The sequence below is a fragment of the Sarcophilus harrisii genome, chromosome X (genome assembly GCF_902635505.1).
Source record: "Sarcophilus harrisii chromosome X, mSarHar1.11, whole genome shotgun sequence".
NCBI classification, from domain to species: Eukaryota; Metazoa; Chordata; class Mammalia; order Dasyuromorphia; family Dasyuridae; genus Sarcophilus; species Sarcophilus harrisii.
In genome coordinates this window covers 82,241,138-82,376,186 of record NC_045432.1, presented here as the reverse complement: position 1 = coordinate 82,376,186, position 135,049 = coordinate 82,241,138, and the positions used below count along the sequence as shown (strand labels likewise).

The window sequence follows — 135,049 nt, the reverse complement described above, 5'->3', positions numbered from 1 at the left end:
GGGTCTTGTTGTGATCTGGGAGGGGAGTCCCGGCGGAGGGGGGCTTCTCAAAGCAGGGGGATCCTTTGGGAACCGGGCTCTGTTCTGGCGGAAGGCCAGGGCCCCAAGATCCGGGTCCATGTTCTCGCCACGGTGTCGGGAATCACAGTTGCTTCCTTGGCCGGCCCGCAGAGATCAGACACGGCAGGGCGCATGAGGGGCACTTGGGCTTCCGAGAGCTTCCGCCTAGGCAATATTCCTCAACCGACTCGCTCCGTGCCTCTGGACCCGCTGTCCGGCCCTTAGGGAAGGATCTCCCTGAGCTGCATCCTCTTCTGCCAAGAAGAAATCTTGCCTCCACTCAACTAGCGCCTCGCGGCCCGTCCAATCACCTGTCGGCTCCCTTCCTCTCCGCCTCGTCTCCTCCAAGGAGAACGATCCTCCCGCTGACAACGGCTGGCGGTCCTTGGTCCCATTGCTTCCTCTGGACGCTTCAGCCCACCTAGAACAGAGAACGCCAAGTTGGAGGGAAGCTCAAGATGCAGAGCATAGAACGGCCGAGCTAAGAGGAACAGCCCGCCATCCAAGCCGATGCTCCCGGACAGGTGAGAACCAGAGGCGCGGGGACAGAGCGACCAAGCTGGCCAGTGGAGGCTGAGAACCCAGCTCCTAGACTCACAGGGAGGCTGGGTCACCCTGACCCCACCCCCAGCTCCAGCTCCAGAGCAGAGGGAGCCTGGCCCAACATCCAACCTCCTGGCCGCCCTTTCACATAGTTCCGCCTTCCCCCAGCTCCAGCCTCAGCCCCTGGTGCTGCTCATGCTACAAGAAGCCACAACATCAGGCTTGGTGGCTGGGCCCCCACCTCGCCTCCCAGAGGCCGGGAAGGCGGGGCCAAACCGCTTCTCCTGGGCTAACGAGCCGCCAGGCTCCCCTCCCATCCAGCCTGGACCCTACACGAAGCTGAGGTGGCTGAACACACCCTCCTTCCGGCTGCAGGAGATGGAGGGCAGCCAAGCTGGGGGGCCCAAGACCCAGGGCCTGAAGCCCAAACACCGCAGCTCTGATGCCGGGCAGCTGCTGAGACGCAGGTTCTAAACACCTGAGCCGCCAGCTGGGCTTCTTCCGAGCCCGGCCTTCTATGCAAGGCTAGGGCCCTTCCCTGGCCTTTTGCAAAGTTTGTTTTAAACAAACCATGCTTCCTTTGGGAGAAGAAGTAAGGACGGTAGGCCGAGAGACAGAGAAAGAGACAGACAGACAGAGAGACAGAAAGGCCCATGGAGGAGGAGACAGACCGGAAAGCATAGCATCTGGAGAGAGGCAAAGAAGTAATGACAACCGGAAAGAGAGACAAGAAGAGAGCGACCGATGGAGGACCGGGAAGAAGAATGGAACCATGAAGTACGAGAGACAGAGGACAGAAAGACAGAGAAAATGGACGGACAGAGAAGAAAGAGACAGATAGTCTGGCTAAATACAACAAATGCCCTATTTCATATCTCCTTCACCCTGCCCATACATATGCCCCAAGGGTCCTGTTACCCAGAAAGCCTGGGTGAGGGCACAGCTTCTGGCGTCAAAGGCAAGAGTGGGGCTACCAAAAGCCCCCCGAGAGCAAACATGGGCCGTACCCCTCCGGGGCTTTGCTTCTGGCTTACGGCTCATGAACTGGGGGCTTGTTGGGGAGGCCGGCCTTCCGGCCCAATCGGGAGCCTTCCCCACCGCACCCGAAGCGCCAGCCACCTAACGCGGGCAGAGACGTCCTCCTCCTTCCCATCCTCAAAGGGCCAGATGCGATTTTCATGTCGGGAAGCTCCTGGGTTGACACGGCCTGACCCCGCCCCGCCCCTAGATGCTCCTACCGCTCGCCTCGACCAAGACAGCGGGCCCAAGTCCCGACCAATACTTTAGCCTCAACCTCCAAAACGCCATTGTCCCCATTCTGCTATGTTTAACTGAGGGCCGAGCACGTGGCGGGAGCGCGTCGGGCCGGTGGGAGGCTCCGAGGGTCAAGCTGAATTACCGCTTTGTAAAGAAAAGCGGAATAAAGTTAGATAAAAGCACAATCTAATAGTGCAAGTAAAACATTAATAATACAACAAATGAATAAAAAACAATTTAAAAAATCATTGGCGTTTCCTAGAGAACATATGAGGGGAGGGGGAGGGGGTTACTTTGGAAGATTTATAGCGTCTTACCTCCATGGCCCGAGCATCCCACAGAAATTCCGCACAAGAGGGGCAGGGAGAGCCGGGCGGGGGAGACTAGAAATCATTGTGACGGGCTGGCCTGGGCTTGTGGGTAATCCCTCAGGTAGGGGGCCCTGGGTGAGCGAGAGCCTCAGAAGGAGCCAGTTCTCAGACTGAGCTGGCGGCCCTCTGGCAAATGGGGCAGAAAAAGCTGGGCTGGGGCACGCCCGGACAAAGACGGGCCGGCAGAGGCCGCGCCGCTGGGAGGAGAGGCTCGCGCCTGGCCGGCCAGTGCCCGGGAGGCCTTTAGACGCCGCTGCCGAGGTGGCCTCTCCGGCCCTCCTCCCCTTCCCGGGCCTTGCCTCCCTTCCTGCCCTTCTTTCTCTCTCTCTCTGCCTCACTGCTTTCTTCCTCAGCCTGCTTATGAGGGGGGGCTTATTATACCTCAGTCACCCCTTGCACTGCCCCACTTTTCCTCTTGTGCATTACCACCTAAGGGCCTGAGGGACGTGGAGGGCAGGGGGTATGTTTTATGTTTTGCTTACTAGTGCCCGTTTTGCTTGGCTTGTGTTTACGGCGAGGGTTTTGGCTGCTGGAGCTGTTGTTTTATGGAGTGCTGTGTGACATGAGGTTTTGGGTTTTGGGAGGTAGATGGGGAGGGATGGGCAAGTGAGGGGTTGTAGAGATGGGGAGATTGGAGCGGGTTGAGTTTTGGAGGTTGGGTGGGGTTTGGTGGGTTTGTGCCTGTAGCGTGGCATGGAGTGTGTAGTGGGGTGTTTTCTGTAGAGCTGAGTGAGAGGGGTATGAGGCGTTGGGGTTTGGTGAGTTTTTGCTTGAAGTTTTTATGGAGTGTAGGCGGGGTTTTGGAAAGTTTGAAATGGGGTTTTGCGTAAGCGGGAGTTTTGGTGGTTGGGAGTGGCGCAATTTTTGGTGTTTGCAAGTGAGATGGTGTTTTTAGGGAGGGAAATTGTGTGCGGGGTGGTGGTGTTTTAGGTTGGGAGGGAATTTTGGGAGTGAAATGCTTTTGCCATGCAGGTTTCTCAAATTTGGAGGGAGGAAAGCGCTGGGAGACTTTTAGGTGAAGGGTTGGGATACTTTTGGTGATTTTCTAGAGTTATGGGGTGATTTGCTTGGGAGAGGGAGAGGTGAATGGATGCAGAGTTGCTCGGGGTTTTTGACGGGGTAGTGGGTGTTTTGACGGTACCCATTAGGCTTAAGTAACAGGAATTATTTGACAAGAAATAAATAGTTATGAAGTTTGTTTGTTGGGGTTTGTTTATGCTTGCCTTCGCTGGAGATTTTCTTTGCTTACTACGTAGCTTGGGTTCTAATAGGGGGCATATCGTTTTATGCTGCTTTTGGAGGGTTTTGGTTGAGTTTTGCTTTTAGTTTTGCCTTTTAGTTTTGCTTAGGTTTTCTCGGAGTTTTGTTTTCCTTCTTGCTTTGTAGTTAGTTTTTGGGAGGATGCTGCTTTTTTTGTTTGTGTAGGGGTTGTTGCCTGTGTTTTTCTATTTTGCTTTTACTGACGTAGGTTTTTAGTTTGGTGGGAAAGTTGCTTGGGATTTCAAGTGGGATGTTTCTTTATAGATAAGGTATTGAAGTAGTGGGTAGGAGTTTTTTAAAGTGGGATAGTGGGAGGGCTTTGCTAGTAGGTTTTGTAGCGGGTTAGTGTTGTTGTGTTAGAAGATTTGCTTTCTATAGGGAGGGGTATTGAGTGACTTTTGGATGAGTTCTTTCAAGTTTTGGGTTTTCATATATTTTTGTGAGTTGTTTATGGTTTTATGACTTAGGAGCATGATGTACATGATTTTAAGTTTTGTGTTTCTTTCATTGTTTGTTTGTTTTTCTTGTTTTGTTTCTTGTGTGTGTGTTTCTTGTTTTGTGTTTTGTTTGTTTGTGTTTTTTTTGTTTCTTTGTTTTCTTGTTTTTCTTGTGTTTTGTTTTATTTTATTTTGTTTTATTTTTATTTTATTTTCTGTTTCTTTGTTTTTCTGTGGTGTTTTTCTTGTTTTCTTTTAGGTTTTTCTGTGAGAGTTTCATTTTCTCTTTTCTCGGGATAGTGGCCTGTTCTTTGGCTCTTCCTGGCTAGGAGGGACACACACAGAGACAGAGAGACAGAGAGAGAGATGAGAGACAGAGATGAGAGAGACAGAGACAGAGAGAGTCAGAGACAAAGAAAGAGAGAGAGAGAGTCAGAGACAAAGAGAGACAGACAGACAGAGAGAGACATGAAAGAGACAGAGACAGTACACAGAGAGGGAGAGACGGCTATAAAAATTTTATGATTGGCTGTGTTTTGCATTATGATTAAGAATAAAGCCATGAACTTGGGAAGATTTTGTGCTGGGTATGAGCTTGGGAGTGGTGGTGTTTATGGGGTTTTTGTTTTACTTTGTGTGTTTTGTGTTTTTTTTTTATTTTGTTTTATTTTGTTTTTTGGAGTTTTGCCCTTTCTTTCTGTTCTTTCTGTTTGTTTTTACTTGTTTTGTTTTGTTTTTGTTTGTTTTTGGATGTTTTTGTTTTGGTTTTTTGTTTACATTTCACTGTGTTTAGATTTACTTAGAGTAGGTGTGTTTGCATTTAGTAGGTTGTTGTGTTCTGCTGTTTGTTTTGAGGTTTTGGATGATGTTGGAGTTGCGTTTTTGTGGTTGTGGGTTTCTGCATGGGTGTGGTTTTTTTGCTGTACGGGTTTAGTAGGGATTATGGTTGCATTTAGTGTAGTACATGTTTGCTGTTTGTTTGGTGGGTTTCGGCTTGGTGGTTGCTTTTGGATTTTGTTTCTGGTTTTGCTAAAGAGTGTTTTTTTTGTGGGGTTTTCATGTTTTAGACTTTTCTGTGGGTTGTTTGGTTTGGTGGATTTTCATTGGGGTGGGTGAGATGTGGTTAGTTTTTGGGGTTTGGGCTTGGCTTTTTCTGGTAGGAGAATACTAATTTGGCAGTTTTATTACGGTGTATTTATGGATTTGCTTTTCTATGGTTTTCTGGGCCATGAGTATTATTTTTGTAATATAGCGAGGTAAAATTTTGTTTTGTTGGTTTTGTTTGTATTATTTTGGTGGTAGTTCTTTTGGTTTTTCTTCTTCTTTCTTTTCTTTCTTTCTTTCCTTTCCTTTCTTTCTTTCTTTTTCTTCTTCTTCTTTTTCTTTCTTGTTTCTTTTCTCTACTTTTCTCTTCTTCTTTTTTCATATTCTTCTTCTTTTTCTTTTTCTTTGTTTTTGTGTTTTTGCTTTTTTTGAAAGTTTCTTATTTGGATTTTTGATAAAGTTTTGGGCATGGTTTTGTTTATGTATAGTATTTTTCTTTTTATAATGACTTTAATGAATTTAATTTTGTTTAAATTCTTGTTTTGTGTTTACTTTTTCTTTTCATTTGGTTGCTATTTGTTTTACGTATGTATTTTATGTACTGTTGTACTTTTACTTTTGGTAGGAAATTTTGTTTCTATTTACCCTTGCATTTTGGATTTCTAAATGATGGTTTTTCCTAAAAGTTTCTAATTTGCAGGAATGGTAGTATAGGTGTCTTAATTAAATATGAGTTTTAAATTTAGAATTTCTTGCACAGTGATGGCCAGTGATTTTAAATATATAGAGGTTGGATGAATAGATAGAAAGTTCTATGGTGGAATTGAGTTTCTGTTTTTTATGTATTTATTGATGGGTTTCTAGTGGCTAAGTTTTTGGGAGTTGTAGAGACACTTGTTGAAGTTAAAAGGGTTTCTAAGAGGGTGGTGAAATTGTTGATGTGGTTTCAAGTTTTAATGCATGTGAAATGCAAGAGGGAGGGATTTGGCCGTGTTGGGGAGGTTGGGTTAAGCATTGAGTTGGATTTTGGGCTATTTGTTTAGGTGTTTAGAGGGGTTTCTTCAATGCTTTTTCTTTAGGAATATACTTCAAGGGTTTCGGGGAGGTTATGGAAGGGGGATTTTTCTGCAGTTTTACTTGTGGACGGGTTGCGGTTGGGCAAGAGGTTGCTGCCGTTAAAGTGAGTGTGGTGGGTGAGCATGGGTTTTTGTGGTAGAGTTGTGCATGGGAGGGGTTGTGTTTGCAGTTGTCTCTGCTACTACTAGTGGTGGGAGGTGGTTTTTGTTTTCATTATGAAAGCGGGCGTTTTTTGTTCCAGTTTGTTTTTGTTTTAAAATGGGATGATGGAGAATAGTGATGCTAGAGTTTTGCATAGAGGTGTGTGTTGTATTTGGTAGGAGTATTAAAATTAAAATAGGGATTTGCTTTTGTTGGTTTGCCTTTTGATTGTGCAGGCTTATTTTTTTCTTTTGCTTACGGAAAGGGTTGGGTTGGAGACAGCCAAAGTTGAGGGGCAGAGAAGGGGTAGGGGAGCTGGGTTAGAGAAATAAGGTTTCTGAGGGAGGTGAGATTACGTTTTTGCTTGTATAAGTGTTTGTGTTTGGGATGGGTAATGTTGGCGAGTGAGTTAGTGTTTTAGGTTTTTTGCCTGGGACGGGATGGAAAGTTTTGCAAGATGTAAATTGAGGAGGTGGTTGCTGGGGTTTCATTTGAGCAAAGTGCTGGGAAATGGCAGCGGTGGGATGGAGGCGGGAAGCTGGGATGCCGGGAGGAGGGAGGGCATTTCTGGGGTGTGTGGTGGGCGGGAGCGGCTAACGGGGTGACGGGAAAGCTGGGAGGAGCGATTTCCTGGATTAGAGTGATCCGGTGCCGCAAGGAATGCTGGGCAAAGGCGGATCCTGGGGAGGCCGGGCCAGGCTTGGGGAAGTGATTTGGGCAGGGCTGCGGAGAGAGAAGCTCGAAGCTCCAGGATGCCAGAGGGTTGAGGACTCGGACTGACCCAGCAGCCACGGCTCGGACAGGAAAAGATGGATTTCTGAGCCTGGATGGGCTGAGAGGGAGCGCTCCGGAGCGGTGGCCGCCACCTGTTGGCACCAGAGAGCGAGGGAAAGGGGAGGCCAAGGATCATGCCGAGGTGCCGCAGGTTGGGGCTCCCGAGCCTGAAAACAGTGAGGGTTCGGTTCAACAGAGGGAAGGGTCTGGCGGGGGTGTGAGCAAGTCTTGGCACCATTTTGAAATGCTTCTGAGCCGGTCGGGTGGAGACAGCTCAAGGTGGCCAAGTTGGGGATGGCCCGGGCCTGGAGTTGGGGATCCCCGAGTCTTCGCTTGTTGTATGACCCTGGCCGATTCCCTCATAACCGCTCAGCCTCACCTTCTGGGGGGCTAAGCTCTCGAATACCCGGAGGGCGTCTTATTTTGTCCCAATATGAAACTAAACTTCCAGGGCTCAGCCCAAGGCAGACCCAGCCTGGTAACCTGAGACTTGAGCTTGTTTGCAGCAGTCGTCAAGGGTCAGCTGAGAAGGACAGGGAGCCAGGGTGAGAGGAGGAAGGAGAAGAGTAAGGGGAGGGGGAGGGAGAGAGACAGAGACAGAGAGATGAGACAGACACAGGGAGGCACAGAGACTGATAGAGATGAAAGACACACAGAGACAGATGAGAGAGAGAGATGAAACAGAGAGAGAGAGACAGAGACACACAGAGACAGAGAGAGAGAGATACTGAGAGACACACACAGGGGCAGGGGATTGAACCTTCTGGGTGTGGCGGGTTGCCATATTCCTGTCAGTCACTTGGGAAAGAGCAACAGGCTGGCAGAACCCAAGGCGGCAGCCGGCCAAGATGGCTCGCCGTTGGTCTGCAGCGGGCCCGAGGCCATCGTCCCGGGGGGCGCGCGGTCTGGGGTCCGCTCCCTCGGGAGCTTCGGCCACGGCGCCCGAGGCCCCAGAAAGGCAAGCCCGGCGGCTCCCCGGCGGGAACCGATGATTGGGGCCGTGAGGAAAGAGGCCGGGCCGTTGGGGGCCCTTTGTGTTCCCGTTCGTTAGAAGGGAAACTTCTTGGGAACAGGGACCATCTGACTCTTCTGTCTGGACACCCTGGTCCTGGCACACAATAGGTGCTTAATAAATGCTTCTTTTAGTCAACTCACTGGGAGAGTTCAAGCAGATATCTTGTTCTTCTCCTTGGACCTCAGTATTTTCCTTTGGAAGACAGATCAAAGACTCACTAAGGTTGCCCCACTCGGACTTTCTCCGAATACCGGGACACAATGGGAATCTCGGGCTAGATTTGGGGCCAGATCCTGGGTCTCCTGGACACGTCTAGGGGACTTCCTGTCCCCGGCCCGGCCCAGACACCAACCCTAATCCCGCCAGCCCCTGGAAAGAAAACAAACAAGGCCAAGAGATTTTATTTACTTCAGTATCTTGGTTTACAAAAAACAGGCAGAAAAATCAAGGCCCTTCCAAAAGGGTGGTTGCCTACCCATGGTCCCTCCCCTCAGGCCCAGCATGAGCTGTAATCCCATCCCTCCCCCTGTAGCTACCCTCCTCCCATCAGGCCCAGTCCCAAAGGGCCCCGACTCCAACAAAGCCTCCAGGGCTCTCCCTGCCTTCTCCAGTCTGGGCTATGGCTCCTTCAAACAGACCCACGATGGGACCAAGTCCACATGATCTAAAACCAAAGGCTTCAGCCCCAGCTGCCTCCCGGGTTCCCATTTCCTCTTCATGTCCCCCCTACCCCACCCCCCCATGGGGAAGGGCATCGGGCAAGGGCTGAGGACCAAGGACGTCCGAGCTGGTGGGTTGGGCTGGGCAAACCTGGGCTAGCTACATCCCACGTGCTCCCCAGCTAGGAGGATGAAAAGGAAGGGGCTGTCCCCTACGTGGCAAAGCTCAGCGGCACTCGGACCTGAAGGGCCTCGCAGTCGCCATAGGGTCAAATGTTGACCCTTTCCTCTTGGCATTAAAGTCCCTCCCCCACCCAATTTCTCTCCATGGCCTTAGCCGGTCCCTAATGCGGGCCCTCCCAGACTCTTATCCACATAACGCCTCCTCCAGGAAACCTTCCTCAGACCCAGCTCCCCTCTCCACTGAACTCCTCCCTCCTAGTCTCTCCCCTCTTCCAGGCCCACCCCTTATCCTCCAACCTCCTGCAAGTAAGAGAGAGATGGGAGCGTCTTCCTCAGAAATGGGGGACTGGACGATCTGGGGTCAAGTCTCGGACGCAGGGGAATCCCTGACCGTCGATGCCCACGTGAGCCTTTGCCGGCTTGCGGGGATCGTGGGAGAGAGGAGGTCCGCTATGGGGCACCTCCAGAGAGGTATGTTCTTAAGGAAGGGAGGAGGGTCCCTGAGACACACTGAGCCAGGTCAGTGAAGAAGGAGGACTAGGATTAAGAGAGAAGATGGGAGGAGGTGCCAAGAGGGAGGGGAAAAGGTGATAGTCATCCACAGGGGTTCTGGGACTGTCTGTCACCTTGGGGGGGGGGGCGGGGAATGAGGCTGGTCAGCTTGCAAAAAGGAAGGCTGAGGATGAAAAGCAGTCCTCAGCAGGGACAGTCAAGGGACCGTTGAGGCTCCCAAAAGGACTCTGGAAAACCAGGGAACTAAGTTCCCTCCCACGATGGTGGGAGAGTGGCCTGGCCCGTCCCCGGGGAGGCGATCGTAGGGAGCCTGGCAGCAGGGGGATGCTGGTCCCGGGCCACCCCCGTGCCCCAACAGGGGGGCAAATTGGAATTCCCAGTGGGAACAGAATGTGGGAAGAGACGCGATCGAGCCAAAAGGCCATCCTCCACGGCGGCCCTCTGGAGGCCTTTCGGGCCTGAGGCAGGGGGTTGGGGCAGGGGCGCCACAGGATGGGGCTCATCGCCAAAGACCAGCCGGGGCTCCGGCACCAGAGGGTGAGCATCACCCAGTCTGCGCCCACTCAGGGAGACGTCCGTTAACGAGTGTTACCGGATCTGGGGGTGGGGTCGTGTCGGCTATAATGATATTTCTCTCTGGAGACGACACATCCGAGAGAGGAACAAATGCAAATGAACACCTGGCACATTCACAACTGTTAGAAAACCCCGGTTTTTTTCTTTCTAGTTTTTTATAAAGGAAAAAAAAGTGATCTGGTATATGTGTGTGTGGGTCCCTAAAATTCCCTATTCCCCTGCAAGCTGTTAGGGACAGGGACGGGCCAGAGGAGACCCCCTACCCCCGCACCTAGCGCTGGGAATGGAGGAGTGCTGTCTGAAGGAGGACGGGGATTCGGAGAAGTTTGGGGAGCCGCTGCCAGATCTCTCCCCTTTGCACCCTCTGTGCTAAATCTTGTCCCCCATTTGGGATTTCCTTCCTCTCATTTATCCTCTTTTCACTGTCATCTGTCCCTCCTTTCCTCCTCCCCACATCTGCCACTCTGGGTTTTCTACATGACACAATAAGGCTCCCGAGGGACCTGGGGGCCTCCGGCCCCCCAGCAAGGGGCGTGAGTCCTCAGGCACTTCTTGAGGTCCTTGTTGAGGAGGAAGCAGACAATGGGGTTGACCCCAGCCTGCGTAAAGCTCATCCAGACGGCTGTGGCCAGGTAGCGGTGAGGCACGGCGCAGGCCTTTACAAAAACCCGCCAGTAGCAGGCCACGATGTAGGGAGACCAGAGCAACAGGAACAGGAGGGTGATGGCGTAGAACATTCGGCCCAACTCCTTCTCCCCCCGGAACTCCTCCATGCCAAGGAGGCGCCGGCTGGCCACGTGGCCCCCTCCCCCTCCAGTCACCTGCCGGATGCCCAGCAGGGTGGGAGGCAGGGGGCCCCGGCCGAAGCCGGCTATCCAGTTCGCGGCGGCCTGGCCGGTAGCGCCGGGCCCGTGGAACGTCCAGTTCTGGCTGACCGCTGGGACGGTCTGCACGGGCCGCATCTTGCGGTGGCGGTACTCAAAAAGAAGCAGCTTCCCGTACACAGCGTGGGTGGCGGCCATGAGGGCAGCCAGCATGAGCATGAACCCCAGGGTGTCGTTGGCCTTGAAATAGCGGTGTTCGAAGATGCACTGGTCTTCCTCCCGGATGAACTTGTAGGTGCCCACGTCGAAGACGGGCGGGAAGGCCATGGCCACCGAGAGAGTCCACGCCATGCAGATGACCGCCGCGCTGGTCCAGAGGGTCATGCGCTTGGCGTAGAAGCGGTGGTGAGCCACGGCCATGTAGCGGGTGACGCTGATGCAGAAGAGCATGAAGGCGGCGTGGAAGCAGAAGAGCACGGCCATGAAAGCCACCACCTTGCAGCTGAGCGCGCTGAATGTCCACGCTGAGCCGTGGCGGATGGAGGCCAGCACGAAGGGGAAGCAGACCGCGGCCCGCACGCCGTCGGCCAGACACAGGTCCAGCAGGAAGTAGTAGGGGGCCTTGTGCAAGGCCCGCTCCCTGAGAACCAGCAGGGACAGGAGGGCATTGCCCACCAGGCTGACGCAGATGATGGCCCCCAAGAGAACCAGCTTGACGGAGGTGGAGGCGGCGGCGGCGGCGGCGGCGGCCGTCGTGGGCGGCAGGGGGGACCCGCTGCCACTGATGTCGTCTGGCCCGGTGGCGTTGGGCATCATGTCACTAGGAAGGCTGGTCCGGGGAGGAAGGGGCTGGGGATCAGAGGCTCCTTTGGACTGCCATGGGCCAGGCAGGGTGGGCTCTTCCTGCAGAGAAGATGAGGAGGGGCACGGATGGGGAAGCAGAGGCAGGGAGAGGCAAGGGAGAGACCAGAGAGACAGAGGGAGAGAAGGAGACAGAGACAGGAAGGGAAAGGGGGAGAGAGAGGAGGGGAGAGAGAGAAAAGAGAAAGAGGAAGGGAGGGAAAAACAGAGAAAAGGAGACTGGGAGAGAGGCAGGGACAAGGAAAGAGAGGAAGAGACAGAGGAGGGAGGGTGAAAAAAGGAAGAGAGCAAGAGGAGGGACAGAGGGGGAAAGAAGAGAATGAGTGAGAGAAACAGAAAGGAGAGAGGGCAGGGACAGAGAGAATAGGGAGTGAGGGACACACACCCAGATGGGAGACGTAAGAGAGAGATGGAGAGTTAGGCCCCCCTTCCCACCTCAGCCCCACCCAAAGGCTCTTCATCTTAAGCGTCTTCCAGGGCTCCTTTCTGGGTGGGCTGCTCCGGTGGCTCCGCGCAGGGGCGTCCCGCCGGTCAGGGTTTGCTGGGTGCCGTCCCGCGTGTGCGCCCCGCGTCTCCCCAGCTGTAGCTCGCACTTGTGAGTTTCCCGCGTGTCTCTATGTGGTGTGACCTGCGAGCTGGGGTGATGAACCTTCTAGAAGAGGCCCCCCCCATTCAACAATTTGGAGCCATACCTAACCCCAAGAATCCTCTCTTCTTCCCGCCCCCCCTTCCTGGTCTTCCTGCTCCCTCCTCCTCCTCCCCCCAGCCATGAGCATCTTGGCCCTTGCCAGGCTCCCAGTTCTAACAGCGGCGAAAACTGGACCCCAGACATCCAGCTCCTCAGGTCTCACGCACCCGCGCACACACGCTCACGTATTCTCGCTCACTCGCCTTTAGAAGCCCTATATCATAGCCCAGGGCATCCCCAAGCCCACGCAAATGGTCTCACTGAGCCACCGTCCGAGCAGCGCAGAGGGCGCACCGGCCCAGAGCCGCCTGGGGCCATCGCTCTCACACACGCAATCTGGACACTCACGCGCCCCACAAGATTCCCAAGCCACCCTGGATGCGCACAGGCGTGGAACTAGGAGCTTCCAAAAGAGGGAGGAGCCGGCCGGCCTCCCCCCCCCCCCCCTTCCCGCCCGCCCCCCCCCCCCCCCCCCCCCAGCGCCCGGGCCCCCGGCCCCCCCCCCCCCCCCCATGGTGGCTCCTCCCACACTCAGTGGAGACGGAAAGAGAGCGGGAGGGACACGGAAATGGAGCAGAGCACGGTGGGGGGGGGGGGGGGGGGGGAGGAAAAGGAAGGGGGACGGGGAAGAGGGGGGGCAGCGCATTTAGGGTTAGGGGGCTGCCCAAGCCCCGGGAGTGCCCCCGGCTGGCCTGCCTCCCGCTGTTCGGGTCCCCGACCCGGCCCAACCGCGGAGACCGGGCTCCCGCCCCCTCCAGCGCCAGCGCCCAGACCTCCCTCCTCTGAAACCCGGCCTCACAGACCTGAGCGGCCACATGCGCCCCTGCTCCCGGCCTCAGGTCACGCGGGCGGCCCGGCCTCCGGGCCAGAGGGAGAAGCCGGGCTCCTTCCCCACCCCACTTCCTGCCCACCCACAGGCACCGCGAACAGCCGGGGATAATGAAAAAGAAACGGAATAACACGGGGGCGGGGGCGGGCTGGGGGTGGGGGAAGGGGAGGAGGCGCGGATGACCAACAGTTTCTGCAGGACTCCATGTTGAGGGGGTGGGGGAGACGTGGGTGGCGGACCAGGGACACCGGGGCGGACTCCGAGGAGGGGCCGAGAAGGGGCGAGGGGGAAACAGGTGGCTTGAGAGAGATACAGCGGGGAGCCGGATCCAGATGAGGAAGAGGGCCCCAGATGAGGGGAAGGGAGCAGGGGACGGAGGAGGAGGGCCGAGGGAGCGGGGCCCAGGAAGCTGCAAGGAGGCAGAGGAGGAGCCGGGAAGACGGGCTGGAGGGAGATGGGAGAGAACAAAGAGGCTGGGGGGGGGGGGGCAGAAGGGGGGGGGCTCCGAGACGCTCAGGGAGGCGCTGCTCCACCGAGCAATACGGTAATGAAGCAAAAAGGGAATCAGAAAAAAAATCCACGGGCAGAGGCAGAGAAAGCCATGGCAGGAAAGCTCCAGACCCAAGGACCCGGGAAGGCGGCCAGAGGCAGACGCGGGGCCGGCCCGGGCACGGAAGGACAAAGGAAGCGAGCCCCCAAGTGCGAGGGAGACAGCTTAGAGGGAGCCCCGGGATCTCACCGGACCGCGGGCCGGGGGCAGCGTGAGGGGGACACAACGAGCAAGGGAAAGAGGGGCAACACCTCCTCAGAGAAGGGAGACACACACAGCCAGCCAGACACAGAGGCAGGCAGACAGACACCGAGAGACACAAGACAGACAGAAGAAAGGGGAAGAAAAGAAAGACCTGGACAGGGGAGACACCTGAAGCAGCAGGAGGGGAGGACACAAAAGGCAGGAGGAAGACTGGAGAGAGGAAGAAGTAGAGGAAGGCGCAGGGCAATAGGGAGACAGACAGAGATCCCAGACACAGGAAGGGGAGGCCAAAGCTGTGGAGAGACAAAGAGGCAGAAGGAGAAGACCCCCGAAAGGGAGGAAGACTCCGAGAGGTGGGGAGGCGGTGCTGAAGAGACAGCGCCGCGGCCGCAGTGGAAGGAGACAGGAACCGAGAGCCAGAGGCTGGACAGCTGGGGGGGGGGGGGGGGAACTTGGGAGACCAAGAGAGCTAGGGATAGCTGGGGGGGCGGAAGGGGGCACCAAAGGTAGGACCCGAATAGGAAGGAAGGCCCGAAAGCAAAGGGGATGCAGAGAGGGAGCCGGCAGGAGAGGAGCTGGGCGGGGACAACTGAGAGCAGACGATGGGAGACGGAAACGGGGGGAGCACAGGGGAGGGAGCCGAGCAGGACCGGGCCGGGGCTGCACCAACTGGGGCCAAGAAGGAGTGGGGGGGGGCATCCAGGAGCCGAAAGCCAGCTCCGGGGAATTCTGCTCACCTGGCAGCTCGGAGCTCGGATGCTGGGGCTACGTGTGCGGGCGATGGCGGCGGCCGCGGCTGAATCTCCTGCCTCCTTGTTGTGGTCCCCAGGGGGAAGGGCTCTCAAAGGCCAGCAGCCTCTCCTTCTTCTCCTCCTCCTCCTCCTCCTCCTCCTCCTCCTCCTCCTCCTCCTCCGTTTCTTCCTCTTCCTTCCTTTCTTCTTTCTCCTCCTGTTTCTTCCTCTGTTTCTTCCTCCTCCTCCTCCGTCTCCTCCCCTGTCTCCCTAGCTCCTTCTCCTCCTCCTCCTGTCTCCTCCTCCTCCTCCTTCTCTTCCTCCTCCTCCTCCTCCTCCCCTCCCCCTCCCCCGTTGTCCTGGAGACCAGGGGTCTGCTCTGCTCTTGACAGGATGGGGAGAGGGGCACACATATATTACATACATCACATAGGTCCCACAGAGATTCCATCTACGTCCCACAGGCCTTGGATGCCATACTGGGCTCCGGCTCTGCCTCAGTCTGGAGCTGCCCTGCCGCCCCTCTCATGCATCTGGGCACACGACTCCTTGGGACCAGCACGATCCCATGAGGCTCTGGTTCCAACATCTCTTTTGTCCTGGCCCATGTGCCCCAGGCCTCCCTGGAAAAAATGTGTGTAGACGGGAAGAGGGAGACAGAGACATTGAGAGAGACCGAGATGGCTGACACACCCATCAGGAGGCGAGGAAGTACCAGTTGGAGAGCCAGAAACACCAACACCGAGGGGGAAGGACAGACCACACGGAGCAAGGCACATGAGGACACCCCCACAGACACACAAAGGAAACCAGATGATGCTCCCCCACCCCTCTCCCAGCCCCCTTCCCTTCCAGAGTCCAGAGGCTGGTTCAGTCATTGGGTCAGCCCAGGGGCTCAGTGTTCCCATCCAGAGGAAGCAGAAAAGGCAAGCACCTTCCTGTCACTGAAAACCGTGTGGAAGGCCCAAACTCCCCCTCCCCAGCTTCCCCCCACAACCTCCTATCCCACCTGAATTGGCCCAAAGGACAGACCTGAGGCCAGACTAAGCAACAGGAGGAGGGCAGGTGCTCGCTCGAAGCAGGCCCTAGGGCCCACTGAGACATACAACTGGCCTGGGCCCCCAGGGAGAGAAGGCAGTGATCTGGGAAGAGCCCGAGGTCCGGAGGAGAAGCATGGGGGCCAAGAAGAGGAGGCCTGGTGGAGCTGCCCGAGCCTGCTATTTCCGTCTGCGTGGATAGTGGTGGGAGGGATCTCTAAGCATGGGGGAGCAGAAGGGAGGAAAGGGATGGGGAGATAGGATGAGGAGGCCCCAGGGAAGAGCTGCTAGAGGAGCGGCAGACCAACAAAGAGCTCAAGCTGGGCTGGAGGACCTAAGAAAGGGAAGAGCAAAAGGGCTCCCTCTCCGTTCTTTCCAGAGATGCTCAGAAGGGAAAGGAAAGGGAAGGGAAAGGGGGAACAAAGAAAAATGGGGTGTGTGTGACAATGAGGCCGTGGGGGGGGGCACAGTGCAGATGCAAATGGAATGGGGGAATGCCAGGGACGGATGTGGGGGAGGTCACTGAGGACAGATCTGGATGGGGGGGGGCACAGAAAGCAGATCACTGACAGGGAGCAGTCCAGGAGAGGGGAAGGTCTTAGAGGGAAACCAGAGTCCTGGAAACAGAGGAGAGCCAAGGAAACAAGCTTCATTCTAGGGGACACCAGCCCAAAGGACACAGAAAAACACAAAAAGCCCGTGTGATTTACCCAGGGTGGGACACTCAGTATGTGTCGTATCCCATGCTGCATAGTCACTTTGGAGGAGGAGGCTGTCAAAGCTGGGAGGACTTGAAGGAGCCTCAAGACAAGGGGGAGGGAGGCCATTCCTGCCATCCATTGGAGGCTGGTGGTAAAGGGGTGACAAGTACACGCAAGATTTTGGATTTGATTCTGCTTGAAATAGGAAGCCATGAGAGCTTTCTGAGCAGGGGAATGACATGAAAGGACTCTGGCACGAAGGTAGAAGCCAGTGCACGGTTAAGGTTGGCTCTAATGCTTGCCCCCTCCTCTTCCTTTCCCAATCCAGGTGAGAGGAGAATCTCATCTCCGAGTCTTGTTGCCAGCGTCCTCAGATCCATCTCCCCAACAAGATCTCTTCTATTCCCGGGTCACCCCTTGTCAGAGACTTGTCATCCATTCACCACCTGTGCTCCCTATGGTCACTCAGAAACTTTCTGTTGCCATGATCCAACACCCTCTCTTCCTTAGGTCCACGCATCTGAATTGCTCTAGATCCTAATGACCATTAGCTCCCAATCTCCCCCCTTTCTCAAGGAGTTCGGTATCTGCCTCAGCGTCCCTCTCCACCATCTCCTGTCCTCATACTGGGCGACTTCTTGTTCACATTTATGGCCCAATTGATTTCAGTGTTGCATGTGGATGTGCTCACAAAGACCCTTACCTTCCAGTTCGTTGACTTCCTGGCTTCCTGTGAGCTCCCCCTCCTCCTCTACCTTGTCTCAATCACCCCGGGATGGTCATATCACCCACAAGTGTTGCCTTTCCATGCTTGCGATCTCTGGAATTCCTTCATTTCATAAGCTTTTCTCATTCCATGTCGCCCTGAGCTTTACTACTCCTAATCCGACTCTGGCCTTGGCACAGGCCAACCTTGAGTCCCCCTGCCCTCAGTACTTCCCCCTGACTCTCAGCCCCTGCTCCCTTCTAAACTGGACCCTACATTATGTCACTGTCTGGACCCCGGGGGTCACCCTCAAATGCCAAACCGTTCAGTAGAACCTTATGTTTGTTCCCGATTATGTTTAATTTTTCCCAATTACATTTGACCCTGGTCCTTTCACGCTCATCCACCTGCCTTGGTCCTTAAATATTAGTTTTCCCTAAAAAAAGACAAAGTTGTCCCCAAGACCTGATCTTTCAGCTTTCTGGTCACCTGAAGGCTATGAGCAGCCATGAACAGTAAAGGCCCCTCTAACCTGGTGGATTGCTAAAGGGATTGGATCCTTCCCCATATACTGCCCCAATGGCCAGACTTGTTTCCATGTGGAGGCCAGGAGGGAGTCCAGGGAACCAAAATGCTACTCTGTCCTCGGTCCGTACCCTTTCTGAGTCAGGACAAAGTAAATCTCCTTTTGCTAACTGATGACTCGAGAGTGCCTCGTTTCATCCCAACATCAAGCTTGAACTAGGAGAATGTTGGCATTAGAACCGAATCTCAACAGACCCCAACCCTTCATTATACTTACCGGTTGGCCTCTTTCCATCCTACCTGTTGAAGGGAGCTGGAGAAAGTCATGAAACTGAGCTGAGAGGGACCCAACTTACACCAATTTGTATTTAATCTCAATGGGTCCTCACTGCAGCAAGGCTTCCTCATAAATTCTATGCTATTCACCGTACTGGCTACCTCAAATCCTCTCTCCACAAGCCTCCCACAGGACCCCACCTCCCTCTCAGATGAGGACTTTGTTTGGCTAAGAAAAGTGGTAAACTCCCTCTTCTTTTCTCACATCCCTCTTCCCCCACTAACTCAAGTCTCTGACAAAGAAATGGCCCTTCTTGACAGTGTCAATCCCTGGACGTACATCCTTCTGTCCCCTTGCATCTTCTCCAGAAGACTACCCCAGCAATTACCATGGGAAATCTCTCCTTGTCTACTGGCTACTTTTCTGCTGCTTACAAATGTCCAAGTGTGATGGTATCTCAGAGTTGTCTTAATTTGCATTTCTCTGAGTAATAGTGACTTGGAGCATCTTTCCATATGGCTAGAAATAGTTTCAATTTCTTCATCGGAAAATTACCTATTCATATCCTTTGACCATTTGTCAATTGGAAGATGGCTTGAATTCTTATAAACAAAATACATTCTTTTCCTGAACATCCCTGAATAATCAAAAGGAACAGAATTATGTATTTATGGCGATTTTAATATTACTTCCACAGTGAAGTCTGCTATATAAGGGGCATAGAAGTTGTCCTCAACATGGTTAAGACATTCAGGTGGACAGAGCTTATCGATATCCTTTGGATTTATTGTATTTCTTTTTATAAAATTGAAAATAAAAGATTTCTTTGCAAAAAAAAATAAAAAGAAATTTATCTATAAAAAATGCCGTTTCCCCTTCTCTCAAGATAGGGGACAAAACACCCCAAAAGGAACCAAAGGAAAATCAAAGAGAAAAGAACAAAAAGAAAGGTGTGGCTGAAAAGGTGGTGAAAAAGCCTTGAAAGCATTGCAGTGCTGGCCCAAGGGATTGGTAAATATTCCATGTCTGCAGTGTGTTCCCGGCAAACCACGTACAAGCGGAAATATGCTGCAGAAAAAACCCAGATAGAGAGAGAGAGAGAGAGAGAGAGAGAGAGAGAGAGATGGTGCCTGCAAAGATCTCAAAGCCAGGTGGAGCATGGAGAAACCTGTGCGGTAAGAATACACCAAGTGCCAACTGATTGTATTACTATTATCCTCCCAAGGATGTGCCTAGAAAGCTACTAAGCCATGGCAGGAAGCTCTTCAGCCAGCATGCGGGGAGACTTCGAGCTAACATCATGCCGGGCCCAGAGACCACTGACTCTCATTGGCTGCCACCGGGACGAGCGAGCGGTTTTCCCGAAGCAGCTGGCTAGTGGCGTGCTTCTGGGTGACCGAACCTCTGACCATCAGTTGTACTCCCCTGTGAAGGACCCATAAGAAATTTGTTGTTATTTAGGGGAGGGGGTGGGGGGGTAAGAGGTGAAAAATTGGAACAAGAGGTTTGGCAATTGTTAATGCTGTAACATTACCCATGTATATATCCTGTAAATAAAAGGCTATTAAATTAAAAAAAAAAAAAAAAAAAAAAAAAAAAAAAAATTTGTTGTTGCCACCTCTACCGGCATTAACCTTTCCGATGTAAAAAATCAACTCATCTCACTGATGGCTACTTCAAGGGGGAAAAAAAAGGCTCTGCAAACCTCGACCCCAAGGTCTTTGACACAGAAAAAGAGAAATAAAAGATTACAGAGCAGTGCAAGGCTGATCTCAAAACAGGAGACTCTCAGATCCTTCCCAGGATCAAGAAAATCCCTCAACTCTGTGGCTACCCGCTATCTGTATTCTCTTTCTCTAGCAGAGTTCATCCTCACAGACTGGTGTTTGAAATGCCTTCCAGAGAACTCCTCTTATTAAAATCTTGGAATGACAACAAAAGCCAGTCTACTGTACGCTACCATCCTAGATCTCTCCTCCCTTTCACTGCCTCATTTCTTCTCTCCTTTAATCATCCTTCTGCAGTCTGCTTTCTGACCTCATTTCACTGAAATTTCTTTCTCCAGAGTGACCAATGATCTCGTAGTTGCCTTTTCTCAGTTCTCATTTTCCTTGATGTGTCTTTCTGCAGCCTTGGACACTTGGTTGCTTTCTCTTCCCAAGCTATATTTTTTCTTTCCTTTCTTTTTCTTTCTTTCTTTCCTTCCTCTCTCCCTCCCTCCCTTCCTTCTTTTTTCTTCTGAAGCTTTGCTTGTAGATGTTTTCGAGTCATTCTCTTCTGGGTTGGCATCGAGTATCTCTGTTACCATTATACCTCTTTATAGTGAGATTGTTTTTGTTGGCTCGTTCTTCTAGCTCACTTCTTTAGTTTGTTTTGTAAATTTTTTAATTTTACACAAATATAAAATAAGAAAAAACCCATGCCATGTACACAGCAGAATATAAGAGAGGATTCAATAGAAATCAATAAATCACCATTTCAAAAAAACCTATGTAATAAATGCCATACATTGTTTTCTTTGCTTCCCCAATTACTCTGTCTCTCTTCTGTGGTTCTCCTTTACATGTACAGCAGTACATGTAAACTTTGTAGTTTCTTTCTTTGTCCATTACTTTGGATTTAAGTAAACCCAAGTTGTACTCACATGGGAGGGAGGGACTCTCTGTACCTCTGTATCCTCAGCCCCTAGCATAGTATTTGCTCCAACTTCGGATTGACTAACTTTACCTGCTCGATCCTTCCAATTGATAGATTCTACCCCCCCCCCCCCGCTCACCCTGTGTGTGACCAAGCTCCCTAGGTTTATAATTTACCAATTCCTTTCAAGTTGGGCAAGTTTTCTCTGATTTTCAAAGCGCTCTAACATTTACAAAATCTTTCAAAGTTGCCAAAGTGCCTTTGGTTTAAACGGCCCTCCACAAAGCTACTTCTGGGTAGAGCAGGGTAAGGGAGGAACAGAAGGGGAGGAAGCTTTCCCTCCTCACGTTTTCCTGAATCCTTTTAAGTGCCTTCAGGTCTCAGCTCAGGAGGTGCCTCCTCCAGTTGACCGAAGAGGAGCATATGTTGGTGGTGGAGAGGTGAGGGACTCCCCCCAGTTCTGCAGCTCCCATCAGCCTTTGCTCACTTTGCTTTGATCTGAGCTGGCATTTATCGGGCAGGTAGGCTCTCTTCCTGCTAACTCTGACGTCTAGGATTTCAAATGACTAGTTTAGATTTCCACTCTGAAGGCAGTGAGGGGAGCACACCGCCAGCACATCAGGGCAGCGGCTCCAACAAAAGCGGCCCCGCACTTTTGCTGCTCCTTTATATCCTATCTCACCGGCCTAAAGCTGTAAAGTCCCTGCCATCTGCTGGGGATACTATCGTGGGGCTGCTGCTGGTCACAATGAGCTCATTGGAAGTGTACTTTCCACTCTCCTGACTGAATTAACATCTGCTTCTTCCTAATGAACCTTTGCAACTCAGATTGTGTTCTTGGACAAGTCCCCCCTCTCCATCAGGGGTTTCATTCCTCCAGCCAAAATCCATCCCGTGATAGGCCTTGATGATCTGTCGACGATCTAAGCCCATGGTTACTGTGATAGTGTAGGGACTTCATGGGGACCACAGCCCGGAAGGGGCCCAGTGGATTCTGAGGCATCAGAAGTCCTAGCCTTCAAGCCCCATCACTGACTACACTTGAAAGCCCAGGAGGAGGGAAAAGGCAAAGTTGGAAAGGAAGATTAAGAAGGGATTTCAGAGATTAGAGTTCTGAACATATCCCATTGTTAAGGGAATCCTGCCCAGTCTGTTCCCTTGTTTTGCTTTTAGGGTGGGTCAAAGTGCAGCTAGGCTAGTCAGCAGTACAGTAGATAAGACTTAGTCCATAGTGTAATAGAGGGCCATGGGAGCCTGGGGCCAGGAAGACTCATCTACCCAGTTCAAGTCCAGGCTCTGACACTTCCTACCTGTGAGATCCTGGATATGTCACTTAACCTTGTTTGCCTCAGTTTCCCTATCTATCACACGAGCCAGAAAAGGGATCTTTGCAAAGAAAACTTCCAACGGGATCAGAGAGTCAAATATGTACGAAGTTGTGCAAAACAATGTTATTCTGCGACATCCATTCTCAGTATTTCCGGCCAGTTTCTAGGTGGCTCCTTGGCTTGGCTTCTGCCCATTCCCCCAAATGGGATGGGGCAATTCCTGGCCCTCCTAAATAAGTGGATTGGAGGAAGGGAACGGCGAGGACAAACACATAGCCATGACTAAGGAGCTGAGATTTGAAAATTTATTTTCACAGAGTCACAGTGCTGAGGATGCACAGGCAGCCGAAGGACAGGGCAGGGCGCTCTTGAGACTGGGACTCTTACTATTTTCCATGGCTCGGGCAGCGTGGGAGATTTTCCAGTCTCTGAAGTTCACCCATATGGACCCAAAGGAACCTACCAATTGGCTGCTACTCTTCCTGTATCTAGTTCACAAAGTGCTGAAGGAGGCGCACGGGGCCAAGGGCCAGATTTCCTGATCTCATCCCCACTCTGAAGCCAGAGGTAAATAGAGTAGCAGCAAGCAATACATCCATCTCAGGCACAGAAGGGTCTGAGTCTGAGGCTCCTAGAGAAGGGTCTGAGTCTGAGGCTCCTAGGAAGCACTTGCAAAAGCCTGATGAACTCCCCAGATCTCCTCTAGGTTCCCTATCCAGAGCCCTCTTCAGACAGACACATGGACATGGATGGAACAGAGAGGGAAATAGACAGGGAAACGGAGACAGATAGGGACAGGGCCCCAGACGCAGAGACACGGAGGGATAGCAGGACAAACAGGGATGGAGAGATTGGGATGGACTTCCAGAGAGCAACAAGGAAGTGGAGCATATTAAACACTCAAGGGATCTTCAGTTTGATACTTATTAACCCACTACTGTATGCATGGTACTATGGTGTAGATGAAAAACCAGGCTGATAAGTCCTGTTCTTAAGGGGCTTTCAGTTGAACCAAGCAGGGGTCACTATGATCTATGCGTGCTGGAAAAGTTAGGCTTTGACAGATCTGTGGGAAGACAGAGCAGAACAAACCCTGGGGGATGGAGAGTACATACATTTGGCTCAAGCACAGAGTGCAGAGGAGCAATACCCTAAGAGGAGGCTGGATAAGCCAGTGGGAAGCAGCTTGTGGAGGCCTCCACGGCAGGAATCAGTAGTTTTATTTGGCTTGGTCAGCAGTGGAGAACTGGGCTAGTTTTTAGAAGGCTGAAAAGCAAGAGGAGGGAAGCACGGGAGGGGCTTTGGGCACCTCTTACCTCTAGGATCCTTTGCAACAGCAGGTTTAGGATGCAATCTCTCACATGACAAGGTGGTACTGCAGTGGTTAGAGCACCACTGGGCCTGAAAGCAGGGAGACTCATCTGGTCTCAGACACTGCCTAGCTGTGTGACCCTGGGCATGTCATTTAACCCTGTCTACCTCAGTTTCCTCATATGTAAAAGGAGCTGGAGAAGGCAATGGCAAACCCCTCCAGTATCTCTGCCAAGAACATCCTAAATGGGGTCATGGAGTCAAACGTGACTGTAAGAACTCACAACGGAGGAGAGGGCACGTGTGAACCTCCTGAAAGTGAAGGTGAGAAGATCTTTGATACTCTTGAAAAGCTGACTATGCAGGAGGGGTGCTGCGCTCATTATAACCCCCTTCTGGGCACTGAAGCAAGGTAATCAGACCTCCTAGGCAAGCTTCTCCCCCCTCATCACTCCATCCTGGCTTCTCTTCCCAGGTCTCCTTAATCTTAGTGGCTGCCCTCTACTCTCTCGCCCACGCTGTCCTGGCCAGAACCTGTTTGACCATTGTAGTTTGTATGCAGCATCCCCCGCTAAACTGGGCACCCTTCGAGGTGCTTGTTTTTTTTTTTTTGCCTTTGTATCCCTTGCCTTTGGTACAGTGTCTGGAATATAATAGGCATTTAGTAAGTGTGTACTGGCTTGACTGAGGGATACTCATCAAAAAGACAGCAAATTCTGGGAGGGAGGCTGAGGAAGAAACTGAAACCTACAACTAAGTCCTAGACTTCCCATTAAAACAAGAGAGAGATTGGAGATCCTGAGGCCGTTGCCCCATAGGAGGAACTTAAGAGTCGGGGCCCCCTCCCTCTAAGACAGGGCTGCCTGCTCAGGAGGCCTGTGAACTGGACTTGGAGAAAAGATTACATCTTTCTTTTCATTCCCTCCTAGCAGAAAGTTAACACTTCCTGTCAGTTTTGAAGAACCAAACTATGTAGGGACTCTAGGTGAAGGTTGGGAGTCAGTCTGCTGTGGCTCGTCACATTTCAACCCCCAAATCCCTGAACTCAGTTTAGCTCTTTCATCCTGAAGCCTGAGGGTCCCCCTGGCACTTCTGTTACTGGACCTTCTGAGGCGCAGAGGAAATGCACTTTCAATGTCGCTTAGCTTCCCGGACACCTCCCCCCCACCCAAACTGAGCCTAAAGAGCATCCTGTTTCTGGGGGGGGGGGGGAAAGTAAATCAGGATTCATCCCTTAAGACTATGTAGAACTCATCCCAAGCTGAGGTTCCTCTGGCCAGCTTTCATGGAATTGAGACAGTTGAGGTTTCAGCACAAGGAAAAGAGGATCTCGTCCTTCCATTGGACAACTGGTTGGCCCAGCTCTTCCGGGGCCCATTTAGAAGGAGCCCTCAGACTCATCGAGGAATCTAGGGACAGGGTCCTTTCCCCTCACTATCTCACATGGCACTATTTACTCTGCTTCCCTTTGGTTAAAATTCTGATTTTGCCTCTAGGTGTCCCAGGCTTGCGGAAACAGACCCCTTGGATGCTCAAGGAAGAGCAGATAGCTATTTTCCAGAGGCCATCCATATGGGAGAGGGCCAAACTGGGCCAGATCCACTGAATGGATGACAATTAGTTGGGAATATCGTAGAGGAAATGCTTCAAGTCAAGGTCAGGCTGTGCCAGAGCACTGGCTCTAATTAGCCTCTAACTCACCTTGGCAAACAGTTGGTGGAGCCAGTCCCAAGTGACCACTCACGAGGGTCTTTAAGCCTGGGACCTGGTCCATGTGCTCATTGCCAAAGGGCAGAGGCAAGAAGAGTGAGCTCTAATGTAAGTGGGATTTCTCCACCAGCCCCAAATATGGGTGCAAACTGGGCACCTGGAAGACTTAAGAAAAAGGAAAAAAACTTCCAAGTCCAACTTGCCCTTTCAGCTGCCATCCAAACCATCACAGAAATGGGAAGATGGAGACTCTGGGGAGGAATCCACCAAGTCACTGCAAAAAGCCCCTGGTGGTTCTTGGAAGTCGTCGAGTTAGAAACATGGGGGCTGCAGGAGACCAACTGGGGCCTCCCGACGTGGCAGGGAGCCGCTTTTCCCTGCCCTCGCCCCAATAGCCACATACCTGGGGGTGTTGTGCGCACATGCGTGTGTACGGGTATCCAGCTGGATCTATGTGAATGTGTGTATTTGAGGGGCCCGTGTCTATCTGCATATGTGGGCCCAAATGGGGCCTGGATGGTCAAAAGCTCTGAGAATCTGCCTGCCTTTTCCCATTTCCTCTACTACCTTCCCACAGGGTGCACAGTTCCCGAAGTCTGGAGCCACACGGAGTTTCGGTGGTTCTTATTGCTGGGCCTTCACATTGTTTCTCCCCCTACTAGACCATTAGCCGCCTAAGAGAACCAGGTCAGAGAGAGATAAAAGGCCAAACCCATGAAGGCCATACAAGCATTCCACACAATAGGCAGGAAGACCAACAAACCCAGCACGCACAGAGACTGGCTGACCGCTGTCTGCAATGCCAGGCCTGGGAATTCCCCGGAGCCTCCCTCTTGGGCAGCGCCTGCAGGCTTCTGTTCCGGGTTGTTGTCGGGCGGGAGATTGTTGCTTTCCTCGAAGTGGGAAGATAGCCCATCGGCCTTGATGGTATCGAGCTGGTCACCTTCGTTCTTTGTATCCACTGGTTCCTGTTCAGGGGCTTCCCAGGAATGGGACCACGAATGACTAGGCCCCTGTTGCGCTTCCTCCTCTTCTAGATCTTGACTCAGCCCATCCTTGACCAAGATGAAACCTGGATGTTGTCCTGCGAGCCACATGCCAGTGACAATGCCAGGGGGGGATTCTTTCAGTGTGTCTCCTTCCACGAAGTCATCGTCATCGTCGTCATCATCATCGTCATCGTCCTCCTCGGCCCCAGAGGAGGTCCCCAGCTCTTCAATATCGCAGCCACTGCTGCTGCCATCTTCTTTGGCATCTTCCAGGAACTCCATCACACCATGCACGTTCTGCATCGCATAGTGGAGGGTGATCTCCTCGGCCAGCGAGCTGTTCAACGCCCTCTCGGGACCCATCCACTTCAGGTAGAGGTCTTGGTCATGGTCAGTTGTACGCACCCCCCTGGAATCCCCGTCGGCCACCTCCGCGGCTCTCAAGCGGCTCAGGTGCGTGAGGTAGAGTTGTTCTAATTCCAAGTCCACAGAGTCCTCTGTCTGGACTTCATCTGATCTAAACAAGTCCGCGTACTTTCCAGGGCAGTTGTCAGAAGCCCGCTCACCCAGAGGACTCACCGACTCCGACAGACCCTCTTCCTGAGCTCCCAACAGAGGGATTCCCAGGGTTCTTCCCTGCTCAGGTATCACACTCGGCACAGAAGGGTGGATTTCGATGGTAGGGGACTGTGGGTACTCAGGGAAGGTCTCAGGCAGATACAGGCGAGATTCGTTGTTTTCTGAAGAGCTAGTCACCATGACATCGGAGACCTGGGGTCATAGAAAATGAGGAAGGGAGAGAGAAGGGGGTTATAGCAGAAGAGGGACAGAAATAAGAGAGAACAAACAAAGGGGAAAAGAGAGGAACAAATTCTCCACAAAATATCCCATTCCCTGCTAAGTGCCAGGTCCCGGGCCCCCACCCCCAACCCACATGTCTGCCTTCTCTACCCGTCAGCTGATAAGACGGCCCCAGGATATGCATTTCACTCAGCAAACATGGAGGAAGAGAGGAAGTGGCTACTGGGGCCAGTCAGTTCTAGCCCAAAGATGACATGGGCAAGACCTGGAGTCCTGAAGAGCAAGGTTCAAATGGCCCCTCAGATGCTGGGCTGCTGGGCTGCTGGGCTGCTGGGCTGCTGGGCAAGTCCCCACAACCTTCGAGGCTGCAATTTCTCCTCTAGAGAATAGAGATGATCATAACAGTGCTTACCTCAGAGACTTGTTCTAAGAATCAAATGAAATCATGTCTGCACTATATGCTTTTATGAGTCTCAAAAGTGCTACCAAAGTATGGATTCTTGTAACAGTGGGACAAAGTGGCATTTGAGGGGGCAGAGATGGAGAGATAGAATCAGGGAGATGAGGAGGCAAGAAGCCGAGAGCAGGAGAGAGCAAGAGCCTTCCCGGCTGGAAGGCTCAAGTCTAAGTTTTTAAGGATCAAGGAGATCGAGGCACATTTGTAGGCAGCAGGGGAGCAGCCAGAAGACAGGGAGCGTTTGAAGTTAGTGAGAAAATAGGGATGACAGAGGGGACAATCTGCTAGAGAAGCGAAGATCAAGGATGGGGGACGCCTTGGCAAGAAGAAGGGCCACCTCTTCATGGGAGACAGGGATATAGGAAGGCATCTCAGTGATGGCAGATGAAGAAGGAAGAGGGAGATCAAGGCAAAACAATGGTCTCAATCTTTCCAGTGAAATAAAGGAGTCAAGAGCAGGGGCAGAAGAGCCATGGGAGCTCTGAAGAGCAATTTAGAAGTTGGGAAGAGCCTCTGTGTGAAGTAGGAGGAGCTCTTAAGGGAGGTATGAAAGGATTACCTTGCTGTAGGGAGGGCCTAGTTGAGATTATGTCACAGAAATCTGTCACAGACTCAGCAGAGTTTTGAGAATTTCTCTAGCTTCCTTTACACAGCGTGTGAGTAGGAGCTAATGACTCAAGACTAAGATCTGCTGGGACAAGATCTGTGACCCAATAAGGGGGGCATGGGACTTGAGAAGATGGCAGCGTGGGGTTGGGCTCCTTCATCAAAGGCTCGGGATAGGGAAAAAAAGGAAGAAAGTGTTGGCCTGGGATGGAACCAAGGTGTGGGGGAACCAGTGATCAAAGTGATGGAAAAGAACAGAAGATGGGTTGCAAGGAAGAGGGGAAGATGGAATGATAAAAGCTTTTGAGCAGATAAACTGATGTCAGAATTCTTGATCGTGGAAGTGATGGAAGGATCAAGGTCATGACCATCTTAAGAGTGTAGATGACGGGGAAGGGGAATGTGTGAAAGAACAAGTCATAGGAAGTGGGGGATAGCAGAATCTTAAGTGAGTGATAAATTGGGATTGAAATGTGACCCTCTGGCTCAAAGGCTTGAGATCTCAGGTTCTTTGGTGTCTCTTTCTAGGTCTCTACCTCTCTGGAACTCTCTAGCTCTAGAGGCCTCTCTTCCTATGGGTCTCTTGGGTCATGCTCTCATCTGCCAGGTCTTGAACTCTTGGTTTACGGTTGGAGATAAGACATCCCAAAGACATGGAGACACTGTCAGTGTGGCTTCAGGTCTCTATTTGTAGGGCTCCATGTCTCCAAGTCTTTGGGATTTGTTTTTTTTCTCTAGCATGCTAAGAGGTCAAGAGTGGAGACTAGTGTGGAATTGGTTGATGGTTCACCATACGGCACGGATTGGGTGATAAACCGAGGTTTGGAGGGACTAGAGGTCACAGTGAGGACCAAGAACAGGTTAGGAAGAGACAGAATGAGAGAAGATAATGATCAGAGAAGGGGACTTCAGAGTTTATGAACATGGAAGTGGAACATCTATGGCTATCATCAGATAGCTAAGATAGAGAAGGTCACGGGAGTATTTGAGGGACTGTCCTTATGTATGGTGAAAGGGTAAGAATTGAGTTGGAGAAGACCGAGTCATCAGGAGTGGGTAATAAATTTGGACTCAAAGGAGGAGAAGCTGCTGAGCGATGGTAGTGAAGGGAGAGCTCTGGAAGCAGCGATGGAGATAAAAGGATTCCAAGTGTCCCTTCTGTGCCAGTCTGCCTGCAGTGTGGTTGGGGATGTGTGACATGGTGGGGCACAGTAAGGGGGTGCCACTGAGCCCGAGGTCGGGGCCCCCTGAGACCTTAGGTAAGTCACTTCACTTCTGTTTCAGGCTTCCCAACTGTCAAATGGAGATGACAATTGCTCCCACCTCCCAAAGTTGTGAGTCTCAAATATGTAAAGTCCATGGCACAATGTTTGGCACATAGTAGACTATCAATGCACGCTATTAGTAGTAGTAGGATAACTATTAGGCATCCACCAAGAGGAGCTAGGTCTCAGTGAGAGACAGATGGAGCGGGAAGGGAAGAAGCTGCAACTGAGGGAAAGTCTGTTGGTCATAGAACTCGGACTTCTGTGTGTGGCTCTATTCTAGAATTCAAAGACTCCTCAGCTCTCTGAACCAGAAAGACTCATCCTCAGGAGCAGGAATATGCTGGGGGGTGGGGGTGGGGCGGCCTGTTGACAACCACTGTTTGGAAATCTCTTGGAAGGAGGAAGCCCCTACTTTCAAGGAAGGCTCATTCCGTCCTTGCTCAGCTCTTCCTCACACTGTGCCAGTTGTTCTTTAAACCTGTGGTCTGGCCTGCTGGAAGAGCTGAGAACACAGCAATCTGGGAATTGTTTCTCCATGTGGATGGGGACCAGCTCCCCTGGGTGCCCTTTTAGCCCTGGGCATCCTGGAAGGTCAGGCCAATATCTACCAGGGATCTGTGGGGTGTATGTAGCTAACGAGATAGGATGCCACTGAGTCTCTTACCTGTATTATTTGTGGCCCTGGCTGGAGTGGTAAAGATGTTACTAATATGCTCTCTGACCCCCTGTCCCCGTCATCAGAACATTCTGCAAGAGTGAGAAAAAGGTAGGGAGGAGAGGTCATGCTGCATTTCTGTGACTTCAGGTCAACAGATTCTTGTCACAACTGGTCACTGCGTGAGAAACCCACGGGGGATGGAGAGGACGCAGCCTTCCACTGCCGGCTCCATGTGGAGAACCAACCGCCCTCTCCCCATCCCACCAACTGGGTTTCAAATACCTTTCCCCTCCCTCTTTTCAAATCCATCCCCGACACGCAGGGTGTCACTCAAACAACCCGTTCTTGCCTTGGCATCAGAGGCCACCATTTACTGCCTGTAGTCAGCTTCCAATCGGGAGGCTCGAGTGGAAAACCTCCTGGCACAGGCCACCAGAGTTGACCGCCTCTCCCCTCCTCCCCCAAACGGCTTCCTTGGAGATGCTGGTGGGCGTGTGCCCCACTAGAGTGCTTGGTTAACAGTCGATCTTTTTTGCAGCCAACAGCCCATTGGCAGACTCCAGGTGAATGTGTACAACTCGAAAGGGGGAGATGAGGGGTACCCCAAAACAGGAAAGTGTCACCATCAGACTTTCCCATCACTTACCCACTGAAGAGACAGAGTCATGTACGGTCTCTCTTCTGGGTTCCTCCTCAGCCTGCCTGTGGGAGGTAGAGAGAGGGAAGTGGACACACTCTCCACCTTATAGACCTCTCTTCCTCTACGCTCTCCCCGCTCCACATTGTCACCCCAGGGATGTTTCTTAGGCAGACACCTGGCCACCCACACCCCTCACTGGCACTGCCAGGCTCGAGGCCCTCAGAAATCTGCTGCCTTTACATTTAGAGTCTCCTCTCTCACCGCTCTGTGCTCTGCCCCTCAAACCTGGCTTCTTCTCTCTTACTCCGTTGCCTCAGCCAACCTCCCTCTGTCCACTGGATTCCTCCCCATCTTCTGAGAGACAAGTCAGATGCCATCTTCTTTGGGAAGCCTTCCTGACATTGCTTATTTACCATGCTTCTGTCACCTGGCACCGTTTCATTCCTCTCTTAGGCGCTTGTGTGTATAATTAGATCATTTGCATGACAGGCCGTGCTGATAACACCTGGCTGACTGAAAAAAGCAGGCTGGCACTGATTAAATGAAGTCATTGACCAACAAGCGGGTGTAGATGGTGGCCATTTCAAGGTCACCAGCCAACTGATTTCATCCCCAGGGCAACCCCACTCTAAGAGGGCACCATATATCCTCAGAGGACTCCTCCCTGTCACTCTGCCAGGAGCGGGGGCTTCCCTAGCTACAGGCCTCAAGCCAATTCTTCCTTAGGAGCAGAGGGAGGACAAAACACAAGCCAAAACCCCCAAAGCCAGAAGCATGCTGGAGGGGAACAGTTGGGTGGCACAGGAGCTAGAGCACTGGCCCTACACTCAGGAGGACCCAAGTTCAAATGTAACCTCAGATACTTTCACTAGTCATGGGACTCAGGCCAAGTCACTTAACCCCAGTTGCTCCCCCCAAAACAACAACAAAAACAATTTAAAAACACACTCAAATATGAAAGGGAAGGTTTTAGCTGGTTTCCCATCACCACCAAATCTGACACCCTTGAGGCTCTTGATTGAACTTTATTCAGAGACTCATAATTGACTGTTTTCGTTTATCATGATTTATTAAGACGTGGCTGGAGCAAACTGCTGCAGAACAGAACTGTAAAGATGTAGCTGGGGCAAACTGCCACAGAGCAGAACCCTAAAGAGACTCTTTGACCTAATCATCATCCTTGTCCCACACCTCTCCTCAGGGAAGGGATTGCATATTGGCAAATGGTTAAAATCAGGGCTCGGGTGATTGGAGAAACGGGGATAAAGTGCTCAGGTTTGGGGCTCCCTGTTTCACCTGCCATCGTTGGGTCCCTCTTCAGGGATCACTGCAGGGCTCTTCGTCAGGGCCCCAACTTGAATGTGAAGGCTTTAAACCCCTCGGGGCACTTCCAGTCTCAAAAGCTTTTCCAATCCAAGCAGCAGGGAAATAAGAGTCTGAAACAGTGGCCCCAAAGACTCTTTCCAGGCCGAAGCCCCCGATAACAATCAAGGGGAAGGGTTAAGCTGTGGACTCGTCTCTTGATTTCTCGAACCTCATGCCCGGGTAAACATCACAAAAATCCCAGGATTTGAAAGTTGGAAGGGGTCTGTGTGGCCATGTAGGCCACATCCACCAAAGGAAATCTTTACGACAACCAGGTCAAGTGCCTCGGAGCAGCCCCTTGCACCCACCCCCTAGTTCCTGCCCAGCTCCTCTTCTAGACACCTCAGTTCAGTCCCCATGACACTCCTGAGTCTTTTTTCTTCTCCAGACTAGATAATCCCACTTCCCTCAATGTGGCCCCAGATGACTCGGGGTTGGCTGCCCTCCCCTGGTTATGCTGGCTTCCATCTATGGCACCTCCAGCCGAATCCAACATTCAAGCCCGGCTGGGATGAGGGCAGAGCATGGCAGGATGCAAGCCAAGGTCATGTGACCTTGTTTGGGCATTTCTACTCAAACGCTCAGATCTTTTTATTAGATTCAGCTCAATTCTCTAGCCCAAAGGTGTCAAACACAGGCGGCACACAGGCCCACAACACTCCAAAGCGAGACGTGGAAAGATTTTAACAAAATAAATAAACCGATAAAACACAGACATTACATTTAAAAATGAAGTCAATCATCTCTGGGTGGCAGGGCTCCTTCAGTAGAGATGAAGTAGTGACCCCCTCTTCCTTTATGAGTCTAACACTGCTGTACCGCACTACCAAGGTCTTTCCCTGTGCTGACGCCACCCTCCACCATTCTAGCTGGGTATCCTCTGCACATCTGACGAACAGACTGCTTATACCTGTATCCGAGTTAGGGATGTGAATGTGAAACAGCAGCCTGGCCCCCGGTGTGGATACCTGGGGTCCGACTTCACTGGGGACACCTCCTCTCATCATGTTGACATGGGGCTGCTACCAAGCAACTCTACTGAGGCTGGTCATCTGAGCCCTCGATCCTCTCCACTATAGGGACAAGCAGAGGGACTTGATCATATTCCATGTGAAGCGTCCAGCAAAATGTCCTCTCAGATGGTTCCAAGAAGGAAGGAACAACTAAAATCAGTTCTGCATACTCAGAAATGGGGACAAATTTAAGTCCTGTGAGGACCAGAGCCCTGCCTAAAAGATTGTGTATGAAGGACTCCCTCACCCTCCACCATCTTTCACCTAGAGATTTTGGGTGAAAGTCAACACCCTGGAAGAAGAATCATGGAATGAGAAACACATCCAAGCATACGGCAAGTTCCTGTTTGAAGTGATGAAACTGAGGCAGTGAAAGGAGCTCCAGGACCCCAGGATGACCCGATTTCTAGTCCCCATCTCACAGGTGACTACTGAAGCCACTAGGCCAACGTCATGTGGCTGAACTGAGGAGAGAAAAAAGAAAGATGGCAATAGTTATACAAGGCTGGATTGTAGATGAATAAGAGAAGGCCGTCATACTTGGCACAAAGCCACTGGACTGGTAGTTTCAGTCTCATGTCTAGAAAATGTCTTTCATTTTCTCAAGTCCCGAGTTCAAAAGGTCAGGGTGAATGAGCCTTCTGTGTGTGCTATCTCTTGCCTGTGGAGCCAAATATAAAATTCTCAGGCTTTCTTCCCACATGGCCCCTTCCTACTGTTTCCCATAAACAGGTACTCTTCAATCTAATGATGCGGGTCTCTGGCTGTTCCTTAAACACATCCATCAGCATCTTCACTGGCTGGAATGGTCTCCCTCATCTCCTCCACGGGCCCTCCCCGGCTTCCTTCAAGTTCCAACTCAAAATCCCATCTTCTAGAGGGAATCCTTCCCACTCACTCTTAATATCAATGTCTTCCTCTGCTGATTCTCTCCAATTTTTCCTGTTTGTTTGTACCTAGCTGTCTGCTTGTCGGCTCCCCGACCTTACTGTGAGCTCCTTCGAGGGGGACTAGCTGTGGTTTCTCACACTCCCAGCATTTAACACAGGGCCTGCTATGAAATTAAGTGCTTAACAAATACTAATAGGATGACGGCTTTGGTCGGAGCATTTTGAAAGCCATAACAACCCACGTCACATGCTCCTATTCGATAAAGTCTACTGGGTTTGAGAATCAAATCCAAACTCCCTGGCCTAACAATTCTGACCCCTGAGTCTGGCTCCCTCCTCCTCTCTTTCCAGCCTGCCTTCAGCTTCCTTTTCTTTGCAAAGTACCCGCTGCCCCTCACAGCCTCTTCGAAGCCTTAGCTTCCTTCCAAGCTCAGGTTAAAGGCTTCCGTCAACACGAAGGCTTCCCAGGTTCTCACCAACTCTGCCCCAGACTGCTCTGGCTCAGTCTGTTTCTTTGATGACAACTAGAGCGTGGCCCATGGGAAAGGTTGCCGAAATGCTTGTCCGCTGACCGATTAAACGGTCACATCAGCTTTCCCCCTGCAACCTAGTCCCTTAATTATGGAAATCAAACAGCTGTAACAGCCATCTGAAGATCATTTCTAGCAGTCAAGAGGGGAAAACCTGGCGGTCCAGAGATGAGGGGGTAGAAGGGGAAAAGGTGAACCAAAAGTAAACTGTGGTGACTTAGGAGATGGTTTGACCCAGCTCCTAGACAGTGGGAACAGACAAGAAAGAGGCAACCACAGAGCTTTCACTTGAAAGGGAAAAGAGCCAGATGTGACAGCTTCTAAAAGGCCATGGAAAAAACAATGAAAACAGAAGCACACAGCCACACCGAAGAATCCGGTCTCCGCTGTTTCCTCCAAGAGTCTTCTGGGTGCCGGCAGGTCACATTGCTTTTGAGATGCCCGGGCAAGGCAAGCAAAGCAGCTCACAGAAGAAGAGAAGAGAAAATTCAGTTACGTTAAAGGGCCTGGGGGGGGAACCCCACTTCCCCACTGTGGGGGGCAGCTCAAGAGAAGGCAAGAAACACTGCCTAACCCCCTACTGTGTGCCAGGCACTGTGCTAAGCACTGGAGGCTGGTGGGTTAGACAGGAAATGGAGAGGTGGCTGAGGGCCCTGGACAACCAGGTCTGTCAGCAAGCCATCCTCTGAGGATGGGGGATGGGGGATGGGGGGAGGGAATAAAGCACCTCTACAGGACCGACCGGGTATCAGATCCTGTCCTAAATGGTTTTGAGAAGTGGTCTCTTATATTTGGAAACATTCTGTAAGATGATATTTCATGAGTGGATGGGGAAGGATGGAGAACAGGCAGACCAGACCCTCTCTTGTCTGCTTCTGTGAATGATTACGCAAAGTCCCTGAGGGGACATCTCCTGAGGAGCATAGCCCATGACCCACCAGGTGTTTCTGCTGCCAATTTGTGGGCCTATGGGCTGTGAAAGAGCTAAGCTGGTGATTGAATACTGGACAACCCTGCAGGCAACTTGGGAAAATCTGAATCTACCCTTCAAAGGAGGGGTCACCATTTTTCTGCCTCTGCCATCCTGGAGCATCCGGTGCTTTTCGTGTTCCTTTTTTCCCCCTCTGTGGTCAAGTTAACAACCACGGGTATTATTAGTAAAGCTCAGAATTATGGTGACAATCTGTGGCTTTTTGGTATGGGATTTTAGGCCTCTAGAAGCTTAGCAGGAGTACGACGGACTCCAAACAACCAATTTTGGTGGCGTTTGCTGCTACAAGTCGTGTTGACCTGTATGGGATCACCGCTATCATGGGGGGGGGGGGGAGAATGCAAATCTGGAACACAAGATTTTGCACGGGTTAATGTTGAAAACTCTCTTTGCATGGAAAAATAAAATTGCGAGAAGGAAGGAAGGAAGGAAGAGGGCCCAAGAGCTGGGAGACACAGAGGACAACACACACTGACGGAGAAAGCACATCAGACCAGGGCCCGTCCAACAGCCCAAGCTTCCAAGTTCTGGTAACAAATGGGAGGCTTTGGGGAGGCCCGTAAAGCAAGAGGGGAACGTGTGTGCGGAGGTATAGCCCTTCACAGCTGTTAGCTTGGTCAGCCCTCACTGCAACCCTGGGACATTGGGAGTTTTTAATATCCTCATTTTATAGTTGAGGAAACAGGTGGAGACTTTAGTGACTTATCCAGGAAACCTCAGGTCTTCCTGAGCCCAAACCCAACACCAACCAGCCCCTCCTTTTAAATTTTTTTTTCCCTCTTGAGGGGCAATTGGGATTAAGTGCCTTGCCCAGGGTCACACAACTGCGAAGTGTGAAGAGTGAGACTGGATTTGAACTCAGGCCCTGCTGCCTCCAGAGCATCTGGCTACCCCCAAGCTTCCTTTCTAGACTTTACACTTTTTAGGAAGTTTGTGTTGTCAAAATCAAATGTTTCCTTTGTTTCCCCTAATAAAGAATAAGGAAAAACACACACACACACACATACACTCACAAACTCTCACACACACACAAAAAACAAACACCACACAAAAATTACATATACAAAAGCCCACAAATTCTATACACAAAAACACTACATAAACTCACCACCTACAAACACCACACTTACCACACACAAAACACATACACCACCCACAAACACACCACACATACAATTTACACAAACACACCAGACACACAAAATACATACAAACAACACACAAAATACACACAAACACAAATTGATGGAAATTATACACAAACACAGACACACAAAAACACAAATTCACCCCCACACACAAATTACACAAATACTACACAAACATATTATACACAGAAACACTACACAAACATCATACCAAAAAACACAAACACACCAGACACACGCAAATTACATAAACACACAGAAACACACTACACAAACTCACATATACAAATACATCAGAAACACAAAAACACAAATTCACCCAAACATACCACACACACAAATTACACAAATGACACACAAACACACCAAACAAAAACACATCCAAACATCACACAAAACGACATAAACACATACAGAAACATTACACAAACTCACATACACAAAGACCAGACATATACAAAAACACACAAAACACACACAAACTTACACCCACACAAATACATCAGACATCCCCCCATGCAAAACACGCATTCTCACAGACACACACACTTGTATATTTATTCTCTATACACATTCTTTACACTCTCACTTAAGACACATAAACACAAAAACTCATAACACAAACACACCAGACACACACGTATACATTCTCATAGATACATATTCTGTACACACAATCCCGTTACACATTCACTCAGAAAAACACACAAAACCTTATACACAAACACACACACATTCTCAAAGATACAAACAAGTATGTGTATTTACTTGTTATACACATTCACTTAAGACACAAACACACAAAAACTCACAAACACACCAAACACACAAATACATTCTCATAGATACATACATACAAGTGTGTGTATTTATTCTCTATACACATTCCCTTTACACATTCACTCAGAAAAACACAAAAACTCATACAAACATACTCGCATACATTCTCATATATACACACAAGTGTGTACATTTACTCTGTATGCACATTCATTTAAGACACATACACAAAAACTCACAAATATACACAGGTGTGTATATTTATTTTCTATACACATTCCCTTTACACATTCACTCATACACACTGGCATACATTCTCATATATACATACAAGTGTGTATATTTACTCTTTATACACATTCATTTAACACACAAAAACTCACAAACACAAACACACCAGACACACAAACACACACACACTTATACATTCTCATAGACACATACACACAAGTGTGTATATTTATTCTCTATACACATTCCCTTTACACATTCACTCAGAAAAACACGCAAAAACTCATACACAAGCACACTCGTGTACATTCTCATATATACACACAAGTGTGTATATTTACGCCTTATACAAATTAGCTTAAGACACAAACACACAAAAACTCACAAACACAAACACACCAAACACACGCAAAGACATACATTGTCATAGATACACGCACACAAGTGTGTATATTTATTCCCTATACACATTCCCTCAGAAAAACACACAAAAACTCATACACAAATACACACACACATTCTCATAGATACACATCAGTGTGTATATTTACTCTTTATACACATTCACTTAAGACACAAACACACAAAAACTCACAAACACACCAGACACACAAACACACACACTTATACATTGCCATAGATACATACAAACAAATGTGTATATTCATTCTCTATACACATTCCCTTTACACATTCACTCAGAAAAACACGCAAAAACTCACACACACATTAACATACATTCTCATATATACACACACAAGTGTGTATATTTACTCTTTATACACTTTCGTTTAAGACACAAACACACAAAAACTCACAAACACAAACACATACAGACACACAAACTTATACACTCTCATAGATACATACACACAAGTGTGTATATTTATTCTCTATACACATTCCCTTTATACATTCACTCAGAAAAACACACAAAAACTCCTACACAAACACACTCACATATATACTCATATATACACACAAGTGTGTATATTTACTCCTTATACACATTCACTTAAAACACACACAAAAACTCACAAACACACCAGACACACAAACACACACACACACACTTATACATTCTCATAGATACATAAAAGTGTGTATATTTATTCTCTATACACATTCCCTTTACACATTCACTCAGAAAAACACGCAAAAATTCATACACAAACACACTCGCATACATTCTCATATATACACACAAGTGTGTATATTTACTCCTTATACACATTCGCTTAAGACATAAACACACAAAAACTCACAAACACAATCACACCAGACACACAAACACACACACTTATACATTGTCATAGATACATACACACAAGTGTATATTTATTCTGTATACACATTCCCTTTACACATTCACTCAGAAAAACACACAAAAACTCATACACAAACACACTCGCATACATTCTCATATATACACATAAGTGTGTATATTTACTCTTTATACCCATTCGCTTAAGACACAAACACACAAACACACACACACACATTCTCATAGATACACACAAGTGGGTATATTTACTCTTTATACACATTCACTTAAGACACAAACACACAAAAACTCACAAACACACCAGACACACAAACACACACACTTATACAGTCATAGATACATACACACAAGTGTATATTTATTCTGTATACACATTCCCTTTACACATTCACTCAGAAAAACACACAAAACTCATACACAAACACACTCGCATACATTCTCATATATACATAAGTGTGTATATTTACTCTTTATACCCATTCGCTTAAGACACAAACACACAAAAACACACAAACACACAAAAACTCACAAACACACACACACTTATACATTGTCATAGATATATACATACAAGTGTGTATATTTATTCTCTATACACATTCCCTTTACACATTCACTCAGAAAAACACGCAAAAATTCATACACAAACACACTCGCATACATTCTCATATATACACACAAGTGTGTATATTTACTCCTTATACACATTCGCTTAAGACATAAACACACAAAAACTCACAAACACAATCACACCAGACACACAAACACACACACTTATACATTGTCATAGATACATAGACACAAGTATGTATATTTATTCTCTATACACATTCCCTTTACATTCACTCAGAAAAACACACAAAAATTCATACACAAACACACTTGCATACATTCTCATATATACACACAAGTGTGTATATTTACTGTTTATACACATTCGCTTAAGACACAAACACAAAAACACACACACTTACACATTCTCATAGATACACACAAGTGGGTATATTTACTCTTTATACACATTCACTTAAGACACAAACACACAAAAACTCACAAACACACCAGACACACAAACACACACACTTATACAGTCATAGATACATACACACAAGTGTATATTTATTCTGTATACACATTCCCTTTACACATTCACTCAGAAAAACACACAAAAACTCATACACAAACACACTCGCATACATTCTCATATATACACATAAGTGTGTATATTTACTCTTTATACCCATTCGCTTAAGACACAAACACACAAAAACACACAAACACACAAAAACTCACAAACACACACACTTATACATTGTCATAGATATATACATACAAGTGTGTATATTTATTCTCTATACACATTCCCTTTACACATTCAGAAAAACACGCAAAAACTCATACACAAACACACTTACATGCATTCTCATATATACCCACAAGTGTGTATGTTTACTCCTTATACAATTTCACTTAAGACACAAACACAAACACACCAGACACACACACATACATTGTCATAGATACATGCACACAAGTGTGTATATTTATTCCCTATACACATTCCCTCAGAACAACACACAAAAACCTCATACACAAATACACACACACATTCTCAAAGATATACACAAGTGTGTATATTTACTCCTTATACACATTCATTTAAAACACACACAAAAACTCACAAACACACCAGACACACAAACACACACACACACTTATACATTCTCATAGATACACAAAAGTGTGTATATTTATTCTCTATACACATTCCCTTTACACATTCACTCAGAAAAACACGCAAAAATTCATACACAAACACACTCACATACATTCTCATATATACACACAAGTGTGTATATTTACTCCTTATACACATTCGCTTAAGACATAAACACACAAAAACTCACAAACACAATCACACCAGACACACAAACACACACACTTATACATTGTCATAGATACATAGACACAAGTATGTATATTTATTCTCTATACACATTCCCTTTACATTCACTCAGAAAAACACACAAAAACTCATACACAAACACACTCGCATACATTCTCATATATACACACAAGTGTTTGTATTTACTCTTTATACACTTTCACTTAAGACACAAACACAAAAACTCACAAACATAAAGATACAGACACACAAACACACACTTATACATTCTCATAGATACACAAAAGTGTGTATATTTACTCCTTATACACATTTGCTTAAGATACAAACACACAAAAACTCACAAATATAAACACACCACACACACACATACACTGTCATAGATACATGCACACAAGTGTGTATATTTATTCCCTATACACATTCCCTCAGAAAAACACACAAAAACTCATACACAAATACACACTCATACACATTCTCAAAGATACACACAAGTGTGTATATTCACTCTTTATACACATTCGCTTAAGGCACAAACACACAAAAACTCACAAACACATATATTGTCATAGATACATGCACACAAGTGCGTATATTTATTCCCTATACACATTCCCTCTGAAAAACACACAAAAACTCATACACAAATACACACAGACATTCTCAAAGATACATATAAGTGTGTATATTTACTCCTTATACACATTCACTTAAGACACAAACATACAAAAACTCACAAACACACTCACACACTCTCATAGATACATATACACAAATGTGTATGTTTATTCCCTATACCCATTCCTCTTATACATTCAATTAAGACACAAACATACACACAAACACAAATATACCAGACACAAACACATTCTCATAGACACATACACACACGTGTATATTTATTCCGTATACACATTCACTTAGACACATTGTCACACAAACACACCAGACACACACACAGGCACACACAAAACAAACAGAAAAACACGCATTCTCATAGATACATATATGCAAGTGTGTATATTCCCTATACACATTCACTTAAGAGACCTACACACATACGTAGACACACACGCATGCGTGCCGTGGGGGGATTCTCTCTGCATATACACACTGACAACTCAAATTCACAGGCTTAAGAATTTGCCCATTGGCTGAAGGTCAAAAAGAAAGGGAGAAGTGGGTGCCGCTAGGGGTGGGGTGACAGCAAAGTTAGGGGGAAGAAGTGGAACCCTGTGGGTGCAAACAGAGCCCAGGATGGACCAGTCTCCAAAATGACCCAAAGTGTGCTACTTATCAGACCAACGGCCTTTTCTCAGTCCTTGTCCTTCTCAATCAGGGGTCCCCCTCCCCTCCTGGATACTCTCTTGTCTAGTTTTCCAGGACACCTTCCCCTTTCCTGATTCCACCCCTTCCGTCTCTTCCACTCCTCCTCTGGATCCTCCTCCAGATCACACCTCCTTATTCCAGGGGTCTCTGGGGCTCTGTCTTCGGCCCTTTGCTCTTCCTCCTCTAGACACCAAACACCCCGAGCTCTCGTGGATCGAACGCCCATCTAGCTCTGCACTGAGGACCGATCCCAGATCTCCCTTTCCTGCAGTGGCCTCTGGCTCACCTGGAACCGGATGGCCAGGAGGCATCTGAAACGCCCTCCCCCAAAAGGGGAGGTAGCTGCGGTAGCTGCTGGAGGCCCTGCCTGCCCATGCCAGGCCATCCTCTGCTCCTGGTGAGTGGCAAACGAGCTGGATCAGGGCCTACACCATAACATCCCAGAACCACTCTAATTCCAGATCATGAGTGGGTCACTAGTGCACTGGTCACTCATGGGTAGAAGGGCACTTGGTCCTAGAGTTCCCTCCATAACCTGCCTTGAAGCTCAAAGCCAGCCCCCGCCCCCCCCCCCCCGAGTTCCAATGGTAGAGCCCCAGGACAGCAGAGACAGAGGCCCTTTCTGTGTCCTCACCCCGGTGAGGTCAGCTTTGGGGCCACCACCTCCTAGAAGTCCTAGCATCCAAGCTGCACCACACTTGGGCTGAGAGAGACTCCAGCTTTGACACTTCCTCTGGAGTCATCAGGGGTTTCTCTTCCCCATTATCTCCATTTGAGAGGTAATTGCAGGCCTTCCTGGGCAACCAAAGTGCTCTAGAAATGGGGGTTCCTTCTAGTGAAATCCCATGCTAAAATGAAGCTCTTTTTGCTGACTCTCATGTTTAGCTGCCTCAGGACAATCTGTTTCTAACACTTTTATGGCCCCCAGTTTAGTGGCAGCTCAAGTACTCCCAACCTGAAGTGGTCTCTGAAAAGCTTTTGAATACCCCCCCCCCTTCACATTTCCATCACAAGAAACTAAGCCCCCCTGACCTGCACCTCAATAGGCACCCCCAGCACATGGTGACTGAGCATCTACTGGAGAAGCTTGGAGGCCCCAAGTCCTCCCAAAGTGGCCCATTTCACAGGGAGAGAACTCAGCAATCTTTGTTATTCCTGTCTGACTTCTGGGGTCAAGAGAAATGAGCGTGATCCTTCCCCAGCCACAATGGAAGCCCTTTCCTTTCCCAACTGAAATCTTCCTGCTCCGGGATATGGCTCAGAGCTGGGGCCCCCTAGGAAGCCTTCCCTGTTTTCCCCCAACATCCACAGCTCATTCCTCACATCCAAGATTTAGGTGGAGTTTGGGCCGGGCCGTTTGGCATCTTAAAGTATTCAGGGGGTCAAGTATATAACAAAGATTCAGTTAACAGTGAATAAATACCAAGTACAGAGTTGAGATAAGATTAAGCCCCCCATCCCACTTCAACAAACTCCTAGTGTGGGGGGGGGACGGGGGACACGGGGCATCAGGGAGAAGGTGGCACCTTCACTGGGGATGTTTGGCTAGGTGAGCCAATAGATAGCCACTGAGCCTGAGCACCAATGCTGCCTCAGACACTTCCTAGCTGTGCCATCGTGTGCCTCAGTCTCCTCATTTGTAAAATCACACCTACCTCCAAGGGTCAGGATCAAGTACGGGACAAGTACCAGCGCTGATTTTTATTGGACACTGTCAAACTGAGTCTCCTCACTCTTCCTGAGTGGTCATTAATTAACTGGGCCGAACAACTTGCATCCCATCCTCCTAGTCAAAGGGCAGTCTGTGAGCATTCTCTCAGCTCCCTTGTGGGCATGACCTGGGGCTAACAAGATGGCACCAGAATGTCTCTGGACCCGGGAAGCAAAATGAGTCCCTGCACAGTTTTTAAAAAGGGAGGTTAGGGCCTAGCACAGAAGCAGATGTGGCTCACAGCATGTGAGAGCTGGAAGAAGCCTTCAAAAGTCTTGTACAGCTTGGGTCCAAACTCCAACTCCGACCCAGATCTGTCTCCCAGATCCAGTGTCAAACGGGCTCCAAAGTACACACTGACTTGGTCAAACAAATGGGGCTATACCACGCTGGCTTTCTAATATTCCCGAAAACTGCCATCCGGCTACAAGAGTTGACCCAACTGAGCACTGGCCTGAGCCGAGAGGACCACAACAGGCTCTAGGGGTGCTCAAGCGCTGGACTGCACTAGTCTAAGCTGGCTATCCTCCCTTTTCTTCCCACTCCTGTCCCTTAAGAAAACAACTGGGAACTGAAAGGGCTTGTCAAGGTCATCTCAGACAATTCCTTCACGTGAGAAGGAGGAGAGGAGGATCTACAGGCCGGGGAAGATTCGCTCTAGCTCCTCAGGCTGGAACCCAGGAGTTTCTGATGCCAAATCCAACTCTGCTGTGTCATAAGTACCTAGTCTGAGCTCACCCCTGCCCCCAAAGGCTCCCATCTTTCAGTACCTCTCATTATGTTAGGGCTGAGGAATGGAGATAGCTCATGTAGGTGGCCCTAAAAGACTGACAATACACCCCCATTTTAAGGATAGGAAAAATGAGACAGAAAGAAGGAATCTGCCTAAAGTTTCCCTGGTAGATAAGAACTCAAGTTATTGAAAACCATTCTGGCAAGGGCCCAGGACACGGTAACCACACTAGACAGGCAGGCTGATCCCACACAGGCCAAGCTCTCCCTTCCTTCTCAGGACTAGGTCATTTCCCATTGCTCTCTCCAGCTGTGTACTCAGAGCTACTGGGCCGAATATGACATAAGCCACCCATCGTGCATTTTCTGGTCTCGACATCTTCCTCCTGGTCAGCCCCTTAAAGGCCACCCTACCCTCAGCTTGCCTGAGGCCCCTCAGAATATGCAGCATTCTGGTGACACTTTGGTGATCACAGGGCCCCATCTTCACTCTGCTCCCTAAGGTCTAAATGTTGGTTTGACTAGTTATCTCTGCATATATGACATATTCAGAGTATGGGGGGGAGGGTGTATTTGTGAGAGAGCCAGAACTGGTTTCTACCCCAGTACAAAGCACTTTTTTTTTGGGGGGGGGGGAGGGAGAGTTCAAGCAACAGGGAACCTGGGCTTAATATCCATGGGAAATGTTGAACAAAATCAATAAAAATATATTAAAACAACATAGACAATGTGAATTTTTGTTTTGTCAGCCTAAGTCAGCATGCAGCCAATAGTGATCCCTTTGTATTCAAGTTTGATACTGCCTGCCAAGACCATTAAGAGGCTAAGTAACCTCCCTAGTCACAGAACCAGCAGAACCTGGGACTTTAAGGCCAGGACTCTATGCACTATACCACTCTGCCTGAAACATTACAAAAGAACGAGCGGCCAAATGGAAGCCAGTGATCTGCGTGGGTTAGTTCTCAAACGTGTCAGCTTGGCACACACTGACCGTGGTGCTGCCCATTCATACTGAGAAGGAAAGACTTTGAGTACAGGACTGGGCACGGGCTTATCCATGAGCAGGCCTAAATCCCAGAGTTGGTCAGTACAAGACAATCCTCTGTAGCACTCCACCAAAAAGCAGCACTTGGTGTTGGGATTAGCCATGATGACTGAGAAAGCTCAAAAACATCAAATGTGTGGCTGTATGTTCATTAAGGCTGGTTTTCTCAGCCGTTAGCAGGCACAACACTTTACCACTGGCCACTATCGCTACATGTAATCCAAGAGAAAACTGGCACAGGGCCTGCTTCTCTTGAGTTCTGCCTCAGTCTGGGGCCTTCCTAATTCCTGGCAAGAGGCTAGACATAGTATCAGCATTAGGACTCCTAAAAGGAGTCTAGAAAGAACCTCGGAAGAGGAGGGGGCCCCCCAGGAGGTGAGGGGCTGCCCAAAGCCCCACCACAGCCTGTAACAGCTCCTGGAACTCTCCAGCTGGGATTCTTTCTGGTGGGACAGGGGGTCTAACAGTAAGTACCCAAGCATTCTAAACCCTACCAGACCAACAGTGATCAGTCAAACATCCTATCACTGTCCCTCCCAAAAAGTTCTGCTCAGGTCTTGGGACCATTCAGCCCAGCTCAAACAGGCAGCTGGAGGTAGCAACTCAAGCTATCACAGTAACTGACAATCATCACCAGCACTTATAAACAGCGTTCTGAAGCTTGCTAACGCTTGGCAGATATCACCTCATTAGATCCTTGCCACCCTTGGAGGCAAATGTTTTTATCAGTCCCCATGTCACAGAGGAGGAAACAGAGGCAACTGAAAGACTAAGAGACTTGTTAAGAACTGGTAAGTGCCTGAAGGCCAGTGTTCCATCCACTTACTCAAACTTCCTCCCTTTTACCGGGGGTGGGGGTGGACAATAGGGCCACAGCTGCCTCAGAATTCTCAACGGTTTCCCCAGAGCTCACCTCCCCCCCCCGCCCGGGGCCCTGAGGATGGAAGGCTCACCACCCTGATGGAAGAGGAGGATTAGAAGCAGGGGGTGGACACTGGAGCGGAAGTTACCTGTGTCTGACAGGTTTCATACAGCTCTTCAGCTGTTTCGTCTCAACCTCCCAAAAAAGGTGCTTCGTTGGGGGCGGAGGGGGGTGCAACAGGGGCCCGGGAGGTCCGGGGAGGCCCGGCCCCTTGGCCCGGCCAGCCGTCTCCTTCAGCACCACCGTATAGTTCTTGCCCTGATTGTTGGCCCAATAGGTGGCCTCGGGTGTCTGGTACCTTACCACGAAGTCAATACGGGCCCCATCCCGCACCTGGGCACCCACGCTAGGGGGTTCGAAGGGCAGCTGGAAGGCGAAGCGGTCAGTCTGCCCCCCATCCTCGGGGGAGCTGCTCCCCCCCGGGACATAGTGGGCAGGGTGGTCTTGGAAGGTCAGCCAGCCATCGTGGGTGGCCCGCACGTGCACGGCCTTGTGGTAAGAGAGGTTGAGGACTCGGATCAGGCCTCGCAGAACCGGCGCCCGGCCCGGCATCCCGGGATCCTCTGGAGGCAGCAGGTCCTCCAGCTCCACCATGGAGCCCCGAAGGCGCTCCAGCCTGCCCGGGGCCGGGGGCAGCACGAAGCCGGGCAGCAGATAGAAGGGAGGCCCGGGTCCCGCTCCGGGGGGGCTCCCGCTCAGGCCCAGCTCGGGAGGAGACTCGTCTTCGTCGTCCTCGTCCGGCCCTGCCCCGAGCCCCGCACAGCCCCAGGGCTGGTAGCGCCTCAGCTGGGCCAGGGGTAGTCCCAGGGCCTCGTCCGCAAAGAGCACGCGCCGGGGTCCCCCCGAGGGCCGCAGCGGCGGCGGGGCCTGAGCTCGGCCCGGCCCCTCCTCCCGTTCGCCCAGCTCCTCAGCGCCGGGCCCTGGGGCTCGACCGGCGGCGGCGGCGGCCGCGGGAGCCGGCGGCCCGGGCTCCCGGGCCAACCCTGTCCCGCTCGGGGGCTCTCCCCGCGGGGCCGCTCGGGCCATGGCGTCGGCGGGGCCGGACGGCCCGAAGCCAGGGAGCCAAAGCGGGGCCCGCGGCCGCGTCCGGAGCCCACCCGGACCTTCGCCCAGTCAGAACCCGAGGCTCGAGCCCGTGCGGGAGCCGGAGCCGGAGCCCGAGGCTGCTGGGGAAGCGCAGAAGAGAGGAAGACGCGGCCAATGGCAGGTAACGGAGGGCGGGCGACTGAGCGCGGCGGACCAATGGAAGGCGCCAGATGCGAAGGGGAGGCTGGTGCGGGGTGCGCGGGGGCTGACGGAATGGGGTGTGGGGCCAATGGGAGAAAGTAGCGCGAGGAGTCGGAACTAGGGGGCTGCGGCTCGAGAGAAGGGAGGGGGAGGAGGAGAGAGAAGGGGAGTGGGACGGGGAGGGGCAGGGAAAGGAGACGGACGGAAAGAGGGAGGAGTCGGCGGCCCTCCCCGCCCCCCACCTCAGACATCTGCGCAGACCGAGAGAACAGGCACGTGGGGAAGGAAGCCGAAGCCCAGCGTCCGGCCGGCCGCCTCCCCTCGGTGCCGCTTCACTCCCCCTCCCGCGGTTTCCCCTTCCCTCCCGCTCTTTGCTCTTCCCCTCCCTCTCTCCGCACCCTTCTCCTGTCCCCAAGGAGGTCGGCAGTCGCTCCCTACCTCCCCCAGGACAAACTCTCGGAGCTCTGGTCTTCGCGCTCATCCTCTGTGGGCACCGGTGATGGTGGAAGGTCGCCCAGGGAGGCGTCTGTGAAAGGGACTTGGGCCATTGATGGGGTTGGTTCCAGGGGGGCTGAGACCGGGCAAGTTGTAAGGAGCTCTCGGCTCTCGAGGAGACAGGGACGGTGGTCAGGGGGCAACAGACGGCGGGCCCCGAGGCGGGCCGCCTTAAATGAGGTCTGACCGTGCCTTCAGATTGTGAGTCATAATCAGGGGCGTTGAATGGATGAAGCAAACGCAGCCCGGGCAGGGAGGCGGTGGCTCGCCCACGGGAGCCGCCACTTCCCGCCCCTGCTGGCCTCGACCAAGCGGCCCTTCCGGCCGAGAAAGCTGATGGCGTCTCCCCTTTCCCCATTCCCTTCTCCTCGCCGGCATCTTTCAGACCGCTCTTTTCTGTGACATGAGGGGTTGGGTCAGGGCAACCCCGTGACGGGAATTTCCGTGACTTGGCCAAAGACACCCGTGAAATAAATGAGAACCACAGTTCACTTTAATACAGTGCTTGAAAGTTCACCCAACACTCTCCTCACCGTGACTCTGAGAAGTGGCTCAGAGTTCTCCCCAATGGGGAGGATCCCACTTTTTTTTGGGGGGGGGTCTTCACAACCCACCCGGAGCACAACACTGACAATAATAAGGGATTGTAGCTAAAAAGCAGGGCTTAAGTGTAGTTTATGTGCCAGTCTCCGTGCTGAATATTGGCACTACAAATAGGAACAGAACCTCAGCCTTTCCTCAAGGAACTCACGGTCTGGCAGGAGCCTGGAGGGAAAAGACATGTGCCCACTGAGCTCTGTTTTTAAATGGGATGAGAACGCTTTTCCTTAACATTCATCATTTGGGGGGGGGGGGCAGCTAGGGAGCCTTTCAGTGAACAGACTGCCAGGCCTGAACTTGAGAGAGCCTGAGCTCAATTGTGACTTCATATACAGCCTAGCTGGGTGACCCCTGGGAAAGTCACTTCATTCTGCCTCAGTTTCCTCACCTGTCATTCGAGCTGGAAAAGGAATTAGGCAACCACTCCAATACGATTTTTTGTTGTTTTGACTGTTTATTTTTCCTGAGGCAGTTAGGGTTGAGTGATTTGCCCAGGGTCACACAGCTAGGAAATGTTAAGTGTCAGGGAAGATTTGAACTCAGATTCTCCTGACTTCAGGACTGATGCTCTATCCACCGCACCACCCAACTGCCCCATACTCCAGTATCTTTGGGACAAAGACCCAAATGGGGTGACAGAGAATAAAACACAACTGAACAACTAGATGACAACAAAGGGCTTTCCCAATAAAGAATTTCCTGGGGCATGGGAGGAAGTCACATACCTGTCTTCAAATGAGGACCCAAGTCTGTATCCTAAAGATACCACAAAAAAGGTAAAAAGGACCCCCCAGGTGCAAAAATGTTTGTGGTGGCCCTTTTCATAGGGGTGAGGAACTGAAAACTGAGTAGATGCTGAGTAAGTTATGGTATGTGAATGTTATGGAATATTAGTGCTCAATAAGAAATGATGAGCGGGCTCATTTCAGAAAAGCCTGGAAAGACTTACACAAACTAATGCTGACTGAACTGAACAGAACCAGGAGAACATTGTTCACAGCAACAAGATTATGCGATAGTCAGTTCTTTTTTTTTTTTTTTTAAATATATAAAGCTTTTTATTTTCAAAACATGCAGTTTTTAACATTCACCCTTGCCAAATCTTGCGTTCCAAATTTTTTTCTCCTTCCCTTCTCCCACCCCCTTCCCCTAGAGTGCAAGTAATCCACTATATGTTAAACACATGTGATTCTTCTTTATATATTCCCCCAATTTTGATGATGCACAAGAAAAGTCAGGTCAAAAAGGAAAAAGAATGAGCAAGAAAAAGAAAGGCAGCAAACAACAACCAAAAAAAGTTAAAACACTATGCTGAGATCCCCTCTGTTTCCACAGTTCTCTCTCTGGATGTAGATGGCTCTCTCCATCACAAGATCATCGAAACCGGCCCGAATCATCTCATTGTCGAAGAGAGCCACATCCGTGAAAACTGATCTTTGTATAATCTTGCTAGGTAAGCGTAGGAAGGGGTATGCTCCAGGGAAGTTACACCATCACCACCACTCAAATCACCACCTCCTGTCATATCCTGATGGGGAGAGCCTTGGGATGAGCCATGTTTTTACCACAGTCACCTCAGGGCCATCATCCTGCAAAGAAGGGGCCAGCCATCCCCACCACCAGCCCCTCACAGAGCAGGCGAACTGATCTGGCTGCTGCGGCCACACCCCCTGAGGAAGACACAGGAGACCAGGCAAACCATCCCCATTGCCCATTGACCCCCACCCCCACCCCGACCTTGCTGGAGACAGCCTAGGACCCCGAGCCCAAAAGGCAGATAGCCTCTCCCAGGGAGAGGCAGCCTGTAAGCCATATGCTCCCACAGGAGCTACAGCCACAACACCCCGGACCACAAAAAGAAAACTCCTGCCCACCGAAGTCCAATGGCTCCCCAGCAGACACCGACTCCACCCTAGCGGGGATGCGAGAGGAGAGGCCGGAACACCTGCTGTGCAGGAGGTCTTTATTGTTCACATTAGTTAGATGTGGGGCTTCTCAGCACAGGAACCATCTGACTCTTCTGTTCGCATCCCCAGGGCTTCCCACACAGTAGGTGCTTCGTTCATTCATTTTCTGATGAAGGAACTGAAAGCCATAAAGGTCACAGGATTCAGAGTTGGCCCATTGCTAGGAAACCTGCCAGGAGATATTCAAGGTCTGCCTTTTTCTACTCTGTCCTTCAGCCAGAGTCCTCAGCCTTAGGTCCAGAGTTCCAAATCCAGCGTTCCTTTTCCCATGCCAGAAGCTTGAACACAGGGTACTGATATTGAATGGGCTTTGGTTTGCCCACAGATACATCAGGGACTATTATTCACTATCGGTGGCACCATGAACTTGCCTGGCCATTCTGGAAAGGAATTTGGAACAACCTCCCAAAAGCTATTATTAGATAGGATGTGTGTTTTGTACGGGGTGGATTATAAGATGTAAGAAAATGGAAAAGGTGGAGGGGAGGTCCTCCAGGGTTCTGAATGTCTCGCCCAGTTTTGCGTTCCTGGAAGGGACAGGGAGCCACTAGACCTTATTGAGTCAGATGACACGGTTTGAAAATAGTTGACTTTAAGGGAGTGGAGGGAGATTTGGGCCAGGAAAATCAACCAGCAGCAGGCGTGAGGGGATGACAGTCAGCCCCAGGAGGTTAGAGTAGAGAAAGGAAAGGTGTCATTGACAGTCCTCCGCAACCAATTAGATACAGAGGAGATAAGTAGTGAGAAGGATTGTAAGCCTAGGGGATTAGGAGGCTAGGGGGTGTCTTGGACTGTAATTGGGAAGTTTTGAAGGGAGGAAGGGTTTAGAGGAAGAGATAAAGAGGTCAGTCTCAGGCAGGTTGAGTTTAAGCTGTTTAAGGGATTTCCATTTCAAGATCTATAAAGGCAGCTGGAGATAAGAAATTAGAGGTCAGCAGAGAATCAGGGGCAGGGAAAGGGAAATTTGAGAATCATTAGCGTATAGATGGTGGGGAAATCCACAGGAGTTATTAAGTTCACTCGGTGAAGTAGAAGGAAGAAAAGGACTGGGACAGAGCCCTGAGGGGCACTCACCACTAACAGGCATGGATCTGGGTGAAGAGTCAGCAAAGAAGACTAAGAAGTGGTCATAGAAGGAGAAGTGAGAGAGAGGCCCTAGAGAGAAGAGAGTATCCAGGAGCAAAGGACGATAGACAGTGTCCAAGGCTGCAGAGGACTCAAGGAGAATAACAACTGAGAGAAAAAATATTTCAGATTTAGCAATTAAATCGGTATTCTATAAGAGCAATCAAAAATTATTAATATGGCAAACGTAAAGCGTTGATATATCAGCTCACTCCGAAAAATCTCCAAACAAAAGAAAAAAGATTACTGAAGAGCACAAAGGCATCCTCAAAAGCCTGGGGTGTCTAAACAGGGATCTCCCCATCGGAGCTGCACTTAATCCCTGGAACTTTTACTCTGCTTTTACTGATTAGCAAAGGGCTTTTGACTCAGTTCTACATTCAAGTCTTAGTTACAGTACACACACACACACACACACACACACACAGAGGCAGAGGTATAATACACCCAAGCACAGCATGTATAAAAGTATGAGGACTATGTGGAAAGTGGGCCTTTATAGAAACACGAACCCAACCCAATCATGCCGAGAACAATTGGTATCAGAGAGCTTATGGGGCCCGTCTCCCATCAGGGATGTTTTATGTCATGGAGGAGACCGCATTGCTCCGAAGTCTCAGTGCCCCAATTTGAACCTGGTTCCTCTGACTTGAATTTCCCTATCATTCCTAAACCTCAAATCTCTCAGAGTGGGATGGGAAGCCAGGGCAGCGTGTTCTGCTGAGTACATCTTGGTAACTCTCAGCCGTGGTGGGCTTTGGACAATTCTCATTGAGGGTCTTGGTTACAGGCCGCTTTTCAGAATGCCAGAGGCTGGGTTTTGCCCTTGAAAACAGTTCTTCTGTGGGCTGTGTGACAGAGTGCGAGGCAACAGCGTGGTGAACTCCGGTCCACAGACTCCTGCAGAGGCAGATAGCATACCAGAGAGGGTCGAGGACCACGCACAGCATGGAACCCAGAAAACCTGCAAAGGTTACCAGGGGCTGCGCCAAAAAATTAATGGGTCAGTTCCCATAAGCCTCCGCAGCTGAGAAGTCGAGGGAGTGACTGGTTCTCACAGCCTTCACAACTGTGTTACCGACTTGTGTCTCAACTGTTATCTTCCTTTGAGTTAAGAGACTCACTGGAATCCCCATGACCCTGACAATGTCATCAAACTTAGTTACAGATGCAGTTTCTGTTTGCAAAGGAATGTCCGCTTTTGTGGAACCTGGCTGTGCTTTGAAAATATTTCTGGGAGCAGCTAGGTGATGCAGTGGTTAGAGCACCAGCCCTGAAGTCAGGAGGACCTGAGCTCAAATGTGGCCTCAGACACTTCACACTTTCTATCCATGTGACCCCTGGCAAGGCACTTGACCCCAATTGCCTCAGCAACAGAAAGGAAGGAAGGAAGGAAGGAAGGAAGGAAGGAAGGAAGGAAGGAAGGAAGGAAGGAAGGAAGGAAGGAAGAAAAAGAAAAGAAAAGAAAGAAAAAAAGAAAGAAAGAGAAAGAAAGAAAGAAAGAAAGAAAGAAAGAAAGAAAGAAAGAAAGAAAGAAAGAAAGAAAGAAAGAAAGAAAGAAAGAAAGAAAGAAAGAAAGAAAGAAAACGTTTCTGTTCTGTGGAGGGGATGGAATCCATCAGAGGTTTTCACCGCAACTGCCTCTCATCTCCTTGATCAGCGTCCTCTCATGACATGATCTACTCTGCTGGTCAGAATTCGATCCCCTCCAACAAGAGCTCACAGGGCATGTCGGAGTATATTTTTCTCTCATTCTTCTGCCTTCTGTTTTTGGATAAGGCTAGTTTGTGAATTTGTTTCTGGCAACCGTGTATATTTATACTACGTGGGGAAGGGGGAAAGAAAGGGAGAGAATTTGGAAGCCAAAATAAAATCAGATTGAGTTCTTGCAAAACAAAATTTTAAAAAGGCAACAGAAAACCAAAACAGAAGAGCGCTGCAGATGGAATCCTGATGAGTAAAGCCAGGAAAAGTCAAAGCAAATCCTTTGTCCAGCCCAGCATAGAGGCAGAAACGGGCGGATCTGAATATTGCGGTCCAAAGAGAGGCTGCACATCCAGGCCAGCAGAGATCCTTGCTTCATCCTGGAGCCCCCTCAACAGGAATAGGTGCCAACTGGCAACTCTGTCATCCGCTACCCAGTTCTAAGCTACGCTCGGGGCCTGGTCGGCGGCAGAAGCGGTGGGGAAGGGGACTCGGACCCCAGGACCAGAAGGGGCTCTCCGTTCCAGCATCTAGCCCAGACAAGAGAGCAGTAGCCAGGGCAGGAATCCCAGATCAGCAGGAGCCTACAGTTCAGTTGCTCCGGACCAGCGGAGCTTGCTAGCTGGCTGACGGGGGGCTGGGGCCATCAATATCTACTATTGCTCAGAAAGGGCGATGTCATCTTCCAGAAGGCAAAGGATGTGAGCTTCCAGCCAAGAACTCATCTGGCAAAACTGAGCATGCCGGCCTCGTAGTAAATTCGAGGACGTCCGGGCATTTCTGATGAAAAGACTGGGGTAAAAACCAGAATTCGAACACAAGAGTGAAGAGAAATATGAAAAGGTAAATCTTAACGAACAGTGCTAAAGGACCAAACGAAGACAAACTGCTTTCAATCATTTATGGGGGGAGGATACAGTCTGATTGGGAGTCTTGACGATTGGGGAATGGCTGAACAAGTCGTGGTATACGAAGATGATAGAAATCTAGAACGCTAGAAGAAATGAAAAAAAGGATGTTTCGGAAAATCCTGGAAGGCGGGGTATGAACTGACAGATCCTCGATGATCTGGGGTCCTAGAGGAAGACTAATTACCCAAAGCCTGGAAGCGCTTCATCTTAAAGGAAGAATGGAAAGAAAGGGGAAGAGGGTTACACTGGGGAGGAGGGGAAGGAAGGAAAGGGAAGGGAAGTCAGGGAAAGTATCTCACGGAATCAGGATGAACAAATCGACAGCTATAGCAAAAAAGGAGAGCGCTCCACTCTGCTGCTCCACCGAACAAGATGCCCCTCCCAGGATGCACTCTACTTCTCAACTCAAAACCGTGAGCAAATTCAAAGTCTTGATTGCCACCACCTCCTCCAGCCTCCTCTCTCCTTTGATTGGAGGGCTGAAGGGTGGAGTGCCTGACTCCTCTCAAAGCCTTCATCGTGTTATTGTTCAGTCCCGTCAGATTCTTCCTGACCCTGCAGACCATGCCTTCTGGGGGATCTTCTTGGCAAAGATACTGGAGAGGTTTGCCATTTCCTTTGCCAGTGACTTGCCGGGCAGCACAGTCTTAGTCTGGATTTGAACTCAGCTCCGGCCCCAGGCCCAGTGCTCTATCCAGAGTCACGTAGCTGCCCCCTCCTTCCCGTAAAAGGAACAAAAACTGGATTCCGGACACAAACAGATTCCCATCGGCTACTGTTCCCGGTTCCAACTCCACGGACGCCCCCCTGCTGGGATGGTGTCCCATCTGCCTCCCCCCTGGGGCTTTCTTGCCTCCTTTTGTCTGTCATTTCCCCCTTTAGATTATGAGCTCTGGGGGCAGGGACTGTCTTTCTTTTTATTACTTGTCTCCTCGCGTTTAGCAGAACAACGCCTGGAGCATAGGAAGTGCTTAAGCACTTTTTGGTTGATTTGGAGAATACTTTTTGGATTACTGCGTGGGGGGGAGGGGATAGCCGATACTTACAGCTCACTCATCTGAACTGGCAGGACACACACCGCTGGGTACAGAAATAATTTCACTCAACAGGGAAATCAGAGGGAAAGGGGAAAAGTGGGGAGGAGGAATCAGGAGGCTGGATCCAAGACGGAGAGGGATGTGTCTCAAGCAAAACAAACTCTCAAGGACATTAAAAAACATCTCTAGCCCTTTTTTGAGGTGGAAAAGAATGGGAACTGGAAGGGGATGCCCATAAACGCGATGGAACACACCGAGGCGGGATTCCGCCGGCCTAATGACAGAGTCCGCTCCCCGCCTCCCAACAGAGCACAGAAGAAAACAGTTTTTTAGGACGTGGGGCAACATGGATGTTCATTTTAAGTGACGGCTACACATGTGTGTAACAGGCACACAGAATAACCTCAAGGGCGGGGTTCTGCTGCTTCCCCAAGAGAGGTCGGGGTGCTGGGCCCGGCTCTGCCCCTGACTGGCTGTGCTGCCCTGAGCAGACACTTTTTCTTCCCTGGGATTCCCCACCTAACACTGACAATCCTGGTTCCCACTGGCTGAGGACCAGCTAGGTTAGATTTCATTTCTCCACTGTTCTCCAGTACCCTTAAGGGGATTGGGGGGGGGGCGGGATTTGGACTCTTTGCCATTGGCTATAGCCCTATAATGGGTTTCTCCAATTGTAGGGGGTGGAGAACACCCCAGTTCTATTTATCCACAACAGTCAGATGAACTTTTACAAAGGGATATTTACTTCAAAAGATATAATAATAAATATACAAATTTAGTCCCCCAACATGTGGGAGCCATCATTCCACCCCTCCTGGCCAATTCATTTTATTCTGGGGGGGAAGGGGGGCGGGGGATTAGGTTTGTAAACTAGCTCAATTCTTATAAAGCACAGTCCCAGTTCCACGTGTCCCAGTGTCGGGCCCCCAGCTCTCCGGGTTTCCCCGGCCGCACTGACTCGCTGTCCCATCCCACTTGCCGTCCCAGCTTCAAGATTTGCCGATGGTTCCAGCTCCCAGGAAACATCCCGGGGCCTGAAGCAGATCAGGACAAACGGAAGAGGACAGACAGAAGCCCTCCCTGGCTCCTTTCTCAGCGCAGGAGGAAAAGTCCTTCCCTTCTCCCCAGTTCACGGCACCCACACTGTGGATGATCTGGGATCTTTACCCTGGAGACACTGCAGGAAGGAGCCGGCAGAGGGAAAAAACCAAACCAAACTAAACATGGAGAGCCAGAAGGAGAACGCTTGTCTCAGTCTGGCCAGTTTGAGATGGAGCTAGAAGAGGGTCCTCTTCCCCCCTGTGGCGGGGGATGCTCTGGGCCTCCTTACACTTACTTCCTTATCTGTCCCTTCTCGCTTGGGACCTGAAGGAGTAGCCCTTTTCCCACCAAGCCCGGCCCCAGCCTCTCGTCCCTAGGAGGCTTTTCAAATCTCGGAAGATACTTTGCTGCATCCTCCCCCCCCAGCCTTAGATAACGCGCCCTGGCACAGGTGGAACGCCAGCCCTCTGCTGAAGGCCAGGGCACAGAGGGCTAACTTTTGGCACGAGCCCAGCAGGGAAACTGCAAATGGGTACGGCTGGTCCCTTCCTAGATCACCAGCTCACTCAGGAGAGTGCATAGTAGCTGGGGGCGGAATAGATGAGGACCTGACCTGAGATTTTACAGGCAGAGGAAATTCTCCCGACTAATGCAGGCTGGAAAATTGCTTTGGGATGTAGTGAGGGGCAGGGACTGGTCTAGGGCTGCACAGCTAGTCTGTCAGAAGCAGCTCTTCAAGCCAGGTCTGCCTGGCTCCAAGAGCCAGCGCGAGATTATACTTAGCCTATGACCAAGACCTCAAGGTCTGCCTTCACTGCTTATACTCTGCCCTGTCCCGATGGCAGAGGCTTTCAAGCCTGCTTCTCTTATGTATTCAAAAGCTCTGGGATTTCCTCCCATATTTTCACCTCTGCAGGGCAGAATCTCACTGACCTCTACTACTCTTGTTATTTATTTCCAAATGACTGTAAAGGACAGATACAGAAAGGAAGGGACAGAGAGAAAATGGCAGACAGAAAGGAAGAAGGGAGAGAGGGAAAAGGAGAGGGAAGGATGGTGAAAAGAAGGGAGAAAGGGAATGATAGAAAAGGAAGAAGAGAGAGAGGGAAAAGGAGAGGGAAGGACCGTGAAAAGAAGGGAGAAAGGGAATGATAGAGAAAAGAAGAAGGGGGAGAGGGAATGCCAGAAAAAAGGGAGAAAGGGAATGATAGAGAAAGGAAGAAGAGAGAGAGGGAAAAGGAGAGGGAAGGACCGTGAAAAGAAGGGAGAAAGGGAATGATAGAGAAAAGAAGAAGGGGGAGAGGGAAAAGGAGAGGGAAGGACCGTGAAAAGAAGGGAGAAAGGGAATGATAGAGAAAAGAAGAAGGGGGAGAGGGAAGCCAGAAAAAGGGAGAAAGGGAATGATAGAGAAAGGAAGAAGAGAGAGAGGGAAAAGGAGAGGGAAGGACCGTGAAAAGAAGGGAGAAAGGGAATGATAGAGAAAGGAAGAAGAGGGAGAGGGAAAAGGAGAGGGAAGGACCGTGAAAAGAAGGGAGAAAGGGAATGATAGAGAAAAGAAGAAGGGGGAGAGGGAATGCCAGAAAAAAGGGAGAAAGGGAATGATAGAGAAAGGAAGAAGAGAGAGAGGGAAAAGGAGAGGGAAGAACCGTGAAAAGAAGGGAGAAAGGGAATGATAGAGAAAGGAAGAAGGGAGAGAGGGAAAAGGGGAGGGAAGGACAGAGAAAAAAGGGAGAAAGGGAACGATAGAGAAAGGAAGAAGAGAGAGGGAAAAGGAGAGGGAAGGATCATGAAAAGAAGGGAAAAAGGGAATGATAGAGAAAGGAAGAAGGGAGAGAGGAAGGGAGGAAGAGAGAGCAAGAGAGGAGAGGGGGGAAGGGGGGGAGGGAGTCTGGGGGAAGAGGGGGGAAGGGAGGAGGGGGAGAGTCTGAATTTCAAAATTTCCGTTGAAGTCCCGTAGACTAGACGAAGAAGGGAGAGGAGCAGTAGGATTGATTGAGAAGTCAGCGTGGGGGTTCGGTTTTCAGTGGTTTTTTCTTCTCACCTCCCATATAAAAGCCACCTTGTTTTTGAGCCTCTGCTCTCCCTCCCCAGCCAGCCGGCCACCCGCTCCCGAGAGGTGAGTAACTCTGCCGGGCGCGCCGCCTCCCCTTCCCCGGACCTCTTCTCCCATGCGCTTTTCTCGGCCTCTGGTGGAGGGGGTTGCTGGGGGACCGGGCCGGGGTCCCAGGGAGGCAGGCCCTGGTGGAGGGTCCGTTTCAGAGCCCCCTCCTCTTTTGCTCGCGCCCCGAGCCACGAGACCCGAGCCGAGGCCGCGGCTCACCTGCGTGCTCCCCAAGAGGTGAGGGGCGCAGACAAGGTGATTCCCAGAGCAAGGCAGGGGCTGCCAGAGCAGGAGGGGTGGCTGGAGCTCCGCTGGGTCACGGGGGTCTTAAGGCTCGGTACTAGAAGTGGGGTCTGGAGGTAGTGTTTCGGTGCAAGCTCGGACTCTACAGGAGGGGAGGTCGCCGTCAGACGGCCCCAGAAAGAAGGGACTGAGCCACACCGGGAATTAGCGGAATTAGCGGGCAGCCAGCAGTGCGGGAGGACAAAGAAGCCATTCCCTGGGGCTCTGCCAGTTCCCACGCGGCCGCACTTTGCAAGGGCCTTTGCCGGGGCCAGGAAGAGTTCAGCCTGGGCCCCCCACTTTGCAGCTGGGGGGATGAGGGGGCTGACCATTCCAGCGACCGTCATTTGCAAAACAAAAGGCCCAGTATTTAGCAAGTCTGTTGTGAGCTGAGCCTGAGATCCGGAGCTTTGCTCCTGGCCAGAGTCTGGCAGTGGGCGCCCGCCCCGTCGGGCGGCCCGAGCCGTCCCACCCCCGGGCCGCCCGGGGCCATTGTGTTGTTGCCGCCGTGGGCGCGGGACCCCAGCCGGGCTCCGTCTCTGTTGTTGGCCCCGCGTGCCAAAAACCAAAATCGAGGCCCGAAAAGAGGGGCTTTGCCGGAGCCCCGGCCCCAGGATTGGGGGGGGGGGCTTCCGCGAGCACTTGGCCTTTGAGACCCGATCCCTGGCCGTGGTCCGGCCCCGTTCTTTACCACCTGACCCTCCATCGCACGCAGCGGGGTCCTGGACAAAGGGGCTGGCGAGTGCCGGGTCACAAACTGGCCCCGTCTAAGCTGCCGCTGAGGCTGGAGTGGAGATGGGGGGAGGGGGCCCTGCCTCTCAGATCAGCATGGGGGAGGGGGGCAGAGAGTCTCGAGGAGGGGGGAAAACCCAACCCCAACTTACACACAAATAAGGCAGCTTCTAACCTGGCAGAAGCCCTCTCAGGGACCGGGCCCAGCCCAGAGCTCGCCAGCCCCCGAGCCGGCTCTCTTCCGAGCGGTTTGGCCGTGGCTGTGTCTTACTACAGGCCGAAACCGGGGACTGGGACCACTTGGCTGTGAGAAAGGTGAGTTAGCCTCTTCTTCCTTCCCTCCGGCGGGCCTCAGTTCCCTCCTGGGTCGGAGGAGGGCTTGGGAGCACGCGGGCCCGCGGCCCTTCCCCAGCTCCACCCCGGGAGCCGGTGGTGGGCACCTCACACGGCTCCACAATTGAGAACTGGATGCCAGTGACCCTTCCCCTGTCCGTAGCCGTGGCCGCCATTGTCAGAGGGAAGTGCTCGGGGCTCCGTGATTCCTGGGTTCTGGTGGGGGAGGTGCCGCTGGTACTTGCGAGCTGGGACACCTGAGGAGCAGGTGCCCACCTCCAGAGAGCTCTGCCCCTCGCTGCGCCGTCCACATGGGTCCTCCCGCGGCTTCCCCTTTCAGGCTCTGTCTACAAAGCTGCGCATGCGAGGAGAGGGGGGCGTCAGGGGGGGGGGCCCTCCCGACCCCAAGAAGCCTAAGTTGGCAGGAGGCACCCGAGTCCACAGGCCCGGCCCGGCAGGTGCACAGATGGCCGGGAAAGGAGTCGCCCGGCGCGGGATGAGCCGAGCGTCCGGGACTGACCTGGCCCCGGGATTTGGTCTCTGAAAGCGGCCCAGAGCGCCGAAAAGCGAACCGACGGGGTCGAAGCAGAGCAAGGAGGTGCCTGAGATGGGGCTGCACCCCAGCCCTCTGTCCACTGTGTAACGCTGCCTCTTCTATCTGTCTGCCCCGAGGGGCCGGAGGGCTGGCGGGAGAGTGGGAATCAGCCCGGCAGGGGAACTGAGGCAGGGGCTGGGATGTGGCACAGGAGAAACGACTCAAAGCAGAGGAGTCAGCCGGCATAGTGAAGGAGAGGAGCGTGCGCGCCAACTCCGAAGCCTCCCCAGGGCCTTGGGACACAGGTAGGCCTCCCGAAGGGGTGGGGGTGGGGGCTAAAGGCAGAGAGGCTGGTCGGGAGGCAGAGTCTCACAGTAGTCCCTACACTGGGGAGAGATGTTGCTCAGGGACAAGCAACACGTGGTAGGAGTGAGGGAGAGGGAAGCAGCTGGAAGATGGCAGGCCCTCGGTAGAGTTGCAGAAGTTAAGGAAGCAGGATGGTTTGGGGCAGGTGCTGCTGATCTCTGTCCGGGAGATTGAGGAGAGTCAGGAGGCCGAGGGCCCGGAGGTCCGGTCTCGGGGCCGGCCGTGTGGCCGCAGTACCGTGGCCGGAATGGGCCCCCCTCAGCGGTCCTCAGTGTCCCGTCGGGCGGGTCTAGGGAACCCATTCAGAGGGAGGGAACCTCGTCTGGGACGCGGAAGTCAGCGGGACCAGAATAGCCCCCGTACGGATTAACTCGGACCACTAACGGCATTAACCAAAGAGGCCTGTCCAGGATGGCAGATGTGTCCAAGCTGCCTCCAAGAGGGTGGGAGCTGGGGGCAATGGAGGGAGAAATGGCCAGCAGGCCCATTCTAGGCTGCTCATCTCGCTGCTGGGAGCACGAGACTTTTGAGCCAGAAGGGATCTCAGAAATTGGCTAGTTCAGCCCTTCTGCCTTTAGCACAGAGAAAAGCAAGTCCCCAAGAGTCAAATCTTAGAGTTGCTGCAGATCAGATGCTCTATCTAGTTCTGCCACAAAGCTGGGAAAGGCGCTTGGGACACCACGGGCGATGGGGAGCCATGCCCCCAGCGAGGCCTTTGGGCTCCAGGAAGCCTGTTGAGATTAGATCAGATCGGACTAGAAGGCGAGAAGGGTCCCGGACCCAAGGGTGGAGTTGACGCAAGGCATGTTTTCCCGGATATCACCCATTTCCGCTGCCATTCGCGTCATAAGTCCAGAATACAGGGGCCCAGGCTGCCGGGCAGGCCCCACCGCTTCTCAGAACGAAACCCTGGGGTGGCGTTTTCCCCTGTGTCGCCAGTGACGTGGCGGGAAGTCTGGGGGTGGCGGGGCCGCTCGAGCCGGCCATCTCCCCCATCGTGCCGGTCTGCCGAGAGAGGCGCGGCCCCCAGGAAACGGTCCGAGACGTGAGGACGAATCCCTGTCGCCTCCCCCAAGATAAAACAGCATGTGGAATAAGGGCGGAAGCCAAGACCAAATCAAGTTCCAGCTGGGTGTGCTCTTCCTCCTGGAAAGTTCTTCAGGGGACGAGCGTCACGGTAACCCCAGGCCTGCGGCCTCCTCTCCCTTGGAGAAGGGGACATTGTAAGGCTCCGACATCCCGGGGTTCTGCTGGGTCTCTCACTTGAATCTTGGAGGTGGAAGAGGTGGATGTTCCAGGAATCGGTCTGAGAGCCAGAGCGTTCTGTGATTCTAAGACTCTCCGGTACACGTGTGGGACGGCGCGAGGCTGAGTGGGAGATGGTGCTGATGTGGGTTGGACCCGCGGTGGCTGAAACAGAGAGATTTCAAAAATGAATTTGCCCACCCGTCATCAATTGGCGGGGCCATCGAGACCCCTGCCGTTGGGGAGAGAGCAGAGGAAGGGCCGACTTGCCCAGCGCCCTCCAGTGAGTCAGTAGTTGAGGCAGGGCAAGAGTCTGTGATTCTAACTTCAAGTCTTAGATTCGCAGAATTTTAGAATCTGAGAATCTTAGAATTTGAAATTCAGAGAATTCGAGCCACCTAGAACTTGAGAGTCCCGGGGACGACTTTTCCACTGCCCTCTTCGTACCGTGTTAAAAATAGCACCAGGCCGCCACATGGCACTTTGAGGCAGGGCTGGGTTTTCCCTCCATTTTAGTTTTCTCCGACTGAACCCAATCTCTTTTTTTTTAAGACCTGAGGCTCTGGAATATGATTACATCACGATTTTCGTGAGGACTTAAAGTGAGCTGGCTAAGTAGTTTCTCTGCCCACTGCCTTCAGTGTCTGAACTTGCCTGTGCCTCCCCCATCTCTGGATCTCAGTTTCCCTAATGATCTCCTTTAGGAGGTCTTCTTTCAAGGAGAGAGAAGGAGAGAGAGAGGGAGAGAGAGAAGAGAAAGAAGGGGGGGGAGAATGGAGAAACTGTTTTGTTGTCAGCTGACACATGCATCCCCCCTGCCAGGCCAACACAGGGGCGCTCGGCCTGAGCTAGAGAAAGCAGCGCCATCTCTCCGGGGCCTGAAGACCACACAAAGGAGAACTTCTTGTTCTCCCATCCTACCCTTGAGACTCTCACCTCCCTCCCAGGAAGCCCCTCTCAGTCTGTCTGGACCCAACAACCATTTTTTCTTCCTCAGGCTACCCGAGGACCAGCTTGATGCCCAATCCCAAGCCACACCAAATCCCAGCAGCCTCTTCTGTGGCTTCCTCCGGCCTCGTGGCTCACATGAAGGATACAGAGCTGATAACTAGAGGGCCCTTGGAGTTTCCATCGTGGGAGCTTGGACCTCCCCCCCGAGGGGGACCCACTGGGACAACTGCCTTGTCACCACAGGTAGGTCTGGGCCAAAGGGGCTGAGGACTTGAGAGGGATGGTGCCCTCTCCTTGCACTAAAGGGAACCTTCACCCCTATATCTGAATCACTGGGTAGAAGAGAACAGAGGAAGTGGTTTCTGGTCTCTCTGAAGGGGTGAGGGGGCGCTGTCTGTTTCTTATGCAGATCTCAGCAGCGGGAGAAATTCCCCTCCAACTACGGTACCTACCTTCCCTAGCACCCACCCACCCCCCATCCCAACCCAAACCTTAGGGAGGGGGAATAAAGGAGAGACAGAAGGGACACACACACTTGGCCAGGTGGCTTCTGGGCAACCCAAAATACCTAGCTACTGTCGTATTTGAAGGGGGGGAGCAAATGATGGCTTCATCACATAGCGAGTGACAGAGAAACATTCCAAAGCACCCCCCCTTGGGAGCACGTGGAAAGCACTTCCCCTTGGTCCCCGCTCTCTGGGTCCAAGCGCGCGGCCCATCGACCTGTGGGCCAAGCCCCAGTGAAGATGGGAACGGGCCTAGCCCAGAGGCTTCTGCTCCTGCAGATACAATGCCTCTGGCCCCACAACTGCCCCCAAAATAGAGAATCGGGCCACCGGGACAGAAATTGTTCATGGACTTGTGCTGCCCCCGGTCTCCATGGAGATCCCCGGGACCCATAAGGAGCAGAGCAGCAGCAGCAGCTAAGATCGGAATCTCCCTCCCTGACCAGGCCGTCTGGGGCGGTTCCACAGGCTGCCGCACTGGCCCGCTCCACCAGAGAGATGGCTAGGGACGCAGGGCAGCCACGGAAGGCGATCTGGGAGACGGCCGATCTGGGGCCCCGGGAGTCAGGCCGGCTTCGTCTTGAGCCCTGGGGATCCAATTGGCCCCAGATAGAGAGAGATCTGAGATCAGTGGGTAGAGCTCTCCCAAAGTAGACGGGGCTGCCTAGGGAAGTAATGGGCTTCTTGGGGCGGAGGCGGGAGGCCCACTTGCTGGCCACGTTGGATTGCACGAGATGCCCCTTCCAGGGGTCCCTGCCCCAGCCAGAGGTCGTGACCGTTTCTCACCTTCCCCTCCCAGTTGCCGGCGGGCCCCATGGTGATGGTGGCCTCACCGGGTGGGCAGCTCGGCACGCCCCTGCACCCCCAGGCCCTGCTTCAGGAAAAGCAGCAGTTTGTACACCAGGTATGGATGGAGCAGTGTTGCCCCCCCCCAGTCCCTGTGAGTCCAGCCTGACCAACCCCCTCACACCCCAGTCTTGTGGGTGGCCGCCCCTAGAGGGACACAAGCCGCGAGGACCGCCCTCAGGGACTCTTCTCCCTTCCCGTTCCTTAGCTGGCATCCGCCGAGGTCCTCGGCCGGCCCCCGCTGGTGCACATGACGCCCCTGAACACCCCGGCCCTGCTCAATCTGCCTTCGCCTCCTGGAGTCATCACCCTGAAGACCAGACCTGCCCAGCTGCACGGCCTCCCTCCTGGTAACAGCCTACTGGGGGCGGGGCGGGGCGGGGGGACAACAATGTCCTTCCCCATCCGTGGCTCAGAGAACCCTAAAAGCTGCAATTCCAGGAGACCTCCCGTCTACCCCCCTCCTCCCCATCGCAAGCTCCGGACTTCTTAACTGCCCCATGGCAGGGGTTCACCGTCTTCCCGAGACAGAGGTCACCAAAGACCACGGAGCTCAGGAAGACTCTCTGGGCACCAAGTCTCCTGCGTCATGACGGCTTCCTTCATTGCCCTTTCTCTCTTCCCCTCCAGGGATCAACTTTGCCAACCTGGAGTGGCTGCCCAAGGAGCCGGCCAACATGCTGACGACTTACCTCTGTGCCTTTCCCGCCGGGCCCAGCCCCGGGGATGCCTCTGCTCTTCGGCTCGGCCCCAAGAAGGAGAGGTCAGCGTCCCACGGCTTAGTAGGGGGACGACTGGAGGCTCTTGGCAAGAGGCAGTCCGGCCTTGTGGGCAGCGGGGTTGGGAAGCCCTGAGTTCCGATCCCACCTCTGAGTCCACGTGATGTATGACGTGCCCCCGAACCTCACTTTGCCAGAGGGCCTGCCTCCCTGCGCTGTCAGTGCCTCCCAGGGCTGTACCAAAAAGGATGGGGCGGGGGAAACTAAGGCACTTTGAGCCCTGCTGGTGGGCGTGCTGGGGGAAATTCAAGCAAGAGGGGTGAAGAAATTGGGCCCAAGTTCCCCAGGGGCAGCCGGAGCGGGGCAGCAACCCATGGCTCCCTCCTCCCACAGCATCCTGCAGATGTGCACCTTGGACAGCTCCCAGAGCTGCTGGTGGCCGGCCTGTGAAAAGGTCTTCCCTCAGGTGGCAGAGCTGGTAAAGTGAGTGCCGGGTGCCAGGGGGGCGAGGGGGCCCCGGCCGCCGAGGCTGCCCGGCTCCAGCTATTCTGTCTCTCCCGCCTCCCTCCCCTAGACACCTCCAGGAGGCCCACCGCCCAGATGAGAAGGGGAAGGCCCAGTGTCTCATCCAGAAGGAGGTAGTGCAAAACCTCGAGCAGAAGGTGAGAGGGTCACTTCCCAGGCCAGGCTGGGCGCCCGTGGTCCGAGGCTGCAACAGAGATGCCGGGCGGCTCTGGGCAGAAAACTTGGGACTGGGTCACAAAGTGCAAGTTCACTGTAGCGGGCCTTGGGCTCCCTTCTCTGTAAAATGGGGGTCATGATGGCACCTCCTTCCCAGGGCTATTGTAAGGCCGTTGTGAGAGCAACGTGGTCAATGTAGTGTAGAAGTGAGCTATCTGTGAGGGGCAAGGCGGGTGGAAGGGACGGCCCGAAGAACAGAGGACGTGAGGCCACTGAGGGAGGTGGCCGGGAGCTGGGCCTGCCCAGTGGGGCAGCTGGCTTATCTCTATTCTTTCCCACAGCTCTTCCTGGAGAAGGAGAAGCTGGGGGCCATGCAGGCCCATCTCTCTGGGAAGCTGGCGCTGGCGAAGCCCCTGGCTCTGGTGAGTGGGCCCATTCTCCCTACGGGGGCCCCCACACCTGCCCGTGGTCTTAGGATGTCGGCAGCGGAGCCGCTCTTACCAACGGCCCCTTCGACTGGGCCTCCTCGGCCCACGGGGACTTTTAGAAACCGGGACATGCGACCTTCTGGGCCAGTCACAACCTGTAGCAGAGCCCCCGCATTGACGAGAGGCCCCAGAGTGGTCACTGAGCCTCCTCTGGAGGCCCCGGGGGAGCGGGCCCCGGGCCTTCGTTCTGCGTGGCCGGCTGGAGCGTGGGTCAAGAGGAAGCTTCCCAACTTTGGAGTCGGAGGGCCTGGGATCAAACCCTACATTGTCACTTTCCTCATTTGTGAAGTGAATGGGGCGGGGCTAAAGAACCTCAGGACACCCCCCCACCCTTCCCACTGAAAAGCTATAACCTGAAGCACCTTCACACCCCTAGGAGGGCTCCTCTGCCAGCGCCTCAGTCTCCCTCTCCTCTCTCTGGGCCCAGAGCCCCTCCACAGAGAAAGCCAGCTACTGCCCAGCAGGGAGCCTGGGCCCCACCTGGGCAGCCTGGCCGGGCTCCCTGGGAGACAAGGAGGAAGCCCACCTCCCAGGCCAGGGCCTCTTTGCTGTCAGAAGGCACCTGTGGGGCAGCCACATGTCACCAGGTGAGCATCCCCAGGTGGCCCGGGCTGGCCCCCAGCTCCTCCGAGCCCCTCCGGTACTGGTCTCTCTTGGGCCCCTGTGGCTTGGGGGGAGGGGGGGCCTTGGGGGAGCAGGGCCTCCACTTGGCTCACTGGGCACCTCTTTTCCTCACAGAATTCGTCCATAACCTGGAATACTTCCGATCCCACAACCTGCGGCCTCCCTTCACCTATGCCACGCTCATCCGCTGGGTAAGCCGAGCCAAGCCAGCTTGGCTGCCACCCCCGGACCCAACCCAAACACCTGAACCCCCTCGAAGGCCCCAAACTTGGCCTTGGGCTTGACCCCAAACTGAAACCCATGGTGACCCCGCCCCCAGAAGTTGCCTCTAAGTAAAGTCAGTGAATACACATCTCCCTGGGACGGAGGGAGGAAATGGAGGACAACTGCCCACCTTTCCTAGCACCTACTGCGCTGGTGCTAGCCAAGAAAGAAACGGGCCAGCCGGACACAGGAGGGGGAGAGGCGGCGCCCGAGCTGAGCCTGGGAAGGGCCGAGACAGGAAGAGGGACGTGGTCCCCTGGGAGGAAGCCACTTTGGGGGGTGTGGAGGCCAGCCCACCTGGGGGGAGGGAGGGTTCTCCTTGTATTCCTCTCTTTAGCTTCATCCAGACCCAGCCTGTGCCCGTAACCCAAACTCGTTATCCAACCTTTCCTGTCCAATCCTATCCTAATTTTCCCTGACCCCTGATCTTTGACCCCGACCTGACAGAGTCCCTTGCCCCATCCCCAACTCCCAGCCCATTCCTAATCGCCGCTGGATCTGCTGTCTGAAAGGGGTCGAACCCCAGCTTTGCCGTCGGCGCGGATTTGGCAGAGGCCATTCGCCTCCCTGGGCCTCAGTCTCCCCCTCTGTAAAATGGGAGGTTCTGCCTTTGGATTCCATTTTCTTCTGACTGCCCAAACTGAGCTCTGAAAGGGCCCACTTCCTATAAATGCCCTCAGCCAGGGGTGCTAGGGATGGTGAAGGACAGCTCCAGGGAGGGAGAGGGGGACACAGCTTCCCTTGCCCACAGGCCATATTGGAAGCCCCCGAGAAACAGCGGACGCTCAACGAGATCTACCACTGGTTCACGCACACCTTCGCCTTCTTTCGGACCCATCCAGCCACCTGGAAGGTGAGAGGCCAGAGCTCCTGGGAGGGTGGGGGGTGGGAGGAGCCCAAAGAACCTCATCTCGGAAGGTTCTGGAGTCCAGGAAACTCAGGGGGAGAGCGGCGAGGTTCAGGCGCCCCCGTTCCCCACAGAACGCCATTCGGCACAACCTGAGCCTGCACAAATGCTTCGTCCGGGTGGAGAACGAGAAGGGGGCCGTGTGGACCGTCGACGAGTTCGAGTTCCGAAAGAAGAGAAGTCCGAGACCCAGCAGGTACCCAGGGCCCCGGCCGGAGCTCCGTCCCTGCTAACTCACTTCCCAGAAGCTCCTCTGACCGGGCCGGGGAGGAGGGCCGTCCCGCAGTGGGTGAAGTGACCCCGTGCGCTGTCCCCTCAGAGATCAAGACTTGAAACGCCTGCTGTCCTGTGCCCCACTGGCCGTGCCGGAGGCCTGGCTCCCGCTGCCCCCCAGCTGACCAGCCTCCCCTGAGCCAGGCTGATGAAGGAAACATCTTTATTGGCTGTCTTTCTTGGGGGGAAGCAGTGAAGGAGGGCTTTGGTTTCCTTCCAATAAAGGCCTTGTAGCTGAACCATGTATTGGCAGAGGGTGTGCTTGAAGGAAAGGGCTCTTAGGGCTCCTGCCCAGGGGGAGAAGGGGAGGGGGAGAAGGGGACGGGGAGACCTGGGGGAGAAGAAGGGGACGGGAGGACAGGCAGGCTAGGGAGAGGCAGGCCAGGTAGGCCCAGGCCCAGAGACTGGGGCTGCCTCAGGCTTCGTGGACTCGGCCCAGCAGGCCCGCATTCTCTTGCCGGACGGCCCGGTAATCCTCTAGGATCTTCTCCAGATTGCTCAGAGTCTTCTTGCCGGTCTCCGTCTCGATCTGAGGGTGTGCGTGAGCGTTAGGGAGGGTGTCCCCGACTGCGCCAACAAGCCCGCCGCCACTTGTTGCCCAGTCAGGGGGCCCGGGGCCCCGATGGCCCCAACGTGTGTGTGAGCTAGTGTGTGTGAGAGGGGGCACTCAGTGAGCCCCTCCTGGACGCTTCCCATACTGCCTTCTGCCCTGTAAGGAGAACTCTTGGGGTGTGGCCACCTTCTCCCCCTCCTCCCCGGGGATAACTGGCAGGGACCAGCACTGTCTCAGATGCGTGCCGGTGCCAGCGGCAGCTCGGGGAGTGGCCTCATCGAGGCTCCCACCCTAGGCTTCAGCCCTCCTCGACCGTAGTGCTCAGTAGTTGAAGGAAAGGGAAGGCTATGCTGATGGTCCCGGCTTTACCCGGGCAGAGGCCCGCCCATCCTCCTTGACTCCTTACTTGCTCCTCCAGGTCTCGGACCTCCCTCAAGATGGTCCCAGTGTCCTCTATGGTTTGGATGAGCTGGCTGCAGTTCTGGGACAGATACAGGGAGAGGGGGAGGTCAGGGGGAGATACCCCCACAGTGGGGGGTGTGGGGGTGGCCCCGGGGAAGCCCAGCCAACTCACTTCGTGCAGGGCCGCCAGGTACTTGTAGGCCTTCCTCACCGAGTCATCCTTTTTGGCGTCCTGTGGGGGCATGTGAGGGGAATGGGCCGAGGGTGGGGCGGGGCCCAGGGCCCGAGGAGCCTGGGCGGTCCCATGGCTGGAATGGAGTCTGCAGGCCGCCACGTCTGGCCGGACTTTGGGCCGCTCGCCCCAGCCGTCGGGTAAGAAGAGGAAAGCCGGCAGCTCGGGGGTGCCTGGGAGGGGCTCCTCCAAATGGGCATCTGCGGCCCGACCTTTCCCTCTCGTGGCGGCCACCATACACCCCCACCTCCCCGTCACCCCCTCCCTCCAGTCTACAACTGGTACCCAGAAGCCTCCCGTTGTTGGCTGCAGGGAGGCCCATGGGAGGCCTGCCCAGGGCCACGCCACCCAAGACCGGGCTCTCCTCTACCTAATGTGAGAGCACTCAGTCTGTGCGCCCAGGCCTGGGAGGGAGTTGCCCAAGAGCTCGGGGGGGGCTGGTGCTGGCCATTGAGACTCACGGCACCCACCCGGGCCCAGATGGTTCCTTGGGCCACTACCTCTCTACGTGGCCTCAAAAGCAGCGATGGTCCCGCTTGAGTCTGAGCCGCTTGTATGCCAACTGTGCCGAGCCCAAGAAGGAGGCGAGGGACCCCCCGCCGGCCCGGCCTTCCTTCTGGGCACCCGGTACACCCACCTTGAAGACTAGTTCGTCAGTGACGGCAAAGGTGCGGTCCAGCTTGCCGGTCAGGGCGTTGATCTCTTTCTGAAGCAGTTTGGTGTCAGAGAGAATCTAGGAGAACCAGGAAAAAAAGAGAGGCGGCTGGAGGGGGAGGCTGGGCCAGGGAGGCCGGGAGGCCGGGGCCCTGGGTGTGCTCACCTTGGTGATCTCTTCCTTCTGCTTCCTGATGCTGCCCACGATCTCCAGGATGCGATGGGTGTAGGCCGAACGAGCCATGTCCCCGGGCAGGGTGTCCAGCTCGGCGACCTGGGCAGGGAACCGGGGCCGATTTGCTCTCGGTCCCGTCAGCGTCCCACAAGCCCCGGGCCCTTCTCTCCCTTGGGGAACCATATGCTGGCCTTGCTCCTCACCAATTGCTTGTATAAACCTTCCTTGCGGCGGGCCTCCGCGGCTGCCGCACACACACACTCCTGCAGGACCTGGAGCTCGGCCGCTTTGTGCGATGACTCCAACTGGATGGCAAGAAGAGGGTCCTCAGTTTCTCCAAGTGTCAAGGTTGGGGGTGGGGCCGACAGCTCCTCTGCACCCGACTCGGGGACAGTTCTCTGGGTGACGACCCTGGAAGCTGTCTGGCCCGGCCCCCCCCACTCCCAAGGGAGGCTAGCAAGACCACAGAGGAGGGGGCGTGGTGGGTGTGGTCACCTCTCTCTGGTCCCGGCGCTTCTTCAGAGCCCGATACTCGGCCAGCAGCGGCACTCGATGTCTCTCCCATTGGCTGGCCAGGTGGATGACACGCTGGGCACTGGCCTCCACCACCACCTGGAGTCAGCGGGAGGGGAAAGGGGCAGTTGGCAGAGGCTGCAGCACACACGGTACCACCAGGCCCTTGCGGCCAGCCCCACTGACCTGCAGCTTGGCCAGGTTGCTGGGGGCATCTGGCAGCAGATCCACAGCCCGGCGCTTCAGCCTCCGGGCCTGCTCCCGCTCTGTGGTGCTCAGCCAGGCTTGTTGGGCCTCCGCTTCAACCTGTATGCCGGCTCCCCGTCAGTGTCCTCCTCCTCCCCCACCTGGTACCCCTTGGGGCTCTGCCGCCTCCCTCCCCCCCCCCCCGTTGCCCCTCCTCCACCTGGCCTGTGCTAAGTGTCAGCCTCTTCACGGTGGCCCCAGCCTCCTTGATGCTCCGGCCCATGAGCTCCAGGTGATCCTGCAGAGATGCCAGCTCTGCTTCCTGCCCCGCCCGCAACTCCTGCTCCAAGTGGCTGGGGGACAGTGGGGACAGCAGCGAGGGGACTTCCGCGGGGGCCAAAGGCGGAACATGGGTGGCCTCCTCTTCCTGGGGGAGAGGGGAAGGGCAAAGAGGGACGCGCCTCCAGACCCCTCCTTGTCTGCCACCCATAGCCCCCGGCCACCTGTGCGTCCCCTGGCGGCTACCTGAGCAAAAGTGAATTTCTCGGCGTGTGTGAACCTGGAGCCCTTCCCTCGAGGCTCTCCGGAGCCGGGCCCCCAGCCGCAGAGGAGCTCGCCCAGGTCCCGGCCTGGCGCCGGCACTCCTGAGGTGCTGGACACGGCCTGCCCCCAGCTCTGCCTCAGCTGCTCCACCAGCCGCGGGGCCAGGTGCCTCCTGTGAGCCTGCGGGGACAGAAGGAGCGTCTGGCGCTGCTCTTGCCCCCCGTGCTGGCCCTCTCCTGGGGCCTGGCCCTCTCCCCTAACGCTCAGGCAGGCTGAGGCTCCCTAAGCAGGGGGCATTTGCACGAGCGGAGGGCAGGGAGAAGAAGGAAAGAGTGAGGGCAAGAAAGCAGAGGACGGATGAGTGGAGAGAGGCTGGGGGGGCCGGAGGCCGGCTTCACCTTGTCCGCATCTCTGGTGGAGTCTCCTTCTGGCAGCTCGTGGAGCTGGGCTCCGTGCTCCTCTAGGAATGAGGCCACCCGGCCAGCCCGACAGGGGATCTGGGCAGGGGCCGGGGCCACCAGGGGGCCCCCCTGGAACTCCTGCACCTCAGAGGCATCTGGCAAAAGGGAGGGAGACACGGCCTCGGTGTCAGCCCCGGCCCTTCCACAACGGGCAGCTCACGGGACACGGTTTCCATATGATGTGGTGCGGGCTTCTCGTGGGAACCAAAACCCCCAAGCCAAGGCCCTCCCTCACCTTGCAGGCTCTTGGCGTTGGGGAGGATGAAGGGCTGAACGTGGAGAGCTTTCGGACGGACATGGTCCTGGGCAGGAAACAGGGAGAGACTGAGAGCCGTGTCGGGCGGCAGCATGGCCAGGGGTGGAAGATGGGGGGCCGGGGAGGGGGGAATCCTACCTGGTGCTTTTGGGGCCTCAGGGCTGGGGGCACCCATGGCTCTGCCAGGAGTTCCCTGACTCGGGCGCCAATGGCCTGGAGCAGGATGGCCGACTCACCTACTGAGCAGGGGAGGAAGGCTCAACGTGAGTCTGGAACGGATGAGGTGGGCCCAAGCCCTCCCTGCCGGGGCCCCGGGTACCTGAGGGCTGGGTGCTCTCCTGGGCAGGGTCGGGGGGCAGCCGTTCTGCCAGGAAGAGAAGAAGCTGCCGCAGGTCCGGCTCGCTCGGGTACAGGAAGCTCTGGTAGCCGAGCTCTCGGGGGTAGCCCAGGTCCTGATGCCATGTGAGCAGCAAAGAGAAGGACAGAAGGGGGGGGCGTGCCGTCTGCTTCCTGCAGCCCCCTCTCCCCTTCCCCTCCCTCTGCCGGGGGTCCCGACACTCACCGAGCAGGCCTGGGCCAGACTCATGCCCAGCCGAAAGCGGGCAGACATCCCGGGAGGCAGGTGGGGGGTGAGGCCCGAGCTCAGGGAGGGGCGGAGCACTTGGAGGCAGCCCACCACGGCCGCCACGGCCAGCTCCGCGGTGAAGGCCCGGAGGGACTGGACATCCTCGGGGATGGCCCTGTCAGGGATGGAGCGGTGGGCTCGGGGCCCTGGCTGGGGCAGGGGAGGGTCCTAGGACTGAAGGCCCTGGCTGGGGGGGAGGGGAAGGGGGAAACCTGGGGGGAGGGGTATCCCGGGACTGAAGGCACTGGCTGGGGGAAGAAGAGGGGGAACCGGGGGAAGGGGGGTTCCTAGGACTCAGGCCCCTGGCTGGGAGAGAGGGGGAATCTTGCTGGGGGGATCCCAGGACTGAAGTCCCTGACTGGGGGGAGGGGCGTCCCGGGGTCCAGAACCCGTGTTCGGATTTTGGCTCTGCCCTTTTGAGGAAACGCCAGGTTTCCTCAGTTTCCCTGAGGATCCCAAGAGACTCCCCGGGTTCTTACGAGCCCGCCTGCCGCAGCGAGTGGATCAGAATCCGGTCCGCCTCCTCCATGCCGCCCTCCAGCGCGCGCGATCCTCAGTTCGATAGCCTCTGTGCCGGCCTCGGACGCCTGAGTTCCGCCTCAGCAGAGGAGGGCGAAGAGCCAAGTCACCTGGCTTGAGCGCGCGCAGCGCCTTTTGGAACTTGTAGTTTCATTCTCCTCCCCATTTCCCTGTCCTTGTGAACAGCCGCATGGCTCTCTGGGACTCGTAGTCCTCAGGGCTCCCAGAACTTGCGCACACGCGCCAGCGTTCTCATTCCTCGGCTTGCCGGGCGCCCCCTGGCGGTGGAGCGCGAACTGGATGGGGGGCGGGGCTGGTGATACCCGCGGCGCAGCGCCCCTGCTGGAAGGCCGCAGAGAGAAGCTTTGGCAGGATCCTTCTCCTGAGGCCCCCCCCCAGGACCATCTGGCTCCCCTCTCCCCCCTCCCCCCTCCGTGCTGGGTGGCCTTAATCCAGGGAGGCCAAGCTTGGTGTCCCAGCAGGAGGGAAGAGGATGGAGGGAGCCGACAGCGGGTCAGGGGAGCCTGGCGATGCCCACGGTAATGCCCCCCCGAATCTCCCGGTGCCAGGCCCGGGGTCCCCCAGTCCCCTGAGCCAAAGGCCACAGGCGGGATGCTCCCCAGAAGCCCAACAGCTTCCCCCCCACAGGTCCCTGCAGACCCCTTGCCCAGAGTCACCCCCGGGCCCTGTGGGACCCCAGATGCCCCTCAGAGGGGCCATCAGCGCCAGCTTCAGCTCTGGATCCCCCTGGGGTGTCTGGATTGGGGGAGGGAGGAGGGGCTTCGGATGCCAGCCTTGGGAGGCAGCGGCTTCCTTTCCTTCCTCCCCAAGACGGGGCTCAAGGGCCCAGGGGGCCGGGGCCCGAGTGGGGTCTGGCTACCGGCCCCCCTCCCGGGGGAGAGAGCCACGCCGGGATGCCAGCAGGGCGCAGAAGAGCCCCCCCCAGCAAACACAAGGGCCTGGGGGCCGGGGGGATACAGCGTTCCCCCAGGGCCCTCTTCTGCCTGAGCCTCACCAACCCGGTGAGGAGGTTCTGCATCACCATCGTGGAGTGGAAGTATCCTGCCTGCCATTGCCCCCTCCCCCACCCTGGCCGTGGGGCTGACTCCCTCCCACCCGGACCGGACATAGGGACAGTTGGCAAGAGAGGGTGGGGCCTGGGCTGGGGAGGACAGAGATGGGGGGGGCAAGGCCCCCCCCTGCCCCGCCAGCTTCCTTGACCTTAGCCACCTCAGGCCATTTGACATCCTCATCCTCATGACCATCTTTGCCAACTGTGTGGCCCTCGGGGTCTACGTCCCCTTCCCGGAGGACGACTCCAATGCGGGCAACCACAACCTGGTGAGAGCTCCCATCCACCTCCAAACCCTCAGATTTCCCTCAGGAGTGGCTCCCATGTGGCAGGGGGGCCCCAACACCCCACGGGACTTCCCTAGCCTCCCTCTTCTGCCCAAGCACGTCCTCCAGAGCATGGTGGGAGTCCCTCGGGCCCCTGTGCAGCCCCTTGAAGCCTCCGATCTTAGGGGCCAGTGTTCCCTCACCATCACTATTGGCCCCAAGTGATTCTTCTAGATTCTCCTCAGAAAGTGAGAACCTCCCCAGGCTGCTCTGGACCCCCGGCTTGCACCCTTCCGGGGCCCCTTCAGACCTGGGCAGGCCCCTCACTCACCTCTGTGACCCTCTAGATGGGGCCCACAGGCTTCCCCTCGAACATCCCCTAGACCACCTTGCCCCCCAGGCGCCCCTCCCCCAGCAGTCACAGCACCCCCTCCTGATCCCCAGGAGCAGGTGGAGTACGCCTTCCTGGTGATCTTCACTGTGGAGACAGCGCTGAAGATCGTGGCCTACGGGCTGGTGCTGCATCCCAACGCCTACATCCGGAACGGCTGGAACCTGCTGGACTTCATCATCGTGGTCGTGGGGTGGGCGGCCACCCTCCATCCTGGCACTCGGCAGACCCTGGGGGACCCGTGGCTCCTTGGCCCTGTCCCGACCCCCCGCCCCCGTGATGGTGGCTACCTCCCAGTCGCCCCGGGGCCCCAGAGCAGCAGGAAGGGCCAGAGATAAGTAGCTGGGTCTCCTGAGCTGTCCTCCTTTTGCCTCGATGCCCCCGCAGGCTCTTCAGTGTGCTCCTGGAGCAGGGCCCCCCCAGGCCCGGGGACGTGCCCCACACGGCGGGGAAGCCCGGAGGCTTTGATGTGAAGGCGCTGAGGGCGTTCAGAGTCCTTCGGCCCCTGCGACTGGTGTCTGGGGTACCCAGTGAGTCTGGGCTGCACAGGAAGTAGATAGGCAAGGGGCGAGGGGGGGGAAGAGGGAGGGGGGCAAGAGAGAAGAGGTCATCCTGGCCAGGACTGACAGGTGTCTCAGGCTTGGATGGGAGGGGCCCGGGCCAGGGAGTGTGCAGACGGCCCTGCAGCCGGCCTGAGTTTGGGGCACTGCCACAGGCGATCACTGAGGTTCCACTGGAGGGACGACCCACACTCCGCCCAGGTCCCGGAGCCTTGGCTCCCACGAGTTGGGGGGAGACCGGCCAGCAGGCAGGCAGCCCTGGGCGGGGGGGCCTGAGGTTCAAAGGGCCAAGCCTTGCCCCACCCCCCCCCAGGCCTGCACATTGTTCTCAACTCCATCCTGAAGGCCCTGGTCCCCCTGCTGCACATCGCTCTCCTGGTTCTCTTTGTCATCATGATCTACGCCGTCATAGGCCTGGAGCTCTTCCTGGGCCGCATGCATAAGACTTGCTTCTTCCGCGGCTCGGGTGAGTGAAGGGGGGCAGAGCTTCCCGACCTCAGTGCACCCTCCCCTCCTCGCTCCCTTCCTCTCCCGGCCCCCTTCTCCCCCCCACTGCAGGCAGGGAGAGTGGAGTTTAAATCCAGCCTCAGATGCTTGTTAGCCCCCTAACATCTACTTGCCTCAGTTTCCTCAACTGTGAAAGGGGGACAGCATAATAGTACATAAGCAAAGACTACGGCAAGCAGGGTTGTGGAAATGGGATTTGGAAAAGGCGGCCAGCCTGTGGACCCACTTACCCCCCCCCCTTGTGGACAGAGCTGGAGGCCGAGGAGGACCCGTCCCCCTGTGCCACCCCCGGCTCCTCGGGCCGGCAGTGTCTCGCCAACCACACGGAGTGCCGGGGCCGCTGGGCGGGGCCCAACGGGGGGATCACCAACTTCGACAACTTCTTCTTCGCCATGCTGACCGTCTTCCAGTGCGTCACCATGGAGGGCTGGACCGACGTGCTCTACTGGGTACGGCGCCTGGCAGGGAGGGACGCCGGGTCGGGGCCGGGCCCCAGAGGCGGCGGCCGCTCACCTGCCTCCCTCGCCCCCCAGATGCAGGACGCCATGGGCTACGAGCTCCCCTGGCTCTACTTCGTCAGCTTGGTCATCTTTGGCTCTTTCTTCGTCCTCAACCTCGTGCTGGGAGTCCTGAGTGGGTGAGCCCCGGGAGCGGCCAGGGGCCTCCGGGGGGGGGGGTGGCGCTCGAGCGCCCCTCCCCACCCCCACTCTCTCTGCACATTCTCAGGGAGTTCTCAAAGGAGCGCGAGAAGGCCAAAGCACGGGGGGACTTTCAGAAACTTAGAGAGAAGCAGCAGATGGAGGAGGACCTCCGCGGCTACCTGGACTGGCTCACCCAGGCCGAAGAACTGGGCTTCAGGGACCAGGAGAATGCCGAAGCTGAGGGGGAGACGGAGGCAGAGGCTAAGGAGGACGACGCAGCCACCAGAAAAGCCCAGCAACGTATGGGGGGAGAGGGAACGCCGACGGCCTACTTTGGTCCCGGCCCCGGGGGAGCACCATCACCCCCAAGGTCACATCCCATTAGACCACCTGGGGTCACGTACACTGAGACTGGGGTGGGGGGATTCAAGACCCAATGTAACAGGAGCAACCCCAGAGTCTGTGTTGTCCATTGTACAGGTGGGAAAATAGAGCAGGATGTGGGGGGAGCACAGAAGCCGAGTTAGGGAAGCCCGGGCAGGGCCTCCCAATGTAGCAGACCCGGGACCTCCACCCTTGCTCCCCGGCTCACTCGGAAGGACGCCCACAGGCACCGAGGGAGGTTGCTGCACTGGGGACGCCCAGAGCCCGGCTGCCCTCCCCACCTGTCTCTCCCCGCAGGAGTGACCCTGTCGGAGATGATCCACAAGAGACGGAGCCGCCTGCAGTGGTTCAGCCACTCGATGAGCAGCCACGGTACGGCCCTGGGGACGGGGGAGACTCAGGGGCTCAGAGCGCGGCCTCTCCCGGTCACACCGTTCCCCTTCTCCCTCCGCTTCCAGCCAGTGAAACAGGTTCAATGACCGCAGAGAACGGGGCTGAGGAAGATGAAGAGGCCGGGAACGCCTGTAGCAGAAATCTGTGAGTGTGGCCGGGATGGCCCAAGAGGCTGGGGCCGATGCCCTGGGGACCCCCACCCGGAAGGCCTCCACTCCCGGATCTGTCTAGTGCAGCCCCCGCACCCCAGATTCAGCCTAGCCTCTTCCATCCCACAGGGCCAAGCTCATGAAGACCAGGATGTGGTAAGTTGGTGAGAAGCGATTCGGGACTGCCTGCTGGGCCCTTTCCTGCCACGCTTCCCCCCCCCCCCCGCCATCCCGCCGAGGTTCCTAGAGGAGGCAGCCCCCGACTGAGGAAGACGAGGCTTCGGAGAGCCGGGGCTAAGGAAGGGCGGGAGCAGTGGGGGACGGCGTGCCGGGCTGCTGGACTGTGAAACGGGTGGTCAGATCCGGCCTGTGGGGGACACCGCTTCCTAGGAGAATGCCATGGAAAGAAGGAGGTCCAAGATGCTCAGGAGGGGGAGGAGATTTGGAGAAGTCACCAGGTCGGGGCCCATGCTGGCGGCTGGAGAAGGGGACATGGGAGCCTGAACCGGGAAGGAGAGGAAGGGTTGCAATTGTCATAGAGCTTCTGGAGGGAGGTCTCGGCAAGGCCGCGCCCATCTTGGCAGGGAGTGAAGCTCGGGAGAAGTGGCCTGGTGGGGGGAGAGGTTTGAGGGGGCTAAGTTTAAGGGAGAGCCCGTTCCGGAATCAGGCCCCAGTCCCACATTCAGTGATGTGGGGAGACCGAGTCGTGTAACCCAAGCTTCTGTTGAATTAGATGGCCTTAGACTCACCAGGCTCCCAGGGAGCTGCCCAGGTGGGGGTTTGAGAGACCCCCAAACCATGGAGAGAGGCCCCGCGATCCCCAAGTGGGGAAACTTCAGCCCCTCCCTCCTTCCTCCCACCCAGCCGCAGAGTCCGGGGGGCCAACAGGGCCCTCAGGTCCCACTGCCGCCACGCCGTGAAATCCGTGGCCTGTTACTGGACCGTGCTGCTGCTGGTCTTTCTGAACACGCTGACCATCGCCTCCGAGCACCATGGGCAGCCCGGCTGGCTCACCCAGATCCAGGGTGAGACCTGCCGGGAAAGCCCGAGTCCCTCGGGAAGCCCCGGGGGCCGGTCGGCGGGGGGAGCCCCACAAATGGGACCCGGGGGACCCGACGCCGCCTTCCATCCCGGGGTCCTCTGCCCCTCAGAATACGCAAACAAGGTCCTGCTCTGCCTGTTCACGGTGGAGATGCTGCTGAAGCTCTACGGCCTGGGCCCGTCCGCCTACGCGGCCTCCTTCTTCAACCGTTTTGACTGCTTTGTGGTGTGCGGAGGCATCCTGGAGACCGCCCTGGTGGAGGCGGGGGCCATGCAGTCCCTGGGGATCTCGGTCCTGCGCTGCGTGCGCCTCCTCAGGATCTTCAAGGTGACCAGGTCTGTGAAGCCTCCCCAGGCCTCCCCTCCTCCCCCCCCATTGGGCCTCCGCAGCCAATCACCTGACTCCGCCCCAGCCAGCCCCAGTGCAGCTCAGGGAGCCGGGCCGGCCGCCTCAGAAAAAGAGCCAGCCGCTGCTTGCCTCCAAGGCCGCTAGGTGGCAATAGGGGAGCGGGAATCGAGGCTGGGTGGCCGGCTCTCCCAAAGCTGCTGGGCTGACCCAATGGAAGCCAGCATTTATGTTATTTATATTAAGCGAGGCCTCCTTCCTCTCTGCGGCAGCTGGGACAGTTCACACAGAGGCTTCCGGCACCCACCATGCTTCTCGCTGGGCCTCTCGGCTGCCCTACCCCGGCCACCCCCACAGAGGGAGTTAGCCCATCCTCCCAGTTTGCCCTGCTGGGGGACAGGGGTTTCGATTTCTGACAGCCCGTGACAATTCGGCTGATTATTAAGCACTTACTGTATGCCCCACCCTGTGCTGAGGGCCCAAGATCCAGTTTCTGCCCTGTAAGGGAGCTTACAGTCCCCTGGGGGAAGATGCTGCTTGTTACAAAGCTTTGAGGGCCAGGACACACGGAGGAAGCAGAAGGGGGGGCAAGGTGGGGGAGGGGAGGGACGCATTTCCCAGCAAGGAGACCGGAGAGCTGTCCAAGCCGAGGGAGGCCACGCCCCATTGGACAGCTCCTGTGGGCCACAGGGCCTGGGGCCTCTGTTCTGACCGGGCGCCCGGCTCTTGGAACCCTCGGTGGGCCCCTTCCGCCAGACAGGAGGGCCCTTAACCTCCAGGACCAAGGGAGCAGCCTCACGCAGCCCGCTCTCCCCTCCCCCAGGCACTGGGCGTCCCTCAGCAACCTGGTGGCCTCCCTCCTCAACTCCATGAAGTCCATCGCCTCGCTGCTTCTGCTCCTCTTCCTCTTCCTCATCATCTTCTCCCTCCTGGGGATGCAGCTCTTTGGGGGCAAGTTCAACTTCGATCAGACCAACACCAAGCGCAGCACCTTCGACACCTTCCCCCAAGCGCTGCTCACGGTCTTCCAGGTCCCTGACCCGAGCTGGGGGACGCCACGGGGAGAACGTGGGGACGGGGCGCAGCCACAAGGCCCCTGGCCCGCTCCTGAGGCAGAGGATAGGGGTGTGGGCTCCGGGCCAGGGCGGGGGCACGGGGCAGGGCTTGGATGCTGGGCCCCTGGCCAATAGCGCCCCTGTCCCGCAGATCCTCACGGGCGAGGACTGGAACGTGGTCATGTACGACGGGATCCTGGCCTATGGGGGCCCCTTCTTCCCGGGGATGCTGGTCTGCGTCTACTTCATCATTCTCTTCATCTGTGGCAACTGTATCCACTGCCCGTGCCTGGGGTCCCCTCCCTGCCTCTTGGGGCCCCTTCCCCACCTCTTGGGGCCCCCTCCCTGTCTCCCACGGGCTCCTCCCCAGCTCCCTGCTCAGCCATGGACTCCCACAGCCTCTTTGAGCCTCTCAGTCCCCTTTGGGCCCGCCCTCATCCCAGGGCTTCCAGCCACCCTTTGGGGGAGGAGGGGAAGAAGGGCCTGCAGGAGGGCCCAGGATCCTGAGCCGAACCATCAGACATCCTGCTGAACGTTTTCCTTGCCATTGCCGTGGACAACCTGGCCGGGGGAGATGCCAGTCCCCCCAAGAGCCCAGGAAAGTGAGGACCCCCCCACCTTCCAGCGGTCCTCCCCTTCCCAGAATTCCCTCTGCCACTCCATTCCCAGCCAAGGGACGAGACCCGGGCTCCCCACCTCTGCGCCTCACCGGGAGGGGGGGGCGCTCTCTCCAGTCCTCAGAACTCCCTCAAAAGCCCAGCCTCAGGGCCCCTCCCCTCATTCCCCCCCCCCCCGACCAGGGAGAAGAGTGCGGAGCAAGGTGGCAGCCCCCAGGAGAATGGAGTGTTGGTAAGTTTAGCGTGGTCAGAAGTCGGGGGTCAGGAGTCGGGGGTCAGAAGTTGGGGAGACCTCAGCCTTGTGCTCCTCCCCACCAGGTGCCCTGCGGAGAGGATGAAGACGAGGAAGATCAGAGTGAGGATGGAGGTACTGGGGAATGGGGGACTGGGGGAGAGGCTTCACCTTTACGAGTTTCCCTTTCTGCCTTCTGGGAAACCAAGGCCCGGCATCCCGACGCCTCAGTGTCCCTGAGCCAGAAGAGGACTTGGGTTAGATGGTCTCTAAGCAGAGGCGGAATGGGGGAGGGGGAGGCGGGAAAAGGACCCTCTGCAGGGGGAAAATCCCGGGGGCCCCGAGCCTTTGGGCTTAATCATTAATTTTTTCAACCCTGTTTCTTTGTTTAAAAAAGCTTGGGCTAGATCCCCTCCTGGGGTTGTAGGCCTTAAAGGGGGAGATTTTACCCGAAATAAATCTTAAAGGGACCCCATTTGGTTAGAAAGGGGTGCCAATTTCAGCCCGGGCCCTCGCCTCACCCCAACCTTGGTTTTTCTCCCGGGGGCCTCACCCGCCGGGCCAGGCCGGGGAGGGGGGAAAGGGTGACCCAAAGGGTTCCCTGAGGCCTGGGAGGTGTTTCCCAAAAAAGGTGGTCCCATCCCCTGACGCAGGTTTTCCGCCTCATCCCAAACCCGTGAGGCGGGGCAGGGGCCTTGGGGGAGGGAGGGGAGGACGGGGGGGGGAGCCGGGAGGAAGGGGGGGAAAGGGGGAAGTTCTTCCCTAGGCCCACTCTTTGAGTATGTTTCCAAATTTCAAACCAACCCAATGGGGGCCAAAAACCGGAAGCGCCCCGGCGCCGGGGAAAGGGAGAAAAGGAGACAGCAGGAGGCTTCGGGGGTTTTGGGGGGAAGGGGGAGAAGGGAAAAGGGAAAAACAAGGGAAAAGGAAGAAAAGGGGGAGGGGCAAACAAAAGGAAGCAGGGAAAAGGGGAAAGGAGGGGAAAAGAAAAAAGACAAGAGGGAAGCCAAAACCCAGGGGAAAAAACCAAAACCTGGGTGACGTCGGGTCGGCGAGGGAAATCGGGGCAAATCGGGGGCCAACCACCCCACTTCCAAAGGGTGCAAACCCGGCTCAAGCAGCCGGAGGGTCACGTGGGCGCCTGTGCCCCCCTCAGGTGCTTGGGTACTTTGACTATGCTTTCACCTCCATCTTCACTGTCGAGATCCTGCTCAAGGTGAGCCTCCCAGCCCCACCCAGCAGCCCGCACCCCACGCCATCTGTCCGCCCGTCTGTCTTCTTGGCACTGGGCCTCAGAGCCCGGGCGCCCGGGGCTGACCTACGCTGCTCTCCTCTGCCCGCCCTCCCCCCAGATGACTGCTTTCGGGGCCTTCCTCCACCAAGGCTCCTTCTGCCGGAACTGGTTCAATCTGCTGGACCTGCTGGTGGTCAGCGTGTCCCTCATCTCCTTTGGCATCCAGTGAGTCCCTCCTTCTACCCCAGCCCTTGAGGAGTCCCCTGGGCCCCCCGAGAACTGGGAACCGCAGACCCCGGAATATTCCCCCGACGTCTCTGCTGAAGCAGAAGTCACCAAACCGGGAATGACTAGAACCCAGAACTTCAAGCCCGGTATCCTCTCCGCCCAACTCTAGACTCTCAGAAGCCAAGACAGCCTCGAATCCCACCCTGGGGTCCTCCCACCCCCAGACCCAGTGAATCATTCTGAACCAGGACTCCCCAAACTAGAGATCTCCAAACCTAGGCGGGCCCCGCCAAAGCCCGGACTCAGGACCTCCGAGTTAGATAGCTCCGGCAGGAGTCTGGGCCCCTCTGCCGGCCTCCGGTGCCCAGGAAGCCCCCCAAAGCCTCTGTGACTAGGCTCCCTAAATGTGGGAGTCCTGGAGCCAGAGAACCAGCCATCCCAAACCCCAGAACTCCAAGGGAGGAGGAGGCTGACCGTGACTCTGGTCCCCCAGTTCCAGCGCCATCTCCGTGGTCAAGATCCTGCGGGTGCTGCGGGTGCTCCGGCCCCTGCGTGCCATCAATCGGGCCAAGGGCCTCAAGGTGACTGAGCTTGTACAGAATCTCCCCGGCTCAGAGCGGAGCTCGGAGTACGGGGCTCCTTTGCCAGTCCCGGGCACTGCTCTTGTGTCCCCAGCACGTGGTCCAATGCGTCTTTGTGGCCATTCGCACAATTGGCAACATCCTGATCGTGACCAGCCTGCTCCAGTTCATGTTCGCCTGCATCGGCGTCCAGCTTTTCAAGGTAGGGAGTCCCCGGGCCGGCGGGAGCCTCATTGTGCCTAGGGCCCACGCTGGCCAAAGCCCACTTGACGGTCACTGCGTCTCCGCAGGGCAAACTGTACAGCTGCACGGACGAAGCCAAACACACCCCCACAGAGTGCAAGTGAGTGCCCCCAAATCTCCCCCCGGCTTCTCTCTGCCCCCACCGTGTTCCTCGGAGGCCCTCCTCCCTAGGAGCACCCCCAAAGCGTGGCAGAGCCCTGAGTCCTTTGGCGTCCAAGCCCCCACTCCTCCTCTTTCTTCTCCCCCCCAAGAGGCACCTTCCTTGTGTACCCCGATGGAGATGTGGCTCACCCGGCCATGAAGGAGCGTGTCTGGCAGAACAGCGACTTCAACTTTGACAACGTTCTGTCGGCCATGATGGCGCTGTTCACCGTGTCCACCTTTGAAGGCTGGCCTTCGTGAGCTTTGCTCCCGCATACGCCCATGGGGTTGGCTGGAAGGAGAGGGCCCCCCGCTGCACGGTGCCCACCTGGCCAGCCGGCCTCCCAGCATCTCTCATCCTTGGACCACCCCCCAACAGACACATACACACACACACACACACACACACACACACACACACACACACACTTTCAAGAAACTCTGTTAGGACCATTAGTCGTGGGTCTGGGTTCCTCGCTACCTAAAACTCTTGGGCCAGTTGCTTCCCTTCCCTGGGACACTTCCCAAGTCTATGGCCACATGCCTCCCTTGCCCCATCTTTCTCGGTCTCCTCCACCCCCCACCAGGTTGCTCTATAAGGCCATTGACGCCCACGCGGAGGACGAGGGCCCCATCTACAACTACCGATTGGAAATCTCCATCTTCTTCATTGTCTATATCATCATCATCGCCTTCTTCATGATGAACATCTTTGTGGGCTTTGTCATCATCACCTTCCGAGCCCAAGGCGAGCAAGAGTACAAGAACTGTGAGCTCGACAAGAACCAGGTCCCAGCCTTCCCCCTCACTGTGGCTTCCCCCCCCAGGTCTCCCCCCGGTCCCCGTCTGACCCCGGATTTGGCCCCGCCCTCCCCGCCGACACCCCCTCTCCGTTGCGCCGGTGTGGAATCCTAAAAGCCCGCCTTTTCGCCTACATTCCCAAGAACAGGCACCAACACCACGTCGACCTAACTCCCCGCCCCAAATACTCTTTCCTGTCCCTCTCAACAATTGCTCTGGTATGGGTCAGTTGGCGGCCGGCCCCCCGCTCCCATCCCCTGCCTCGGTGGGCCTCCCCCTCTCCGGGCGCGGCTTATTCCTCCGTAAGCGGAGAGGCTTAGAGCCAGTGGCTTGTAATGAGATCGGACAAAGCTTGTTCCCGGTGGTCTTCCCTCCGGAAGGACACTATGGGGATGGCGGTTACCCCCTCCGGGTCCCGCCCGGCCCACCCCAGCCCCCCCCCCCCTCCTCACTGGCCCGTGTTCTCTGCTCAGCACTATGAACAGACAGCTCCCTTCAATTATGCCATGGATATCCTCAACATGGTCTTCACGGGCCTGTTCACTGTGGAGATGTTGCTCAAGATCATCGCCTTCAATCCCAAGGTTGGCAGCGTCCCCGTCCCCGTGTGCCTTCCTGGGGGGACCAGGATGGGTCCAGCTTCGCAGGACTCAGAGTTTAGGGGGGCAGGGAAGGAGCTTAGAGATGCAGACACCCGTTTAATGGAAGAGGGCAACGCCAGCCTAGTGCAGGCTTAGGACACAACTGAGGTCGGCACAGCAAGTTGGGAAAAGGGCCCGGGAGAAGGCCCTCGTTTGCCTGGCTCTGGGCACCAGGCTATTTCCGCTAGAGTTCAGGGATCTCAGCGTGGAGGTGTCTCGCTGGTTCCCTTGGGTTTCTCACGTTGGTCCCCTCCCCTCAGAATTACTTCTGCGATGCGTGGAACACTTTTGACGCCCTGATTGTGGTGGGCAGCGTGGTGGACATTGCAGTCACCGAAGTCAACGTGAGGATACTGCTCCCCTGCCCCAACTTCCCCGGTGCTTTCACCCCCTTTTTCCGGCCTCAAATTGTCCCGCCCCATTGCCCTCAGAGCAGTCTCCTCCATCATCTCCATGGTTTTGTCCACGTTCCCCGACTTCTGTCCTTTCTTCATTTGCTGTGTGTTATTTTCTTTGTGCCTTCCACTCTCTCCTCCATCTTCTCTGCTGATTCTCCATAGTTTCCTTTTTGGTCCCTCTATCCCCTCCATGGTCCCCAACACCACCCACTCCTTTCTCTGCGTTACCCTCCGTTTCCCCCCTACGGGAAAGGCCCGGGCCTTCATCTTCCTCATCTCCATCGCTTCTTCCGTCATTCATTTATCTCTTCCGTTTTCTCCCTTTTTTCTGTTTCTGTCTCATAATGTCCACCATCACGTCCGTCATTTCTTCCATCTTCTCCTCCGCCATCTCCATCACCCCCAGAATGGAGGCCATCTGGGTGAGGTAACTTGATTGGTTCACCGTCAGCCTCTTCCTTTTTCCCACTGGTGTCTCCGAGATGGCTCCGTTCCATCCCCGCTCCCTCAGAGGATTCCCAAGTCCCGGGATCCGTGTGGGCAGAAGTTTGGGGAAGGTGGCCGGGGATGGGAGCGAGGGGATCTGGGAGTGGCACCGCCCGGGGCAGGGGAGGCCATCAGTGTTGGAATGGATCTCCATTCCAGAGCTCGGAGGATAGCTCCCGGATCTCCATCACCTTCTTCCGCCTCTTCCGCGTCATGAGGCTGGTCAAGCTTCTCAGTAAAGGGGAAGGGATCCGTACTCTCTTGTGGACCTTTATCAAGTCTTTCCAGGTAAGGTCTGGCAGGGAAAGGCCAGGGAACTCCCCACATTTTCCGTGCTTATTCCAGATTGCAACTCGTACAACTCCCAGCATTCTTCCTGTACCCTTCCCCTCCCACCCAAAACTCCAAGGCCTCAGACTGGAGAACCAGGACCATGGTTCCCAGAAGTCTCCCCGGAGTAACCAGGGCGCTGTTGTCCCTGGATGGAAAATTGGAAGAGAAGCTGAGAGCACTTGCACCCCTCTAGGGAAGGAAGAGGGCAGCTTTTAGGAAGAGGCTGGGGAAGAGGCAGAGGGGCTGGCGGGAAAGTGACCCCCAAACTGCTCCCCACCTCCTGGCAGGCAGCGGAGCTTCTCAGTGCTTAGAGGAAAGAAGCGCTGTCCTTGGTACCTAATTCCACAGGAGTCATAATGGAGAGGGCGGCTTCTTCCAGAGGAGAGGGGAGGGGGAGGGGAGAGGAGGGGTCCCTCATGTCTACTGGTGCCCCCCCCCCCGCTCAGTATCCGGTGCTGACCCTCTGTCCATGGCTTTCTTTGTGTCCGTGTGTCTGTCTGCCACGGCCCTAAGGCTCTCCCTTACGTGGCCCTGCTCATCGCCATGATCTTCTTCATCTATGCAGTCATTGGCATGCAGGTGAGCCTCCGGGAGGGGAAGGCTGGGGGAGGGAGGGGCCGCTGGCTCCCCTGGGGCATCCCATCATCCTCTTAGGTCTTCTTTCAGATGTTCGGGAAAGTGGCCCTCCAAGATGGGACCCAAATCAACCGCAACAATAACTTCCAGACCTTCCCCCAGGCGGTGCTCCTCCTGTTCCGGTGAGGAGCCCCATCTGGAGCCCTGGGACTCTGGGATTTGGGGGGTCTCACAGTGGAGAGCGACCGCTCACCCTTTCTGAGGCCTGGTTTCCCCCCCCCCAAAGCCAGGGGGGGAGATTCTATGTTCTCGGAGGCCCTTATCGACTCTGCCATCTGATGATACCCTTTGGGCCATTTTGGCTGATTTCTCAGTAATAGACAGGACCTTTAGAACTCTTGACGCCACTTGGAAACTCAGGCATGGTGGGTCTAAAAGGCTGCCCCTCTGTTGGGGAAACAGGACACTCCCCAGAGCTACTAACTTCCTGTGTGGCCCGAGCCTCCGATTTAAGGATTCAGGCGGCTGCCAGTACTTGCCGATGGGGACTTTGGGCCGGCCCCTTTCCCTGCACTTGCGGTTCCCCTATATCTGTCAGAGGGTGGTGGGGCCCTGGCCGCTGGCTCTCTGAAGATGGTTTTGCCCCCCGAGTCCGGGCCTTGGCTCTGGCCCTAATTGCCCATGTTCTTCTGGGGGGCCGTGGCCCAGGTGTGCCACCGGGGAGGCCTGGCAAGAGATCATGCTGGCCAGCCTGCCGGGGAAGCGCTGTGACCCCGAGTCGGACTTTGGCCCCGGGGAGGAGTTCACCTGTGGGAGTAACTTCGCCATTGTCTATTTCATCAGCTTCTTCATGCTCTGTGCATTCCTGGTAAGCCCTGGCAGGGGTCAGAGAGCAGGTCCTTGTGGGCCTTCCACCCCCTCCCCACCAAGTCCTGTGGCAGAGCTGCAGGCCCACTCTGAAGAAAGGAGGATGTGGCTTCCAGCTTGGGGGGGGGGGGGGAAACCAAGGAAAAAGCGGGAAAGGCCGGGTCTGGAGGCTGGCTCTGGCACTCACTGGTGCCGCGGGCGGGTTACTCGGCATGACGCTCCTCATCCAGCACACACAGTCAGCATCCCCGTGGCGCCTTCTGGCCGGTTTTGAGGTTCCCAGATTTGAAAGCTCTCCCTGAATCAACAAGGCCAGTCTCTGCCCCCCTAAGCCTCGGTTCCTCCATCTTCACCTTCTCTGAACTGAAGCGATCTGTGCCTCATTCACAGTCGGAGCCCAGGAGCTGATGCTCTTAGAGGTCGCCAGTGTTGGCAGAGGACCTTCTCCCGGGGGGCTTCTGCTCCCCCTAATCTTCTCATAGGCCCTGGTTGTCCAGGGCCCCCTCCCCTAACTCTGTTTCTCCCCTCCCCTCTGGGCAGATCATCAACTTATTCGTGGCCGTCATCATGGACAACTTCGATTACCTGACACGGGACTGGTCCATCCTCGGCCCCCACCACCTGGATGAGTTCAAGAGGGTCTGGTCTGAGTACGACCCCGGGGCCAAGTACGAGTCCTTCCCCTAACCTGGCAGTGCCCCCAGCCCGGGCCCGCTCTTCCCGGATCCCTCCCAGCCCCCTGAGTCCCATGCCTGCCAAAACCTGCCCCATCCTCACCCCGGAACTTAGATGTCCAGGAGGCATGGGGGGCTCCAGGACCTAAAAGACTCTGCCCTCTTCTCTCTGGGCTAAGCAGGGGCCACATCAAGCATCTGGACGTCGTGGCCTTGCTCCGGCGCATCCAGCCTCCATTGGGGTTTGGGAAGCTCTGCCCTCACCGTGTGGCCTGCAAGGTCTGTCCCACGGGGTAACCTGGGGAAGGGTCCCCGGTCCCCTGGACTCCCCCAGAGCCCCCAAAATCCCCTCACCCTGAGACCCCTTAGGACGTTTCTGAGAGCTCTCAGCCCCCCAAAATGCTCCGTGCGCAGGGAATGCAGTCTGGGGCCTGGGGCCCTTGGGGGCCCTTCCGCCAGATTCAGTCAGTGGCCGTGTCATACCCACGTCTCCCTCTTGCACCGTGCACGTGCGCACGTGTGCTACACGAGCTCTTGGCCTTCACAGAGACTGGTGGCCATGAACATGCCCTTGAATGCGGATGGGACGGTGACTTTTAACGCCACCCTCTTCGCCCTGGTCCGGACGTCTCTGAGGATTAAGACCGAGGGTAGGAGGGCGTCCGGGAAGGGATGGATGGGGCCCAGCTAGGTGAGCAAAATGACCCCCCAGTCTACAGAAGGCACCCCTCTGGACCCTCTTCCTTGCCACACCCAGGGAACCTGGACAGGGCCAATCAGGAGCTCCGGGTCGTCATTCGCAAGATCTGGAAGCACACCAAGCCCAAGCTGCTGAATGAGCTCATTCCACCTCCTGAAGGTCAAATGGCTCCCAGCTGCCCCCCCCCCCCAATCACTACAACCCTATCTACCATCCCTGGAGGGTGTTGGGGGATTTTAAACAAGTGCCCTCCCCTCCCAGGGCTCCCTTTCCCTGTTTTACAAGATGGACCAGGGAGGAGCTATGATTGCTAAGCACTCGGGCCAGGTCTCAAGATGAGTCTTGATTGTCCCTCCTGCCGTTTTCCCACGCTCTCCCCTCCATCCGCCCCCACCCCAAGGGGGCCCCAGTGGGGCAGCTCTGTGTTTCCCCTCCCTGACATCCACCTACTTGTTTGCCCGGCCACAGAGGAGGAAGTGACTGTCGGGAAGTTTTATGCCACGTTCTTGATCCAGGATTATTTCCGAAAGTTCCGGCGTCGCAAAGAGAAGGGCCTCCTGGGGGCCGAGGACTTGCCCAGCAACTCATCTGCCCTCCAGGTCTGTGGGCACATCGGGAGGGACCTGGGGAGGGAGCCTGAGCCTGGACCTTTTCCAGGGACCAACCCGGCATCCCACTCCCATTTCACGCCATTGTAATGTGAGACTAGGGGAACAGGAAGGAAGAGGCTAGACCTAGGGGACAGTGAGATCCAGGAAGCAGACCCAACGGCGCAAGGGAAGGTCACGGAGTTGGTGCCCCCTCCTGGGTTTCCCCACCCTTAGGCCGGCCTGAAGACGCTGCAGGACCTGGGCCCGGAGATCCGCCAGGCCCTTACGTGCGACCTGGAAGAAGAAGCGGAGGACGCCAACCTCGGGGAGGAGCCGGACAGGGTGAGTGCCCGAGCTGCTTCTGAGGTCAAAGACCCGCTTGCCAACTCTGGAGCGAGAGCAAGTCCCCTCACCGCTCTGGGTCTCGCATGCAAAATGGGAGGATCGGGCTCAATCATCTTAAAGCCAAACCTCCTGCCTGTGACTAGTGCCCACAGGATGCCCTGGAAGCTCCCTCGCCGACCTGGCACGATTCTGCCCCTTCTGTGTCTCTCACGATGCCTGCCGAGGAGGAGAGGGAAGCGGTGAGAAGACCTCCTGGAGCCCACTCTCACAGGTATCGGGCAGAAGGGGAAGGTCAAAGGGCAAGCTTTTTACTTGCTGGCTCTTTGGCTGCTCTTAGAAGCCTCCCCGAGGGTCTGGGGCCAGAAGGACTTCTTCCGAGGCTGGGTAACAAAGAACAAGGAATACGACAGCTGGCGCTGACGGGGCTCGGAGGCTTCTGGAGCACTTTCTAAATGATTCCATTCCATCTTCCCACCGACCCGAGAGGCGGAAGCTAGGATCATCTCCCCGTTGAGGAGCATACAGAGACAGATGCTCACTCCGGGTCCCACAAACAGGAACTGTCTGAGGCTGGATTGGAACCTGGGTCACTCAGGGCTTTGGGATTCCAGCCCGGGGTTCTAGCCATTGTGGTGCCCCTTGGCTGCATCTAACTTAATGAATGAGTGAATGAGTGAAGGGTGAAGGAGTTGATGGAAAGCATCAATTAAGCACTCGGTGTGTGAGAGACACGATCAGAAAAGCAAGACCGGCCTAGACGGCCCGATCAGCTTCTCGGCCCCATGTGACTTAGCTGCCCTTTTGGAATCCAGTTAAATCGAGGCTTAGTTTGGGGTTTTCGCTCAGTAAACATTTAGTGAATTGAAGAGAGTGATGAGTCGATGAGTAGAAAAACATCATAATTAGAAAAACCGCAGCGTCTTGCTCAGTGTGAACGATGGGGCAGACGGCCAAACGTAGCGATTCTATGCCAGCCACATTCTGTGACGTCGATTGAACCGATGGACTACGAGACGCGCCCACGGCCCGGTAACGCCCGAGGTGTCGGCGCCCGAGCAAACGGGGGAAAGCAGCCCCTCCGAGTCAGGGGCTGTTTTTAAATACCAAATGAAATCAGAGCAGCCCCCAAATCCAGCTGCACACCTCCACGGACTGTGCTGGTTGTGCTTCCCACGCTCAGGCGGTCAGTGGCGGGCCATTCCCCTGGCTCTGAGTCCATCTGTCCTACTGCTGGAGTTACAGAGGACTTCCTGTCTCTGTTCCTGCTTGAAAGTGGCCCCTCCCTCAGTGTAGCCACCATGGAGGCCAGCTTAAGGGAGATGGGGGGTGGAGGGGGAGCGGGGAAGGCCGGGAAGGAACTCCCGTCTCCAGAATGTCTCCCTCCTCCGTTGGCAGTGCTTCCCCCAAGGCAGAAGAGCCTCCCTTGGGAGCCGAGGGCTTGGCAGAGCAGGAGGAAGAGGAGGATCACTCCCCTAGCCAGGACAGGTAAAAATGATTTTGGGGAGCCCATTGAACCCCACCTTCGCAAAGCCGCTTCTTCTACTTCCGATTTCCTCCTTGACTCTCCGGCAGACAAGCGCATCGAAATGATCTCACCCAGAGGCCCCATCACATCCTCCTCCCACCGCCTCCTCGTCCTCCTCGGGAGCCCCTGGGGCAGTCGGGCAAGCCACTGGGCCCACATCCTCGCCGTCGCCGCCTGCTGCCCCCAACGCCTGCCAGTGAGAGCCCTGCTGTGGGGGGGGGAGCTAAAAGGGGTCCAGGGGGGTGAGCCGTGGGCATTGGAGCACCGGGGGAGAGGGCCCATCTCAGAGGACAGGGTCGCTGACCCTCTGCCCCTGGCCTCTGTCAGCCCGGAAGCCCTCTTTCACCATCCAGTGCATGCAGCGCCAAGGGAGCTGCGATGACTTCCCGATCCCCGGAACCTATCAACGTGGGGGATCTTCCGGCCGCCACCAGGCCCAGGTGAGCGGGAGCCTGGGGCCCTGGGAGCGGGGACGAGCTCGATCAGCCAACCACCGGCCAAGCCGTCTACCTTTGGGGCCTGTTTCTCCTTTCTTCAGGGTTCGTGGGCCACCCCTCCTCAGCGGGGCCACCTGCTCTACGCACCCCTGCTCCTGGTGGAGGAGGGCAGGCTCCAGGGGGATTATGCCAAAGGGGGGTCCCGGGGCCCGCTGCACACCTACGCCCGCCTGCACGTGCCCAGCACCCACATAGCACCTGGCCCAGGGAAGAGGGGCAGTGCTGACAGCCTAGTGGAAGCTGTAAGTCCGAGCGGGCCGAGGGGAGGGAGGAGAAAGGGACCGTGCTATCCCAGCCCTGGACTTGTGGACCCCTGTCAGGCGGTTGTTAAAGTAGTCCCCTGCCTTCCTCCCTGTCCCCTTCCCTCACCTCCCCAAATCTGCCTTAACTTAGCTACCCCCTGGGCTCTGACGTTTCCTCTGGACTCCCCGGCCTGGCCATCCCAAACTCTCATCCCCTCCGCCCCCTCGCCGATGCCAAAACACCCCGTCACCCTCGCCTTCCCTCAGCCCCGGATCGCTCGTCCTCAGGTGCTGATCTCTGAGGGCCTGGGCCTCTTTGCCCGTGACCCTCGCTTCGTGGCCCTGACAAAGCAGGAGATCGCTGACGCCTGCCGGCTGACCCTGGACGAGATGGACAGTGCCGCCTGTGACCTGCTGGCCCTGGGGACCACCGGGCCCCCCCCCGCCCAGCCCCAAATGTGGGCTCCCATGGGCAGTGATGAAGACGAGGAGGCCCTCGGGGCCACGCGGGCGGAGGAGGAAGAACTGGCAGACGAGATGGTCTGCATCCCTGTCCCTTAGGAGGCGTCTCTTTCTGGGTCCCAAGAGCCCTGGAGAAGCCTCCACAGGCCATCTCCTGTATTTGGCTTGAGATGAGGAAGAGGCAGGGAAGCCCAGTGGAGACAGAGCCTGAACTATCAAGATCCATAAAGAGCTAAAGCTGGAGATCCCCAAAGTATGTCGGTCCCCAAGAGGTTTGGCCCCCGGCAGAAGCCCCCAACACTGACCTCTGCGTTCAACACATCGGGAGGGTCTGTGAGACTTTCAAACTCAAAGACCCCCTGGGGTACCCTCTTCCAAAAGAGTCAATGGCAGGAAAAAGAGGAAGGGGAGAAAAATCATGAGACTCCGCCTCTTGGGCAAAATTTCACCCGTACACACCTTTTGCAAAGGAAAGGGGGGGGATCTACCCTCTGCCCCCCATTCTCCAGGACCCTCCCCCAATCTGAGGGACATTTGAGGGAAAGCAGATTCAACCAAACAACAAATAATCCCCTCATCCTTCCCGTAAAAGGCCCCTCTCCCTCTAATCCAAAGGACGGGAACCCCTCCCCTCCCTCAAAACCATCCTAATGATGTTGGGGACCTCCCCATATCTCCATCCCTCCTGGACAAGGATAAACCAAGCCCTCTTTCTTATCTTCCTTCCCACCCCTCTACAAAGCCAATCCCGAAGGGCTAAAACAATATTATTTTTCATTTCCCAAAAAAATAAGGAAATGCCCTTCCAAAACCCTCTAAAGTAAACACAATGAACCAGAATCCCCTCCCAAAAACCAAATTTTTAGTCCGAACAAAACCCTGGAAAAAATCAGAACCCCCTCCCCTGAACCAACCCAAGATGCAAACACCCGGAAACCCTCAACCCAAAACCTTATCTGAAAGAATTTCGCACCTATTATCATCTAGTTCCCCCATCCTCCCAATAAAATCCAGATTTTGCTCAAAGAAAATCCCCCTTCCTTTCCACTAAGGCCCATGGAACCAAATCCACCATTGGGTGGAAATTTCCCCATCTCCTTAGCCTTACCTTTTTCCTGGAGGGAACGTATCCACCCAATCAGCAAGGAAATTTGGCGGGCCTTGCGGTTGGAGGAAGGGCAAGAGGGTTCAAATCCCACGGCTAGTATGCTGACCACATCTGGACTCGGGCTTCCCTCTCGGGTCGCTTGATCCACACCCCCCGGGCTTCCTGAAAAAAAAGGATCTTTTTTAAACCAAGGCCTCCCTTTCTCCTGACAGGTGGGCAACTAAAGCTAAAGAGAGTCAGGCTACCCTCACCTGGGAGAGCTTTGGACACTATACACAATTCAAGCTGCCGCTGAGCTGACCGGGCTGCCCCTGAAGGGCGAGTGTACCAAAGAGACCAGAACAAGGCGCTGGAACGGGAAGCCCGGGCAGAAACGCCAAGGAGCCAAAGAGCCAGTGCAGCGTGCCCAGTGAGGAGCAGACCAGACGAGAGCAGTCAATGGGCTCCCCGGAAGATGCCCCTTTGGCTGCGAGGGGCACCTGCCCACTCCCTCTGCCCATTGGCTATCTGTGGGAGCATACCCCTCGTGTTGGGGGATGAGAAGGCGTTCTACTGCAGATATTCTGTTATGTCACAAAATGCTCTGGCCCGGATACTCTGGGTGCTACCTAGGGCTGGGATCCTGAGTGCGCATTTTAGGAGCCGTAGCCCCACAGAGGACCATGAAGCTGGGGGGGGGGGCAAGCGCATGTATATGTGGCTAGGCGTTGTACCAGAATAAAGATGATCCCGGAGGAGGTGAGCTCAGGTACAACGCTCCAGCCACTGTCTCATGGGTCCAGAAGGGATGGTAACGGCTCACTTGGGGTCTGGGTTTGAAAAAAATTACATCTAGACACTGAGAGTTACATAGACAAAGAGAGAGGGAAACGAGGGGAACGTGGAAGGAAGGGAAGATACGAGCGAGACCAAGGATTATTTTTCTTTGCAGAATTTTATTTTTTTCCAACGTCCCGTAAAACATTTTTTTTACATTTTAAAAAAAAAAATTTTATTTTGAGTTCTAGAAGCTCTCCCTCGATCTCTCCCTGCCTTCTCCCCTAAGGCGAGCAATCCGATACAGGTCATACAAGTGCAGTCGGGAAAAACCCATTTCCATATTAGTCATGTTGTAAAGACCAAAGAGAAAAATAATAAAGTTTTAAAAAGTCTGTTTTGATCTGCATTCAAAGTCCATGGGTTCTTTCTCTGGAGGGGGATGAAGTTTTCTTCGATCGTCTCGGATCTCCAGATTGCCAAGAATAGCTAAGACATTCATGGGACGTCCCGTGTCTGATGTTCTCCTGCTTCTGCTCCACTTTGCGTCGGCTCATATGAGTCTCCCCCGATTTTCCTGAAACCATCCTGTTCCTCATTTCTTATAGCAGATAGTATTCCATACATATTTAGATTTATATTAGAATATTCCCTCACAATCATATACCACAACTTCTCTAGCCGTTCCTTACTTAATAGAGTTCTCTTCTTCGGTAGATTTTTGTACTTGTTTTCCCATTTGACCAATGCTGCTCTTTAACGGGTTCTTCTCTCCGGTGGGGGCTTTTTATGTGCCTCCTTTGCCATTCAGCCTCCACTATTTTCTTCAGTATTTTTTTCCTGTCTCCTGCCAGTGCTTTCTGCTGCATCAGAACCCATTTTGAGCCATCCTTTTGCCACTGGATGAGAATTTGGGAGAATCGGGTGATTTCCTGTCTTTAGTCCACCATGTTGGCTCTGCCCCAGACCAAGGGTTCTGAACAGAGACCTTCAAGAAGTCTGTGGATAGATTACTAGAGGTCCGTGACCTCATATAGGTGGGAAAACTACATTTCAATTAGGCAAGTTTTAATTGAGTCTTTTTTCCCCATCCCCATAATTTTTCCTAGAATCCCTTCCTTTGTCCTCCCTCAGAGTTACCCCATGAAATAAATAGCATTTTAGACACCACCACCCCCCCAAAGAGATACAGAAAAACAGCATAAATGATCGATACATCAAAAAGTGTGAAAATCTGCACTGCGCCAGCTGGACATCCGCCCTCCCGCCTGGATGGATGACCTCCCGCCTCTTTTTTAGAAGCAGGCTCATTCTTTGTAAAGCTGGATTCTCCATTTGGAGTCATGGCTGACATGGGGGTTCTTCCGGTCCTTGCTCAGCTCACTTCCCTTTGCATAGATTCATGGAAATCCTTATTTTCACAAAGTCTAACTGAAATTGAGTATTTCCTTGACAATGACGAGTTTTTTCCAAATTCGGAGAATTCTGGACTTCCCCAGCTTGCCCAGAGGAGACCCCAAATGTTATTTAAAAACAACCACCACCCTGAGATGGACAAAGAGAAGGAGAGGAAAGACAGCGAAGAGAGGGGTGGAAGAAACAGAGACAGAGACTGTCGTCTACTAACCTTCAGGATACTCTCCTTTCTTGCCCAGGGAGGTCAGGGCAAGGCTCCCGGTCTTTCTGCCCCAACTCCTGCTCTCATGCAAAGGCATCGTCTCTCCCTCAAACACCCAAGGTTCCCAGTCTGCCCGGTCGCCACGATCTGCTCCTTGACCCTACCTCATTTCCACCAGATGAGGTCGTCACTTTGCTCTTGTCAGCCTAATGCTCTACCTCCGAGTTCGTGAGTCAGATGTGATCAAAAATGTGATCATGTGATCAAAATCTTTGATTATTCCATCTCTCCCTCTCCCTTCCACCCCTCAGCTCTTTCCCCCAGAGGAAAGGACAAGAGAAGCATTTATACAGTGTCTACTATGGGCCAAGCACTTTCCAAACGTTATCCCATTCCATCTTTATAACAACCCTTTGTGGTAGCTGCTGTAATTATTCTCATTTTACAGTGGAGGAAATTGAGGCAGAAATTAAGTGACTTGGCCAGGGTCCCACAGCTAGGAAGTATCCAAAATCAGATTCTTGCCTCTCAGCCCAGTTCTCTGTGCACGGTGCCGCCAACCGTCTTCCAGGATGTCCCCCTAGCACCGGTTACACTTTGCCCCATCTACCTCGATCTCTATTGTGAGTCAGCTGAAGTCCGCATACTTCTTCTCCCCCGTCCCATGCCCCCTTACCACAACGCCGACCTCGCCCTGGCAAACCTCAGTCTTGGATTGTTCCCACTCCGTCCGCTTTGACTTCTTCCTGTGTTTTCTGAAGAAACAAGGTCAACTTCTCTATGTGCACAAGTGATCCTGTTCTAACCCATCTTTCCCCAGCAAGTTTCCTTCTCTATCACCCCACTATCTCACTCGCTCTCTTCACTCTCTTTCCTGGATATCGCCCTACTGCCCAAAAAAGGTCCTCATGTCTCCCGTCCCCAAAAGGCTCTCACCAGATCCACCCGTCCATGCTGGATTTCATCTCATACCTCTGTTCCCTAAACACATTTCGGGTTTTGAAGGCTGTCTAGAAAAGGTATCTCCATTTCCCTTCCTACTCCCTGCGCTGCTTGAGAGGGGGGAGAGAGGGGGAAAAATCTGGAAGCCAAGGTCCTGCAAAGGTCAACTTTAAGAACTCCCTTTGCATGTATTTGGGGAAATAAAATACTATTCAAAATTTTAAAAGAAAAGAAAAAAGACCTGAAGTTTTGCATGATCTTCTTTTTTGCTGAGGCAATTGGGGTTAAGTGACTTGCCCAGGTTCACCCAGTTAGGAAGGGTTGAGTGTCTGAGGTCAGATTTGGACTCAGGTCCTCCTGACTTCAGGGCTGAACTGGGCCACCAGCTGCCCCTCTTCATGATCTCTTAGTTGCCAAATCCAGTGGCGTTTTCTCAGCTGTGACCCTTTTGGATCTCTCTGCAGCCTGTGGCGCTGTCCACCATCCCTCTCTTCTTGCTACTCTCCTCTTGAGAGGTTTCCGTAACCCTGCTTTGTTCTGGTTTCCCTTCTACTTCTCTGAGCACTCCTCCCCAGTTGCTTTTACTAGATCTTCATCCGGTGGCGGCTGTCCTCCAGGGTTCTGTCCCGGGCCCCCTTCTCCCTCTGACTGCCTCAGCTCCCCGGGACCCGATCGTTGTCTCTCCACAGATGAGGCACGGATCCGTTTGTTCAGCTCGATGCTCCCTTCTGACCCCAGTCTCACATCTTCAGCTCCTAGCGGAAATCTCATGTACACATCTCCAAGTCAACGTGTTCCAAACGGAATTCATTAGCTCTTCCCCCAATCCGCCCCCCCCCCCCGCAGCTTCCCTGTTACTTTCCCCGGCACTTCTACCATCCCCAACTTGTGATCTATGTGTCATCCCCGACTCCTCATTTTCTCTCACCTCCCATAGACAATCTGTTGCCTAGTTCTGCTGTTTCTATCTTTGTCACATCTCTCAAATATACTCCCTTTTCTCCTCCGACACCCCCCCCCCCCCCCCGTCCCGGTGCAGGTTCTGATCTCCTCATACCTTGATCATTTGGGGGGGCTCTGCCTGAGTCAGGTCTGTCCCCCCCTTGAATCCATCCTCGACTCCAAAGCTTCTTTTGTTTTTGTTTTTTAATTTAATAGCTTTTTATTTACAAGTCATATGCAGGAGTGATTTTTCAGCATTGACAATTGCCAAACCTTTTGTTCATTGATCTCCTTGCTGAGGATGGCCAGGTCCATCAGAATTGATCCTCATATAGTATTGTTAAAGTATAGAATGATCTCCTGGTCCTGCCCATTTCCCTCAGCATCAGTTCGTGTCAGTCTCTCCAGGCCTTTCTGAAATCATCGTGTTGGTCATTTCTTACAGAACAATAATATTTCATAACCTTCATATACTACAATTTACCCAACCATTCTCCAATGGATGGGCAGCCACTCTGTTTCCATTTTCTGGCCACTACAAAGAGACCTGCCCCAAACATTCGTGCAGAAACAGGGCCCTTTCCCTTCTTTTACTCCAAAGCTTCTTAAGGTTGTAACTCCATATGGGGTCACGTAACTGAAGGCGGGAGGTGTGAAAAATCAGCAAGAGATACCAAATATTCTGCCGAGTCTTAATTCTTTATATAAAAAACAACCAAGCATATTCATCTCACTGGTGGGTAAATTTGCTTCCATTTTTAATAAATGGCAAAATTACACTCCCACCAAAGAATTGTTTTAAAAGAAATGGCTTCATGATTTCTCATGGGTAAGGGATTTCTATACCGATTTTATTTGCCTACATACCCCAGGTCAAGTAAAAATGCCTCCGATGAAGAGTGGGAAAAGTTTCAAAGTCCTGCTCTACTCTGCTGCCCAAGTGCTTTTCCTAGGTCCCAGATCTAACTGTATTGCTACCTACCTGATAGACTCCTGTGGCCCCCTGTCATCCTAGGATGTTCTGACATGTAAAGCCCTTCATGACCTGGTCCCCTAGTACCTGTCCAGTCTCTTTCTTCCCTCCCTCCCCTTCAGTCCGGGGTGATACTGACCTCCCCGCTTTTCCTTAAACAAAACACTCCATCTCTCCGGCTACTTCCACTGGCTGCCAGCCAGACATAAAATTCTCTCTCTTCTCATCACCACCTCTTGACTTTGCTGGCTTCCTTCAGGGCCCAGCTGAAATCGTGCTTTCTAAAAGCAGCCTTTTCTGATGCCCCCTTATTTCTAGTGCCTTCTCTCCGAGATCAGCTCCATTTTAACCAGTGTACAGCTTGCTCGAAGATAGCGTCTGCAGGTCGACCCTATGAGAGAGGGAGGAGACAAAAACCATCCACCGATACAGAGACGGTGATGGCAGCATTGAGGGTCTCGGTGACTTTCTTTAGACGTGGGACCCAGGGTCCACTCGGAGGGATGTGTGAGAAGCTGCGGTGAGGGGCCAAATAGAAGGGTCCCGGGACCCTCCAAGAGTCACAAGTGCTGATCTGCTTCAGGTTTTTCTTCTCTCACCATCTGAGATTTCAGTGGGATCTCTCCCTATTTTTGCTTTGTTTCTAATTCCATTTGAAAATTTGTAAAAGTCTCTGATAAATTTCCTTCCTACGGTGTGAGGTGCGTAGGTGCTTAATAGCTACAATTTTGGAAGCTGCTACATAGTAGAATCATTTCAGCCGGAGAAGAAATGTTGGGATCACCGACCTCAAGAAGGGAGGCAGCCACAAATCCCTAGTCTTGGGTATCTGTGAACAAAGGCCGCTTGTATAGGCGACACACCGAGAAAATCAAAGGTTTCAAGTGAAGGCAGCAAACTTGGTCTCATAAGCAATGATTATGCCGGGTAGGGGGCCCCAGCCTGAATTCTGACTGGCAAAAATGGCCGCAAACAGGCCCTTCATCACCGGGCTCGGGAGCGCTTCGGCCGCTCCCGTCCCGGCTTTTTCGGCTCCCGGCTCCGGATGAATGGGCAGCGGGATGGCCGCCGGGATGAAGGATGCGCCGGTCCCATCGTCCTCGGCTCATTTCTGGCAAAAGGACATTAATAAGCACATCCCCTGAAAAGGGTTTGAAGGAACTGGGATATTTGACCCGAAAAAGAGCTGACACACAAAGGTGACGAGGAAAAGCCGTAACCTGTTTGGCTCCAGAGGGCAGAAGCGGGTTCAGTGATGGCAGTTGCAGAGCTCATGTGGGTCAGGTCAAAGTGTCCAATAATGAGAGATTCAGGCTTGGATTCTTTCTTCCTGCAAGGGGGAGTTAGTGGCCCTACTGTCAAAAAGGAGCCCCGAGTACACTCGTTCCTCACTGAAAGTTTCAGCCCTGGAAAACTGCCCATCAATGAGGGGAGCAGTAAATAGTGAGGGATTTATTCCCGATTGATTCGGATTTATTCCCATTTCAGGCCAATGGGCTGCCTTATTCGGACAGGAAGAAAGGAGGTCCTTAGGGGAGACACAAGGAGGGTGTGTAGAGGCCTGGACCGTGGGACGGGGGGTGCTGAGAAAGAAAAGAACTGTTGGCAAAGCGGCCTGGCTTGTCGGGAACAAGGAACCAGAAACTGCTTGGAAATGGGGGGGGAGGGAGGCCGAGAAAAACTTTGCTCAAATTCCCAGGGGCTGACAAAATAAGGCTTTCCCAACCATTCTGAGCTGGGGGCCCCAGGGAACCTTCGTTAAATGGCGGGTTTGGGCTCCCGTCTAGCCTGGGCTCATTCCCTTTCCACTGGGAGGAGAGCTCCTTGAGTTGGGGCCACCGAACTCTTCAAGCATGACCCCCAAAAGAGGGCCGAGAGGGGATTCTGGGGGGACGGCCATTGTGAGCCCCCTTGCAGAGCTGGGAAGGAGATCTCAGGGGGCCTCCGGGAGGAAGAGGGGGGGCGGGGGAGGAGCTGGCCTAGGAAGACACCTTCCTCAGGGCCCCAGGCGCCCCTGCCCAAACCCGCTCCGTCTCCACTCCGGAAACAGCCAATGACCCCTCGGAGGGCCGCCTGCCCTTGCCTCCCCGGCTGCCTTGCGCTAACGCGCCTGCGCTCTGGGAGTGAGGGGGGGGGGGGGACGAGAGGCGGAAGGAGGAGGTGCGCGGACCAGAGCAGCTGAGGCTGTTCCAGCGATTGTAGCGCTCCGCCCCCGTCCTGCCGCTGCCACTGCTTCTGCTCCTCCCCCCGCTGCGGCTGCGGCTGCGGCGGCTGCTGGGCATCCAAAAGGCCGCCATGGACGTGCTCAACCAGGTGGGGAGATGCGGAGGCGACCGAGGGCGATTCAGCACCACGGACAGCCGCCCCGATCTAGCTCCTGGGCCCCAGGGGTCGCTCCTCCCCCTTGGCGGAGGTCTCCGGGAGGGGAGTCTAGAGATGAACAAAAGGGCGGGGCGGCGGGGGGTGGAGGGGAGAGGGGTGCAGGAGGTAAAGGAGCCGGAGGGGAGGGGATCTGGGGTGGGCAATAGCTGGGGGAGCTGGAGAAAAGGGGACCTGGGCGGAGGGAGGGGGGAGGAGATGAAGGAGCCAGAGGGAAAGGGGAGGGGGCAGGACCAAAGGGAAAGGGACCCGAGGAGGATAGGAGAAAAGGAGCCGGGAGAAAAGGGGGGGGGCAATAACCAGAAGGAAAAGGGAGGGGAGGAAAGGGAGGAGGAGGAAAAAGATGAGAAGGAAAAACCAGGGAGGGATCCCGGGAGGGCAGGAGATGAAGGCCAAAGGGAAAGGGAGGGGAGGAACCGAGAGGAAGGGGACAGAAGGGAAAAGGATCGGGTGGGGGGTGTAAAAAGAGGAACCGGAGAAGGGGGTTTGGGATGGCAGAAGTTAAGGCCGAAGGGGGATGGGGCGGGAAAGGGGCAAGAAGAAGGAGGGGAGGATAAAAAGGGGCCTGGAGGGAACCATCCCAAAGAAAACCTGGGGAGGAAGAGGGACCTTGCGGGGCGGGGCAAGGAGATTTGAAGAAAACCGGGGAAAGACGAAACCAGGGAAAAGGGCAATCCAGGGATAGGATGGAAGGAATCCAGGCAACAAGCCCGGGAGGTGCCAGGAGGATGGGGGGCTGGTGCATGGAGGGGGGTGAGAGCCGAAGAGGATCCCTAGAAGCGAGAAAGGTGGGGAAGAGGGGAGATGAATCTCAGAGGACACAGAGAAGGCCCAGTTGACTAGTCATGATGAACAGTTGGTGAGGGAGAAACCTCAGAGGACGGCCAGGAGGAAAAAAGGAAGGGCAACAAGGGAGGGGACAAATGAGGAGGCAAATGGGATTCCAGGGATGGGAGGAAGGAGAGAATGATAGTTCCCGAGACATTCAATAAATACAGAGACAACCTGGGGGGTGCGAGTTTAGGGGCAAGGCAGAGGATTTGGGAAAGAGGAAAACCTGGGGACCCCCACCTGGGAAAGGGAAGCCAAAGGCAGACCTTGAAAAGGTAAAGGCCAAGAACAAAACTTGGAAAAGGGGAGGGGGGAGCATCCAAGAGGAGAGGAAGGGAAGGGCGGAAAAGCAAAGATTGTGGAGGGATGCAGATGGGACAGGCCGAGAAATCCCAAAAGGCAGCCGGGACAAAGGAGGAGGAAACGGCCCTGGAAGTGAGAGATGGTGGGGAATTTCAGGGGATTGCCGGGGAGAAGAGGAGCTGGTCAGGAAGTGGAGGCAGTGGGGACTGGAAGATAATTGAGAAGGATGGATGTGGAGGCTATCTGGCAGTGGGGAGAGGCTCCGAGGCCGCCATTTCAGAGACAGAGAAATCCTGAAGGTCATCTAGAAGGAAAGGGATGGGCTCGGGGGCTGGGTGGCTCAGCAACTGCAGGGACCTCTCTGTCAAAGAGGAGTCTACATTTGGGGGAGTAGGGGAGAAAGAGGAGGGAGGGGGACCAGGCAGGAGGGAGAGACAGGGAGATCCAAAGAGAGCCCGGGATGGAGATAGAAATGCATCCCCATATCCTGGCCCAGAGGAAGGGAGACGCCCATCCAGCAGCTGGGGGACGGCAGTGGGACTGGGAGGAGGTGGAGAGAGACATCTCAGAGCATCCGACAGAAGGAAGGGCTCAAATACAGAGCATGGAAATGGCGGCGGGGTACCTTGGCAGAGGAGGGAGGTCTTAGAGAGAGCACGGTGGGGGTGGGGATGGGGTTAGATAATAAGGCTGGGGATATGAAAGTAGAAATCTGGGAGCAGGAGGAGGAGGAGGAGGAGGAGGAAGGCTCCTGAAGATAGAGGGGCTCAGGGAAGGTGAAGGGAGAAATCCTGGAAGGAATCCTGGAGGATGGGGGATGAATTTGGGGAGGGAAATGGCCAGATCATGCAGGAGCAGATGGCCTAGAAAGACTAGGTAGGAGAAAGAGGGAGGGAGATGGAGAAATCCCAGAGTCAGAGTCGGAAGAGCTTCGGAAGGCAAAGAGGATTGTGGGGGGGGCCTTCTGTGGAGCCGAGAAGTTGGCCTGACAGGAGGCAGAATTAGAGCAAGGCTGAAGGGGCAGTGAAAGGACTGGGAAGAAACTGCAGTTGACCCAGGAGGGTGGGTCCCCCTCTCCCAGGCCACCCAAATCATCCTGCTTGGGAGCAGGGCTCTTTGCAGGGGCCAGCCCCGGGGGAGAATTGGGAAAGTGGTCAGCAGCCTGTGCTCATGCCCCCCCCCCAAAGGGCTGCTCTCCTCTTTGCCCTGCCCCCACCTCCTTGCCTCTCTTCAGGGCTTCTTGCTTCCCCGTTTCCCTCTTTGCCAGTTTTTTCTTCTCCCCCTTCATCGGCCCTTGCCTTCTCCCCCTCCCCATCCCTTTTCCTCTCCTCCTGTAATCTCCATTTTCCCTTTTATCTTTCCTCCTTATGGTTTCTTATGTCTACAGCTGGTGGCTGGGGGTCAGTTCCGAGTGGTCAAGGAGCCCCTGGGCTTTCTCAAGTTACTTGAATGGGTGAGTTTCTTTGACACAGAATTTCTGGAGGGATCAGGTGAGGGGGGCCGGTTCTCTCTGGTTCCCAAAGGGGGCAAGAACCAACTAATTCTGATCTGGAACAGATCCATGGGAAAAGCTGAGAAGGGAGGGCCCCACTTAATCCACTCTCAACCTTCGGAGGCAGAGATGGGAATAGAGGGTAGGGCGTGGCTTATCCTGGATTAGGAGAGGAGAGGGCCCAAGGATGGCTGAGCCATCTGCCATCTGCCCGGCCACCCATCGGGTGAGAGGAGGGAAGGCCAGAGAGGGCAGCTGCCCGAAGCTGGCCAAAGCCAAGGAGTGAGGATACCCGGATCTCGGCAAAGGCGCATTCATGCTTAAGATGGAAGGCGGGGGGCCGGGAGGGGCCCCTGGGGTGGCTTTGGAGATGGTCACGTGGCTCAGTTCCCGGTAACGAACGACAGATGAAGGTCATCCCGGAGGGAGGGGGTCTCTGGCCTCAGCCCCTGGATGTTGGAGAGATCTAGGGGGACCCTCCAGGAGAAGTAGGAGGGGGAAGTTGGGGGGGCATGGCTGGGAGAGATGGTGTTTAAGGGAGGGGTACAGAAATAGGTGAGCAGGGAAAGGGAGGGAGGGAGGGAGAGAGGAATGGAGGGAGGGAAGGAAGGAAGGAACGAAGGGAGGGAAGGAGGGAGGGAGGGAATGGAGGGAGAGAACGGAGGGAGAGAGACGGAAAGGGAAAGAGAGAAATCCTGACATTCTGGGTTGGAATAGATGGCTACTGAGCTCCATGACAGTGGTTTGAGGTTTGGAGAATTCGGGTTTTTTGTTTTTTTCGAAATAAGCCATCAAATGGTGTTTATTTTTCTTAATGCAAAAAGTAATGGGGAGGTAGGTTTTTTCATAGTTTTTTCTTGATTCATTGTTTTGTTTTACATGTATATTAACTTTTTAATCCATATTTCTTTACGAATCATGCTGGGAGACAAGAATCAAAACAAAAGGGAAAAACAACGGGAGAGGGAAAAAAACAGAAAAAAGAAGGGATCATAGCATGTGTTGATTTACATTCAATCCCCATAGTTCTCTCTCTGGATGAAGATGGCGTTTTCTACCCAGAGTTCATTGGGATTGCCTTGGATGAAATGTCGCTTATTAATTTGGGATTCACCTTGAACGGGGAGGGGCCAGAAGAATCAAAATTCAAAAATCACCATTGTGATGAGCTAGAAGCTTTGGCGTCCCAGAGCCAGGGTTCAGATGCCAGCTCTGTGGTTCAGTGGTTGTGAGACCTTTTCCTTCTCAAGGCCTTGGTTTTCTCCTCTGGCCTTCCGGTTGACATCAGGTCCTTTCCACCTCTAAATCCAGTGATCCTGATAGCGAGTTAGGGTATCCAACGAACACTAACAGGGTCCGATGTAAAGTTTCATCCCGAAGCTCATAGTCAATTGGTGAAGTATAGGGTGAGGAGGGCTGGACTGCCGTGTCCGCTCTGGGGACCAGACGTAAGAAAGACGTGGAAAAGCTGGAATGGATCCACATGGGGGCCTGAGTAGGGGATGGGGAGGAGCCAGGCCCTCTGAGGGTCAGTTAAAGAAAGAGGAACAGTTGAAGCTTTGGGTTTGTGATCTGACATCCAGCCCAGTCTGACTCCGCCCTCCGGGTGCCAAGCGGAGCGAAGCTAAGCCCCCTAGTTCTGCGGGCCGGCCGGCCCTTCCCATCATCTGGCTCCAAGCTCAGCGTTAGGTTGGCGTGATCGCGAGTCCCCCTCCTCCTCCTCAGCTGCCCCTGGCGACGCTCTGGCTTCTCACTGTCCTCCCTAGACTTTGGTTCCCAGGTCTTCTTGTTGGGCTCCGAGCAGGGCAGAAGCCGGAGCCGTTCACCCTCTTGGCTGCTCCGTGTCACCCCTCAGCCTCGCGGGTTAGGCTCAAATGACCGTCATCCAACCGGCTTGGGAATCCAAGTCCGATGACTTCTATGGTCTTTTGTCTCAGCCTCGGTCAGAGGCTCTAACCTGTCCGTACGTTTGCGGACCCCGAGTGCCCGTCGTCTGCTCTGTCAGCTGTGGCCCTTCCAGCTCGGTACCATCTGCAGGTTGCTAAGCAGGCCAGCTAGGCCTTTATTCAATTCCCCGGTAAAAACAGGACCCAGGCCGGGGCCAGACACCCGTCCGGTGAGCATTCCAGTAGGGACTTCCTGCCCACTTGACGGTGAACCGTTAACGGCTGCTCCTGGGCCTGCCGTATCACCGCCTGACCCAAACCTTTCCATCTTCCCCACAAGAATAATACGAGAAACTTCACGTGTGGTTTCTGAATTGTGGGTGGGGATTTTACAAAACGGATGTTAAAAAGAGGCGTTCTGAACGTAACGGGGGCACAGTAGTAAATAAATCCAATACAAAAAGCACCATGCAAACCTGGGCGCGGTACCTCAGCAGACTGCCCCTCACCGTCCAGGTTACCCACCTGAGGGGGATGGCGGTGACAGCAGGGGGGCTCGCTGGAGCCGGGCCGGCCTGGGAGGTGGGCCCTGCCTTTTGCTGCCATAGACCAGTCGTACCTTTAATGGCGTACGCCAGGTGGGATCCCGGGACCCGCTCCGTGCTTTTAGAGCATGCCGCGGAACGATGGGCCCTAATGGCCCGGGGAGGAGGCCACAGCCGACAGGAAGAGGAGCTTGTCGGTCATCTCGGCCGTCCCAAAGCGGAAGAGACTTCCCCGTGGGCTGTGGGGGGCCCTCACCAGGCAGCTTCGAGTGGGCCGCTGACAAGAACGTCGGAACTGGGCTCTTGGCTCGGGTGGGGAGACCCCGGCTGAGCCCCGAGAGCCCTTCCCTCTCGGGGCATCTGTGACCACCTTTCTGTGTCTCTCCTGCCACCCAAGGTTTTCGCCATCTTCGCCTTCGCTACTTGTGGCAGCTACACGGGGGAGCTGAAGCTCAGCGTGGAATGTGCCAACCGCAGTGAGAGCCAGCTCAGCATCGACGTGGAGTTCGCCTACCCTTTCAGGTGCCCGCGCCCCCCCCCAGGCTCTCCCTGTGCCCAGGGGTCCTTGGCTCCACATGCTGCCTTGCTTGGGTCCTCCCCCCCCCCCCCAGCTCATTGGAGACCTGACAAAAGCACCGACTTACTTGGGACATCTATGGCCCGGCAGGCCCCAGATCTCGCTCCCTTGGGAGCTTTTCCTGTCCCTCCCCGTCCCCTTCCGTCCCCTTTTCCTGGTCTCCACATCTGTCCGCTGCCACTCCCGTGGTCCCTGTTCTGTGTCATCTGCAGTTACTGAGTCCACATTTGCTCTTCTCGGTCCCACCGTCCTCACTCTGCCTCCCTCATGGCTCTGTCTCCGTTCCATGGGGGCCACCCCGAGGTCTGGATGGGACCCCCTGGGAGGAGAATGCAGGGAATGGCCGGGAGCACGGCGGGACACCCCAGCCTCTCTCACAGAAGAGTAGAGGCCATTCTGGGAAGCACCACACCCTTTGCCCCTGAACGGCCTGAGCTCCGTCCCCATCTCTGCCCGGCTTCTGTTTCCGTGTGTCTGTGTGTCTGTGTCTGTCTCTCCCCCTCCCTCCATCTCTCCCTCTCTGTGTCTGTCTCCCTCCCTCCTCTCTCCTTCCCTCCTTCCCTTCTTCCCCTGCCCCCCCAGGACAGACGCCAGGCAGTGAGGCCCCCAGGCCTGACTGTGGCTTTGCCCCGCCCCCCAGGCTGCACCAAGTGTACTTCGATGCCCCCACCTGTCAGAACGCGGGCTCCAAGAAGGTGTTCCTGGTGGGCGATTACTCCTCGTCGGCCGAGTTCTTCGTCACCGTGGCCGTGTTCGCCTTCCTCTACTCCACGGGCGCCCTGGCCACCTACATCTTCCTGCAGGACAAGTACAGAGAAAACAACAAGGGCCCCATGATCGTGAGTCAGCGGCGGCCCCCCACCCCCGGCCGGGCCCGAGCCGAGCCCCCGGGAGCCCCCTCAACCCCTTTTCCCTCCCCTCCCCCTAGGACTTCCTGGTCACGGCGGCCTTCGCTTTCCTGTGGCTGGTGAGCTCGTCCGCCTGGGCCAAGGGCCTGTCCGACGTGAAGATGGCCACCGACCCCGAGAACATCATCAAGGGGATGAGCGGCATCTGTTCCCAGCCCAGCGTGTCCTGCAAGGAACTGAGGGACCCTGTGACCTCTGGCCTCAACACCTCAGTGGTGAGATGGCTCCCCGCCCCCAGCCCGCCATCCAAAAGAAGGGGCTTCTCAGGAACCCCCCCCCGGTAGCATTCTGGGAGTTTCCAGAGCTGCGGGGGGGGGGGAGGGGGGCTTGGATGGGGAGAGGAGCTGGAGGGCCCAAGGGGATGGGGGAAGGGGTCTGGCAAAAGCTCCGTCCCCTCTGTCCCCCACAGGTGTTTGGCTTCCTCAATCTGGTCCTGTGGCTGGGCAACGTGTGGTTCGTGTTCAAGGAGACCGGCTGGTCCGCCCCGTTCCTGCGCCCCCAGCCCCCCGCCCCCGAGAAGCAGCCGGCTCCCCCGGGAGACAGCTATGGGGAGGCGGGCTACGGCCAGGGTCCCGGCAGCTATGGGCCCCAGGGCGGCTACCAGCCCGACTACGGGCAGCCTGCGGGCGGCATGGGAGGCTACGGGGGCCAGCCCGCAGACTACGGCCCCCAGGGAGCCCCCACCTCCTTCTCGAACCAGATGTAGGCTTGGTGAGTGGCTCGCGTCAGGGGCTCAGGAGGTGGGGGTGGGGTTCGGCATCCTGGAGGGTTCCAACCAGCTCGGTGCTCACGCTCTGTCTCTGTCTCTCTGTCTCCCTCTCTCCATTTTTCGTTCTCTGTCTCTGTCTCTCTTTGTCTCTGTCTCTGTCTCTGTCTCTGTCTCTGTCTCTCTTTCTCTGTCTCTTTCTCTCTGTCTCTGTCTCTGTCTCTTTCTAGGTTGCAAGCAGGGTGGGGAGTGAAGCAGTCCCCTCTGCCACCTCCTGCAGGAAGCCCTCCAGTGTGTGGCGAGTGCACGTGTGCCTGTGTGTGTGTGCATAGTGGGGAATATCAGAGCCTGCCTAGAAACCCCAGTTCAATCCTACTCCCCTCCCCCACCCTGGGGGACATTCTAGTTGTCTTTGATGTTTATATAATATATATATATATTCCATAGAAAGATATATTATTTATGTGTCTGGAGACCCCTCGCCCATTCTCCTGCCCCCAAGATGCCCCTTTGTAGTCTGGGGAATGGGAGCCAGACCAACCGGATGATCCTCCCCAAGCCGGACCCCTCCCCACTCCTGGTGATGCTTGGTGCCCTTCCCCCTCCACCCCTCTCCTTTCCTGGGATGCAGGCCGAGGGGGCTGGGACGGAGCAGGGACCCCCCCATCTCCCTGGGGAGGACTCGACAAGGAGCTGGACTCAGAATAAAGCCCCGGTTGGGAGCAAGTAGCGGACTCTTAGTGAACTGGTAGCTTAGAGAAAGGAGAGGCCGGGGGGGTGGGCTCAGCCAGGCCGGGGAGGCTCCTGGAAGGGCAGGAAGCGAGGGTCCGGGGCGGCCGTGGCCCCGGGCCCCAAAGGGGGGCACCCGCGGCCCCACCAGGATTGAGGAGGCCCTATCCGAGGGGCAACCCTGCCCACCCCAGCCCTACCTGCTGGCCCCGCCCTCCTCTCCCCGGCCCTCTCCCCCCTTTCTCTGCTGCTCTCCCGCATCCGTGACCCCTGGTGGTGCCCGTGCCGTGTGTCTATGTCGTCCAGCTTTGTGGCCCTCCCCCTTCTCTCCTTCCTGCCCTCGCCTTTTGGGGAAACACCCGCTCCGTGGATTCTCTCTTCCCGTCCCCTCAAAATAAAATGTACCAAGCCCACCCTGGTTTGTCTCTTCTCTGGGAATCGAGGGAAGGGGGTGGGCAAAGAGGAAGGAATGGGGCCGGGGGGGGGGTTGGTTTCCCAAGTCACTTCTTAGGAAGTTGCCCCTTGCCCCTTGAGGTTCCTTTGAACCCCTGAAGTACCGCTCCTCCCGTTGGAAGGCCACCCCGCTCCCCCGGCTGCCTTCTGAGTGGGGGGTGCGGCCTGCCCCGTGTCAGGAAGGGGGGACCCTGACCGTGCGTGCTCCAGAGCCGTGTCCTCGCTTGTCTGGCCTAGTGGGGGGCGGTTGAGGAGCGCTGCTCGTTCCTACTCAGCCCCTGACTCATCTCCTTTTGTTCTTGCCTGAGAATATGAGGCTCGGAGCTTCCCTGCTGAGAGGATGCTGGGAGGCCAGTCCTGGAATCAACAGGGTGCCTGGAAGTTAGAAAGCACCCCCCCTCCACCCAGGAGCCAAGGCTCCTAACTACCAGCGTGGCCTTAGGCCACGAGCGAGCCTGGGTCTAGTGCCCATGTGGCTCCCACGGTCCTTCCTCTCAGTGGGGGTGGGTTCCCCCTCACCTCTAGTCCTGGGGCCCCTGAGTGCGCTGAGTACCATGTAGGCCAAGAAGAAAGGCTGGCCCCCATGGCGTGAGCCCCGAAGTCACCCAGGGAAACGCAGTCACACCTAGCACAACTCTTAAAGCACTGTTTGGGCACAGCTGGGGGGGGGTTGTTTGGGAGCACTGCCGGGGGGCACCTGAAGGCTGTCGGGCCAGGGCAGGGCTTGTGCCCAATTCCGCCGGTCTCTGAGGCCGGGAGCTTTGGGGCCAAAAACCCCTCTACAAGCACCGGGAGGGACCTCCAATTTGCAGTTTGGCCACTGGGGTTTTTTGGCCTCGGGCCCTCCTTCCCAGGGCCGGCTTTTGTGCCCAGTCAGCCAGTTCCTCTGGCCACTTTGCCACCCACACCCTCCCACCCGGTGGAGGGCTCAGAGGGCCCCATACTGTCCAGGCCCCCGGCCTCCCCCTCCTCGGGTTTCACAGCCATGGGTACTCCCTGCAAGCCAACGGATTCTTGGCGGGGCGGCGGGGCCTTCAGTACCGGGGAGGGGGCCCGGGGCCCGGGGCCCCAGGCGGCGCCTCTCCTAGGGCACAGCAACAGGGGACAAAGGGGCCCGCCAAGGGCTCGGGCCTGGGGCTTCTGGGCCGGGACTGGGCCCGACCCACCGAGAGGCCCGGCCAGGGCCTCAGGGATCTCTGGGGCGGAGGGAGGGGAAAGGGGCCCCCCTCCCCCCCCCCACCGGCCCCGAGAGGCCCTCCCTGGGCCAGGGTCTGCCCCAGGGACTTGGATGGGGGGGGAAGGGAGGGGAAAGGGAAAGGGAGAGGGTCCCCGGAGGAGCCAGGAGGGAGGGGGGAGGAGGAAGGGAGAGGGAGGGAGGGAGGGGAGGGAGACCGAGGGAGGGAGGGGAAGGAGGAAGGGAGGAGGGAGGAGGGAGGAGAAGAGGGAGGAGCAGGGGGAGGAGTCCTGGCGGCCGGAGGGCGGTGGGGGCGGCCGAGAGGGAGTCACTGACGCCCGCGGTGGCCATGTTCGCCCGAGGATCCCGCCGGCGCCGCTCCGGACGAGGGGTAAGCAGCCGCGGGCCAGTCGGGGGAAAGAGCTGGCCCTCACGGGGCCGGGGCCCCAGGCGTCCGGGGCTTCCAGCTCCCAGCAGGGTGGAGATGGCTACCGGGCCGGGGCGGGCCGGGGCGCCCCGGGAGGGAGGGGAATGGCGCAATGGAGGCTCAGGTGGGAAGCAGAGAGGCCCCCCCCCCCCCGCGCGCCCCTTCTCCCCCACCCCGCTTCTCTCTGGGACAAGGTGAAATCAAGGAAGAGGAGGGCGGGGTGGGGGTGGGCGGAGCTGAGGGCTTCTCCCGGCCTGTCTGCCCCCAGCCTCCTGAGTCTCCTGACCCGGGCTCCGGGAGGCCGTGCAACAGCTGCGGGGACCAGTGTCCTGGCTTCCTGGTGCATGGCTGGAGGTGAGGGCCCCTGGAGGCTGCTGAGGGGGAGGGGTGCCTCAGTTTCCACACCTGTCACACGGAGGGGAGGAAGGACTCCCTGGGTGGGGCTCTGGAGAGTGGGCGGGGAGGGGGCACCGAAGGCCAGACCCAAAGCTCGGCCTCCCACAGGAAGATCTGTCAGCACTGCAAGTGCTCCCGGGAGGAGCACACCGGGCCCGGGGTCCCCGAGGACCTGGAGCAGCTCATGGCCCAGCTCACCTCTGACTTCCAGTGGCACTCCCTGTCCGACGCCCGCATGGGCTGCACCTTGGAGGAGTATGCCTGGGTGCCCCCGGGCCTCGGGCCCGAGCAGGTAACCTCCAGCCTTCCACTGCAATGGGACTTTTTTCGGCCACCCACAGGGCCTCAGCTTCCCCTGGCTGTGTGTTGGGGGGGGGGGGGGGGGGGGGGGGGGTGCTGAGATGCTGGATGCTGGGATTGCGCTGTCCCTTAAGATAAGCCCAGTGACCTTGGCCCCCGCCACCCCTGCCTAATGGGGAACAGGTGACTTCCGAGGAGCTTCCCATGTTCCCACCACTGGGCTAAGAGGTCACCAATCCTGTCCACCAGGTGTCCCAGCGGCTCCTCCTCGGGCTGTTGGCTGGATCCACTGAGATCCGGCTCCGGGCATCCAATAAGCACCGGTTCAGTGCCCCTTCCCTCCCCTTGCCTTCCCCCTCCCTCCACCGTGGACAGTAGAGTTCTCCCAGAGTTCTAGCCCCTCTGACTCAACTGTGCTCCCCAGCCCAAGCTCCGCCCCTCTCCGGACACCCATTTCTCCTGGATGCTCCCAGAGCAGAGGCTTCTGGGGGAAGCAGACTGGGTCAGGCAGACTCATTAAGTGCCCACATGTTCCAAGCTGCAGAAACCTGAAATGCAGAGAGGGGCAGGGCCCGGCCCGGGCGCCAGTCCTGCCCGGAGTCGGCACTTGCTCAGGTTTCTGTGCTGGGAGCCATTTGCCCTAAAAGTCCCCGAGCGGGTAGGTTTAGGGTTGAGTTTGGGGGACAGTGGAACCAAGCGTGCTTGAGTTGGGGGGCAGAGAGCCCCCCCCCAGTGACCCTGTGCCTATGGTGGCTTCTCCTTCGCTCTTTAACCCTCAGTTGTTTCCAGGTGGACCAGTTTTTCAGCTGCCTGCCCGAGGACAAAGTTCCTTATGTGAACAGCCTTGGGGAAAGGTACCGGGTTCAACAGCTGCTTCGACAGCTCCCCCCCCATGACAGTGAGGTGAGATTCCCTCCTTCCCTAGTGGGCCTTCACTGAGTCTGAGGGCAGAGAGCGGGAGGGGCAGCCGAGGGAGAGCCCCAGTGAGCCCCACGGGGATGGCGCAGGGTGGGAGGGAGAAGCTGGGGACCGGCTGGGGCATCCACATGGGGGGGGCGGTGTTTGAGACGGTGGGGGGTCCGCCTCCCCTCCCGCTGGGTTCTGTGGAAGGCACCCAGCTCAGGGAGCTGAGTCAGCAGCAGTGGGGGAGTCACATGGCTTTAGAAGCGTCCCCCCTCAACGCCCCTCGTCAGGCCCAGTACTGTGCGGCGCTGGAGGAGGAGGAAGAGAAGGAACTGAAGCTGTTCAGCCAGAAGCGGAGACGGGAAAACCTGGGCCGGGGGGCTGTGCGAGCCTTCCCAGTGTCCATCACTGGGGCCATCTGTGAGCAGGTGAGAGGTCCCGCACCCCCCTTGTGCCGCCCTCTCCCTCTGGCTTCGGGGATCACTTGGGAGTGCCCGTTTCTTTTTTTTTTTTTGAGCCCCATTCCACACTGATGCCCTCCAAAAGTCATACACAGCCTAAATGGCCCTTGCCACCTTCTGCTTCCACCTTCATCCTCCTGTGCGGGCCGTCCCGTCGGTCCTAAAGGCCCCCATGCCCCCACCCTGCTTCCTCAAATCCAGGCTCGGGCGCTGTGTCTTCCAGGAGACCCGGCTGGATCTGAGCCCAGCCAACCCCCTCAACTGCTAGGGCCTCCTCCTCCCAAATAGGCTTGGGAGGGACTTGGTGAATGTTGGATCTGTGGGTCTTTCCCCTAGTAAAGGGCAAAGCCCTTGAGGAGTCAGGGGCCAGGGGCCACGGTCTCACGTTCTGGCCCTATGGCGGCACACGCTTTGTGGCAGACCGTTGGCCGGCATGGGTGAAGCGCCCGCTGTGTGCCAGGGCCACAGGGGAAGAGACAGGAGCAGAGCTGCCCCGGAAGAGCGCCTGCTCTCATTTGCTCCGATTTCTTGGCATGCGGCGCCCTGCTCGTGCCCTTCCCTAGTGCGGGAAGCAGATCGGAGGAGGAGATCTGGCCGTGTTTGCCAGCCGAGCCGGCCACGGGACCTGCTGGCACCCCCAGTGCTTCCTCTGTGCGACTTGTGGCGAGCTGCTGGTGGACCTCATCTACTTCTACCAGGCTGGGAAGATCTACTGCGGGCGCCACCATGCCGAGTGCCTTCGGCCCCGCTGCCAAGCCTGCGACGAAGTATCTGAGGGGACGGGGAGGGGCTTAGTGGGGGGTGGGGCCCGCAGACCCAGGGCAGCAGGGAGAGGCTGGTCATGGGCCCCCTGGCTCTGCTGTCCGCTCATTTCCCTGTCATCTCCTTCCCACCCTCCGGAACCCCAGATCATCTTTGCGGCTGAATGCACAGAGGCTGAAGGCCGGCACTGGCACATCCGACACTTTTGCTGCTTTGACTGTGAGGGGCCTCTGGGGGGGCAGCGCTACGTGATGAGGGGGAGCCGACCCCACTGTGGGTCCTGCTACGAGGCCCGGCACACCCAGTACTGCGACAGCTGTGGAGAGCGTATTGGTGAGGAAGGTGCCCCCATGCAGCCCCAGGAAGCACAATGAAGGTTTGCTTCCAGGCTTTCCTGGGCCTCTGCTCGCTGGCTGGGGAGGTTCTGGACCACTGAGCCCGGAGCCTAGAGGCTGAGGAGGGGTGACTAGAGGGCCTCGCTCCTGATCTCGACCTTACGGGAAAAAGAGAACCGGGAGGAGGGAGCTATGGTCTCCTCCCCTTTCTTCCCAGCAGCCACCAGCCCCGACGCTCTATTTTTTTCTCCCGGCCAGGGATGGAGCAGGGCCAGATGACTTACGGCGGGCAGCACTGGCACGCCTCTGAAAGCTGCTTCAGTTGCTGCCGCTGTGGGCGGCCCTTGCTGGGGGAGCCCTTTCTGCCCAGGCAAGGGCAGATCTTCTGCTCTCGGGCCTGCAGTCTTCCCGCTCGGGCAGAGGCGGCGCCGACAGCAGGGGAGGCCGCCGCCACCTACCGCCCGGCTCCCACCGCGACAGCGCTCCGGGCCCGCTCGAGGGCGGCATCCCTGGCAGGCAGAGAGTGTGGCCACTTTTACCGGGCGGCTCCACAGCGCCACTCCATGCCCGTTCTGGGCCTCCGCCGGGTGGATCCTCCTCCTCGTCGGCCCCCACGGCCGGCCCCTCGGCCTGCATCTCCCCCGGACCCGACGGCCACCTCTGAGGGCCCCACGTTCTGCCGGCGAGGGGAACTCCGGGTCAGCTTTCAAGAACCTCCTGAGGCCCAAGCTTCTGAGGAGAGGGAGCGGCTCCGGGACCCTCCTCCTCCCACTCTGCCTCAATGCAGCCCTCGGGTTCGGCCCTGTCCGAGGAGGAGGCGGTGGCCTCAGAGGCTGCCTCACCGTAACCACCTGGAGTGGGACTCGGCTTGGGCCTCCTCTTCTTCCCTCTCTTCCTCCTCTGACTCAGAGGAAGATGGCTACTTCCTTGGGGAGCCCATTCCTTTGCCCCCGGCTCTACGGAGAGCCACTCTGGGTCCTCAGGGGAAGGAAGAGAAGTGGGGGCCTCCCCCTGGGCCTCCCAGGCAGGCTCGGAGCCAGAGCCAACACCAAGACAGGGACAGGAACTGCATCGTGGCCTGAGGCCCGGCCTGTCTCGGGTGTGCCCATACCAAAGAGACCTGGAACAGAGCTCTCTGCCTCATTTTCCCCAGCTATAAATGGGGGTTGGAGTAGATGCTGGCTAAAGCTCTCCACGTCCCTCTTCTACCACCCTGGGGTCCGTGTTCTGGCTGCCCGGCCCCCCCCCCCGGACCTCTAGAGTGTTCTCTGTGCCATCCTTGGCAGGCTGGCTCTGCTCATTAAAAGGATTATTTTCACGTTTTTGAGGCTCCAGAAAGTGTCTCTGTTAAGCTGCCCCCCCATTCTCTCCCCCCATGTTCTGCTGCCCCCCAATGAGGCTCACGCTTAACAGAAGAGCTGATATTATTACCCTTTTATTCCTCCTCCTGCCCTCTGCCCCCCAGCTCTCGCCCACTTCTCCAGAAGAAGTGGGCGGCTGCGGATGGCGCACAAGCTCGGGAGCAGGAGGGCAGGAGGGAGATCCACAGCTCTGAGGCTTCTCCCGAGGCCCCTCTAGACCTCCTTTGGGAAGCCCACAGTGGCCACATCACCGCTAGGAGGGGCCGTCTGGAGACTCTGTGGGGGGAAGGATGGGAAAATGAAGAAGAGCCTTGGCGCTCACCCCGGCCCCGGTCCTCCAGCCTCAGAAACTCACGTGGCCGGGGTTGCGCTCGTGGGTCTGGAAGGTGCTGCAGAAGCTCGTAGCGCATAGCCATGGTGCCCGTCCCAGCACCTGAGGCCAGGGGTAGAAGCAGCGGCTGCTTAGCCACCCCCCCCAGCCGCTGAAGAAAGCGCGGAATGCCCAAGCTACCCCTCCCACTGTGCTCTGAGCATCCGTGTTTCTGATGACGGTGATGAGTGAGGTGATGAAGAAGAGGACAAGAACAGTAGAGCCCGGAAGAAGTCCCTCATGTGGAGAGGTGGGAGGGCAAGCATGAGTAAGTCGGGACACTGAGGAGGCGGCCATGGCCCAGCGATCCTCAGGGCGGCCGGTGGGATCTGGGGAAAGCCCGCCCCCCCCCGCCCTCCCGGGCAGGTGTGGCCTTCCTGCTCCCCCACCCCGACCCCCAGGAGCACTCACAGTCCAGGGCCAGTTGATGAACTGCAGCTGGTGATGGACATTGAACATGAAGATGGCAAAGAAGACAGCGGCCAGGACCATCTCCACCACGGGGACGCTGAGGTAGCCCGCGACTCGCGAGGCCGAGTAACAGATGAAGATCACCAAGCACAGCACCTGGCTCGGGGACAGGGGGGACAAGGCCCAGCTGGAACCCCACCGCCTGCCAGCCCTCCGATAGGGGGCGCTGCTTGGGCCAAGACTTCTCCCAGGCAACCCTTCCCCTCCCCCTGACAGGGAACCTGCCCGAGTTGCCATCTGGACCCAAGGGCCTTGGGCTCCCATTCCCCCCCCCCCTTGCCCCAGGCCCACCAACGCCCCAGCCACAAAATAGGGAGCTCCGGGGGCCCGTGGGGAGCCTGGACGGGAGCGGATGCATCCGGGAATGAAGGAAGGAACGAATGAATCAACCGGTTCGGATTCAAGTGGGGGGGGGAGGGGAGAGCCACAGGTGGCTCGAGATGTCGTCGTTTGAGAAGGGGAGGGGAAGTTGAGGCAAGAGCCACAGGCCGGCAGCCTCCCTTGCCCCCAGCAGCCCAGAAAAATGGAGGGGGGGGGAGCGATCTCCCAGCAGGCATCGAGCGAGACCAGCGAGGGAGGAAGGCCAGAGGGAGCATCCCGGGGGCGGTCGTGGGGTGTTGCCCAGGTAAACAAGCGGCACCCGAGGCCTGCGGGGGGAGGGGAGGGAAAGAACCCAGGGAGGAAAATACAGCAGGGAGGAAGGAGACAGACCGCGGGTTTCTGAAGGGGGGACACACCCTTCTTTTTTTTTTTTGGCTTCCCGCCCCGCCCTACCCAGCCAGCCTCGCCCGGCTCACCTAGCCTTTCTCTCCCCATCCTTTCCACTTCACCGGGCCATAAGGAAAAAGTTCTCTTGGTCTCCATGCGGCCTCAGTTTCCCCCTTTCTCCCCGTTCCCTCCCCATTCTCGGGGTCACACGTTTAGGGAGAAGATCCGATGGAGTGGGGGCCCTCGTCCCATCCACGGAGCCCCTGGGGCTGCTCCTTCCTCCTCCTCTCCACGTGCTCAGACACACCCTTCTTTCCTGGCCAACGGCAACGAGACCAGCCCCCACCCGGCCCGCAGGCGCTCCAGGCATCCGACCAGCCCCAGCTTTCCTCCCGCCCCAGGGGCGCTCACCGTCTCGACCAAGGTAAAATCCCTTGCGGGTTCGGGAGAACGCGCTGCAGGCGGCCGAACAGTCCGGGGCCGCGCCGCGCTCCGAGTCCGCCATCCTGGGGCCACGGGGAGAGAGGCAGGCGCCGCTTCACAGGCTCCTTCCCGGAGCTTCCCTGCCTGGGAAGCGCTGGACGCTGCCCCACAGCTCGAGCCGCGCGGGCGATCCCCGACAACCTGGGTCCCCCGCCGCCCAGTAGGAAGTAGGTGCGGCTGCTGTCCACCCCACCCCTGCCCCGCTCCGGCGTGAATCACCACCTCTGGGCGAGAGGGAGGGAGGGAGCGGTGAGGGCGGGGCCGCCGCTCCTGTCTCCCTATATGGAGGGGACTCAGAACGGGCGGGGAGGCCCTCCTGGCCCAGGGGAGGGGAAACGCACGCTCCCTCCCGAGGTGGGAGCCTGGGAAGGCAGAATGGGCCGAGCCGGCCGGCCGGCCTGAGGGACGGGGACAGCTGCGCTTCCCTCCTGAGGACGCCCGTCTGCCCGGGCGATGGGAGGCTCACTCCCCAGTGGGCAGCGGGGATTCTTGGGGCCTGAACTGAGGGAAGTTGACTTTGCCCGGTCTACCGTAAAAATCCACTTAGCTACAGCGCGCCCTCCCCCTCCCCCTCCCTCTCCCCCAGGAGACACAGGAGGAAAGCTGCAACAATCCACCAATGGGAGAAAAAAGCTCCTACTAATAGGAAAGGACTAAAGGAGAAGACTCACGGGAGAAAAAAGCACCTAAGCCCTGACTGACAGTTTCTTCCCCCCCCTCCAGACTTGCCTACTACTTCCCAACCCCAGCCATAACCCTCCCCAAGTCCTGGGCCTCTTGGGGAGGGCTGTCCCCAAGAGGACTCGGAGCCCCGATGTCCAGGAACAGGCCGAGCCCTCGGCCCGTGCCCCCGACCTCACCCCCTCCCTCTGTCCCTCTGAGAGTCGGCCCGCGAGAGCTCTCCTTGGGGCCTGGCTGCCTTCATCCCCCTTTGCCAGATGAACATCCCGCCAAGTCGGTGTATTTCATAACCTTGCAAAGCCGACACATCCACAGACCTTCCTGTTTTCTTCACTGGGCCCAGATCTCTTCAGCACTTCCCCATTTCTGTGGAGAACACGGCCATCCTCCGGGTCACCAAGGTTTGAAACGACCGAGCGGGAGACCCTAAAGGAGTCCTCAGCCGACCCACATCCCAAAAGGGCCCTCGCTAGGATCGGGACTTGCCAAGTGCCCGACTCTCTGCCTTTGCTTTAGCACCTTGAGCGAGGCCGACTTGGCCTGCCACCCGGGGACCTCTCCAGTGGTCCAGAAGGCTTGCCCGCCAGGCCTCCGTTTGTGTCTTGGCCACGTGATCCACCGCTCCGGGTTCTGCTCTCAGGAGGGGCTGAACAGAACTAATAGTTGTGTTTTCTACAGGGTCACCCTTCAGGTGGAGAAGCAAGCTTTTCAGTCTTTTCCTGGACCTCTCCCCCACTCCCCTCAGTGTTTTTTTTTTTTTTTTCCTTCAGGCGAAACATTCTCTGCTTCTTAAATTGATCCCCATATGACAGACATTTGAGGTCCTTCCCTGTTCCACACTCTCCAGTTCTCCAAAGCCCTTCTTAAACCATACCGCCCCAAGGTGGAGATGATCCCAAAGATGTGGCCTGACCAGGAAGGACAAAGTAAAGCTGACTGGCCCATGCTGGCTGGTTCATAGAGACCCCGAAACTTTATCGGGCCGCCCCCGTATCTGCATCTACTCCCAGTTGATTATTTGAACCCATACGTTTGGTTTCCCAATCATCCCCAGTCGCATTTTATCGTATGACTTCAGCTCAGCACTCTAAGCAGATCCACTGAGTATTGCGATGGTTTTGTTCAGTTCACCCCAATGAAAAAATTAAAAGATGAAGCAGCCTATGGCTAGGCATAGAGCCCTACAGCACTTCCAGAAGACCTCCTACCGAACTCACATTGAGTCTTAAAGGATTCATTTTTGTCTCTGGCCAGCCAGTTAGTTCTGAATCCACCATCTGAAAATGGGACTATTGTCTAGTCCTCAAACTTTTTCAATAGGGGGCCAGTTCACTGTCCCTCAGACTGTTGGAGGCCAGACTATACTAAAAACAAAACCTTTCTTTTGTGGGCCTTTAAATAAAGAAACTTCCTAGTCCTGGGGGAGAGGGATAAACGTCCTCAGCTGCCGCATCTGGCTCGCGGGTGTAGTTTGAGGACCCATGGTCCGTGCTTCTCCATTTTCTCCTGACCAAAAATAGGAGTTATGCCCCAAACATCGTACAGGAATCTCAGCAAACTCCATCTGCAGGCTTCCTGCCAATGACTGGGTCATAAATCATGTGAAAAAACAGCATTTCAGTCTTGCTCTCCAAAATCCACACATCCCTTTTAAAGAAGGATGTTCCCCATTCATGGCTTTTGTGATCCATTCCTAGCAACGGACAGCAAGTGTGCTGGCCTGTGTCTTGCGGGTAGGTTCTGGAAGATCAGAACGCTTGCCTTTTCTTTCCAATTGGGAGGTACCTCATCCATTTCTCATTATCTTCCAGGTACCAGGACAGTCAGCCTAAATTCACAGGAAAAAGGGGACAAAATCATCCAGAGCGACTTGGTATTTTCCTACTATTTCCTCATCTTAGGGATCAGCTCCCCATTAGCCATTTCTGTGTGTGAGGTCATGTTCTTTGGTAAAGAAAAAAGCAGCTAAATAGAAGAGATCCGGCATCTCCCCTCCTCTGCCCCATTCCCTCTGCAGCTTCCTAAGATGCATAAATGGCTGTGTCACTCGACTATTTCCTCTAGAATCCAAATCAAACCTTTTGGCTGGGCTTTTCTAGCCTTTCCCAACTTGTCCCCCAATTACCTTTCCACATCAGGTTTCAGCTCCAATGGGCCAATGGCCCCCCACTCCTGTCTCACTTTGGGCCCCCTCTGCAGTCTGAAGGCTTAGCCCAGACGTCATGGCTTTTCTGCAGGAGGGAGGCCTTTCCCAACCTCCTCACGGGTCAGTGATTGCCAGCTCCCAGATTTCTTTCCATTCATCTTTGTGTAGCCTAATCTACTGAACCTCAATCTCTAAGTCTATCTTACTATATGTCATCAGACATCTCTCACCAGACCCATTTCCCCACTGGTGAGTTTCTCCAAGAAACTCGTCCCCATTGGGAAAAAGGGGTCAGACCCACCATCCTTCACCTTCTAGAGTCTGCTAGCATGTGAGAGTACCCTCTCCTCCTCCTTTTCACTGTCTCTTCCATCTCATCTTTATTAGCTATTAGACCAAACTCTTAGAGAGTTGGGACTTTGTTTCGGTTTTTCTTTGTACCTTCAGGATTTAGCACAGAGTGGGCACTTCGTATATGCTTGTTGACTTGACTTTTCCGTGTCTACTCCAGGAACTTATACGCAGCAATCACCTCATGTCTGCTAGATTAAATTGGGAGACAGTGACCGCAAGATACATTTCAGTTCCGGGTAAGGAAGAACTTGTTACTGGGGGGATTATTAGTCTATCTGAAAGTCATGATCAAAAAAGGAGCCCGGATATCATCTTTTAAGAAGTTATCAAGGAAAACTTTCCTGACATTCTAGAACCAGAGGGTGAAATAGAAATTGTAAGAATCCACTGCTCAGTTTGTGAAAGAGATCTCCAAATGAAAACTCCCAGAGATATTATCGTCACATTCTGGGACTTCCAGAGAAGCCAAGGAGATATTGCATCCAGAAAGCAACAATTGAAGTATAGTGGAGCCACAGTCAGGGTCACACCCAATGTAGCAGCTTCTATATTAAAGGACCAGAGAGCTTGGAATATGGTATTCTGGAGAGCAATGGAGCTGGGAGTGCAATCAGAAAAACTGAGTATATAATCCTTTGGAGGAAAAGGTGATCAATCAACAAAATAGAGGATTTCCAAGCATTTGTGATGAAAAGACCGGTGTTGAAGGGAAAATGTGATTTTCAAATACAGGACTCTGGAAAACACAAGGAGGTGATTAGGAATGTAAACAGATAAACCTTATTAAGTTAATAAGGTTTATCTGTTTACATTCTTATATGGGAGGATGATACTTGAAACTCCTTACAACTTTCTCTATGATGGCAGTTAAGAGTTTATATAGACAGGTGTGAGTTGAATCCGAAGGGATGATATGTTTTCTTTTTCTTCTTCTTCTTTTTTTAATGATGTGATTAAGGGATGAAAGAGGAATGTGCTGGGAGAAAAGGAAAGGGAGAAGTGGAATGGTGCGAATTATCTGCCATGAAAAAAGAGGCAAGAAAAAGCTTTTACAGTGGAGGGGAAGAGAGGGAGGTGAAGGGCAGTGAGTGAACCTCATTCTCATCAGAATTGGCTCAAAGAGAAAATTACATTGAATAGGGGTACAGAAACTTCTCTTACCCTGCAGGAAAAGAGGTTCTCTAGAAGAGGACCAAAATGGCATCGCTATGTCAAGGTCAAAGTTGACAATATGTCTGACTCTGGCTGAACAGACCAGTGGGAGTTCAGAAAGCTCTCCCACAGGTGGGGCCCATTTAATCCGTATGAACATTTGGAACGGAACTCTCTCTAAACTGGCAGATTCACCTTTCTTTCAGTCATAGAGCCGGTAGGCCTTCTTTTGTATGGCCACGTCTTGCTGGGAGGTCCTGTGCCAGTGTCTCCCATGTTCCAAATCGGTTCCAAAGTTCTTCAGAGAGACCTTGCCAGTGTCCTTGTATCACCTCTCCTGTCTTCCTTGTGAGCATCTGCCTTGTGTGAATTCTCCCTAAAATTGTCTTTTAGCTAAGTGTATAGCACAGAGACCCCGTGGCCCTCTCATACTTCACCCTCTGCAGTAGTTTGATTCTTGATCTGAAAACGGTTCATATCCTTTGAGAAGAGACCCCCGCATCTGCTCCTTTATTTTGCCAGGTGATCTTCAGAATCTTTCTAAGACAATTCCAGTCAAAGTGTTCTCTGGGCCTGGTGCTCTTAGACTGGCTGGGTTTCAGAGGCGTCCGGCGGTGGGGTCAACACAACAGCTCCAGAGACCTGGGCTGGGAGCTGCACCCCTCAAAAGCAGCTCTTCTGAGCCAGCAGCCTTTTAGTGCTTCCTGCCACAAAGTGGGAACTTAAAGGGTGGGAGGATTGCACCAAGTTGCAATTTCGTCTGCCAGTGTCTGCTTCTTCAGACTGCACCCATAGGTGCTCAGCAGCCCAGAGGAGATAGAGGTGTTCAGATGAAAGTTTACTAATTCTCCCGCCTAGATTTTTTTTGAAAAAAGGGTGTGTGTGTGTGTGTGTGTGTGTGAAGCACTCTTTAGTCTAATCTACATTCTTAGCACTTTCTTAGAGTCTAGCCAACAGACCAAACTGTCCAGCCCCGAATTTTTCCGGGGGTGTAAAACAAAGCAGACTCCAGGTGGCTCACATTGGAGCACGCCCTGGGCTGAAGCCTCCACCCTCGCTTGCCTGGTCTTGCCTCCTGAATCAGGACTGAGGAAGTTCGAAACCGGCTTCCGACACTTATTGTGTGAGTCCTGGGCTGTCGCTAAACCTCAGTTTGCCTGTTTCCTCAGCTGTCAAATGGGGACAGTGATAGCTGTCAGCTATCTGCGTCCTTGGGAGGGCCAATCGAGACTCTTCGCCCAATGCCTGGCACACAGTGGGCACCTATTTTCTTTCCCACCCAAGGTCGGGGGCTCTGAAGGGGAGAAGCCCTGCGATTTAGCACTCTGGTCTCCAGGACTCATCCGTCGCCCTAGCAAGCACCCCTGGAAAAGGGGCGACCCCCAGGTGTTCCCTCGTTCCCCGAACGCGAGAGCGTAGTGGGAAGGGAGGAAGGGAGGGAACAAGGGGAGAGTGGCGTACAAACGGCGTGGCGTGGCGTGGCGTGGCATGACGCGCAGCCTAGCCGCGAAGCTTGGACGCATTTTTTGCTTTCTTTTTCAGACTCGCCCGCGGCCAGAGTGGGACAGCGAGCATGCGCACAAAGTAACTGTCCAAATACGCGCACTGGGAGTCCGGGCAGCTCCTTGAGGCTAAAGACTCGAGCGCCCCTGGCGGGCCAGCCCGGGTACCCACAGCCACCGGGTTCGGGCACGCGATGAAAAAAGGGCAGCGTTCGCTTTCTTTCCGGAGCTCCGCCGGCTCCCACGGAACCTCCCCAAGCGGGAGGAGTTGTGCGCATATTCAGAGGCGGCCGATGGAGGGGGTGGGAAGACGGAGGGAGAACTCCCGCTCCCGACTGGCACGCTCTATTTGCCCGACACGTGCTCGAGGAGCCTGACTCTGCGCTGCTCCTCCCGAACGAGCCAGTCCGCTCAGCCTCCTCGGCTGAGGGCGAAGTGCCCTCCCGGTAAGGTAAGCAAGTCAGGTCTCCGGGGCGGCCACCGTCCGACCGTGAGCGGAGGGACGAACTAACTACAAGACCCAGCAGGCACCGCGTGATGCCAGACCTAAGTTTAAGGCTATAAGATGGCGGACCGCGCAGCCGAGGCTACGGTGATTTAGGCGGCCCCCAGGCCTCTTTCGGTTCCAGTCGCACGGCCTCCTGGAGGAGGCTGGCGGAGGGAGGTGACCGGAGGAGAAAGATTTTCTAAGGGGCCTGGGTAAGGGGTGGCCGCATAAAGTGGTCGCGCATGCGCTAACCCGAAATAGTCTCAGTGGATTGTCGAGTGAGAGGGAGGCCAGAGCAGTCGAGTGCTCTATGCATCGGCCTGGGGGTCCGCCTCCACCTGTGAGTCTGACCGATGGAGTCTGGGCTCGTCTATTTCTTCAGTACCGTTTCTTGTTAATTTATTATATATAAGCTTATTGTTATTTACGATATTAACTTATCGATCCCTTATTGATTCACACTCATTATTTGTCATTTTTATTTTTAATGAATTAATGGTGATTTCTTAGTTATTTCTATTCGTGATAAGTTATTTTAAATACATCGTTTTACTAATTATTACTTTATTGATTTATCGTGTATTTTATATATTATGTGTGTAATCTATTAATTGTATATGTTTATAATTATTTGATTAGTTCGATACTATATTATATATTCTATAATATATTACATTCTGTTATATTGAAATAAATTATAAACAGAATTTGTTAATTAATTATAAACTAAATGAATAAATAAAAATTTCTTATGGAAATAATAACATCATGGTTTTAATAAGATTGTTCATTTGTTAATGATGAATTAATTAATTTGATCTTGCAGATTAACTAGGATTTCTTTTCTCTCCCTCCAACTCCCATAAAACAAACAGCAGAAAAAGCCAAGAAGCCTGGCCCGGCCTGCCAGATTCCCACCTGGCTCATGTTTCTCTCCTCCTGCCTGCAATCAGCGTTGGTGCCTTTCCAAGAGCTCTGTCTTTATGATGTTCCTTTGCTGGGTCACGTTAGGTGTTGGTATGAATTGTTCCCAGGTTCTGCCCACCTCCACCATTCCTTCAAGCCTCATCACTTCTCTCGGAGTCATCCCATCTGTCATTTCTTATGGCACCTATTGGGCAACTACATTCATATGCTACACTTTGTTTATCCGTTCCCCTCCCTTTCAATTTCCTGTTCATTTTTTTTTGCCAGAAATAGCAGCTATAAACATTTCTGTACATATAGGTCCTTTTCCTCTTCTTCTGATCCCTTTGGGACAAAGACCTGGAAATGGGATTCCTGGGGCAAAGGTTTTCTAACTTTGGAATAATAGTCAACATTGTTTTCCAGAATGGCTGAACCTGTTCCCGGCTCCACTGACAGAGCCACAAAATGTCTATTTTTCCACAGTCTTTCCAGCAATTGTCATTTCCTTTTTTTTTTTTTTTTGGTGATCATTTTAGGCAATCTGATGGGCATGAATTAGAACTTTGGGTTTTTTTAATTTGCATGTTTCGAGTTAGTGTTTTGAAGATTGGATTTCATCCTTTTCTGAACTGCCTGTGCGCATCCTTTGACTGTTTATCGATGAGCAATGGTTCTTATTTATTCTTATAAATGTGACTCTATTCCTTCGAGACTACTTGCTGAGCATCATTCCCCCACTTACCAGTTCCCCTTATAATCTGAGCTGCCTTGACTTGGTGCAAAAACTTTTCCATTTTGATGCTATCACGGTTGTATTATTGTATAGTATGTCTAAGTTTGGTATCCAGAAGTCTACATTAACACCTTTGAAGGCCTGCTGTTTGAGCCTTTTTCTCCTTCACTTCCCAAGAGATTGTTCTGTGGCAATGTGATCCTCTACGCCACAGTCGGTGAATACGCTTTGTTATAGATGTGGTAGCGTCTCGGACGCTTTCGGTTTGTCTCTTGTGTCCCCTGCAGCTTCCCATCTCCATGTGCTTAGCATAGATCTCTGTGCCATGTTTTCGGTGAATTCATTTTCCCATTCGCTACCGCTCATTGTTTGGTGAGATGGTAGCATCCGGATCTGCCACGGTCCTCCATTCGGTAGTTCAGTGTGGGATTTGATTTCAGTGAGGGTATTCCTTCTGCTTAGGGCCTCTTCCACATGGTCCACTGAGTACGACTTGAGCAAGTCACATAGCTGGGACTTGAACTCAGGTCTTCTCGGCTATGTTCACTGAGTCAGGCTGCTTCTCTGTGATCCCATAGAGGAGCTTTAAAAAAAACACTATTCTATACTTTTGTGGCCTTTTTCCCATCACCCTCTGTGTCAGCTTAATTTCATTTGAGATAGTTCCTAGGCTCTTGTTAGGGAAATTCCCGAATGCCAGGTCAGCGCCTCCAGTTTTCCATTCTCTGAGTTAAATGGGAGCTCTTTAAAGGTCAGCCACGTTTTGGCTTTCTCATTCTTGCCCTCTGGTCTAAATACTGATCTTTGTTCTAGTTATTTAACAGTGGGACTATATATAGAGACCCATTCTGAAATTCAGCTGAGAAGATAAGAAACCTAGCTGCTACCTGAATTGTCTTTAAGGAAATTTGAGCTTTCAAAGGGTATAAAGGTAAAGAGGGAGTACACTCCAGACCGGGGAACTGCAGACACAAAGAACTGGAGGTAGGTGGTAGAATATTCGATGGCCTGGGAAGTTAATGAACCAGCCGGTTTGACTAGAACTCCAGAATGCATGAATGCGACTAGCAGGCGGACTGGGCCACTGATCGGTACTTTATGAAATTGTGAGATAGGGGTAGGCACTCTTTGAGGACCCGCTAGGAAAGACCACTGGAAACAGGGAGGCCGTTATGCTTCAGTTAAACAGGAGGGCAGGGGGGCAAAACGCCCAGAAAGGCTGGTGGCACAGGGGATGGCCCAAGAAGGGAGGTCCCCATGAGAGGGCAAGAGAATCGTGCCGAAGATGTGATGTCAGCTGACTCTCGGAAAAAGGCCAGAAAATGAAGTGGAGAGGAGAGACAGAGCTTTCCCGGAATAGGGACCCTCTGGTGCAAGGGCAAAGGGACAGAGATGAGAGACGAAGGAGCGTGTTCCAGGGACTTCAAGGGGAACGCATGTTACTAGATCAGGGAGTTTGTGAAGTGAGGGAAGCCATAGGAAGACCGGAAATTGGCAGAGCAGTGCAAACGGTGGACTTCATATTCTTCATACATTTGGGCAAATTGCTTTGCTAGCTGAGGGATGGACAGGGGTGGGGGGAGGCTTAAGGCAGGGAGATTAGCGTGGGTCTGGTCTGCGGAGACTATTGTGATAGTCTAGAGGGGAGGGAACGGGCAGCATGGCAGGGCAACGCGACAATGTGCTGGACCTGGAGTCAGGAAGACTTCTCTTCCCGAGTTCAAATCCCGCCTCAGACATTTACTAGCTGCATGACCCTGGCCAGTCAGACCCTGTTTGCCTCAGTTTCCGCGTCTGTGAAACAGAACACTCCAGCATCATCACAGGAAAACCCCAAATGGGATCACAAAGACTCAAACCCAAGTGACAATGGCCGAAAACAACAAAAGTGGCCCGATATCTCTGCCAAGAAAACACCAAAGGGGGTCCCAAGGAGCTGGAGTCCGCTCGGAATAACTGACCAAGGACGGAGGAGAGGGAACAAGTACTCACTAAATGGCTACTATGTGCCGGGCACTGTGCTGAGTGCTTTTCCCAGCGTCACCTCAGCTGATTCTCACAGCCACCCTGGGAGGTTGAGGGCAGGAGGGCCAGAGTTAGAGTCGTGGGTGGATGAGTGAAGAACGGGGGACATAGAGAACAGACGTCAGGAAGGTCGGGATGACAAAAATCGGCCTGAGCGGAGGAAGGAGTTGCCCGTCTGGGAGGATGGCGGTGCCTCGGCAAGGTTAACGGGGGAGACGACACCCGATACAGATAGGGTGAATTGGAGTCCTTAACAGAGGGAGGGCCCTACAATTAAGGAACATCAGGAAAAGCTTCCTGGGGGAAAAGGCCATTATTTGAGGCAAGATCTGAAGGCAGCCAGGGAAGCGGGGAGGTGGGAGAGGAGGCTCCGCCATCCAAGCACCCCGGGGCTTTGTGCGGGAATGGGGGGGGGGGGGCAGTGTTACCGCCTGGGGGGGGGAATAAGTTGTTAATGGAAAGGCCGAGGGAAGAAGGGAGGAGTTGAGTTGGGAGTGAGGCCATGGCAAAAGGCCGGGAGGTCTTGATTTGCTCCTGGAGGTGATGGAGTCACTGGGGTTTATTGAGTAGTGAGGTGAGATCTGAGTGATGGGAGGAGCTCCGTTTTTTCCCTGAAATCTGAATGAGGCCCAAGGATTGCAGGGTTGGTGGGGGGGAGGGGAGCCGCTGAAATCCTGAGGGGGGAAGGAAAGAGTTGGGAAGGGCCCTGGGTGCGAGTGGGAGAGCAGAAGAGCAGTCTGATTGTTCCTTGTGGGTGGCTGTGACCCCATTTAGGGTTTTCCTGGCAGAGGTACCTGAAGGATTGGCCGTTTCTTTTTCCAGCTCATCTGACAGATGAGGAAACTGAGGTAAACAGGGTCGAGGGACCTGCCCAGGGTCACATGGGGAGGAAACGTCTGAGGCTGACTTTGAACTCGGGTCCCCCTGGCTTCAGCGCCTGGTACTCTGTCCACTGTGCCACCCAGCCGGCAAGGTGATGTGGGGATATAAATGGATCTCCTTGCTTTAGTGAGGATTCCAAGAAAAGTCTGTGGGGAGCCCATTCGCTCCGGATCTGCGACTCCTTTCAGCCCCACGTGAGTAGGAGCCAACGTGGAGGAAGGTGGGGGTACTCCGGGCGCGGGGCTTGCCGGGACACGACCGCTAATGGAGCAGGGGACCAGATTTGAACGTGGGGCATGGATTGGAGTTAAACCGGCTGGTGTAGCAGGAGGAGGAGGAGTAAGGGTCGGGGAGGCCGGAGCCATGGTGGGACCAGAGCAATGCAGGGAAACCACATGGGGGCAGAAGACAAGCTCATGTTTTACTGGTGTTTAACGTTAAAGGGGGCAGGGGGCTTTAAACTAGTTTTCGCGGACTTTGGGGACCTGTGGCGTGGTTGGAGGGCCTCAGTTTCCCCCTGTAGTGCCAAGTCTCTGTCCCTGATGGGGAATGAGAGAAAGCCTTGAACGAGATCACCTAGAGGGGATGAGCTCACTTATAATTGATGAGATTCCCTAGAATGAGTGAGATCACCAGATCTCCTAGAAGGAACGAGATAATCACCTTTTTGGTTCTTAAAAGGTCCAAAGCCCGAGGAATGCCGGGCTTGATCTGGAAAAGGAAAGGGGAAGGAGGTTTGGGGGGAGGCTGGAGACAGTCAGGGAAGTGGAGGCCAGAACCATTCACCTGTTTATTATAGAAACCCGAGTGTTCCAGTGTTGCCGCCCCCGAGGCCAGAGAGATCCACCCCAGGGGGCCCTTTGTACTCCCTCCACAAAAAGAAAGCTTCCTCTTCCCTCCCCTGGGGAGTGAAGCTGTCCAGATAAGACAGCACTAGAGCTAGGTGGGAGGGAGGGAGGGAGGGGCAACAACACGTATGTGCAGGTTGGAGAGGAGAAGCCCGAGAGTCTGGGAGTTCATCCTCAGGAGATGGGGGGCAGGCGGGCACCCCCGCCCCCTCGCCATCTAGATAGCCGGGACGGCGTCGAGTCTTTATCCTGCCGGAGCGGGGTGACCGCGGCTGCCCGCTAAGGAGCTTCCCCGTCTCCCCCCTCCCCCGGATCTTCACAGCAGGGGACCTCTGGTGGCCACCGGGCCTTCTGCCCCGACCCCCAAGCCGCGGAAGACCAGGCGGCATCTCGCCTCCGGGGGCGCCGGCTAGCCCCTGCCCCCAAACCAGAACGGCTGAGCCTGGTACCTGCTTCCAGCTGGAGGCCTGATGGCAACGAAAGGAGACACAGGAGGATGATAGGTTAGATGGCCTCTGGGCCGCCGGCCTCTCCTGTGGGCCTGCGACCCGGCCCGGCCCCTCCCCACAAAGCCCACACCCCGCCTCCCCCCCAATCTGGGGAGAGTGGGGAGAGGAAGGTCACAGGTCAGATCGATATCCAGAGTTCCTTGGAGCAGGTAGAAAAAAGAGGGGGGGGGGGCCCTGCGCAGTTCACACCAGCCGCGACCCACTTGGGTCGCAGGAAGGGGGGCCTGGGAGGACCGGTGGTCAGGAAGCAAAAGGGCGGGGCGGGGGAGCAGCATCCCTGGGTTCCGTGCAGGGAAAGGTTTACGGAGACGGGACGTTGGGAATCTAGACCAGCCCCCAGGGTGGAGCTGGGGCTACTGAGGTGTCAGACCAGTGTCTCCAGGGGCAGAAAGGTCAGACCAACGTCCCTGGGGTTCGAGGATCTGAGTCCAGGGGCCGGTCCCCCTCCAGTGCCAGGTCACTTAAGTGGGAGCTCAGCTCTGGGGGGTACAGGAAGTCTGCATAGTGTCTTGGGGTGAGGGAAGGGCGAGGGAGGAGTGGAAAGACAAAAGAGAAGCGAGAGAGAGAGACAGACAGACAGACAGATGGAACCAGAGACAGAGAGAGAAGAGATCGGCGTTAGAGAAAACAAAGGCGGCAGAGAGGACAGGGTCCGCTGGGCTCCCCTCGGCCCCACCTCCCCACGCCCCGAACCCCAAGGCTCCCCCTGCCCCCGGGCGCCCTCGCTCAGTACCTGCCGGAGACGGGAGGCGCTGTGAAGCTGAGGGAGTGAGGTAGGGCTGTCGCTGCCGCCGCCGCCGCCGCGGAGGGCAGCGCCACTCCGGCGTAGCCCAGGTAGGGTTCGGGGCTAGCCGCGGTGCCGTGGGCAGCGTGCAGCAGGAGGCCTTGGGGGTAGCTAGAGTGATGCCAGGGGAACGGGGAGGGATGCAGGGCCTGGCCCTCCGGAAGGAGGCCCCGGGCCGAGGGGTGAAGGCCCGCCACGGGACCCCCTCCCGTCGAGCCCGCGTTTCGAATGTACCAGTCCCGGAGGCCCTCGAGGGCCAGAGCCTTGTGACCGACCCGGGGATCGGCAGCCGCCTGGTCCGGCTGACCGTGGTAACGGCTCGGCCCGGGGCCCGCCCAGAAGGAACCGGGCAGCGGGCCCCCGTCGTCGGACTTGGCGCGACCACTCAGCCCGCGCCCGGGGCCTCCGTGGGGTGCTGGGTCCTTGGCTCGAAGGAGGGGGCTGCCCGTGCCGCCTCCGCCGTCCCCTTGGAGCGCGGAAGGAGCTGGGGGAAAGAAGACAAGGAGACTTTCCCTGCAGGAAAGGGGGCCCGGGCCCTCGGCCCAGCACTGTCCACCCCGGGCCAGGTAGTAATCCAGCAGGAGGTCGCCGTAGGCCGGCAGGGGCCGACCCCGGGGAGCCGGAGGGGCGGCCGAGCTGGGCCGGGCGGCCCGGGGAGGGTCCGGAGGCCCGGCTGTTCGAGAAGAGAAGGCTGGGGGGGGTACCGGGGCCGCTCGCTCAAAAATACTCTCGTTGCTTTTGCAGGGCGGGGATACCGGCGGCCCTTCCGGGGGCAGGCGGGCACACGCAAAGCCGGAGATCCCGGCGCCTCGGTCGACCAACAGGGCCTCGGAGCTGTTGCTCCGGCGGGTTCGGCCAGAGACGAGGAAAGCCCGCTCCCAGGGGCCGTCCGCGTGCGGGAAGCCCATCTGAGAGTCCTGGCTGCCGGACCACTGGCGCGAGTGAAGGCCCTCCAGCCTGGGACGGAAGAGACGGGGAACACAGTGAGAGGGCGGGGCCCACGACAAAGAACCAGGGGGGGCCCCTCCGGCGGCCCTCCCTCCAGGGCAAAGCCCGAGCAGGTGCCCTCTCCCTCCAAAGCCTCGATTTCCCCTTCGGCGAAGCGGAGGTCTGGATCGGACGAGGCGCGAGCCCCGTCAGGGGCCGACAGTCTGTCGTCTTCTGCCTCGCGACGGGTTGGCAAGCTGATTCTGAGCCAGCTGAGGGCAGACCCTGCCATGGGGGAGTCTCCTGCCTTTTCGGTGGCGTGGCTTCCTCTGGCAGCCGTGGAACCCCACTCAGAAGAATCACGGTTTTAAATGCACAGAATAAAGCACGGGGGTGACCGAAGCACCCGGTCCCCCAGAAGAGGTCACTTTCTCTTATCCGAGTTCTGTGTCCCCTGGACCCTCTACCCCCAACGCCTAACCATGGGTCCTGGGTTCAAAACTCCCACTCTAAGCACCGCACCGCTCTTTTGAGCACACGATTACTCCCATCCTTTCATTTGTCTGAAGAGGGGAGGGGGAAGGCATTACCTGCAGAGCTGGGGCGCAGGACCCCGGGCCAGGACGGGCGTGGCAGGAACGCTTCTGCCCTCAAAGCTGGAGATGCTCCTGGGAAGGGTCCTGGTGGGGCTGGCGGTGGGCGACAAGGAGAGGGCCGAGGGCGGTAATTAGGGGCGTGCGGCCACTCGGCAGCAGGGAGAGCCAGTGGCACGGGGCACGAGGGGCACTCCTCCCGCCACCTCAAGGACCCCCCTTTCAACCGTCCAACTCTCCCACATGATCACCTGGTAGGGCTGGCCACCGAGTTCCTCCGGCTCTTCAGGTCCCCGTAGAGCTCGGCGACTGGCGGGGGAGGGGTCGCCTTCCAGGGCTGTCTACGTTCTGGGCTGCCCCCGGCCGATATGGATGCCCGCAGCTGGTCCCGGGCCTTGGGGAGCGAGGGCCGCTCGCCGTGGGGGTCCTCTGAGGGCGAGGAGAGACGGGGGACGTTTCGGTAGGGCAGCTGGGCTCCCGGTTCCTCCCAGCCCTCCGTCACAGATCACACTCACCATTCTCATGGCTCGCTGACTCCGAGAGAGAGCTGCTCTCCGAGCGAGAGGCGTCATCTAGGGGAAGAAGGTAGGGGCCGCCCTTGGAACCACCGGCCCCCCAGACCCGTCGCCCGCCCCCCCGCCACCCCCCCCACCAGCTAGCCGGCCGGGCACCCCGCTCACCTTGGCTGAGCTGGGCCACTCGGGTCCTGAGCCCGGGGAGTCCGGGGCCCCCATGGCCTGGCAGAGGAGGCTGGGTCTGGGGAAGCAGGGTGAGCGGAAGGCCCAGGAGGGCCCGGCTAGCCCTCAGCTGCTCCTCCAGTTCCAGAAGTCTCTGAGATGCGTCGGCCTGGACCTGCCGCCGCCGCCGCCGCTGTTCCACGCTGAGCTCCGGGGCCAAGGCCAGGCGTCTGGCAGCGGCGGCGATCTGCCTCTGAACTGACACCTCTCTCTCAAGCGTCTCCAGTGCAAGCATCTGCCACCCGGGAGGGACCAAGGGGAAGGGGAAGACAGGTCCTTGTGCTTGGAACTTGACGGGCCAACCTGGCTCTTACAGCTGGCCTCTGGACTTTGTCCTCTTATTTCCAACCTCCACACCCCGACTCCTGCTCCCTCCTCCAGTGCCCCCTCCTGAGGAACCTAAGACACTCACCCCAGAGGGACAGAGTCCCCGGGCCTGAGGGGGGACAGGGGCAGCCTTGCGCCGGACTGGATGAGGCTGCTCCCCAGGCTCCAAGGGGTATTCGGCAGGCAGTCGGCCTGTCAGCTCCTGTGGTGGGAGAAGGGGGCCATTGTGGGGTCTCCCATGGTAGGGGAAGGGGGTCATTGTGGGGGCTCCTATAATAGGGGAAGGGGCCATTGTGGGGGCTCATGGTGGAAGGAAGGGGCATTGTGGGGCTCGTAATAGGGGAAGGGGCATTGTGGGGCTCCATGGTGGGGAAGGGGTCAGTGTGGGGCTCTGAATAGGGGAAGGGCTCATTGGGGGTTCCCATGGGTGGGCCTGTGGGAAGGGGGTCATTGTGGGGGCTCCCATAATAGGGGAAGGGGGCCATGTGGGGGCTTCCATGGTGGGGGAAGGGGGCCATTGTGGGGGCTCCTGTAATAGGGGAAGGGGCCATTGTGGGGGCTCCCATAATAGGGGAAGGGGGCCATGGTGGGAGAAGGGGCCATTGTGGGGGCTCCTGTAATAGGGGAAGGAGGTTATGATGGGGGTTTCGCCTCAAGTAGGGGAAGGCGTGCTTACATGTAGCAGGCAGAGCTCCATTGTGGGGGTTCTCCTGTAAGCTTCAGGGGAAGGGTCTCATGATGGGGCTGCCTGTGCTGTCCTAGAGCAGTGGAGTCTTCACCCACCGGGCTTCCAGGCAGGTCAGGCAGACCATGGAGGTTCTCGAAGCCTCAGACTCTGTCACCGGGTCTCCTGGTAGTGCCCTCGGGCTGCGCTCCACCCAGCCACCCGAGGCTCGTACCTGGACCAGTTTCAGCTGGGGAGCTGACTCCAGGTGCTGCTGACCTCCATCCTAGGGCGGGCCAGAGGGGCAGGCTGTGAGGCTAGGCCTGGGTGAGGAGAAGCCTCTGCTGCCAGGCCCTAGCTCCTGACCTCCTGACCCTGGGATTTAGTGACTCCTGCCCCCTCGGGTTGGGCTTTGGAGTTTGCTTTTTGGACCACATAAGCCCTATCCCTCAGCCTTTAGCCTGGACAGTTGTAGCTTGGGGAGGCTGAGAGTGGCCCTCTGGGGCTGCTCCATCCTAGGGCCGTGAGGGGCGCCCCAGGCTCTCCTAGGCCAGGAATGGAGTCAGGGAGCACTGAAGAGTCCAGAGGAGGCAGTCACATGGCTTGCAAGAGGGAGCCTCATAGCTGCTCTCCTCTCTCCCTGACCCTGAAGTGCTCCCACCTCTGGTTAGTTGCGGTTCTGTGGCTTAGGGTTTTTTGGGGGCACCTGACACAGTCTCCCTGGCAAGCCCTCCCTGATGCCTTGGCTCAGCTGAGGAGTCTGGGGCTCCACCCTTGGTGGCTCCCCAGAGCAGGCGCTCTGGAGGCCTCGAGCCCCTGTTCTCTGCCCTCAGTGCCACAGACCTGATCCGAGCTGCCCCAGTGTCCTTAGCTCCTGGCCAGGAATGAGTCAGGGAGCACCGAAGCAAAGTCCAGAGGAGGCAGATAAACAAGGCTCTGGGAAGAGGGAGCTCAAGCTGCTCCTCCTCCTCCTCCTCCTCCCCACTTGGCGGTTCCCGTGAGCCTAGGGTGGGGGGCTCACCTGCCAGCCCCTGGCAAAAGCCCTCCTTGATCCCTGGCTCTCAAGC

At 55.3% G+C, this 135,049-nt stretch overlaps 9 protein-coding genes and 1 pseudogene across 16 annotated transcripts; 5 read left to right on the top strand and 5 right to left on the bottom strand.

The window, feature by feature from the left end:
* Window positions 1-9,530: 9,530 nt before the first annotated feature.
* On the bottom strand, window positions 9,531-14,744 carry GPR173 (G protein-coupled receptor 173). 3 transcript variants are annotated; one of them, XM_031944308.1, is made up of 3 exons: window positions 14,604-14,744; window positions 12,031-12,247; window positions 9,531-11,637 (listed from the first exon to the last, which is right to left on the bottom strand). In XM_031944308.1, the coding sequence occupies exon 3, from the start codon at window positions 11,548-11,550 to the stop codon at window positions 10,384-10,386; it is 1,167 nt and encodes a 388-aa protein (XP_031800168.1). In that variant the 5' UTR covers window positions 11,551-11,637; window positions 12,031-12,247; window positions 14,604-14,744; the 3' UTR covers window positions 9,531-10,383. The 3 variants fall into 3 exon arrangements, with proteins under 3 accessions (XP_031800168.1, XP_031800167.1, XP_031800169.1); XM_031944307.1 differs by lacking the exon at window positions 14,604-14,744 and adding an exon at window positions 13,087-14,554; XM_031944309.1 differs by lacking the exon at window positions 12,031-12,247.
* A 3,836-nt stretch (window positions 14,745-18,580) lies between these two features.
* LOC100928591 lies at window positions 18,581-21,407 on the top strand (annotated as a pseudogene).
* Window positions 21,408-24,318: 2,911 nt separating this feature from the next.
* Window positions 24,319-47,322, bottom strand: PPP1R3F (protein phosphatase 1 regulatory subunit 3F). 2 transcript variants are annotated; one of them, XM_031944300.1, is made up of 5 exons: window positions 46,215-47,321; window positions 30,255-30,310; window positions 29,615-29,697; window positions 26,885-26,998; window positions 24,319-26,589 (listed from the first exon to the last, which is right to left on the bottom strand). In XM_031944300.1, the coding sequence occupies exons 1-5, from the start codon at window positions 47,150-47,152 to the stop codon at window positions 25,504-25,506; spliced, it is 2,277 nt and encodes a 758-aa protein (XP_031800160.1). In that variant the 5' UTR covers window positions 47,153-47,321; the 3' UTR covers window positions 24,319-25,503. The 2 variants fall into 2 exon arrangements, with proteins under 2 accessions (XP_031800160.1, XP_031800161.1); XM_031944301.1 differs by lacking the exon at window positions 26,885-26,998 and having other exon boundaries at window positions 46,215-47,322.
* Window positions 47,323-62,534: 15,212 nt separating this feature from the next.
* Window positions 62,535-68,229, top strand: FOXP3 (forkhead box P3). Its single transcript, XM_023507241.2, has 12 exons — window positions 62,535-63,021; window positions 64,084-64,188; window positions 64,339-64,480; window positions 64,761-64,893; window positions 65,243-65,332; window positions 65,424-65,511; window positions 65,872-65,952; window positions 66,446-66,605; window positions 66,757-66,833; window positions 67,658-67,759; window positions 67,888-68,009; window positions 68,133-68,229. The coding sequence occupies exons 1-12, from the start codon at window positions 62,845-62,847 to the stop codon at window positions 68,209-68,211; spliced, it is 1,356 nt and encodes a 451-aa protein (XP_023363009.2). The 5' UTR covers window positions 62,535-62,844; the 3' UTR covers window positions 68,212-68,229.
* Window positions 68,230-68,232: 3 nt separating this feature from the next.
* On the bottom strand, window positions 68,233-73,582 carry CCDC22 (coiled-coil domain containing 22). Of its 2 annotated transcripts, none has more exons than XM_012553553.3 (16): window positions 73,166-73,582; window positions 72,624-72,801; window positions 72,381-72,513; window positions 72,200-72,300; window positions 72,041-72,107; window positions 71,743-71,900; window positions 71,327-71,524; window positions 71,022-71,228; window positions 70,802-70,921; window positions 70,598-70,714; window positions 70,306-70,407; window positions 70,094-70,201; window positions 69,911-70,006; window positions 69,214-69,273; window positions 69,046-69,120; window positions 68,233-68,615 (listed from the first exon to the last, which is right to left on the bottom strand). In XM_012553553.3, the coding sequence occupies exons 1-16, from the start codon at window positions 73,213-73,215 to the stop codon at window positions 68,502-68,504; spliced, it is 1,884 nt and encodes a 627-aa protein (XP_012409007.2). In that variant the 5' UTR covers window positions 73,216-73,582; the 3' UTR covers window positions 68,233-68,501. The 2 variants fall into 2 exon arrangements, with proteins under 2 accessions (XP_012409007.2, XP_012409008.2); XM_012553554.3 differs by having other exon boundaries at window positions 72,200-72,297.
* A 116-nt stretch (window positions 73,583-73,698) lies between these two features.
* CACNA1F (calcium voltage-gated channel subunit alpha1 F) lies at window positions 73,699-92,749 on the top strand. The gene is made up of 44 exons (XM_031945101.1): window positions 73,699-73,744; window positions 74,037-74,262; window positions 74,441-74,546; window positions 74,988-75,127; window positions 75,322-75,464; window positions 75,808-75,960; window positions 76,251-76,638; window positions 76,728-76,942; window positions 77,324-77,403; window positions 77,436-77,563; window positions 77,698-77,724; window positions 78,433-78,945; window positions 79,779-79,986; window positions 80,162-80,282; window positions 80,531-80,612; window positions 80,811-80,859; window positions 80,946-81,116; window positions 82,016-82,075; window positions 82,212-82,318; window positions 82,815-82,902; window positions 82,997-83,104; window positions 83,193-83,245; window positions 83,397-83,543; window positions 83,874-84,075; window positions 84,114-84,305; window positions 84,561-84,671; window positions 84,989-85,072; window positions 85,533-85,553; window positions 85,772-85,900; window positions 86,459-86,524; window positions 86,612-86,703; window positions 87,230-87,389; window positions 87,929-88,056; window positions 88,245-88,341; window positions 88,610-88,712; window positions 88,820-88,921; window positions 89,231-89,361; window positions 89,587-89,694; window positions 89,841-89,968; window positions 91,093-91,182; window positions 91,270-91,418; window positions 91,550-91,662; window positions 91,761-91,961; window positions 92,250-92,749. The coding sequence occupies exons 1-44, from the start codon at window positions 73,699-73,701 to the stop codon at window positions 92,520-92,522; spliced, it is 6,039 nt and encodes a 2,012-aa protein (XP_031800961.1). The 3' UTR covers window positions 92,523-92,749.
* An 8,144-nt stretch (window positions 92,750-100,893) lies between these two features.
* On the top strand, window positions 100,894-109,531 carry SYP (synaptophysin). 2 transcript variants are annotated; one of them, XM_031944316.1, is made up of 7 exons: window positions 100,894-101,075; window positions 103,663-103,728; window positions 106,596-106,720; window positions 107,416-107,614; window positions 107,704-107,898; window positions 108,093-108,394; window positions 108,620-109,531. In XM_031944316.1, the coding sequence occupies exons 1-6, from the start codon at window positions 101,058-101,060 to the stop codon at window positions 108,387-108,389; spliced, it is 900 nt and encodes a 299-aa protein (XP_031800176.1). In that variant the 5' UTR covers window positions 100,894-101,057; the 3' UTR covers window positions 108,390-108,394; window positions 108,620-109,531. The 2 variants fall into 2 exon arrangements, with proteins under 2 accessions (XP_031800176.1, XP_031800174.1); XM_031944314.1 differs by lacking the exon at window positions 100,894-101,075 and adding an exon at window positions 102,294-102,407.
* Window positions 103,330-117,840, bottom strand: PLP2 (proteolipid protein 2). The gene is made up of 5 exons (XM_031945100.1): window positions 117,586-117,840; window positions 116,472-116,627; window positions 116,196-116,296; window positions 114,550-114,560; window positions 103,330-103,341 (listed from the first exon to the last, which is right to left on the bottom strand). Exons 1-3 carry the CDS (start codon window positions 117,742-117,744, stop codon window positions 116,198-116,200), a joined length of 414 nt encoding a protein of 137 aa, XP_031800960.1. The 5' UTR covers window positions 117,745-117,840; the 3' UTR covers window positions 103,330-103,341; window positions 114,550-114,560; window positions 116,196-116,197.
* PRICKLE3 (prickle planar cell polarity protein 3) lies at window positions 111,026-115,651 on the top strand. 2 transcript variants are annotated; one of them, XM_031944305.1, is made up of 8 exons: window positions 111,026-111,136; window positions 111,441-111,526; window positions 111,677-111,860; window positions 112,658-112,771; window positions 113,062-113,199; window positions 113,796-113,999; window positions 114,141-114,327; window positions 114,588-115,651. In XM_031944305.1, the coding sequence occupies exons 1-8, from the start codon at window positions 111,095-111,097 to the stop codon at window positions 115,409-115,411; spliced, it is 1,779 nt and encodes a 592-aa protein (XP_031800165.1). In that variant the 5' UTR covers window positions 111,026-111,094; the 3' UTR covers window positions 115,412-115,651. The 2 variants fall into 2 exon arrangements, with proteins under 2 accessions (XP_031800165.1, XP_031800164.1); XM_031944304.1 differs by having other exon boundaries at window positions 111,064-111,526.
* An 11,524-nt stretch (window positions 117,841-129,364) lies between the features above and the next one.
* Window positions 129,365-133,604, bottom strand: CCDC120 (coiled-coil domain containing 120). 2 transcript variants are annotated; one of them, XM_031944302.1, is made up of 7 exons: window positions 133,404-133,604; window positions 132,935-133,226; window positions 132,770-132,826; window positions 132,506-132,683; window positions 132,252-132,350; window positions 130,684-131,691; window positions 129,365-130,458 (listed from the first exon to the last, which is right to left on the bottom strand). In XM_031944302.1, the coding sequence occupies exons 1-7, from the start codon at window positions 133,575-133,577 to the stop codon at window positions 130,344-130,346; spliced, it is 1,923 nt and encodes a 640-aa protein (XP_031800162.1). In that variant the 5' UTR covers window positions 133,578-133,604; the 3' UTR covers window positions 129,365-130,343. The 2 variants fall into 2 exon arrangements, with proteins under 2 accessions (XP_031800162.1, XP_031800163.1); XM_031944303.1 differs by having other exon boundaries at window positions 129,365-129,908.
* Window positions 133,605-135,049: the final 1,445 nt, after the last annotated feature.

Bases quoted from the DNA above. Each gene is read 5' to 3' on its own strand.
- GPR173 (XM_031944308.1), bottom strand. From the start codon at position 11,550: ATGATGCCCAACGCCACCGGGCCAGACGACATCAGTGGCAGCGGGTCC.
- PPP1R3F (XM_031944300.1), bottom strand. From the start codon at position 47,152: ATGGCCCGAGCGGCCCCGCGGGGAGAGCCCCCGAGCGGGACAGGGTTG. The intron at 26,999-29,614 runs GTAAGAGACTCA...TCTATTCTCTAG, and splicing joins CAGGGCCACAAATAATACAG to AGGAGAAATTGCAGCCTCGA. The intron at 26,590-26,884 runs GTCTTGCCCATG...CTATGACCCCAG, and splicing joins CTTGCTCTTCAGGACTCCAG to GTCTCCGATGTCATGGTGAC.
- FOXP3 (XM_023507241.2), top strand. From the start codon at position 62,845: ATGCCCAATCCCAAGCCACACCAAATCCCAGCAGCCTCTTCTGTGGCT. The intron at 65,333-65,423 runs GTGAGTGCCGGG...TCCCTCCCCTAG, and splicing joins CAGGTGGCAGAGCTGGTAAA to ACACCTCCAGGAGGCCCACC. The intron at 68,010-68,132 runs GTACCCAGGGCC...CTGTCCCCTCAG, and splicing joins AGAAGTCCGAGACCCAGCAG to AGATCAAGACTTGAAACGCC.
- CCDC22 (XM_012553553.3), bottom strand. From the start codon at position 73,215: ATGGAGGAGGCGGACCGGATTCTGATCCACTCGCTGCGGCAGGCGGGC. The intron at 72,514-72,623 runs GTGAGTGTCGGG...ACATGGCATCAG, and splicing joins GTCTGGCCCAGGCCTGCTCG to GACCTGGGCTACCCCCGAGA. The intron at 72,108-72,199 runs GTAGGATTCCCC...TTTCCTGCCCAG, and splicing joins TGAGGCCCCAAAAGCACCAG to GACCATGTCCGTCCGAAAGC.
- CACNA1F (XM_031945101.1), top strand. From the start codon at position 73,699: ATGGAGGGAGCCGACAGCGGGTCAGGGGAGCCTGGCGATGCCCACG. The intron at 78,946-79,778 runs GTCTGTGAAGCC...CCCCTCCCCCAG, and splicing joins AGGATCTTCAAGGTGACCAG to GCACTGGGCGTCCCTCAGCA. The intron at 91,962-92,249 runs GTAAGTCCGAGC...GCTCGTCCTCAG, and splicing joins CTGACAGCCTAGTGGAAGCT to GTGCTGATCTCTGAGGGCCT.
- SYP (XM_031944314.1), top strand. From the start codon at position 102,339: ATGCAGATGGGACAGGCCGAGAAATCCCAAAAGGCAGCCGGGACAAAG. The intron at 103,729-106,595 runs GTGAGTTTCTTT...CTGCCACCCAAG, and splicing joins TTCTCAAGTTACTTGAATGG to GTTTTCGCCATCTTCGCCTT. The intron at 107,615-107,703 runs GTGAGTCAGCGG...CCCTCCCCCTAG, and splicing joins ACAACAAGGGCCCCATGATC to GACTTCCTGGTCACGGCGGC.
- PRICKLE3 (XM_031944304.1), top strand. From the start codon at position 111,285: ATGGAGGCTCAGGTGGGAAGCAGAGAGGCCCCCCCCCCCCCGCGCGCC. The intron at 113,200-113,795 runs GTGAGAGGTCCC...GCCCTTCCCTAG, and splicing joins CTGGGGCCATCTGTGAGCAG to TGCGGGAAGCAGATCGGAGG. The intron at 114,328-114,587 runs GTGAGGAAGGTG...TCTCCCGGCCAG, and splicing joins CAGCTGTGGAGAGCGTATTG to GGATGGAGCAGGGCCAGATG.
- PLP2 (XM_031945100.1), bottom strand. From the start codon at position 117,744: ATGGCGGACTCGGAGCGCGGCGCGGCCCCGGACTGTTCGGCCGCCTGC. The intron at 116,628-117,585 runs GTGGGGGCTGGT...TCCCCGAGCCAG, and splicing joins CTGGAGCGCCTGCGGGCCGG to GTGCTGTGCTTGGTGATCTT. The intron at 116,297-116,471 runs GTGAGTGCTCCT...CTCCACATGAGG, and splicing joins TCATCAACTGGCCCTGGACT to GACTTCTTCCGGGCTCTACT.
- CCDC120 (XM_031944302.1), bottom strand. From the start codon at position 133,577: ATGACCCCCTTCCCCTACCATGGGAGACCCCACAATGGCCCCCTTCTC. The intron at 132,827-132,934 runs GTGAGCGGGGTG...TTCTTCCCCTAG, and splicing joins AGTGGCCCAGCTCAGCCAAG to ATGACGCCTCTCGCTCGGAG. The intron at 130,459-130,683 runs GTACTGAGCGAG...CCTCACCCCAAG, and splicing joins GCGCCTCCCGTCTCCGGCAG to ACACTATGCAGACTTCCTGT.